Raw genomic sequence first — 121,203 nt, forward strand, 5'->3', positions numbered from 1 at the left:
AAAACTGAAGTGGGACTGCAGCTCAAAGTGGCAAAGCACTAGCCTTTTTTATGTTTTGGCCTGCCGTGGGACTTGAATTCAGGGCTTAGGCACTGTCCCTGAGTTTCTTTGTGTTCAAGGTTAGCACTCTATCATTTGAGCCACAGAACCAGTTTGGGCTTCTTTGAGTAGTTTATTGAAGATCGTAGTCTCACAGGGACTTTTCTGCGCAGCCTGGCTTCAAACTATCATTAGCACCCACCTAGAGCACTAAGTTTGTTTTGGTTTTTTTTTTTTTGGTCGGTCATGGGGCTTGAATTCTGGGCCTGGGTGCTATCCCTGAGCTCTTCAGCTCAAGGCTGGCACTCTACCACTGAACCTCTTCCAGTTTTCTGGTGGTTAACTGGAGATAAGAGTCTCACAGACTTTCATGTCCAGACTGGCTTTGAACCGTGATCCTCAGCCTCCTGAGTAGCTGGGGTTACAGGCGTGAGCCACCGGCGCCCAGCTTAGAGCACCAGCTTTGAGAAGAAAAGCTTAGGGACAGCACCCAAAATGAGTTCAAGCCCCATGACTGACCAAAAAAAAAAAGGACTTTCAGGGAGCCTGGTACCCACATTAGAGTTCTAGTAAACAAACATGACCACTCAAACATTCCAATTCTCCTGAAAATTAGAAAGTCCTTTTGATTTCTTTGTGTGTATAAAACTAACACATATTTCGGGTACTGTCAGAAAATACAGAAATACAGCATGAAATTTAAAAGGAAGAAGATTATTTTTGCTTTGGTTGAAGGAAAACATCAACCATAGAGTATAAGCCAGCCAACCCTATCACCCGTCTTGCCCACCCCCCAACCACCCACCCGTGGCCACCACTCTAGACAGGGTCTTGGTCCTGCCATAACTCAGGCCAGCACTCCTGTAAGCCACTATCCTGTGGCCACCACCCATGGAGGGTCTTACCTGTTTCAAATAAACCAATCATAATCCAACAGAGAGGATGAAAAGGGGAAGGGCAACAAGAGCAGAGGTCTTGGATGAACCCTTCTCCCTTCTTCCTGGACAAAGAACCATTTCTCAGACAAACTATTTCCATCTAGCCACTCACTCTCCTGAGCAACCTTTACCTTCTCTTTGTTAAATAAACTCTGTTGCTTTACTGTAACTTCACTGGCTGTTCCTGACTTTATTTCTATACTAGAACAGGAACGTGGCAAACTTATGTACCGTTGTGATCTTTTATAAGCATGTACGTATAAAATTATAAATATAAATAAATTTCAGAGTGCAATCATACATCAGAACCGATTTGGATCCTTCAACCTACATTTTTCTTTTTTGCCAGTCCTGGGGCTTGAACTCAGAACCTAAGTACTGTCCTTAAGCTTTCTCAAGGCTAGCGCTCTACCACTTGAGCCACAGTACGGCTTATGGCTTTTTCAGTGTATGTGGTACCAAGGAATCAAACCCAGGGCTGCATGAAGGCTAAGCAAGAACTCTACAATGAGGCCACACTCCCAGCTCCATCAACATACTTTTTTTTTTCTTTTGCCTGAGCATTATCCTTGACCTTTCCTAAGGCCAGCACTCTGCCACTTGAGCCACAGCACCACTTCTGGCTTTTCCTGTGTATGTGGTATATAGGACTTGAACCCAGGTCTCCATACACGCTAAGCAAGCACTCTTAGCATTAGGGTAAATGCCCAGCCCAACATACATTATTTTTATATCTTGTTTTCTATATAGCATACATACACTAAATGATTCTGTATGTCATTGAAGTTTCTTTCGCCTAAATGCATCATAAACTGCTGGCCATACTACAAATTTCTATTTACAATGACCGTGTCTAATGTATTTATGCCAAACATTTGACATCTGAGTGTTTCCCTGAGGCATATGGAAGATTGGAATCAAAAGATAATGAGTCCAGCCAGGCGCCAGTGGCTCACATCTGTAATCCTAGCTTCTCAGGAAGCTGAGATCTGAGTATCAGGATCAAAGCCAGCCCAAGCACCAAAGTCCATGAGACTCTCATCTCCAATTATCCACCAGAAAACCAAAATTGAGCTGAAGAACTCAGGGACAGTGCTCAGGCCCAACGTTTAAGCCCTATGACCAATCAAAAAAGAAAGAAAAAGAAAAAAAGTAATGAATCCAAAAGTATGAAGACTCAGTTGCAAAAGATTCCTCCTTCAGTGGAAATCTGTGACATGGAAATGACTTTCATCCACTGTACAGTAGCACACCAGGTTTACTAACATGAAATGAGAATCCTCCAACTTCCAAAATCCCTGGAAATGCTCTCCCCACCCCACCTGCTCCTAGTATCAAAAGGGGGGGGGAGACTGAATTTCAAAGAGGTTAAGTCACTTGTCTTTAACAATTATCTATCACTTCCCCCTCCCTCCCCCCCCCCCCCGGACGCAGAGACCTAGAAAAGCCCTTGACCGCCCTCTCTGAGAGTTGTACCAAATGGACCTGATTTTACAGGCTATCTGAATCTAGGCTTGGATCGTTTTTAGAAATTAAATCACATCATGACACAGAAGATACACTGGCCACACAGCCAGCTATGCAGCCAGAAGGGAAACTGTTCTTCTGATTCCTGGAAACATGAAAGTACAACCTCTTTCCCCTTAACTGACCACACACAGGATAGACCATATCTTCCTAGAGCTGGAAGAAACATGAGGTTCAGTGGAATGCCTATCAGCCAAAACAAACCTTCAAAGGGAGCCCAGTGCACTGGAAGACGGAGTCCATAAACCCCACAATGAAGATCTGGACTCCCAGGTACAAGGTACACTGCGCAGACACTGACAGTCTGTCCTCCTATCCCCTCAGTATTCCCCATTCCCACATACAAACTACTTCCCACTGGAAGCGCCTAAGTAGTTTTGCCCTAAGCCTGGATCTGCAGAAACCTTGCTGAGGCCTGTCTGTGTAGGTGGAATAGAAGTATGGGCGGCCTTCCCCCACATTAGTAACTCTCAATCAAGGACCAAAGGAAATTGGGGTTAAAATATCCCTGTTTCCTTCCTCAGGTAGGGCATCTTCAGTTTCTTATTTGGTCTCAGCTCAGGGACATACTCAGTAGATGGGTTCCAGGTACCTGCCCAGCAACCTGTGCGTTACCATGACCTGCATCAGTCCCCTCCACCCTCAATCTCGCTTTCCTACTCCTCTACCATGTTTTCTGACATCCCTGCCAATTCAGATCCCTACATACATTAGAATCTGCAGCTGGGGTTCCCAACCTAAGATAGTAATAACCCTTTGGGGAATAAGCATAAAAAATGATGTGTAAAAGTAGAATAGTAGATATACTGATACACATTTAGATTGAGCAGAAAAGCACATTAAAATTATGATTGCACACCAGGTGCCAGTGGCTCACACCTGTAATCCTAGCTACTCGGGAGACTGAGATCTGAGAATCTTGGTTCAAAGCCAGCGCAAGCAGTAAAGTCTATGAAACTCTTATCTCAGATTAACCACTCAAAAACCAGAAGTGGCACTGTGGCTCAAAGTAGGAGAGCAGTAGCCTTGAACAAAACAGCTCAGGGACAGGCCTGAGGCCCTTAGTTTAAGCCTCACAACTGGCAAAAACAAAAATAAACTTTTACTGTAACTATATTCTGTATGTTCAAAAACTACAAGAGAGATTGAAGTGTTAGGGAGAGACATGGAAGAGATTTTTTAATTCAGTTCTGCCGATCAAATAAGAGTAGCAAGCCAGGTGCTGGTAGCTTGTGCCCATAATCCTAGCTACTTAGGAGGCTAAGATTCGAAGCTAGCGGTATGAAGCCAGCCTGAGCAGAAAACTCCAAGAGTTTCTTATCAGAAAAAACTGGATGTGCAACCATGAACCGTGACTCAAGTGGTAGAGTATCATCCTTGAGCAAAAGGAGCTCAGGGACAGCACCCAGATTCTGAGTTAAAGCCCCAGGACTAGCAACTCAGGATACACACAGGTGACAGCTGCAATAGAGAAAGATCCAGGCTGACATGTAGAAGCCAAATGGTTACAATTGGGTTCAGGAACATAGGAGAATTAGCAGCAACTTAAAGAAGTAAAGCTCATTCTTTTTTTTTTTTTTTTTTTTTTTTTTTTTGCCAGTCCTGGGCTTGAGCACTGTCCTTGGATTTTCTTAAGGCTAGAGCTCTACCATTGGAGCCTCAGCACCACTTGCGGCTTTTTTCTATGTATGTGGTACCGAGGAATCGAACCCAGGTCTTCATGCATGCTAGGCAAGCACTTTAACCACTAGGCCAAACTCCCGGCCCCAGTAAAGCTCATTCTTCTGTCATGTAAAAGAAATGTGAAGCCAGGCTTTGGCTGCTCATTCCTGTACCTTAGCCACTTACGAGGCTGAGATAGGAGGATCACAGTTCAAAGCCAGCCCAGGCAGAAAAGTCTGTGAGACTCTTAAATCCTTCAATTAACTGCCAGAAAACTGAAGTGGCACCGTAGCTCAAAGCAGTTGAGTACTAGCCTTGAGTGCAAAAGCTCAGGGCCAATGCCCAAGCCCTGAATTCAAGCCCCATGACTGACCAAAAAGAAAAGGAATATGGAGGTAGGCAGACTTATAGTGCAGTTCCCCTGAACCATCAGAGGGTGTCTGTCTTTCCATCCTGTTCCACTGGGTATATAGATTCCACTCTTGGTCATCTCAGGATCAAAGGTTGTCATTACATTCACATTCTAGGCAGGAAGAAGAAAGAGCAGATGAACAAAAGAGGAGTTCTGTTTCTAAGTCCACTCCACTGAAACAGTGCTGAAAATTTCACAGAATCCTTCCATTTTGATCCCATGTACATAGGCTTTCATTTGGATGCCTCTCGATACAAAAGAAATAGGCTGATTTTGTTGGATACATTGCTAAAATTAGAGATAAGTTAGTAAATGGGGAAGAGTGGAGTTGAGAAGGTCTACAGTAATCAGCCTTACCAGGAGATTCAAAGCACATCTGGTCCATAGGGCTGGAATGAAAACCAGGGACAGGTTAGTTTAAGTTCTGTTTTCAGAATTGTTGCACCAGCTAGATCTCTTTTCCACCTTCCATGTATAGAACATATAGGCCTCCTGGAGAACAGCAAAATGTAAAAAGCTTTGTCTGCTTTACCTATGGCTGCAAAACACAAGCCACTCCAGACTTTTGCAGCTTAAGATAGCAATGCTTTATTGTTTCTCGTGGTTTTATGGATAAGCTGCTCTGATCCCACATGGCGCTGCTTATGTAAGAGCGCAAGATCAATGCAAAAGCATCATGTTTTGGAAATTCTATGATGGTAAGCATTCCTTTTTTGGGAGGTGGGACAGTAGCTGGGATTTGAATTTAAAAACACAAGCTTGTTTGTTTAGTTAATGCTTTACCACTTGAGCCACACCTCCAATCCTTTTTTCTGTGGGTACTTTAGAGATGGAGTCTCACAGACTTTTCTCTACCTTGGCTTTGACCCACAGTCTTGAGACCTTTGAGTAGGCAGGATTACAGATGTGAGCCACCAGTGCCTGCTGGGCACAGTCTTCCCTGCTTTGTAGTGGGAACATTCTAAATGGTAAAGAGGAAGACTTTCAAGAATAAGGCGCTGCCGGGTGTAGTGGCTCACACCTGAAATCCTAGCTACTCAGGAGGCTGAACTTTCAGGATCCAGGTTCAAAGCCAGAGACTCTTATCTCTAGAAAGTGGGACTTGATTGTTGTCCTTAATGCACTATGTTGTCTCTCATCTCCTTTGCTGTCCCTTGGTTATCTCATATTGTTATAGTATCTCACTTTGTTATCTGATATATTGAATTTATTTGTATTTGGTTATTTGAAATTTGATAGGGAAGGGGGGAAAACCAAGACGGGTGGGGGGTGTGGGGGGGGAGGGAAATGGGTACCAAGACATGTGAAAGGGTATCAATGTACGTGAATTAATGCACCTTCTATCTGGCAAATATCATGTAACCCTTTTACTAATTACAATAAAAAATGCAAAAAAAAAAAAAAAGAAAATGGAGCTTGGCTCAGAGGTAGGGAGGTAGCCTTGAGCTGAAGAGCTCAGGGTCACCGCCCAGGCCCAGGGGTAGGGTGGTAGACTTGAGCTGAAGAGCTCAGGGACAGTGCCCAGGCCAAGTTCAAACCCTATGACCCACCAAACACACACATACACACACACACACACACACACACACACACACACACACACACACACACCTCTGGAACTTGCAAAATATGGCTGCTGCATTCAGTTAACTGCTACAAGTCATAAAACTGGACCAGATTCGGGAGTTCTAGTGGTAAGAACTAGACTTCATTTTTGGATGAAAGAGCTGCCAGGTCACACTATAAAAGGAAGCATGCACACATTGAACCACATAGCTCACAATCTCCCATAGACCATTTCTGAATAAACTATCAGGATGGAACTCTCCCCATAGTCTTCCCTAGTCTAGAATCTTGGCATCTTCATTACCTCTCTTGTTCACTCAGATTTAACTCTAAATCAAAATCTTGTGATAAACCCTGTTCAGAGAAACAGAACTTCTAGTGGAGAGAGAAGTCAAGCAGAAAGAGACCATACATCCACCAAATTGATGAAACCAATGTCATCCACCTCGACGTAGTCTTCTTCTTAGGTACATATGATTAGTAAAGACTATCAAAAATATAAAGAAAGCTGGGCACTGATAGTTTATACCTGTAATCCTAGCTTCTCAGGAGACTGAAATCTGAAGATTAAAGTTCAAAGCCATCCTGGGCACGTGGTGACTCTTATCTCCAATTAACCCATCAGAAAACCAGAAGTGGTACTGTGGCTCAAGTAGTAGAGCACTAGCCTTGACCTGAAGAGCTCAGGGACAGCTCCCAGGCCCAGAGTTCAAGCTCCATGACCAACCCAAAAAGAAAGAGAGAAAGAAAAGTGTGAAGCATGAAAAAGAAGTCAAAGGAACAAGAGGCAAGGAAATGGAAACAATTCAGGAAACAAAAAGAAACTTTTTTTGTTGTTTTTTTTTTTTTTTGCCACTCCTGGGGCTTGAACTCAGGACCTAGGTACTGTCCTTGGGCTTTCTCAAGGCTCTACCACTTGAGCCACGGCTGAAGCTTTAAGAAACAACTTTTTAAAATATAATTCTACTGTTATTAAGGTGTTGTATAGAGCGTTTACTTCTTTTTTTTTTTTCTGTCAGTCGTGGGGCTTGAATTCAGGACCTGATTACTGTCCCTGAGTTCTTTTACTCAAGGCTAGCACCCTACTACTTTGAACCATGCCATTACTTCTAGTTTAGAAGTAGTGACTCACAGACTTTGAACCAAACTATGATCCTCAGCCCTCAGCCAGCCTCCCAAGTAGCTAAGATTACAGGCATGAGCCACCCGTGCCTGGCATAAGTACAATTCTTTTTAGATGATGTCAACCCTTCTGTGGCCTTTCCCCTCTTCCCCCTCCTCTCATCCCTGCCCACAAGTTATATAGTACATTTTCCACAGGGTTCACCTATGATATGTCTACCAATATCATGACGGCATTTGTTCACCCTTCCTACCTCCGTTTCTATGCTTCCTCTCTACCCTCCACCCCAAAAGAAGACAAAACTAACCAAACAAAGAAACAAAAGCAAGCACCACAACCAACAACATCAACAATAAGAACAAAAGCATGTTTCCATTTCCAGGAATTCATTTGAATGGATGGTATGTATTTTCTTATTTATTTATTTTATGTATTTTTGTCAGACCTGGGAAGGTCTGGATCTGAGGATTGTGGTTCAAAGCCATCTTGGCAGGAAACTCCCTGAGATTCTTATTTCTAATTAATGACCAAAAATCCAGAAGTGGGACTGTTGCTCAACTGGTAGAGTGCCCAAGCCTTGCGTTCAAGCACCAGATGGCACACACACAAAAAAACAAAGCACACATACACACACACACACACACACACACACACACACACACACACACACACACACACACACACACCACAAAAGAACCAAATACTATAAGGACAAAAGAAGGAAAAGAAAAGAAGGAGGGGAGGAGGAAGAGGAGGAAGAAGAAGGAAGAAGAAAGAGAATCATCTTGGAAGCTAAGCACTCATGGCTCATACTAGTAGTATGGCTCATTTCTAGTAGCAATCTAAGCTACTTGGGAGTTCTGGAGAAACTCGTTGAAGCCAGCCCAGACAGAAAAGTCTATGAGACTCCATCTCTAATTAACCAGTTAAAAAGCTGACTAGAAGCATGGTTCAAGTGACAGAACACCAGCTTTGAACAAGAAAGCTGAGTGAGAGCATAAATCTGAATTTAAGTCCTGAATAAAGAAGAACGAAAGAAAAAGAAACAAAGAAAGAAAGAAAAGAGGGGCACTGGTGGCTCACACCTGTAATCCTAACTACTCAGGAGACTGAAATCTGAGGATCAAGGTTCAAAGCCAGCTAAGCAGGAAAGTCTGTGAAATTTTATCTCCCGAAAAGGTGAAAGTGGAGCTATGGCTCAAGAGGTAGGATGCTAGCCTTGAACAAAATAGCTCAGAGACAGTGCCTAGTCCCAGAACTGGCACAAAAATAAAAATAAACAACAATAAACTTTTGGAAGCATAATGGCAAATATAAAAATTCAAGAGTCAGGGGGGAAAAAAGGAAATCTTCCAGAAAATGGAACAAACATAGAAAATAGGAGAGATAAACACTGAAAAGCACTCCAGGAGGGTGATATCCAAAAATGAGGCAGTCAATGAACAGAGAATGTGGAAGCCAACGTAAAGAAATGACTAACTATAGAGCATTATCTTTTTTTTTTTTTTTTTTTTTTTGCCAGTCCTGGGCTTGGGCTCAGGGCCTGAGCACTGTCCTTGGACTTTCTCAAGGCTAGAGCTCTACCACTTGAGCCTCAGCACCACTTCCGGCTTTTTTCTATAAATGTGGTACCGAGGAATTGAACCCGAGTCCTCATGCATGCTAGGCAAGCACTTTAACCACTAGGCCAAACTCCCGGCCCCTGGAGCATTATCTATAAAGATATAAACATACATTTGAAAGTGTCCTCTAAATAGCCGGTATAATATTATTTTTAAAGAACTACCAAAGTCAGACACCAGAGCATTATGAGAGAATTACGAGAAGTCCCTAGAAACTTCCTAGGAGGCTAAGAAACAATAGACCACTGATAAAAAATAAATAAATACTATATGACCAATATCAGACTTAAGAACAGAATGCATGAAGACCCGGGTTCGATTCCTCAGTACCATATACATAGAAAAAAGCCAGAAGTGGTGCTGTGGCTCAAGTAGTAGAGCTCTAGCCCTGAAAAAGCCCAAGGACAGTGCTCAGGCCCTGAGCTCAAGCCAGGACTGGCAAAAAAAAAAAATCTGAAAAGAACATGGAATAAATCTTGAACAACAGGAAACAAGAATTTAGAACCAAAACTGTGTCAGTTTTGTGGAGAAAACAACAAAAAGAACCAGTTGGAAACTCCAGGAAATAAATGTACAATAAAAATGAAGTTAAAAAAAAAAGTAGCATGGGCCAGGAGCTTAGCCTAGTGGTAAAGTGCTCGCCTAGCATGCATGAAGCCCTGGGCTTAACTCCTTGGTACCACATACATAGAAAAAGCTGGAAATGCTGCTGTGGCTCAAGTGGCAGAGTCTTGAGGGAAAAAAAAAGTGTCTAAGGACAGCGCCCAGGCCCTGAGTTCAAGCCCCAACATTGGCAAAAAAAAAACAAAAACATGGTTATTATTAGTTGGTGCTGGGGTTAGAACTCAGGGCCAGGCGCTTGCTAAGCAGGTAGTCTTCACTGATAAACCATGCCCCCAACCCTGATTTTTGCTTATTTTTGAGATAGGTTTGAGCTTCTTGTGTGGGTGCAGCTGGGCACCACCCACATATGTTAGGCTTCACAGTAGCTATAATATCAGGCACCAGACATTGTGTCCAGCTCTTCATGGAAAAGGGGGGCCTCAAACTTTTCTTTTTTTTCAGTCTCACAGACTTTCCAGCCTAGGCTGGCTTTGAACCTCTATCCTCAGATCTAAGCTGCCCGAGTAGCTGTGAACTGCCAGCTCCTGGCTCTAAGTTTTTTGGAGTTTGTTTGTTTTGGTGGGTCATGGGGCTTGAACTCGGCTTGGGCACTAGAAACTGAGCTCTTCAGCTCAAGGCTACCACACTACCCTTGAGCCAAGCCCCACTTCCCATTTTCTAGAGGTTAATTGGAGATAAGAGTCTCAGGTCCTTTTGTGCCTGGGCTGGCTTTGAACCTCAGTCCTCAGATCTCAGCCTCCTGAGTAGCTAGGATTATAGGCATGAGCCACTGTGCCCAGCTTTTAAGCTTTTTTCTAGCCCCAATCCCAGCAATCTCAGCCAGCACCCAAGTAGCTAGGATTATGGGTATGAACCACATGGCATTATTTTGTAGAATAGCAGACTAATGGCTTTAATGGAAAAATTATAGCTGCCCATACCTTTTGGCAGTCTCCTCGCCCACACCTCAACTTGGCAGTGGGACTTGATTTAGTCAATACATAGTATCAAAGGTTGCAACATGGAAAGATGCTTCCAAAATGTCCACTCTCTCCTGAAGCTTTGTCACACCCATGAGAATGAACACAACCCAACCTTTTGGAACAATATTCTGTCATCAACGCAAGACAGTCCTAGACTGACTACCCCTCATTAAGTTCAGCAGTTAAACCTAGACCTGGGAAAATATCCCCAGGAAATCAGCTTTGCCCAATCGGGTCCACAGAACCGGTCAGTCAATCCTTAGATTCACTAGAACTAAAGGAACATTAAATTCGGAAGTGAATTGTCAATATTAAACCAGTAAACTGAGGCAAATATAAAAGAGACGGGCTGAGAGTTTGGCCTAGTGGTAGAGTGCTTGCCTAGCATGCACAAAGGCCCAGGTTCGATTCCTCAGTACCACATACATACAAAAAAGCCAGAGTGGTGCTGAGGCTCAAGTGGTAGAGCTCTAGCCTTGAGAAAGTCCAAGGACAGTGCTCAGGTCCTGAGCTCAAGCCCAGGACTGGCAAAAAAATAAAAAATAAAAAAAAATCAATAAATAAAAGAGACAACGTGATGTGGATGTGAACAATATTCTTCAAGTGACAAGAAGGTGTTGACTTTGGTCCTGTTGCCAAAGAACAATATTTCTGTCATCTCCCTTGAGTCAGCTAGGGGCAATATTTATATCATCAGAGTAATGTAAACTCTGTTTTTGGATTTCGGCATAAATTGATGGACAGTCACTGGATTAAGTAAATGACTGGAGGTAGAAAGGTAACCAGTACTGAAGAAAGCTGAATGTAAAGAGTACTTCCTGTTTCCTGCTTCTAACAGGGATGAAGACTCTGACCCACCACTAAATCATTTGCTACATGATGGGAGAGACATGTGTGCTTCTCATTGGCTGCCTGAGGCCTGTGAATGATGTTACAAATGTCCAAATGACCATTCTCATGCCTGCAACATGAGATGATTTTTTCAAGCGATATGAACTGGGTGCTGGTGGCTCATATCTACTGAGGAGGCTGAGATTTGAGGCTCTCAGTTCAAAGCCAGCCCAGGCAGGAAAGTTCATGAGACTCTTACTTCCAATTAACTCCAAGAAAAAGTGGCTCAACATGCTAGCCTTGAGCAAAAGAGCTCAGGAACAGCGCCCAGACACTAAGTTCAAGCCCCAGGACAGACACAGACAAGAATAAATTCTGTTCCTCGGGGCCGGGAGTTTGGCCAAGTGGTTAAAGTGCTTGCCTAGCATGCATGAAGACCCGGGTTCGATTCCTTGGTACCACATACATAGAAAAAAGCCAGAAGTGGTGCTGAGGCTCAAGTGGTAGAGTTCTAGCCTTGAGAAAGTCCAAGGACAGTGCTCAGGCCCTGAGCTCAAGCCCAGGACTGGCAAAAAAAAAAAAAAAAGAATAAATTCTGTTCCTTCCTTTTTCCTCTATTTAAAGGTTTGTATAATCATTTCTTTTTTTCATGTCTCCATCTTTGTCATTTATCTGCCCCACCCTCAAATGTGGTCTAGTTAAACTGCCTTCTCTTACAAAGCAGCTCTGGGCTCCCAAGAGGCCAGAGCTGGAATTGGTTGGTAAAGCAAGTTACAGGCTCACAGGGAATGATTGGTCACCAATATAGCACATCCTCTCTTCAAGGACCTTGGCCTAGTTTCTTAGGTGAGCCACTATTGCTTGTTTATTATAAACTGAAATGGACATTTCAGATACCAGAATCAAACTCTTAGGGTTTCCCATGTCAGATCTGGCTACCACCCTCTATATGCCAAGCAAAGAGACATGTGAAGGGCAGGGAATGGAGATTTATGGCATGGCATAAGCATGCCACAGGAAGATAGCTCTTCTCCTCCTCCTCCACCTCCTCCTCCTCCTCCTCCTCCTCCTCCTCCTCCTCCTCCTCCTTCTTCTTCACCTTCTTTTGCCAGTCCTAGGGCCTGACCTTTGGGCTTTCTTAAGGCTAGAGCTCTACCACTTGAGCCACAGTACCACTTCTGGCTTTTTCTAAGTATGTGGGACCGAGGAATCAAATGCTAGCCTTTGTGCATGCTAGGTGAGCACTCTACCACTAGGCCAAACTCCTAGCCAGCACTTCATTTAATCATCAACCACTTTTGGGATACAGGGCTATAGGTTTAAATAGACAAAGAATTAAGAGCAGGGAGCAAAGGTACACATGGTTAAATAGTCCCAGTCACCTATATGGCCTGCTCTGAGGAGCTTCCTGAAGCCCCTCCCATGCTCTTTCACCTCGACAAATTCAGAGCCATTCCTGTGTCAACTCACTACAGAGGAACCAAGGGGCCACGGCGGGAAGGGGAAACACTGACACCACTGATGCCTGCTGCAGAAACTACCTCACAGGACCAATACAACTAAATACTTCTGGTGCTGGAAATAGAACCTAGGACCTTGTACATACTAGGCAAATAAGTACTCTTCCACTCAACTCAATCCGCAGCTGGCCTGCTCTATCTTTAAGACTGATTTCACTTCAGAACCAATGGCAGAAGTGTCAACTACGATCTTAAGATGAGTTCTACAGTTTCTGCTATTCACCAAGCAAAGCTGGTCACGTGCAAGGTGTACCTAAGAACTTTCAAGGTGTACCTTTCATAGCAACTTGCACAGATTTCTCTGTGCCGCTTTCCCCTGAACATTTCCTTTCTTCTCACAATATACCAGAGACCATTCTCACCTGTATATGAATCTTGGGCTGCAATCCTGTTATTTATTCCCAGAGAAAAGTTTCATTAGAGATTTCTAGCTACATTTTCTTGTGGTTGTTTGACTTTGGTACTCTTTAGAAATCTCCTAGAGCATCATCTCATTCCTATAACAGGGCAGAGGAAATAGAACTCACATCCCATTGGAAGCCCCTAAAACAATGGGCTTCACCTGCCTTGTCATTCCCACAGTGAAGCTTGACCCTATAGACTGTCTGAGATTTGTGAGCAAGTGACCTTTAACCCAGTTAGAATCCTCTCCTCATAATCCATGCTAATCCTCTTAGGTGTGTTAATATTTAGCACTATCTCCTACTACTGCAATGGAGGGACAGCTGCCTAAACTCTTATCAGCAACATTCCCCACCCCATCCCCGTGGGTGATGGGGTTTGACAGCCTGGGTGCTGTCCCTGAGCTCTTCAGCTCAAGGCTACCGTCCTACCCTTGAGCCAAGCTACATTTCCCCTTTTCTAGCAGTTAATAGGAGAGGGGCCAGGAGTTTGGCCTAGTGGTAGAGTGCTTGCCTAGCATGCACGAATACCCAGGTTTGATTCCTTGGTACCACATACATAGAAAAAAACTGGAAGTGGTGCTGAGGCTCAAGAGCTAGAGCTCTAGCCTTGAGAAAGTCCAAGGACAGTGCTCAGGCCCTGAGCTCAAGCCCATGACTGGCAAAAAAAAAAAAAAAGTTAATTGGAGATAAGAGTCTGAGGCCCTTTTGTGTCCAGGCTGGCTTTGAACCTTGGTTCTGAGATCTCAGCCTCTTGAGTAGCGGATTACAGGCGTGAGCCACTGCGCCAGGCAGCAACATCTTCTAAAATGCTTATTTGTGCATCCAGCACCTGTGCTTCATGCTTGTAACTACTAAGAAAGATGAGAGGGGACAGGAGTGTGTCCTGGTATAGAGTGCTTGCCTAGCATGCACTAAGCTCTGAGTTCAATTTCTCAGGACCACATACAGAAAAAGCTAGAAGTGGTGCTGAGGCTCAAGTGGTAGAGCACTAGCCTTGAAAAAGTCCAAGGACAGAACCCAGGCCCTGAATTCAAGTCCAGGACTGGCAAAAAAAAAAAAGTAACGAAGCCAGGAGCATAGCCTAGTAGTAGAGTGCTTGCTTAGCAGCCACAAAGCCCTGGATTCAATTCCTGGATACCACATATTTAGAAAAAGCTGTAAGTGGAACTGTGGCTCAAGAGACAGGACGCTAACCTTACAAATCGAACCCAGGGCTTTGCTCAGGCTAGGAAAGCATTCTACCACTAAGCCATGCCTCCAGCCCTGCTTGTTTGTTTTTTTGTTTGTTTGTTTGTTTTTTTGCCAGTCCTGGGCTTGAGCTCCGGGCCTGAGCACTGTCCTTGGACTTTCTCAAGGCTAGAGCTCTACCACTTGAGCCTCAGCACCACTTCCGGCTTTTTTCTAGGTATGTGGTACCAAGGAATCGAACCCGGGTCTTCATGAATGCTAGGCAAGCACTTTAACCACTAGGCCAAACTCCCGGCCCCTGCTTGTTTGTTTTGAAGCAGTTTTATTCTGTTGCCCAGGCTGGCCTCTAGCTCCTGGGCTCCAGCTACTGCCTCAACCTCCTAGTAGCTGAATTCCAGGTGCACAACACTACATTTGCACTCCTCCTTACTTTTCCATTTATTTTTAATATAATTTAATTTTTTCCCATTTGTGCCAGTCCTGGGGCTTGAACTCAGAACCTGGACATTGTCCTTGGGTTTTTTTTTTTGCTGAAAACTTGCACCCTATCACTTGATCCGCAGCACCCCATTTCCTGCTTTTTGATGGTTCATTGGACATAATAGTCTTACAAGCTTTCCTTCCTGGGCTGACTTGAACCACCATTCTCACATTTCAGCCTCCTGAGTAGCTAGGATTATAGGTGTGAGCCACCATGCCCAGCATTTTTTTTTTTGCCAGTCCTGGGCCTTGAGCTCAGGGCCTGAGCACTGTTCTTGGACTTTCTGCAGGCTAGAACTCTACCACTTAAGCCACTACACTGTTATGTCCTGAGACAGGGTCCCCAAAGAAAACCACCGAGATAGAGGCGTCCGAAATGCAAAAGCAAGGTTTATTGCGGGTTACAAGCCAGGCAAGGAACTCTGTCCACGCGCACCCAATGCAGTGAGGTGGGAGGAGGAGTCATTGGTCAGGGTTTATACAGTCTTTTTAAAGGTAATAATCACAGGTTTACACCCATCAGGTGGTTGAGTGAGATAAGATAGGGATTAGGGAGCTTCCCAGGCTGGTGGAAACTGGAAGTTCTCACGCCGGTTTGGTCCCATTCAACTGTCAGAGAGTAGTTTTATGGCTCGGGAAGCAAATGCTATACGTGCAATTCTAATTTTGACACAAAATAGGTTAGTTCCTGGAGCTTATGGCTGACTAGCGTTCAGAAGTTCCTGTTTGTGCAGCCTCTGGGTCCTTGGAGATTTTTCGAATTGAAGGTGTTTTTATTCTGCTTACTGAAGGGGAATAATTTTGGGTCTGGGGGTAGTTATTTTTCATCTGTACAACACCACATCTGGCTTTTTTTTTTTTTGTACTATGTATGTGGTACCGAAGAATTGAACCCGGGTCTTCATGCATGCTAGGCAAGCACTCTACCACTAGGCCAAACTCCCAACCCCTGCCCTGCATTTTTAACTTGATTTAATTTCACATAACCTATTTCTTTACTTACCTATTTTTGTGGTCCTGGGAACTCAAGCCTTCATGCTTGCTAGGCATGTACTTTAGTATTTCATCTACTTCTCCAATCCTGTTACTTTTAATTTGTCTCAGGCTACTTTTGTCCTTGACCAGCCTTGAACCACAATTCTTCTACCTCAGCCTCCCAAGTAGGCATTCATCATCACACCCTATTTCTCCCTGCTTTTTAATGGATTTGGAGGGGGTGGTAAGGAGTACGTATAAATGACTATTCCTTGGCCAGTAGTTTAATCATAGAAATAAGCCAGAAATGGTGCTATGGATCAAGTGGTAGATCCCTAGCCTTGAGAAAGCCCAAAGACAGTGCCCAGGCCCTGAATTCAAGGCCCAAGACTGGCAAAAAAAAAAAAAAAAATGACTGTTCCTTTGGAAAGTCAAGCACTTTTACAAAAGTTGTTTCTGGCGGGGAGTTTGGCCTAGTGGTAGAGTGCTTGCCTAGCATGCATGAAGACCCGGGTTCGATTCCTCGGTACCACATATACAGAAAAAAAAAGCCGGAAATGGTGCCGAGGCTCAAGTGGTAGAGCTCTAGCCTTGAGAAAGTCCAAGGACAATGCTCAGGCCCTGAGCTCAAGCCCAGGACTGGCAAAAAAAAGTTGTTCCTCAGAATTGCTATCTGCCACAGCATAATTAGTACTTTATGAAAGGCCTATAACAAACGTACCAGGGAGGAATGTGGCCAAAGCTTCTCAAGCTTAAAAGAGCAGATTCTGGTTCAGTGGGTCTGAGCAGGGCCTCTGGTTTTACCAGTCAAAGGAAGCTCCCAGGAGATGCTACTGCTGCTGCTGCTGATTTAAAATCACAGTTGACCCATTTGCCAAGATTATCCAGAAAAACAGAGTTAATAGAATACAGGCACACATGCACCCATCTATATGAGTTAGTTTACATATGTCGCAAGATATTTATTATGGAAATTAGTCCACGAAAGATGGTGACCAAGAAGTTTCACGATCTGTCGCTGCTGCTGTGGGGAAAGCTGCAATGTGATTCATTCAATCTGAAGGCTGGAGCCAGGCCTTCTGATGTCTGATTACAGGAGATAAATGCCCCAGCTCAAGAAGAAAGAGAATTTCTTTCCTCTGCTTTTTGTTCTATTCAGACACTCAAGGGATCCGATAATCCTCACCCCACCCCCTTCACTGGTGAGATGGATTTTCTTTATTCAGTACTGATTCAAGGACTAATCTCTTCAGGAAACAGCCTCACAGAGATACTCAGAAGTAATATTTTATCCCTTAGCTCAGCAAGTTGCCACAAGAAAATAGCCATCAGAGTCAGCAAGGAAACACTGCTGAGTAAGTAATGATAGGCAATGAACAGTTTCCTGTACCTCTGAGAACCAGCAAACAACCCTGTTTATCGAGGCATCCTGGTAACAAGGAGCCTGAATTTTAGATCAGACAGATTTGGTGTCTAATCGATTTTGTGTTTAGAAATGGACAAGTCAAGTAACCTCTCTGTGACTTGATTTCCTCATGTAAACGAGAGTGGGGCTACAAAGCTAATAAGCCAATCACTAAAGGTCAAAGGAACTAAGGAGAAACTTGTCAGAAGAGGTAAGAATGGCACAGAAACACAAGAGGAAATGCTCATCATCCCTGGCCATACAGGAAATGCAAATCAAATCAGTTCTGAGATTCATGAATTTGAACAGCCAATAATGCTGGCTGAGATGTGGGGGGAAAGGAACCCTACTGCACTATTGGTGGGAATGTTAAACTAATATAACCACCCTGGACAACAGTCAGAAGGTTCCTCAAAAATGAAAGAGGGCTTCCCTATAACCCAACCACACCACTCCTGGGCATCTAACCAGGACATCATGAGCCAGGAAACCATAAAGACACTAGCACATCCATGTTCGTTGCTGCACTTTCACAATAGCCAAGTTGTGGAAACATCCCAGATGCCTGACAATAGACGAGTGGATCAAACAAGGTGGTACCTATACACAGTAGAATTTTACTCATCCATTAGAAAGAATAATATATCATTTACAGGGAAATAGACGGACCTAGAACAAATCATGTCAAGTGAGGCAAGCCAAGTTCAGAGAGACAAACAGCTTGTGTTGTCTCTCATGTGTAGAAGCTAGATCTAAAATATACTACGACATGATAAATTATACAGGATTCTAAGCATTCACATACAGGGTGACCAACAAACGTTAGTCTCAGAAGAGGTGCACAAAGGCACAATGCCTATGTATATCTGATCATAGAAAATTATATTTATTGAAATGGGTTCCAGGAATTGGAAAGGAGATTTTTTTTTTCCTTTTGTTGCTGTTTTTGTTTTCTTTTTGTCTTGTTTGTTCATTATCTGTCTTGGAAGGGAAAGCGGGGGGACACAGGATTGTAGGGACAAAGGGTAAACAATTGCAGCAGTGATAATCTCTGTGAACTATGCTGAAAATGAACTTTACAACTTGTGGGTTGGGAACAATAAGTGAAAACTGGGAGAGAGTAAGGGAAGAGGGGACACTGTCCAAAAATAAGCATACTCATTACTTGACTTATGAAACTGTGACACCTCTGTACATCACCTATATAAAAACAATCAAAAATTAAATATTTTGAATGAGACTGAGGTCAACAACTCCCTCACTGACTTATCCATGATTCTGGGCCACCATGTCTGGTGGCATAGCAGGATGGCCGGCATGTTGCAGGCCTACAAAAGGTGGTGCCATTTCTGGCTATTGCAAAGACTGGAATTCAGAGACCTAGGTAGCACCCACTGCCTCCAGCTTTTCCATATCCAGAATGAGGATGTGGCTGTGTCTCCACAGGTCCAACCTTCACGCCCAGCAGGGGCTGCAGCTCTGCTTGGGGCACAGAGGCCCCTCCCACTCTGATAGGATGAGGCAATGCCTTGGAAGTGTGACAAAGCAGGCACACCTCTGAGGTTTAGATGTGTTTCACAAAACTTGTTTTCAGAGATACCCTTGCCATTGAGTCTTCTCAAATAGCCAAATATGAAAACATTTCACAGTTCTATGGCTTCCTGTACTTCTATGCCTTTTTGTTAGGTTCATGTGCTCCATTTCTAAGCATAGGGCTTTTTCAGATTTCACAATTAGCTATAATATCTGCAAATCTTGTTTTTTATATTGTTGTTGTTGCTTGCCAGTCCTGGGGCTTGAAGTCAGAGCCTGGGTGCTGTCCCTGAGCTGCTTTCTTGCTCAAGGCTAGCACTTTACTGCTTGAGTCACAGTGTCACTTCTGGCTTTTTCTGTTTCTGTGGTAATGAAGAATCAAACCCAGGTCTTCATGCATGCTAGGCAAGCACTCCTAGCCCTGTAAATCTCTCTTCTCCCTCTCCCCACCTCCCCCAGTCCTAAGGTTTAAACTCCAGGCCTGGGTGCTGTCCTGGGCCTCTTTATGCTCAAGAGTTGTAGTCTACCATTTGAGCCACCATACCACTTCTGCCTTTTTCTGAGTAGTTTATTAGAGATAAGAGTCTCATGGACTTTTTTGCTTGGGCTGGCTTCAAACCTCAATCCCCAGATCTCAACTTCCTGAGTAGTTCAGATTATAGGAGTTAACCATAAATGCCTTGCTCCTTTCTAAGAATTTCTTCTATCTGGGTAGGAAACATTCACCTGTACTCCCAGCAATTAGGAGGTAGAGGCAGAACAATCCCAAATTCTCAGCCTTGCCTCATTACACAGCAAGACCCCATCATTTCCACCAAAAAATAATTTTAAAATTACTTCAAAATAAGTACAAATAGCTCTGCAGACAAACAGAAAATAGCAGTAGGCAATTTTTTTCTCTGTGTTTCTGCCTGTTTAGCTATTTTCCACACCCATGTGCTTTTTAACTTTTGTTGATGATTCAGAAGGAGCCATTGTCTGCCAAACCAGTTGATCTGTGTCTTGAAAAAGCCCTTCTGCTGGCCTCATTTTCCATGGCCATTCCAAGAGGGGAGACCTGGATCCCTCAAGATGTTTGGGAAGAGTTATAGCAACAGCATGTACATAGTAATTTTAATCTAATTAATTATTCACTAATTTACATTCTCAAATTGATTTCTCCTTGCTTACCAGGGTTCATTTCAGCTGTGTAACAAAGATTTTATCTTGAGCTAAGTCATATTTGCTTTTGGGGTTTTTTTTTTCCATTTAGTAAAATTAACCAGATGTCCTAAGCTGCAATTGATTCAACTACAACTGACGAATGAGGATCCCGAGTCTAGATGGGCTTGACTACACAGCAAGACTCTATCTTAAATCTTCCTGCCCCTTGTCCAAAACTTGAAGTATAGAACAAAGCAGGAAAGAAAAGAAGGAAGGAAGGGAGAGAGGGAGAGAGGGAAGGAGGGAGGGAGGAAGGAAAAAAGGAAGAGGGAGGGAGAGGGCAGAGGAAGGCAGGGAGGGAGGGAGACGGGAAAGGAAAGGAGGGAAGGAGGGAGGGAGGAAAGAAGGAAGGAAGGAAGGAAGGAAGGAAGGAAGGAAGGAAGGAAGGAAGGAAGGAAGGAAAAGGAAGAAAAAGGTCATGGTGCTCATACCTGTAATCCCAGCTACTTGAGAGGCTGAAATCTGGAGGATGTCATTTAAAGGCCAGCGCAGCCTTACCCTAGAAAAGAGAAAAAGATTGTGAGATTATCCCAGCTATGGGAGGAAGCATAAATAGGAAGATTGCCATCCAGATTAGCTTGGGCAAAAAGTAAGACTGTATCCCAAAACATAATAACCAGGCCATAGAGCTATAGGTATGGCTCAAAATGGTAAGGCACCTGTTTGGCAAGTGCAAGGCCCTGAGTTCAAATTATAGTCTTCATCTCTCTCAAAAAAAAAAAAAAAGAAAAGAAAAGAAAGGAGAATGTGAGGATATATCTTAGTGGTAGAATTCATGCCTAATATGCTTGGGGCCCTGCGTTCAATCCTTATTTTTAAGGAAATATATGGAGTTATAGTTGCAGTGAGTAAGGAAATAAAAAAGGTACAGATTGTTTCTTTCCCACTAGCTAGGAATGTGCAATTACCAACCTGAGATGTATTTCAGAGCCCTCGTAAATTCTTGTTAACTGTTTCAGGGGTTTATTTGTTTCATTTTGTTTTTACCTAAGGGCTATTTAACACTAATGGCTACATTTGAAGTTTTACACTTAGGAAACAAAGATAGGCCATAAGATAGGCTAGTTAACAGGGAGGAAACTTTAAGGATGAAAAATCATAAACAAAAGCAAGAGGACTGCGTGTTTGTTCTCCTTGTGGGGTCTACAAACTCAAGCAATTGCCTAGTTTCTAATTTTTAAGTGATCTCTCATAATTAACTTGTTAAAGAGCTTTTTGTGTTCATTGTTAATGCCTAATTAGTTTTCTTTTGATGCTAAGTATTTTACACAGGCACTAGATAAGTATCTCACTGGGTTACTGCAGAAGTTTTAGATCTGGGATAGAGTTAGAGCTAGAATAATGACCACCAATTTCTTCCCCTCGCCCACAATTCAAGATTCAACAAAAGCCTTGTTTCTAGAATAATCCTGGGATTTTTATTTTCCCCAGTGTTGAGAATTTGATCCAATGCCTCATTCATGCTCCACACTCTGCCACTAGCATATAACCCTAGACCCTGTCTTGGGTGAAAGTGTATGTGTGTGTGTGTGTGTGTGTGTGTGTGTGTGTGTGTGTGTGTGTGTTACTGCAGCTTTAACTTAGGGCTTTGTACTCTTGCTCAGCTTTTCCTGCTCAATACTGGTGCTCTACCACTTGAGCTACACCTCCATTTCCAGCATTTTACTAGTTAATAGGTGATAAGAGTCTTGCGATCTTCACATTTCAGCCCCCTGAGGAGATACGGTTAGAGGTGTGAGCCACCAGCACCCAACTTCTAAGTGAATTTTGAGCACCAAAACACAGAAAACCCAGGCTCAGACTTGCAAGATCATTAAGTCAATTAGGCACTTTTATTATTTTCTTTACAGGTCACCTCTGTGGACTAGTGTCTATGTAGGTTGCTTCCAAAGAGTTTAATGGAGGGAAAAAATAGAAAAAGTTTATTAAATTAACTCTTTTTTTACTTGAATGTTTGCTATTTTTAGTGCATTTATTAGAGTAATTAAAAAGTTCAGAAGGGAGGAAAAACACAGTTGGTATTTGATGTACCGCATTATTGGAGGATTTTAGATTTCATAGATAGACTGGAAACAGGAATTGTCAACATGTTCTCTAACTGTGAATTCTTTTTTTTTTTTTTTGAAGTTTTACTCCTAGGAGAGTTTCCATGTTATTCAGAATCATTTCCATAAGCTGGACATAGTAGTGCCTGCTTATAATTCCAGCATTCATTAGGCAGGAAGATTATGAGTTCAGCCTGGTTTATGATGAGACTCTATCTCAAGAAAAAAGAATGATCCCCTGAAATTAAGCCTCTTATATGGCTCCTCTAGGAAATTCCACTACGTCCACTAGGAATTAATATAATTTTACACTTCGACTTTCTACTTCTTTTTTTGTTTGTTTGTTTGTTTGTTTTGTGGGTCATGGGGCTTGAACTCAGCCTGGGCTCTGTCCCTGAGCTCTTCAGCTCAAGGCTTCCACCCTACCCTTGAACTGCTGAGCCCCACTTCCTGTTTTCTAGAGGTTCACTGGAAATAAGAGTCTCAGGTCCTTTTGTGTCTGGGTTGGCTTTGAACCACCATCCTCAGATCTCAGCCTCCTGTGTAGCTAGGATTACAGGCGTGAGCCCCTGCATCTGGCTTAAACTTCTACCAAAGATTTTAAAAGTCTTTAATTCTTGGAGCCGGGAGTTTGGCCTAGTGGTAGAGCGCATGCTCGATGACCCGTGTTCAATTCCTCAGTACCATATATATAGAGAAAAGGCAGAAGTGGTGCTATGGCTCCAGAGGTAGAGCACTAGCTTTGAGGAACGCCCAAGGACAGTGCTCAGGCCCTGAGCTGAGGCCAGGACTAGTAAAAAAAAAAAAAAGAAGAAGAAGAAGTAAATAAATAAAAGTCTTTAATTCTGGTTGTTCCAGTCCTGGGGCTTGAACTCAGGGCCTGAACAACACTGTCCTTGGGCTTTCTCAAGACTAGTACTCTACCACTGGAGCCACAGCACCACTTCTGCCTTTTTCTGTGTATGTGGTACTGAGGAATTGCACCCAGGTCTTCATGCATGCTAGCCAAGTACTGTACCACGAGGCCAAATTCTGGGCCTCATTACACATTTTTAAGGTTAAAAGAAAAATGGTAGGCTGGCGCGGTGCTCATAGCTACTCAGGAGGCTGAGATCTGAGGATGGTGGTTCAAAGCCAGCCCAGGCACCAAAGACCATGAGACTCTTATCTCCAATTAACCACTAGAAAAATGGAAGTGGCGCTCTGGCTACATGGGTAGAGCGGTAACCTTGAGCTGAAGAGCTCAGGTACAACCCCCAGGCCTAGAGTTGAAGCCCCACAACCCCCCCCCACACACAAAGTAACAAAAAAAGCAATTGTAGATGAGTCCACAAGGACACAAAATGAGCCAGACATTGGTGGCTCACACCTATAATTGTACTATGCAAATTGCTCTATTTCCTACAAAGAGCTGTTGATTTAGCAGGAAATATTTACTGGGTGTACAATCCATTCCAGACACTATGCTAGGTGCTGGAGGCTATGAACCAACTAGACAAGTATTGTTTGTCCCACATGTTAAGATGGGATATTAGCTAAGTGTTTTCTGGTACAAGAACCTATTCTAGCCAGACACTGGTAGTTCAAGCCTATAATCCTAACTACTCAGGAAACAGACATCTGAGGACTGTGATTGGATACCAGCTCAGGCAGGAAAGACCAAAAGGCTCTTATCTCCAATAAACTACTCCAAATCCCCAGAGTGCTGCTGTGGCTGACAGTGGTAGAAACCTAGCCTTGAGCAAGAGCTTCGAGATAGCACTCAGGCCCCACAACTAACAACAACAAATTGGAAAGTCACCTCTGTACTCAGAAACACCGAGGCCCACGATAGGGAGCACTAGGTGTTCACTGATTTTTTTTTCCTCTGGGGTGGAGTCAGGGGCGGGGTGTGTGTGTGGTGATATCATTATGGTGACTCAGCCCAACAAGTCCTAACTTCTGTTCCTGCAATTCATGGCTACACTTACAAAAGGAAAACTGACCAGCCCAGCCTCCAGGAGGTGCCTCTCCCTGCCTGGTTCAACCATCACCAGGATGGCAGCTTCAGTGGCTCAAATCAGACAAAGACTTGCCCCTCTATAAATCTGACTCTTCCCAGAAATTAGGATACTAGGGACAGAGGAGAGAAGACCCGACAGCTAATTCCCCCCCCCTTTTTTTTAAAATCTTTTTCTTTCTTTCTTTCCTTTTCTTTTTTTTGGGGGGGGTGTCTGTCCGGGGGCCTGAACTCAGGGCCTGAGCACTGCCCTTGGGCTTTCTCAAAGCTAGAGCTCTACCACTTGAGCCACAGCCACATTTCCGCTTTTTCTCTGTATGTGGTAACCAAGGAATCGAACCTAGGTCTTTGTGCATGCTAGGCTAGCACTCTACCACGAGGTCAAACTCCCAGCCCCCTAATTCCTATATTATACAGTTCTAAGAGTCACATAGGTTCAGGGCTGACATTGGAAATATTTAAAGGGGCCTGGTACTGAGTGCTCACACCTGTGATCCTAGCTACTCAGGAGGCTAAGATCTGAGGATGGAGGTTCAAAGCCAGCCTGGGAAAGAGAGTTTGTGAGATTCATCTCCAATTAACCATCAGAAAAATGGAAGTGGAGCTGTGGCTCCAAGTGGTAGAGCACTGGCCTTGAGTGAAAAAGCTCAGGGGCAGTGCTCAGGCCCTGAGTTCAAGCTCCATGACCAACCACAACAAAAAATTAAAGTGGGACCAGGTGCGGTGCAGGTGGCTGTAGAACCTTGGCAGACTGAGATCAGGAGATTTCAAAGGAAGGCTAGCCCAGACATAAAGTCAAGACCCAGTCTCAACCTGTAACTAGGTGTGGTGGCACATTCCCATCATCCAGTGTGTGGGATGCTGAGATTAAGGGGATCTCCATTCCAGGCCAGGCTATGCAGAAAAGTCTGTGAGTCTTCATCTCAGTAGAAAAAAAAAAAAAGTTTGGCATAATAGCATATACCTGTCATCCAGCTATGACAGGACACCTAAAATAGGAGGATTACAGTCCAGGTATACATTTACATATTATTTCTCTTTTTCTTTGCCCTTATGGCTAATCTCATGTTGTTACTATATCTGACTTTGTTACGTGGTATATTTTATACACACACACACACACACACACACACACACACACACACACACACATATATATATATATTTGAAATAGGGAAGGGAAGGGGGAAAACAAATTGATTGGGAGAGGGTGGGGGGAGGAAAATGGGGCCAAAAACATGAAAAGGGGTATCAATGTGCGAGAAGTAACACACCTACTACCTGAGTCACCAGAATTAGGTCCCACTTCTAAATAGCCTATGAATAGCTGGGTGAGATGGCTCATGCCTGTAATTCTAGCTACTCAGGAGGCTGAGATCTGAGGATCTTGCTTCAAAGCCAGCCTAGGCACTAAAGACCTTGAGATCCTTATCTCCAGTTAACCACTAGAAAACTGGAAGCGGCGCTATGGCTCAAGGGGTAGGGTGGAAGCCTTGAGCTGAAGAGCTCAGGAACAACACCCCACAACCAACCAAAGCTAAAAAATTAAATAAATAGATAGATGCCTATGCAGGTATGAGCCCCTCAGTAGAAATATGTGTTGGTGAGGTTGGCATCCTCTGTGGTTCCAGTCACCTCTCAGTGGTTCCCACTTCTGAACACAGGTACTGAGAACCAAGCACTCACTATATGAGCTTCTGAAAGATATTCCAGTTCCAAATCATAATAAACTCTATTCTAACATTGTATACACAGGTACCTATACAGACTACCATGTTACCACAAGAAGTTTTTTCCCCAATTATTGAGCAAAATGTTCTTTGATATGGCTTTTCTTTATCCAGCTCTTTATCTGCTAGTATTTTCTTTATTATGTGTCGTGATCTTGTTTCTCAGAATAAGGCTGAGTTTTCCTATAGCTAGGATTTTTTTTTTTTTGCCAGTTCTGGGCTTGAGCTCAGGGCCTGAGCACTGTCCTTGGACTTTCTCAAGGCTAGAGCTCTACCACTTGAGCTTCAGCACCACTTCTGGCTTTTTTCTATGTATGTGGTACCAAGGAATCGAACCTGGGTCTTCATGCATGCTAGGCAAGCACTTTAACCACTAGGCCAAACTCCCGGCCCCCTATAGCTACGATTTTAAATGATGTTTCTGTGGAGTTTTTTCCTCTTGCTTCTGAAGCATCTGAGTAAACACAGAATTTGAAGCAGCTTAGAGATGGATAAAGTAGATGAACTTCCAGTCATTCTCTCTCACAGCAGTGTCTAATAAAAACAAATCTCAAAGAGATGAAAACCTGTTTACTTTGAAGACTCACAATAAAAATGGCTATGAAAGAAAAGAAGGGGATCCGGGAGTTTGGCCTAGTGGTAGAGTGCTTGCCTAGCATGCATGAAGACCCAGGTTCGATTCCTTTGTACCACATACATAGAAAAAAGCCAGAAGTGGTGCTGAGGCTCAAGTGGTAGAGCTCTAGCCTTGAGAAAGTCCAAGGACAGTGCACAGGCCCTGACTCATGACTGGCAAAAAAAAGAAAGAAAGAAAGAAAAGAATGAAGGAAGGGAGGGAGAGAAGGAGGGCAGGTTTCCAGCAAGAGAGAAATTTTGGCTTATACTATGTCATAATCATAAGAGATAAATTCATTATTTTACTAGGATATCTTGAGGCAGAAATTCAGGCACCTGATAGTGTATAAAACCAAAATGACAGCATCCTTGGAGAGACAGTTGCCTGGTAACATAGACAGAAGGCAGTCTTTAGATCCTCTGAAATCTTTGTGTGGCTATTTTAGTTTCTCTATTGAGATTATTTCCTTCTCCACAATCCGAAAACTAATCTTTTGTTGTTGGTGGTGGTGGTTGTGGGGCTTGAACTCAGGGCCTGAGTGCTGTTCCTGAGCCCTTTTGCTCAAGGTTTTCAGGGGAGGGGCTTCAACTCAGGGCCTAGGCACTGTTCCTGACCTGTGTCCCTGAAGGCCAGTGCTCTAGGAGCTAGTAATATGGCTTAGTCATAGAGTGCTTGCCTAGCATGCATGAAGCCCTGGTTCAATTTCTCAGTACCACATAAACAGAAAAAGCAGGAAATGGTGCAGTGGCTCAAGTGGTAGAGTGCTAGCCTTGAGCAAAAGCTCGGTGACAGTGCCCAGGGCCTGAGTTCAAACTCCAGTACTGGCAAAAAAGATAAGAAAAGAGGGCTGGGAGTTTGGCCTAGTGGTAGAGTGCTTGCTTAGCATGCACGAAGACCCGGGTTCGATTCCTCGGTACCACATACATAGCAAAACGCCAGAAGTGGTGCTGAGGCTCAAGTGGTAGAGTGCTAGCCTTGAGAAAGTCCAAGGACAGTGCTCAAGCCCTGAGCCCAAGCCCAGGACTGGCAAAAAAAAAAAAAAGATAAGAAAAGAAAAAAACAAGTTAGCACTCTACCACTTTGAGCCATAGCTCCACTTCTGGTTTCCTTTTTTGTTTGTTTATTTGTTTGTTTTTTGCCAGTCCTGGGCTTGAGCTTAGGGCCTGAGCACTGTCCTTGGACTTTCTCAAGGCTAGAGCTCTACCACTTGAGCCTCAGCACCACTTCCGGCTTTTTCTATATAGGTGGTACCAAGGAATCGAACCCGGGTCTTCGTGCATGCTAGGCAAGCACTTTAACCACTAGGCCAAACTCCCGGCCCCTTCTGGTTTCTTTCTATATGGTTAATTGGACATAAGAGTTTCACAAACGTCCCTGCTCAGACTGGCTTTGAACTGTGATCTTCAAATCTCAGCCTCCTGAGTAGCTAGGGTTATAGGCATGAGCTCTTATTTCTTACCTTGTTCTTTAGCTTTGCATTCAAGGCTGTTCCTTAGCCACTTTGAGCCACAACACCACTTCCAGTTTTTTAGTGGTTAGTTGGAGACATGAGTCTCTCAGACTTTGTTGTCCAGGTTGACTCCAACCCTTGATCTTCTCAGCTCGGCTTCATGAGTAGCTAAAATTACTAGTGCTTGACTTTGGCTTGTTTTTAATGTTACTAATCCCCTCAGAGACCAGATCTTCCTCAGCCCCAACACACCTTACTGGTTTCTCTAACTTCAAATCTCTTGATCTAACCAGCTTAGACTTCTGCCTGCTTTTTTTTCCCCTCCCAATTCTCACTCTAAACCTGGCCAAAGGCAGTTAGCAGTTACTATAACAAACAAGAGCACAAGGTCTTGAGCCTCAGTACCAACACAAAACAAAAAGGGAGGAGTGTGGGTATTCAAGGAACTAGAAACAAGCAGTTGACCCAAAAGGAAGGTTTGACTTCTGTCAATTAATGCTAGAAAAGTCATTTTGTGGTAGAAAAGTCATTTTAAAATGTCTCCTAGTTGTCCTCTAGCAGTGGTAATTGCTTACTGAAGAGGCTCTTTGCATAAATTTCAATTTTATAGCATCTGATTAAGCCTGATATTTGATGCTTTTCCATGGAAACTGTGGAAGGAGAGCTATTCCTTTCAAAAAGCATAAAATCATGCTTGTCTTTTATCTGCTACAACAATACTTTTTTTTCAGAGAAACTTCAAAGTATTTACTGATCAGTGTAACTGTCACAGAGAAAGAAAAGAAAATATAGTTCTTTCAACATTCAAAAATTGATTGAGCCAGGAGCAAGAGGCTCATACCTGTAATCCTAGCTATTCAGGAGACTGAGATCTGAGGACCACAGTTCAAAGCCAGCCCAGGCAGGAAAGTCTGAGAGGCTCTTATCTCCAATTAACCACCAGAAAACCAAAAGTAGTGCTGTGACTCAAAATCATAGAGTACTAGCCTTGAGCTGAAGAGCTCAGAGACATCACCCAGGCCCAGAGTTCAAGCCCCATGACTAACAATCAAAACAAAAACAAAAGCAAAAAAAACACAAAACAAAACACAAAAACAACTTAGGGCCAATGGACAACTCCTAAGTCCTGAGTTTAAACCCCCAGACCAGCACCAAAATAAATAAATAAACAAATAAAATTGGCCTGTAATCCAGGCTGTAATCCTAGCTACTCAGGAAGCTGAGATCTGAGGATCCCAGCTTGAAGCCAGCCTAGGCAAGAAAATCCATGAGATTCTTATCCCCATCAAACTACTCAGAAAATGCCGGAAGTGGTAGTGTGGCTCCAGTGGTAACATGCTAGCCTTGAGTACAAAGTGACTCAGGGACAGTCCCCAGGCTTCGAGTTCAAGCCCTATAACTGGCAAAATAAAATAAAATTGATTGGGCATTTTTTGGGGGAGAGTTTAATGTTTTCATTTGTAAAGTCTCAGGTGGTAGAGGGGTTTTCATCACTCTAAAAAGCATAACATGTACTATGATCATATAAGATAATATTTATCAAGAAAGTGGCCCAGACCCTGGAGTTGGGCCTAGTGGTAGAGTGCTTGCCTAGCAGGCAGGATGACACAGGCTCGATTCCTAGATACCATATACATAGACAAAAGCTGGAAATGGTGCTATGATTCAAGTGGTAGAGTTCTAACTTTAAGAAATGCCCAAGGACAGTGCTCAGGCACTGAGTTTAAGCCCCAGGACTGGCAAAAAAGAAAGTAGCCCTGTGGCTCAAGGGGTAGGTGGTAGCCTTGAGCTGAAAAGCTCAGGGACAATGTGGAGGCCTAGAGTTCTAGTCACGTCTGACAAAAATAAGAATTAATACATAATTGATGCACTGGAGGTTAGGATATGAGGATCACGGTTCAAAGCTAGCCTGGGCACAGAAAGCCCATGGGACACCTATCTCCAATCAACCACCAGAAAACCAGAAGTGGCACTGTGGCTCGAGAGGTAGAGTGGTAGCCTTGAGCTGAAGATCTCAGGGACAATGCCCAGGCCCAGAGTTCAAGCCCTACAACCAACAAAAATAAATAAATACGTTAATTAATTAATTAATAATAATATTTATCAAAATGAACTCCAGGAAATGAAGACAAGCATTTTGTAGGTGTTGTCGTTGTTTTCTTTTCTTCTTGTCTTGTTCATCTGTCTTTGGAAAGGTCAAAGGGGCACAGAAATGGAAGGACAGAGGGGGAATAAGTGATACTCACTGGACACTGTGAAAAACGAACGACACAACTTGTGGGTGGCCATGGGAGGGAAAAACGGGGAGAGAGTGAGGGAAGGGGTGACAGTGTTCAAAAAGAAATGGACTCATTATCTGACTTACACGACTGGAACCCTTTGTACTTCACCTTTTTAATAAGAGTAAAAACAATTAAAGAGCATAAAATGTATAAAACACAATAGCAGAGTAAGAGAGACCAGCCATTGATGAAGGGGCTTTGAGACACACAGGCTGGAACGGTGCGTTCTGAGAGGCTCCATATCACTTTCCAGCACGAGAGCTCTGTCCAGTGGCAGGTGTCTTCCTCCCTACCTTGCTTTCTTCCTGGGCGCCTCCTGGCCGGGCACTCACTGGCTGCAGTGGCTCTCCTCCACCGTGTCTCTAAAGAATGTGGGGAAATGAGTATATGCTATGTGGGACCAAAGGCTTTGCTCGAACTTGTGAAAGTAGACACGACCTACAACTATTTCTAGCACTGACCAAGAGGAAAGAATTTTTCCCAACAATGCCTATCACAAACATACATTCTATTTATTTACTTATTTATTTTAGAGGTCCTGGGGATTTCAGGCCCAGGCAAGCACCTAGGCCACTAATTACTTACTTCAGGCTTCCTATAGTGGCGAGGCTAACAGGTGGTGACCACTACTCCCCATTGAGATGGGATCCGGTGGATTTTTCCAGCCTCGAACCATAATCCTCCCCATTCCAGCCTCCCCATTCTACCCCAAGTAGCTGTGGTTACAGGTGTGAGCCACTAGCACGCAGTAGTAGATTAAAACTGAGCACAGTGGGCTTTAAGGAGCTGGTCCCATTTCCCAAGCATTAGTCAGATTAAGCAGTCTGTTTAAGAGACCAATTGTCTTGTCTTACCCACTTTGTGCTGGTAGTGGGGCTGGAATTCAAGATCCATCTCTTAGCTTTTCCATTCCAGGCTGACAATCTATATCACTTAAGACAAAACTCCACTTCTAGCTTTTATTCTGGTTAATTGGAGATAAAGGTTTCCAGGAACCAGGGGTGATAGCTCACTCCTGTAACTCCAGCTAATCAGGAGGCTGAGAGCTGAGGTTCAAAGCCAACCCAGGCAGGAAAGACTGTAAGACTCTTATCTTCATTCAAATACTCAGAAAAAGCTGTAAGTGGTGTTGTGACTCAAGTGGTAGAGCACTAGCCTTGAGCTGAAGAGCTCAGGGACAGCACCCAGGCCCAGAGTTCAAGCCCCATTACCAACAAAAAAAGGGGGGGGATGAAGAGCTCTAGGATTTGTCTGCCTAAGCTGGCTTTGAAATAAAATCCTCAGATCTCAGCCTCCTGAGTAGTTAGGATTACAGTTATAAACCGCTGATGCTTGGCTCTGAGGATGTTGTCTTTAAAAAGATGCTATTTTGTTTTGAAGTTTCTGTTCATAAACTAGGTACAGATACTCTAGAAATATTATTGGTTGAAAACTCAAATTATAAACAGCTTCTATATGCTCATTCATGAGAATTTCACACATGTGCTCTGGTCACTGCAGAGAGTCCATCTTGGTGGCTGGATGTTGGACCCAATCAAGCTGGAAGGGAGGCTGAGAAAGTGTGAGGGCTTAGCATAGCGCTTGCATGCATTTTACTATCAGGTTTCTATCTCTAGCTTGACCCTATGAAAGCATTGTTTGGCAGGAGGAAGCAGTTAATGACTGTGTGGGCACCCCAACACCCCACACGTCTTGGTGTTACTTGGCTCGAACGGTGCTGAATTAAGTCCATCTCGAAGTATGCAGAAAAGGGGCTGAAAGAGTACCCACCAAAATATGAAGAAGGTTAGGATGGGAATCTGCATTGTTCTCACAACCCCGATGTCTTCATAGTCAACCTGACCCCCATGCCCACCCCCCAGGGCTACTCTTGGAAATCCCTATCTTAAAGCACCAGGAACATTTTTTGTGTGTGGGGGGGGAATTTTACCTGTCTGAAAGTATGCATTGCCCTGGCAGAACCTTTCACCACTGCCTGAGTTGATTTCCATGTTTGACTTGTACTATAACCCTGGACTCGCCACTTTCCTCCTCACCCCTCTTCAGTGATGAATACAATCCCATCTGACCTGTGGGAGTCTCTTTCCACTTTCTTCCCTTTCATTTGTTTGATGGTTTCTAACAGATTTTTGTTTTGTTTTGTTTTGTTTTGTTTCTTGCCAGTCCTGGAGCCAAACTCAGGCCTGGGCTCTGCCCCTGAGCTGATTTTGCACAAGGCTAGCACTCTACCACATGTGGAACTGAGGGATGGAACCCAGGGCTTTATTCATACCAGGCAAGCACTCTACCACTAAGCCACATTCCCAGCCTTCCTAACAGTTGGGCTTGGGAGAAACTTCACCGGCTTTTTTTGCACACACAAAGCCTCACAAAATAATTAGACTACTTTGCACAAAGAAGTCCCGGTGACCTCCTTATCCCCCCCCCCCATATCTATCTTATTTTTGTCACCACGTGGTGCCTGAAACCCCCAGAAACCTTCCCTCTGTCTTACCATTTTTTAAAACAATTATAATCCGCCGAAAACAACCAATTGTGAAACAAGACATCTATCAAGCCTGAGCATAAAGATACCTTTCAGACCTCACCTGGTGGTCAAAAGTACAAGACTCCACATCAAAAAGGGAGGGGCTGGACTAATCCGGGGCTGCCAACCCGCCGGTGGAGGGGCAGGCTGGCTGGGAGCGCGGCTGACCGGCACTTCCGGACAGCGGCCGGCAGGGGGCGACGCCGAGCTGCAGAGCCCCTAGAGGGCAGGCTCGGGCGGCCGGATCTCGCGCTTTCCGCCCGGTCCAGAGATCAAGATTTTTCTAGGAGATCTCATGATTTCACAAGGTTGGCAGGTACAGCTTTAAACAGGTCGTAAATTCCTTGCAGGCCACATTCAGTTCCATCCGTATATACATCCGGCAGCAAGTGATACCGGAATGTTTTAGTCTTTTGGAGCCACCCAGACGCCACCTGGTGGCGAGATGGAGGAATTACCAAGAAGACATTGTAGAAAAAACAAAAAACTGTCATGTTTGCTTTCTTTTCTTTTCTTTTTCTTTTCTTTTGCCAGTCCTGGGCTTGAACTCAGGGCCTGAGCACTGTTCTTGGACTTTCTCAAGGCTAGAGCTCTACCACTTGAGCCTCAGCACCCTTCTGGCTTTTTTCTATGTATGTGGTACCAAGGAATCGAACCCGGCTCTTCATGCATGCTGGGCAAGCACTCTACCACTAGGCCAAACTCCCTGCCCCCTGTTTGCTTTTTAAACAGATGGATGAAGATGTACTTATCCGTACTGTAGGACAAAAACTTCCCCACAAAACACTTACTAAATGGCCTCTCTTGTGCAATTAAAATTTAACTGTGTACACCAAAATATGACTTCATCACAGCTAAAGGATAGAGAAAAACCAGGCAAAAAGAGGAAGAAGGTTGATTGCTCACATCATCCCGAGCCCTGTCCCTAATGTGTTAATGTAGGGTTACACTGATGGATTCTACTGAGGAATAAGTGTAATATTACATTAGCTGGGGGAAAGGGAGCATGGCTCAAGTTATAGAATGCTAGCAGAGCAAATATATGTAGCTAAGTTCAAATTGGGTTACTAGAAAAATTCATGATGAAACGGGATGCGATGGCTCACACCTGTAGTCCTAGCTACTCAGGAGGCTGAGATCTGAGGATCGAGGTTCAAAGCCAGCCCAGGCACAAAAGGACCTGAGACTCTTATCTCCAGTTAACCTCTAGAAAAAGGAAAGTGGGGCTTGGCTCAAGGGTAGGGCTTGAAGAGCTCAGGGACAGTGCCCAGGCCGAGTTCAAGCCCCATGACCCACAAAAAAAAAAAAGAAAAGAAAAGAAAGAAAAGAAATGAAAAATACATTAGGGCTGGCACCAGTAGCTCAAATCTGAAAGGTTTAAAACAAGCCCCAGACAGACAAACCCTGAAGATTAATTTTCCCAATTAAACAGCAAAAAGGGGCTGGAAGTGTGGCCTAGTGGTAGAATGCTTGTGTAGCATGTACGAAGTCCTGGGTTCAATTCTTTAATACCACATACACAGAAAAAGCCAGAAGTGGTGCTGTGGCTCAAGTGGTAGAGCACTAGCCTTGAGAAAGCTCAAGGACAGTGCCTAGGCCCTGGGTTCAAGCCCCAGGACTGGCAAAAAAAAAAGCCAGTAGTGTGGTTCAAGGGGTGGAATGCCAGCCTCTAGTGAAAAAAAACTACAGGACAGCACTGAGCCCGAGGCATTCGGCTTCTTCCATGGCTTGATGTCTCCTATGTCTTAGCACCAAATATTATTTTCGTGTCTTGTGGTAGCATGGTTTATTCTTCTATTCATCTGCTAAAGAACATCCTGATTGCTTCCAAGTTCTTGCAATGATGACTAAATCTACTAAAAAAAAATTTGTATGAAGATTTTTGTGTGGTCATAAATTTTCAACTCATCTGTGTAAATATGAGGGAATATGGCTGCTTGATTATTGAATAAAAACGTGTTAGTCAGGTGTGTTAGCACACACCTGTAATGTCAGCACTCAGGAAGCAGAAACAGAAGGATCTCAAGACTGATGCAGCCTAAGCTACATATTGAGACCCTAGCTCAATAACAAAAACACCAGAGGGGAAGAAATGCTTTATTTTAGAAAAGCCTGTCAGACTGTCTTCCAATGTATATGAACTAATTTGCACTCCTGCCAGCAAGAAATGAGAGTTCTCTGTCGCCTCGCCAGCATTTGGTGATCACTGTTCCTAATAAATGCACTTACTGCTTTGTTTGCATTTCACTGATGCCCTCAGCTGGGAACAGCCTTTCATTTGTGTATTTGCCCTCTGTGTTTCCTGTTGGTATGTATCTGTTAAGGTCTTGGATTCTTTTTGTTGGTGACAGTGGTTGTAGGGCTTGAACTCAGGTCCTGAGAACTGTCCCCTGAGGTTTTAGTGCTCTACCTCTTTAAGCCATAGTGCCAGTTCCAGTTTTCTGGTGGTTAATGATAGATAAGAGTCTCATAGACTTTCCCACCCAGTGTGACTGAACTGTGGTCCTCAGATCTCAGCATCCTGAGTAGCTAGGATTAGAGGCGTGAGCCATCAGGGATAGGCTACAAACTAAGATTTAAACTCAGAACTTCATACTTGTTGGGTAGGGGCTCAATTGCTTAAGCCATGCCTCCAGTCTCTCTTTCTCTCCCTCCCTCCCTCCTTCTTCCTCTCCCTTTCTCCCTCCCTCCTTCCCTCTCTCCCTCCTTCCCTTCCTCCCTCCCCTCACCCTGTGCCTGGCATCGGGACTTGAACTCAGAGCCAGGCCAAGGGCTCATGTGCAATGAGCCTGGCAATGTCTTTATCTTCATCCTGAAATCAACATCACTTGCAGTAAAGGCACCCTGACAAAGACAGTTCAGTTACCTTTAAGGATGATGAAAATGACTTCCTGTGCGGCCAGCTGCTAAACCCACACCACATAGCCAGCTCTTCAGTGTGCTCAACAAAATTGAGTCTGTTTTCCTCCTATTCTTCTGTGGAGGATACTGAGGTTCTGAAAGCTGAAGCTGGGGTTGAGTAATCAGGAAGGAGGCTTATCCTGATAGTAAAGCAGTATAATCACTGTCATTGTCACTAGCTCTCCTGATCTAGTAATTTCACCAGAAGCCCATACCCATGGCACAATAAAAGGAAATCAAGGGGCCAGAAGTTTGGCCTAATGGTAGAGTGCTTGCCTAGCATGCACGAAGACCAGGGTTCAATTCCTCGGTACCACATACATTGAAAAGGCTGTAAATGGTGCTGTGGCTCAAGTGGTAGAGTGCTATCCTTGAGAAAAGTCCAGGGACAGTGCTCAGGCCCTGAGCTCAAGCCCAAGACTGGCACAAAAAAAGAAAAAAGAAAGGAAATCAAGCTACTGGAGACTGAGATCTGAAGATCCTGGCTCCTGGATAGACAAATCAGTGAGACATTTATCTCCAATTAACCACTAAAAAAAAGAAATGGAACTGTGGCTCAAATAGTAGAGTACCTGTCTTGATCAGAAAAAAGCTACAGAACTGTGCCCAAATCCTGAGTTCAAGTTCCAATACTCTCATAAATAAGTAAGGCAGACAGACGGGAAATCAAGGGCTGGGTTAATGAAGACATGGAAATCACTGTTTATATTTCTAATGCTGTACTTGTCCCAATCTGTGCTGAATGGGAAGGAGGGAATGCCATCAACCTCTTCATTAGGAAGTCCTCCCCTCCAGACTGATTCACCGGCATAAACAATAGAAATAATTACTCAGAACCACTGGGTGTTTATTTCTGTGCCTAGACAATAATTATATTGAAAACAGAATAGAAAGGAGAACATGTCCTACTGTTTTCCTTTCTGTTAAACTTGTTCTTAGCCTACCAGCTTCTCTGATGAGCAGGAGATACACATTCAGACAATCGAGACATTTAGTCTTTTGTGAGTGCTGGATCCAGGGCCTGGGAACTGGTTCTTTCTTTTCTCATTCAAGATGAGTGCTCCATTTCTGGCTTTTGTGTGGCCCATTTGGAGATAGGAATCTCATAGAATTCGCTGCCTCGATGGGCTCTGAACCTCAATCCTCATACCTCAGCCTCCTGATTAGCTAGGGTTACAAGCATGAGGAATCAGCACCTAGGCTGACTTTTGTTTTTAAAAGCAAGTTTTTTGGAGTAGAACAGGATAGGGGAACAGTGTGTACTTAGGAGCCAGATAATATATTTAAAATATCTAACCTGAATAGAAAAAAAAAAGCTACTTAAACCATACAGGCTTTGGAAAATCTGTAATGGATATGAAAATAGTTGTGGATTCTTTGGTTTATTTTTGAGCTGTAGACTGGCAAAAAAAAAAATTACCAACCCAAGAGAAGAAGATAAAGAGAGGATTATGAATCTTTTTTGTTTGTTTTCTTGCTTTTGTTTTTGCCACTCCTGGGGCTAGAACTCAGGGCCTAGGCACTGTCCTTGAGCTCACCTCAAGGCTAATGCTCTATACTTCAGACACAGCACCGTCTCTAGCTTTTTCTGTATAAGTGGTACTAAGGAATCAAACTCAGGGCTCCCTGCATTCTAGGAAAGTGCTCTACCCCTAGGTCACATTCCCTGCACAAGAGAGGTTTACTAAGCTGCTTGCACAAGGCAGACACTGTATACAGCTAGCTAGGGGAGCAAAGCATTGTTGTTGCCACACAGTTATGGGAGTGAGACAGGCCTTTATGGGGTTAGTGGGGATTTGCTGATTGGCTGTGTCCCTTTATCTGTACTATATTGATTGGCTATCTTTCTCAGACCATGGCTCAAAATTCACATGAGTGGGAACATCTTAAGAGCTCAGTCCTCATATCTACAGGTTATCCAGGGCACTTACAAGGCTTGTCAGTGGCTCACACCTGTAATCCTGGCTTCTCTGGAAACTGAGATCTGAGGATCGCAGTTGGTAGCCAGCCTGGATGGAAAAGTCTCTCTGATTAACCACTCAAAAACCAGAAGTGGAGCTGTGATTCAAAGTGGTAGAACATTAGCCTTGAGCTAATGGGACAAGAGCTCAGGGACAAGGCCCAGGCCCCCTAGTTCAAGCCCCACAACTGACAACAACAACAAAAAAAAAAAAAAAAAAAGGAAAGAAAGGCGCTGAGAGTTTGGCCTCGTGGTAGAGTGCGTGCCTAACATGCCAGAAGTGGTGCTGAGGCTCAAGTGGTAGAGCTCTAGCCTTGAGAAAATCCAAGGACAGTGCTTAGGCCTAGATCCCAAACCCAGGACTGGCCAAAAATAAAATAAATAAATAAAAGTAAAATAAAAAATAGTGATAAAAACAATAAACCAGTGGGGGGAAAAAGGACCAGAGCCATGAGTCAGCTGTGGAGTAATGCTTAGCATGTACAAGGCTCTGAGTTTGAGGTTGAAGATGTAGCTCAGTTGATAGTGTTCCAGCCAGTGAGGGAAAGCATCAGGTACTCAGTTTGAGTCCCAGTCTCAGATCAGAAAAAGAAAAAGAAAGAAAAAGAAAGAAAGAAAGAAAGAAAGAAAGAAGGAAAAGTCTCTGAATTCAAATTCCTCTACCATAAAAGAGACAATGATAGGCTAACAAGGCGGAGGGAGGAGGAATATAGTTTGAGGACATCCCAGTCCACATATTAAGACTGTGTCTCCAAAAACAAATCGAACAGCTGAAGTGTGTATGCCTGGGTTCCATTCCTCAGTACCACATAAACAGAAAAAGCCAGAAGTGGCACTGTGGCTCAAGTGGTAGAGTGCTAGCCTTGAGCAAAAGAAGCTCAGGGACAGTGCCCAAGCCTTGAGTTCAAGCCCCAGGACTGGCAAAAAAAAAAAAAAAAAAAAAAAGACTGTGACTTCACAAACAAAACAGGCAACAACAACAAAAAGTAGGCTGATTCTATACTTCGGCTGTGTAAATAATGATTATGAGCATGATAGTGCAGGGCCTATTTCTTTTCCTTTGAGTATTTATCCAGCTGTAGGATTTCTAGGTCACAAAATAATATGATTATTAATAAACTAAGTTCAGAAAGATAAATACCACACGAACTCTTTTCTTGATGGAAGTAGAAATAGAAAGAGGATGGAAAAGCAGAAAGCAAGCAAGAGCACAGGGACATGGAGAATTGAGTTTCCCGGGATTCATTGAAGCTGCATAACATTCCAACTACCAACAGCAGGGTTTATGAAATATGACTCAATCACCAACACAAATTAAACAGAAACAAAAAGCCAAGAATAATCAAAGTTACCCACAGGCAAGATGTCTTGATTTCTTTCCATTGGTATTATCTGCTCTAAGTAGTGTACCCTTGGCTCCTTGTACCGCCCTAAGCCATAGGTTCTATGATAAACGAGAGGACAAAGGTGTTTGTGCAGTGACTGTTAGAGAAGTTCTAAGGCTGAACCAGCTCCACGGAGGAAGAAAAATCCACATGCATATGCATGGGTTACATAGGAGTAGGAGAGCCATTCTAGCCAAGTGTGGTGGTGCTTGTCCATAATCCTGGCACTTGAGAGGCTGAGACAGTAAGATTTGAACACAAAGCCAGCAGCCTGGGGTACATAGTAAGAGTCTGCCTCAATCTCTCCTCACCCCAAGAAAGAGCCATTTCTTGAGAAGATTGACTGATCTACAAGAGAGAGATTCAACTAATACAGACTGAAGAAAAGAGGAAAGACTCCAGCCAGAGGCACTGTGCAAGTACGTGCCTATGTCACTCTTAAGTTATTTAAATCCATATGGAGACCTGATCCACAACTTTAAACTTGATACTCTTTTTTCTTTCTCTCTCCCTTTATTTCTTTCTCTCTTCCTTTTTTTTTTTTTTTTTTGGTCAGTCATCAGACTTGAACTTAGGGCCTGGGCACTGTCCCACCACCCTTGAGCTTTTTTTTTTTTTTTTTTGCCAGTCCTGGGCTTGGGCTCAGGGCCTGAGCACTGTCCTTGGGTTTTCTCAAGGCTTGCGCTCTACCACTTGAGCCTCAGCACCACTTTGGCTTTTTTCTACGTATGTGGTACCGAGGAATTGAACCCGCGTCTTTGTGCATGCAAGGCAAGCACTCTACCACTAGGCCAAACTCCCAGCCCCAACCCTTGAGCTTTTTTGCCAAAGGCTAACCACAACTGAAAGTTTTCTGGGAGTTAATTGAAATCTCATAAACTTTCCTACCCAGGCTGGCTTTCAACTGCTATCTTCAGACTTTTGCCTCTTGAGAAGCTAGGGATAGAGGAGGGAGCTACCAACACACGAGCCACCCGCATCTAGCAAATTTGACACTTTTGGGGGGGGTGTCATGGGGTTGAAATCTAGGCCTGGGCGCTGTCCCTGAGCTCTACAGCTCAAGGCTACCACCGTGCCCCAGGGCCTGGGTGTTATCCTGATCTCTTCAGCTCCAAGCTACCGCCTTACTTCCCATTTTCTAGTGATTATTTGGAGATTTTTAGTGATTAATTGGAGTCTCGTGTTCTTTAGCACCCAGGCTGGCTTTGAACAGTGAACCTCAGATCTCAGCCTCCTGAATAGCTAGGATTACAGGCGTGAGCCACCACGCCCAGCAAACTTGACACTCTTGAGGGATATTGTAATTAATCTTTCAAAGTCTTCCCTAATGGTAGTATAATTTATGAAATGGTGCCACCTAGTGGTCAGTGATAAAGTTGTGTTTTCTTTTTCCTTTTCTTGCCAGTCCAGGGGCTTGAACTCAGGGCCTGAGCACAGTCCTTAGACTTTCTCAAGGCTAGAACTCTACCACTTGAGCTACAGCACCACCTCTGGGTTTTTCTATGTATGTATACCTTTATAACTCAAGAATTAAAAAAAAAAAAAAAAAGGTCAGGAGTGTGGCCTAGCAGTGGAGTGCTTGCCTAGCATACACAAGACCTGGGTTCTGTCCCTGACTGCTGCAACAACGTGTCACTGTGGAGGCGGACTGGGAATGATCACAGACTCAAATCGTTGCAGAAGTCTTTTATTTCTCTCTCCTTTCTTCTCCCTCATGCCTTTCTCCTTCTCTCTTCTCCTCTGCCTTTCTCCTTTCTCCTCCCTTCCCCGGAAATCCCACACTATTTATATCTTTAAGCAGCCAATCACAGTAAAGATCATCTGCAAAGCAGCAAACAAGCCTGGAAGAAATCTAGCGATCCACTCTATCCATAAGCACAGAAGAAACAAATCAACAAATGCAAAGAAACTTCCTGGTCAGCAAGTACTGACTCATTAGCGAGCTGCCAGGTGCCATCTTATATTCTTACTTCCTCAGGAGGCTGAAAGCAATGCTCTCCAACAGGTTCGATTCCTGGGTTCCACATACATAGAAAAAAAGCCAAAAGTGGTGCTAAGGCTCAAGTGGTAGAGATCTACCCTTGAGAAAGCCCAAGAGCAGTGCTCAGGCCCTGAGTTCAAGCCCAGGACTGACAAAAAAAAAGACATGGGCTGGGAGTTTTGCCTAATGGTAGAGTACCTGCCTCATATTATGAAGACCTGGGTTCGAGGTTCAATTCTTCAGTACCACATACATAGAAAAGGCTGGAAATGGTGCTATGGCTCAAATGGTAGAGCTCTAACCTTGAGAAAGCTCAAGGACAATGCTCAGGCCCCAAGTTGAAGCCCCACAACTGGCAAAAATAAAAGACAAGACAAGACAGATAGGTACCAGGGATCCCTGTCTATAGTCTTAGCTACTAAACAGGCTGAAATCTAAAGATTGAATTTTGAACCTAGGCAGAAAAGTCTGCAAGGATCAAATCTCCAATTAGACAAAAAATTCAGGAGGGAAGATATGGCTCAAGTAATAGAGTAACACCAAAGAGCAGAAAAAAACAATGGGAAGTGAGATGTCCTGAGTTCAAGTCCCAATATCAGCCCAAAGAAGCAAGCAAACAAAAAAAATTTTTTTTTCTTGCCAGTCCTGGCCAGGAGCATGGCCAGTGGTAGAGTGCTTGCCCAGCATGCATGAAGCTTTGGGTTCAATTTCTTGGTCTCACATACTCAGAAAAAGCCGGAAGTGATGCTGTTGTTCAAATAGCAAAGCGCTAACCTTGAGCAAAATGTGTCCAAGGACAGGCCCCGAGTTCAAGCCCTGAACTGGCAAAACAAACAAAAAAAGCCTCACAGGCTTTCCTGTAGGGATTGGCTTTGAACTGTGAGCCTCAGATCTCAGCCTCCTGAGTAGCTAGGAATTCAGGCGTAAGCCACCAGCACACAGCTTGTACAGCTTTTATGTCCACTAAACTACTAAAAATATGAGACGTGAAGCTGTGGTTTAAGAGGTAAAATAGTAGCCCTGAGTTCAAGCCCTAGGACCAGCTCCAAAGCTAACCCAGCAGTTACCATATGACCAACAGTTCCACTCTGGAGAAAGGAAAACGTATGTTCACCCCAACACTTGAATATAGACAGTCATAATAGTATTATGCATAACAGCTACCAGTGGAAACAATTCAAATCTCCATCATTTAATTCAGTAAAAATGTGAAGAGTTAGGCTTGGTGGCACCGGAAATGCTAGCTCCTTAGAAGTACAAGTACAAATTCAATGACAGCCAAGGCTACATAGTAAAGATTCAAAATAAGAATAAATCTTAGGCAGGTATAGGCTCATGCCTATAATCTTAGTACTAATGAGGCTGAGATCTAAGGATCAAGGTTCAAAGCCAGCCTGGACATAAAAGGACCTGAAGCTCTTATCTCCAATTAACTTCCAGAAAATGGGAAGTAGGGCTTGGCTCAAGGTACTGTGGTAGCCTTGAGTAGAAGAGCTTAGGGACAGCACCCAGCCTGAGTTCAAGCCCTATCTCTCTCTCTCTCTCTCTCTCTCTCTCTCTCTCTCTCTCTCTCTCTCTCTCTCACACACACACACACACACACACACACACATTCTTTTTTTTAATTTATAATTTTTTATTGTAATTAATAAAAGGGTTACATGATATTTGCCAGATAGAAGGTGCATTAACTCACATACATTGATACCCTTTCACATGTCTTGGTACCCATCACCCTCCCCCCCACCCACCACCCACCACCCACCCCCCGTCTTGGTTTTCCCCCCTTCCCTATAAAATTTCAAATAACCAAATACAAATAAATTCAATATATCAGATAACAAAGTGAGATACTGTAACAATATGAGATATCCAAGATACAGCAAAGGAGATGAAAGTTAACATAGTACATTAAGGACAACAATCATTCATTATATGGCTTTTGTTTCAGTATCCTGGAGGTCCTTTCACTTAGCTTCATACTATAAGGCCTTATATATCAAGGTTTTGCTCTATTGCAGACCTCTGCTAGTAGAGCCCAAGGTTTCTACTGGTTATGACAAATGAGGGAAACCATTGAGCCTAAGTTCCTTTGAGTCTGGCTTACTTCACTTAATATGATTTTTTTCTAAGTCTTTCCATTTCCTAACAAATGGGGCGATGTCATTTTTTTCTGACAGCAGCATAGAATTCCATTGTGTACAAATACCACAACTTGTTGATCCACTCATCAACTGAGGGACATCTAGGTTGGTTCCATATCTTTGCTATAGTGAATAATGCTGCAATGAACATTGTTGTGCTAGTGGATTTAGTATGCCCTAGATTTTGGATGGTTGGGTAAATGCCAAGTAGTGGAACTGCTGGGTCATAGGGGAGTTCTATGTTTAGCCTTTTGAGGCACTGCCATACTGCTTTCCATAGTGGTTGAACGAGTTTGCACTCCCACCAAGAGTGTAGTAGTGATCCCTCCTGGCCACATCCCCTCCAGCATCTGTTATTATTCGTTTTCCTGATCCTGGCCATTCTAATTGGAGTGAGGTGGAATCTTAGAGTTGTTTTGATTTGCATTTCATTTATGACCAGAGATGTTGAGCATTTCTTCATGTGTCTCTAGGCCATTTTTGTTTCTTCTTCAGAGAAGACTCTCTTTAAGTCTTTGGCCCATTTTTTAATGGGATGGTTGTTACTTTTAGTTTTGGAGTGATTCAATTTTTTGAGTTGTTGATATATTTTAGATATGAGGCCTTTGTCCGTTGTTTGCTTGGTGAAGATCTTCTCCCACTCTGTAGGCTTCCTATTTAATTTACTAGCTATGTCCTTTGCCATACAAAAGCTCTGCAGTTTAATGCAGTCCCACTTATCCTGCCTTTCTCTGATTTGTTGTGATTCTTGGTCCTTATTAAGAAAGTTTCGACCTGTGCCAAGGAGGCATAGTGTATCTCCTGTTCCTTCTTGTAAAGTTTTCAGTGCACACACACAATCTTTACCATATCATATTATTTGTTCATATGAGAAGGAGTGAAGTTTCTAGGAGGCTGATATCTGAGGATCAAGGTTTGAAAGCAGCCTGGACAGCAAAATGCAGGAGATTTTTTTTCTTTTTGCCTGTTCCGGGGCTTGGACTCAGTGCCTGGGAACTGTCCTTTGGCTTTCTCAAGGCTAACACACACATACACACACACACACACACACACACACACACACACACACACACACACACACAAATGCTGATGTTTGCTGTAGGACTGATGAACTCCAAAAATATGATAACTTAAAAGAAGTGCCATGGGGCCGGGAGTTTGGCCTAGTGGTTAAAGTGCTTGCCTGGCATGCATGAAGACCCGGGTTCAATTCCTCGGTACCACATACATAGAAAAAAGCTGGAAGTGGTGCTGAGGCTCAAGTGGTAGAGCTCTAGCCTTGAGAAAGTCTAAGGACAGTGCTCAGGCCCTGAGCTCAAGCCCAGGACTGGCAAAAAAAAAAAAAAAGTGCCAGACATTGGTGACTCACATCTATAATCCTAGCTCCTCAGGAGGATGAGACCTGAGAATCATGATTCAAATCCTGTCCAGGTAGAAAAGTCTCTGTGAGACTCTCATCTCAAATTAACTACTCAAAAAAAACCAGAAGATCTCAAGAATAGGGTATAGGCCCTGAGTTCAAACCCCACAACTGATTTAAAAAAAAGAAGAAAAGCTAGACTATACAGGAATGGTCGTATACTGTATATTTCTCTTTGTAGCAGTACATGCTAATGCATGGGCCATAACCATATAAATATTTTAGTAGCAGGCTACAGATGTAGCCCAATGGTAAATCTCATACCTAGCATTGACAAGGGCCGAGGTTCTGTGCCTTAAGTACTACAAAAGCAACCCCCCAAAAATCAGTTAATGGCTAAGGGTGGGGAAGAATGAGCAGTGATGAGCAAGGAGATTCTTTTGGGGTGGTTATATTCTACAATTAGTACTTACTTTGGGGATGACAGGTCAGGAAGATCCTGCCTGGTCAAGAACATCAGAGCTAAGAGTTTGGTGCTTTTTCAACTCTTCTTAATCTGTAAGCTTAAGTAAAATGCTGGATTGATCTCCCTGTCTGAGATCATTAAAACCAAGAAAAAGTCAGAGAAAATGTCACAGCTCAAAACAACCTAAGAAGACATGAGGAATAAATGCAAACCTGGGATACTGAAACAGAAAGAGAAAAATAAAAATGTGTTTAGTAAATTGTGATGCACCAAACCAAGTACTTCTTACAAATGACTTTTAATAACTTTACATTCACAATAAGGGAAAACAGATGAGTATAGATGAACTTTAGGAACCATCTTAGCCAGTTTTCTTTCTCTCTTTTTATTTTGGCCAATGCTGGACCTTGAACTCAGGGCCTGGGTACTGCCCCTTAGCTCTTCAGCTCAAGGCTAGCGCTCTACCACTTGAGCTACAGTGCCACTTTCCTCTGGTTTTTCTGGTGGTTAATTGGAGTTAACGAGTCTCATGGACTTCCGTCCTCGATTCTCAGATCTTGCCTCCAGAGTAGCTAGGATTACAAGCATGAGCCATCAGTGCTCAGTTGGAGAATCTCTTTATCTCCAATTAATCATCTGGAAAGCCAGATATAGGATGAGGCTAAGTGAAATGAACTCTAGGATATGGAAACAAGAGGTTTATCTTTGTGATTGTTGCTCTTGATGTACTACGTGAAGCTATTTTTCTTCTTTTCCCCTTAAGGTTTATCTCATGTTGTTACTGTATCTGACTTTGGTACCTGGTATATTATATATACGCTTGTGTTTTTGAAAATGGGAATGATAAAACGAGATGAGCGGGAGGGGGTTTGGGGTAGGGAAAGTGGGAGAAAAACATGAGAAGGGGTATCAATGTTCAAGAAATAATGTACCCACTACCTGATGAATGTAACTGTAACCCCTCTGTACATCACTCCCAACCACAAAATAAAATTAAAAGAAAAAAAAATATCCCAAAAGCCAGAAGTGGAGCTGTGGCTCAAGTAGAGAGCACTAACCTTGAGCAAAAAGCGACAAGACAACGCCCCGGCCCTGGGTAGAAGCTCCAGGACCAACACACACAAAATACAAAATATAAAATAGCTGGGAGCGGCGGCTCACGCCTGTAATCCTAGCTACTCAGGAGACTGAAATCTGAGGATCGCGGTTCAAAGCCAACCCGGGCACTAAAGACTTATTTCCAATTAACCATTAGAAAACCGGAGGTGGCCTTGTGGCAGAGCCGTACCCTGGAGCTGTAGAGCTCAGGGACAAGGCCCAGCCCCACAGTTCAAGCCCCACGACCCACAAAAAAAATCATATATCTATATATGTAAAATAAAGTAAATGTGGGGGAACCCAGAACCGTGGGCCTCAACTTGGGCTGTCTCACTTTGCAAAAGCCCCATAAGACAGCCCACACAACCAAGTCCCAACTAGGGAATCGGCACATCCGGCTTGACGGGCGGGCACACACGCAACTTCCGGTATCCGGGCTCCTGGAGACGCAGACGCGGGGCGGGGTCAAGCCGCTGTTCCCACACCGGGCGTCGGCGCTCGGGGCTGGCCCCGCCCCGGAAGTGGTCTTCCCCTGGACACCGTGGGACGGAAGCTGTGTGTGGCCCGCACCTTGGCTCTACTCCGGCGGAGACGCTGTAGCTGTTGCTAGACGACCGGCACTCTTTCCCCGTCACTTCCTCAGCTCGCCGTCGTCCCGCTCCTTAGGCCGGAACTGGGGAACCCGGAGCCGGGCTGGGCTCTGAGTTGTCCGACGAGGAGGTCTCAGGACCCCGGCCAGCCCGGCCGCGGGAAGAACCCAAACCGAGGCGGGAAGATGGCTGCAGACAAGCTTGCAGGTGGGGCGCTCGTCTTGGGGCGGCGGGCACCAGCGTGGAGGGGCCCTGGGCGCGGAAGCGTGCGACGGAGGGGCGGGCATCGGCATGGCCCGGTCCTGGGCGCGGAGGGAGTTGGCACGCCCACTAGGTCGGCTTGAAGTGGCGCTGTGGCTCCAGTGGGCGAGCGTTCGCCTTGAGCAAATTTCAAGCCCCAGGACCGGCAAGGAAAAGAAAAAAAAAACAAAAACAGGAAAAAGAAATATACCTCAATGGGACTACTTTTATTTATTTTCCTTATTGTATGTTTATACACTCCTCAAGTGCCTACAAGGATTGGTATTAACTTTATAGTCAGGTTTACTTTTAAATGTTTTATTCACGACTCGTAACTGCTAACTTCTTGTGTGTGCACAGAATTTTACAATGTGTCTTTATCTGTCCAGAAAGTGATCTGCTCTGCTGAAAGATATGGCACTGTTCACCCCTCTAAGTCTGATGGTTCTTTTACTGTGGCCTAAAGAACATGGCTGACCTTTGTGATATTCAGAGGCAAAAGCCTCACAAACCTTAATACTCTTTTTTTTTTTTTTTGTCAATCCTGAGCTTGAACTCAGGGCCTTGGACTTTCTCAAGGCTAGAGCTCTTCCACTTGAGCCACAGCACCACTTCCAGCTTTTTCTGTGTATGTGATACTGAGGAATCAAACCTAGGTCTTCATGCATGCTAGGAAGCACTCTACCACTAGGCCAAACTTCTGGCCCCAACTGTAATACTCTTTAAGCCAAAAGACTTCGTTTCTATCCAAGCAAATGCCTTTAGAGTTAAGCAAAATAATAAAGTTAACCAAAAATACGTTATCCAGTAGAGGTAGGCAATCCAAATCCTGACTGTAGGGATGCAAGCCAGGTTGCCAAAATACAGCTGCCATGATATTCAGGGAAAGGTTTTCCAGAGGGAAAAAAAAAAAAGGATGTGATAGGCCTAAAGAAAGGAACATTAGGTCTGGGAATGTGGCTTAGTGGTAGAGTGTTTGCTTAGCATGCATGATTCTTCAGTACCAAAAAAAAACAAAAAACAGGAGGTGGTGCCATGGTTCAAGTGGTAGAGTGCTAGTCTTAAGCAAAAGAAGTTCAGGGACAGAGCCCACACCCTAAGTTCAAGCCCCAGGACTGGCAAAAAGAAAAGAAACTGATGTTACTGTCACAAGTGTAATGTACTTTCATAAACAAGGTTTTTTAATAAAACTACTGGTAGTAGTGGATCATACAAGCCATCTGGTGGCTGAGGTTAGAAAGTCTCACATGTGGTTCCTTTCACCTAAAGAAGAAACTCAGTTTATCAAAACCCCATTTAGAAATGGCTGATTTCTCTCTTGGTGGCAGAAGGAAAAGGGAACTAATATTTGTTTAGTATTTCATTAAAGACAGGCCAGGGGGAAAACTGAACTGTGTTCAAGTTGCATCATTTTATCTTCTTGAAAGGGGGAAGTTTAGGTCTTCACTGATTCCTGATATATGCCAGCTCTGGGCTTCCCAAAGTTCTAAACAATGGTTTTGTTCACAAGACTATAGATTTCTTTCTTTCTCTTTTTTTTTTGGGGGGGGGTACCAGTCTTGGGGCTTGATCTCAGGGCCTGGGCACTGTCCATGGACACTTTTTACTCAAGGTTATTGCTCTGCAACTTGAGCCACAGCACCACTTCTGGCCTTTTCTGTGTATGTGGTACCAAGAAATCTAACCCAGGGCTTTGTGCATGCTAGGCAAGCATTTGACCACTAGGCTACACTCCTGGCCCAGCATGGATATTTTTTCACATCAAATCGTGTAGGCTTTTTTTTTTTTTCTGTAATTTTTGCTACACTGGGTATTTGACCCAGATACTTGTAAATACTAGCCTGCTGTCCTCCCATTGAGCTACATTTAAAGCCCTTTTAAGCTTATTTATTCCTTTTTTTTTTTTTTTTTTTGCCAGTTCCGGGCTTGAACTCAGGGCCTGAGCACTGTCCTTGGGCTTTCTCAAGGTTAGAGCTCTACCACTTGAGCCATAACACCACTTCTGGCTTTTTTCTATGTATGTAGTACCGAGGAATCGAACCCGGGTCTTCATGCATGTTAGGCAAGCACTCTACCACTAGGCCAAACTCCCGGCCCCTTATTTATTCTTTTTTGAGAAAAGGTCTCAATATGGTACCTAGTTTGGTCTTGAATTCATGGATTCAGCGGATTCTCCTGCTTCAGCCTTCCCTGCAAGCAGTATTATTTATTGTTTTAATTTAGTTTCCTCCTCTTTTACCAAGCTTCTGGTGTTTGAGAACACTAGAAACGAATGATAGCCAATGAAGCTGTACTTGAAAAGGAGATCAAAAGGCTATTGAGTGATAAAGGAACTTTATCAAGGGCATTCTTTTTTGGGGGGGAAGTCTTAGGGCTTGAACTCAGAGCTTGGACACTTTCCCTGAGCTTTATTTGCTCAAGGCTAGTACTCTACCACTTGACCCACAGTGCCCCTTCTGGCTTTTCTGTTTATATGTTACTGAGGAATTGAACCCAGGGCTTCATGCATGCTAGCTAGGCAAGTACTCTACCATATTCCCAGCCTCTCTAGGGCATTCTTAGAAAACTGATGTGGAAGGGTGAGCTTCCCAATCATCTTAGGAGATGTAGGATGAGGCAGGCTTGTAACAGATGAAACAGAACATGGGGACAGAATACTGGGGAAGCATTCTACCAGCTTCCACCCCAATCTGATTTCATGTTTTGTTTTGTGTTTTGTTTTTTCCAGTATTAGGTCTTGAACTCAGAGCCTAGGTGCTGTCCCTTAGCTTCTTTACTCATGGTGGGAGCTCTAGGCACTCAACCACTTGAGCCATACCTCCCTTGCTAGCCTTTTGGTGGTTATTTGGAGATAAGATTCTCCTGGATTTGTCTGACTGGGCTGTCTTCAAACTATATTTGTCAGCTCAGCCTCCAGAGTAACTAGGATTATAAGCATGAAGTACTAACTCCACTCTGACTTCATGTGGACAGACCTGCAAAAGGAAAAAGGAAAAGTGGAGAAAGTGAACATAGGAGCTCTATGGGGAACTCCCTAGCAAATGTCTGCAATGTTGAGAGGTTAAGGACACTAGTCCAGATTTTATCTTCACTGATTCCTGGGTATCCTTGAGCTCAAAGCTATAGTTTCCATGTTGATATAGTCATTTGTATGCCATGTTAGTTGGAATGTTTAGTGAGAATTTAAAGCTTTCAAGAGATAGCATATCATAAGATATATGTTTCTTTCTTTTCCTTTCTTTTTTTTCCCCCCTAGGGGCTTGAACTCTGGGTTTGGGCACTGTCCCTGAGCTCTTCAGCTCAAGGCTAGCAGTCTACCCCTTGAGCCACAGTGCCACTTCTGTTTTTCTAGTGGTTAATTGGATACAAAAGTCTCACGGACTTTAGTGCCTGGGCTGGCTTTGAACCGGTATCCTCAGATCTCAGCCTCCTGAGTAGCTAGGATTATAGGCATGAGCCACTGTGCTCGGCTTTTTATTTTTTATTTATTTTTTTGTTGATCAGTCTTGGAGCTTGAACTCAGGCCTTGGGCCTGGGCCTGAGCTTTTTTTAAAACTTAAGGGTATGGCTCTACCACTTTGAGACATTGTGCCAATTCCAGTTTTCTAATGGTTAGTTGGAGATAAGAGTCTCTCAGAGCTGGTGTCAGTGGCTTATGCCTATAACCTTAGCTACCCAGGAGGCTGAGATTTGAGGATTGTGGTTGGAAGCCAGCCCAGGCAGGAAAGTCTGCGACGGTTATCTCCAATAAATCATAGAAAAAGCCAGTAGTATTGCAGTGGCTTAAGTGGAGGAGTGCTAGCCTTGAGCAAAAAGGAGCCCCAGGGCAGCACCCATGGCCAGAGTTCAAGCCCCACGCCTGGCACCCCCAACCCCAAACACACACACACACACACACACACACACACACCATGGATTTTAGTGCTTAGGTTGGCTTTGAACCACAGTCCTCAGATCTCAGCTCCTAAGTAACTAAGATTATAGGTGGTGTGATCCACTGGTGATATTTTTTACTCTTTCCAATAACTAACAATAAATGTCTGATTTATGTATGTGCCTCCTGGTAAAGAGGCACATGCTTCAAATCTCACTCCCTGGTGAAAGAGGTTTTATGTTAATAGAAGCAAAGACCAAAACAAGACCCATTCCCAGTCACTTGAAAAAGGAGGAAGTAAAGAAGCTGGGGCTATGGAATGTGACTAGTGGTTGAGTGCTTGCCTAGCAAGCATGACGTCCTGGGTTCCATTCCTCAGTACACATACACAGAAAAGGCTGAAAGTAGCGCTGTGGCTCAAGTGGTAGACTGCTAGCCTTGATCAAAAGAAGCTCGTGAACAGTGCCCAGGGACTGAGTTAAACCCCAGGATTGGCCAAAAAAAAGAAAAAAAAGTCTAGGAAATGTGCAGTCTTTTGAGGTCTTTACTTCTCTTTTCATTTTGATACCTCAGGCTATGATAAACTTCCCTGGGGACATTATGAGAAGGAAAATCCGCTAGAATTTGAGGATGGCTGCTAGCATGGTGAACTGGGCCAAAGGTCTATAGCTCCTTGTTTCAATCCATTTGGCTACAAAATAGGTGGATTGAGGATTAAGGTGAAGATTCAGTGAATTGAGCCTTTCTGAAGTGCTTCGAGTCTGCCTGAAACGTAGTACCCAATAAATTTTAACTACTGTTCTTATTGTGATAGTGTCTCAGAAATCCTGAGTGGTATGGGATGGAAAGTACATAGTATGTTGAGCTAGAACGGAGCCTGTAGAAGTGGCAGAGAGGACTAGTGCTTGTGCAAAGCTGCAAGAAAGTTTACATTTGGGGTCCTGTTTACTCCAGATTTCCCATGCTTGCTTCCTTATCATTTAGATTCCCAGAACTTCTACTGAAACCAACCTTACCTCCCACCCCAGCTTTACTCTATCATAGATACATAAATGGATAGCATAACATTATTCAGATTGGAGTTCTGTGTTTGATTGCTATTCCCCTGAGGAATCTCTAGTTTCATGAGTACTGGAACTCTGTGTATGACTCTCGTCTCTTAGATGTACTGCATTTAGAGCAGTTTTGGTCCCTTGGATGTTTCATTAAATGAATGCCCAGTATTTTAAAATGAGCTGAGCAAAAGTGATTCATGCTTATAACCCCAGCTACTTGGAAGATAGAGATTAGTCTCTGTTCAATATCAATCTAGGCTATCTCAATAAGGTTTATGCCTATAATCCCAGCTACATAGGAACACTGGGCTGGGGTCTGACACAGGACTTGGGCTATAAACTCAAGACCTTATCTGAAAAGTAAAGCAAAGCCAGGCACTGGTGGCTCGTGGCTTGTGTTTATAAGAATTGCTACTTGTGAGGCTGATTTCTGAGGATCGTGTTTCGAAGCTAGCTGGGGCAGGAAAGTCAGTGATTCTTTTGTGGGTCATGGGGCTTGAACTTGCTCTTGGGCACTGTTCCTGAGCTCATTGTACTACTTTGGCTTTTAAAAATGTAATGAACCATAAGGTGCAGTGGCCCACACCTGTAATCCTAGGTACTCTAGAGGCTGAGATCTGAGGATCACGGTTCAGAGTCAGCCTGGGAACTTTTATCTCCAATTAACCACCAGAAAACAAGAAGTAGCATCTCCAATTAACCACCAGAAAATAGGAAGTAGCGTTGTGACTCAAGGGGTAGGGCAGTAGCTTTGAGCTGAAGAGCTTAGGGACAACTCCCAGGCCCAGAGTTCAAGTCCTACAACCGCCAAAAGAAAAAAAAATCCACTATGAACCTTGTATGTTTGCAGATCAGGGAATGGAGAAGCATGAAGGGACAGGCCAGTCTTCTGGGATCACTGATCAGGAGAAGGAGCTGTCCACCGGAGCTTTCCAGGCTTTCTCGGTAAATGATGTCTCTTTTCCTACAGTGAATTCATATCTTTTGCCCTATAATAATTCAGTTTAGAGAGGTTTCATTTTAAGATTTAAGAAAAGCATTTTAGAACTTAAACATGGTGAAAGGAATGGAAGGACTTTGAGCTATTTGCAAGTTTGTGTTTTCATAAACATGTTTTAACTTTCATACTGTTTTTTGAGTCTTTTAAATTTAGATTTGTAAATGGGTGGGTCAGTCTTTCCAGTGCCTTCAGTGTCTTTAAAAGTATTTTAAACTGGACTTCAAAGTTTATGAGAATTTCACCTTTACTAGCACTAAAGAATAAAGGAAGGCCAGTGTTGGTAGCTTACACCTATAATCTAAGTTACTTTAGAGGCTGGAATCTGAGGATCATGGTTCAAAGCCAGCTTGGGCAGGGAAAGTTGTGAGACTCTTTTATTTCTAATTAACCACCTAAAAACTGGAAGTAGGGCTGTGGCTCAAAGTGGTAGAGCATTAGCCTTGGGCAGAAAAGCTCAGGGACAGCACCTAGAACCCAGGACCACCACCAACAACAACAAAAAGAATATAGGAAGGACAAGAATCCTGGCCTAGGTTGGTGGCTCAAACCTATAATCTTAGCTACTAGGGAAGGCAAGGATTAGGAAGATCCTAATTCAAGACCAACTCCAGAAAGTTAGAGACTCCATCTCAGTCAACAAGCTGGGCGTGGTGGTATGCTTCTGCTATTTGGCTTCAGAGACATAAAAGTGCTAAAATCCAAAAATGAGCCCTGAGCAGAAATCGCCCCTATTCATAAAGTAATGGGGCCGTAGCATAGCCTAGTGGTAGAGTGCTTGCCTAGCATGCATGATTCCCTAGATTCAATTCCTGGGTACCACATACTCTGAAAAAGCCAAAAGTGGTGCTGTGGTTCAAGTGGCAAAGCACCAGCCTTGAGCTACATGTCCAAAGACAGTACTCAGGCCCTGAATTCAAGCCCCAGGACTAGCCCCCCCCCAAAAAAAAAAATTGTAAGAAGCTGGGGGCAGTGGCTCACACATAATCCTAGCTACTCCGGAGGCTGAGATCTGAAGATCTTGCTTGATTGAAAGCCAGCCTGGGCATGGTAAAGTCCATGAGATTCTTATTTCCAATTAATCACCAGAAAACCCGGAGTAGCGCTGTGGCTTAAGGGGTACAGTGGTAGCTTTGAGCTGAAGAGCTCAGGGACACTGCCCAGGCCCAGAGTTCAAGTCCCATGACTGACACACATACAAAAAAGAATCTGTAAGGTAAAGATGAATAAAATATATTTGGAAATGAAAATGATGTATTATTCTTAAAACTGGTGTGCAATTTTGTGTGTGTGTATGTGTTTTTTTGTTTGTTTTCTTTTTAGTCTGGAAATTATGATGCCTGTCTGCAACATCTTGCCTGTCTACAAGATATAAACAAAGACGATTATAAAATAATTTTGAATACAGCAGTAGCTGAGTTTTTTAAAAGTAATCAAACAACAACAGATAATTTGAGACAAACACTTAACCAGCTGAAGAATCAGGTAATGAATGAATTTATATAGTGTTAATCTGTAAAAGATAGTTAAGAAAAATAATGTGATTTTTTTACCTGATGATTTTAATTTTATTGGCATAAAGTTATTATTTCAGGAAATAAGGTATGTTACATGTGGGTCACTGCCTATTTGATTTTTAATTAACTGGAACAAAATGGGCTACCAAATGTAAATAAAAATGTCAAAAAAATCTAATAGATAGCTACTCCTTTTTTGGGGGGGAGGGGGGCCATGGGGCTTGAACTGGCCTGGGCATTGTCCCTGAGCTCTTCAGCTCAAGGCTACAACCCTGCCCTTGAGCCAAGCCCCATTTCCGGTTTTCTAGAGGTTAATTGGAGATAAGAGTCTCAGATCCTTTTGTGCCTGGACTGGCTTTGAACCTTGATCCTCAGATCTCAGCCTCCTGAGTAGCTTAGGATTATAGGCGTGAGCCAACTACCTGGTGCTACGAGTTATACAGTTAATTCTATATGCTACCAGGAATTATGGAATGCATGTGAATACTTACTTTAATATGTAAATGTTATTAGTTTAAAATGCAAGATACTTTTGCTTTTCTCTCTTGTTTTTTTGTTTTTTGTTTTTGCCATTCCTGGGGTTTGAACTCAGGGCTTAGGCACTGTCCTTGGGCTTTCTTAAGGCTAGAGCCCTACCACTTAAGCCATAGCACCACTTTGGGCTTTTTCTATATATGTGTTACCGAGGAATCGAACCCAGGTCTTTGTGCATGCTAAGCAAGCACTCTACCTCTAGGCCAAACTCCTGGCCTAGTACCAGTAATAGACTATTACAATTTTAGTAAAATCTGTTAGAGTTGATTATAGCCATCCAATACGTCAGTATATATGTATATATTTTTGTTACTTACACTTTTTTATTATTTTTGTTACAGAATCTTGTAGGTTGCCTGCAATGGCTTCTAATTGAGAGTCTCCTGCCTCAGCCTTGAATGCTGAGATTCATGACTATGCCTAATTTATTCCCTTTCATATTACAGGAACAAACCTTGAAAATATGTTTCTTAGCCAAATGATTTTGGACAACATAATTAAGATTTCTGTTTTGATCTGGGTGCTGGTGGTTCATGAGGCTGTGATCTGGAAGATCGTAGTTTCAAAGCTAGCCTGGACAGAAAGGTCATTCAGATTCCATCTTTAATTTTTTTTTTTTTTCTTTTGGTCGGTCATGGGGTTTGAACTTGGGGCCTGGGTGCTGTCCTTGTGCGCTTTTGTTCAAGGCTGTTGGTAAGGACTCTAATCTTGAACTATATTGCTACTGTAGAGCAACACGGGTATGGGAGGGACACCCAGGGCCAGCCTGAAGTCCCCAAGAGCTGAGCGAGATGGTAAGTATCGATGAGCCAGCCCTCCCCCAATTACCGGGGAAGAAAAAAACCACACTGAGTCAGGAGCTGTGTCAACCATGAAATCACATCAGATCTCTCTCTTTATTGCGTCAGGCAATTAGTTATATACTGTTGGGGAAAGAGAAGGTGGGAACTGGGAAGCTAGCCAATAGGAAGAGGGCTGTGCTATCACTGAGGGTCTGGGGCACTGGGCAGGACAAGTGCAGGAAACCGTGCGAGACCCGCGCAGCTGCGGGGGGCTCAGTCGAGTCACGTACACAGAGATGCCTTAAGAGAGGTATGCAAGGAGCGAATGCCTGGCCAAAGCCCTTTAATGGCCGCTGAGCTGGAATCAGGCCTCAGAGATGAAGGTCAGGCCCCAACAAAACTACAGCTCTACCTTGTTTTGCTTTTTTTTTTTTTTTTTTGAGATTGGGTCTCACTTTTTGCCTTGAGTGGCCATTAATCCCCTTATTTGTGTTTTCTGCCAAAATTGGAAGGTATCTCACCATGTGCAGTTCATTCTGTTTAGAGGGGGCTTTGCATTCTTTTTTTTTTTTTTTTTTTGGCTTAGGCTGGCCTGAAGCTGCAAGCCTCTTGTCTTCCACATAGCTGGGATGACAGGTATCTACTACTGTGTCCACCTATAGGTTGAGATGGGGTCTCAATACTTTTTTGCCTAGGTTGATTTCAAACTATGATCCTCCTGATCTCTGCCTCTTGAGTAGGATTATAGATGTAAGTCACTGGCACCTGGCATTTTTAAATGCCTTTTGTGTTTTATTGTGTTTTTCTTGGTACTGGCAATCTAACCAAGAGCTTTGGACTTGCTGGGCAAATGTTCTACCACTTGAGGTGTACTTGAGTTATATCCCCATGCCATTGCATAACTTTTTTTGGACAGGAGAAGTATTAGGGTTTGAATTCACAGCTTTGCTCTTGTGAGGCTGGCATTATACCACTTAAGCCGTACTCCAAGGTCCATGCCTAACAACAACTTCTTCCTCCCTCCTCTTCCCCCTCCTTCCCCCTCTTCCTTCCCCTCCCCCTCCTCCCTCTCCTCCCCCTCCTCCTCCTCCTCCTTTTCCTTCTTCTCTTTTTGGTCAGTTCTATCAAGGCCTGGTTGGTATCCCTGAGCTTTTCTGCTCCAGACTAGTGCTTTACTACTTTGAGTCACAGTTCCACTTCTAGTTTTCTGCTAGTTAGTTGAAGATAAAAGTTTCATACACTTTCCTACATTGGCTGGTTTCAAACCTTGATCCTTAAGGTTTGTATTTAGGATTACAGATATGAGCCACCATTGCCTGGCCATTTTATATTGGAAAAATCATATAAAGTGTTGCCTACTCACTTGTAGTCTCTTAAAACTCATGAGGCTAAATAAATAATTAAAAACTTCATCAGGATAGAAAGTGAGTATCCCATTTAGAAGCAGTATTGGCAGTTAAAGCAAGAAGGATTCCTCCTCTTCCTCCTCCTCTTCCTCCTTCCATCTCTTCCCTCCTGCCCCTGCTCCTCCTCCTCCTCCTCCTCTTCCTCCTCCTCTTCCTCCTCCTCCTCCTCCTCCTCCTCCTCCTCCTCCTCCTCCTCCTCCTCCTCCCCTCACCTCTTCCCCCCTTCTCCTCTTCCCCCTTCTCCTCCCCCAACCCCTCTCCGGCTTGAACTCAGGGCCTGAACCCTGTTCTTGAGCTTCTCTTACTCAAGGCTAGTACTTTACCACTTGAGCCATAGCACCTCTTCTGGCTTTTTCTGTGTATGTGATACTGAGGAATGGAACCCAATGTTTCATGCATGCTCTATCACGAAACCATATTCTCAGCTCCAAGGATATCTTCTTAGTAGTAAGGAAAAGAACTGCCTTGCCTTTTCCCCTCAAAATACTTAACATAATCTTATGCTATAAAACAAATGAATGAAATAATTGAAGTGTAGAGGTACTGTGGAAAATTTGGAAACAATCTGAATAGGAAATGTTGGAGTCAGGCTTTGGGCCACATGGCTATAGTTACAGCTACCCTGGAGGCTGAGGAGGGAGAATCACTTGAGCTTAAGAATGGAAAAACAGCTGGGCAACCTAGAACTGTCTTGAAAGGAAGGTAGAGGGGTATGGGAGAGGGGGGATTTGTCTTGATGTTGAGGATGTAGCTTAGGGGTGGGCTGGTTTTCTGGCATGTGGCGGCCCAGAAAATCGCACACACACACAAAAAAAGTATTGGCCTGTGTTCTGTTTATTTATATGAATTCCTTTGCTGTTTATTCCTTACAGTTGTTAGAATACATTGTCCACTGATTATCTTATAGGTCCACTCAGCTGTTGAAGAAATGGATGGATTAGATGATGTTGAAAACAGCATGTTGTATTATAACCAAGCAGTCATTCTTTATCATCTGCGGCAGTATACAGAGGCTATCTCAGTTGGTGAAAAACTTTATCAGTTCATAGAACCTTTTGGTATGTTATTTATTAACTCAAAAATTTTCTTAGCTGGAAATCTAATATTCCAGTTAGGCTGGGAGGATGGCACAAGGGGTAAAGCACATGCCTAGTGGGCACAAGGTCCTGAGTTAAAACCTCAGTATGCAAAATACAGATAATTCCTTCTCACATTCTCTACTGCTTTTACTTAGATAACCTAATTAGAATCACGTCAGTATTGTCCAAGTTGGTTTTCACAGTAGGTAAAAATAACATGACATTTAGACTAATTATGTTTTCTTTGGCACCCTGTCCCACCTAACTTTAAAGACAACTACTAGAAGTACTATTTGAAAATAGTGGGAAGATTTGAGTGCTGGTGGCTCACACCTATAATCTTAGCTACTCGGGAGGCCGAGATCTGAGAGTTGTGGTTTTAAAGCTAGCTCAGGCAGACAAATTCAAGAGATACTCCTTTCTCTAACCAACAAAAAGCCAGAAATGAAGGTATAGCACAAGTGGTAGAATGTCAACCTTGACTGGCAATGAAAGTGTGAATCCCTGAGTTCAAGTAAACATCCCACTCAGAGGCAGTGCTGGCAGTTAAAGTAGGAAGGATTCTTCTTTGTGCCTTGCCTGGTCCCCTCAAAATACTTAACAGAATCTTACAGTGTATAAACTAGATGAATGAAAATAATTAAAATCTAGAGGTACTGTGGAAAATATAGGTAGGTAAAGTAGTCCTGTATTTTACAGGTCAGGAAAGGGAGATCCAGAAAGTAATGTACAGACATTAAACATACAGTGAGAAGCAAAGCAAGAACTAGAATTCTGGTTTCTTCTCACCTAAATTAGTATTCCTTGTCATATGGACATCTTGAAAATATTTTGCGAAGGAGGGGGAGTCACTGACACCTGACATGAGAGGCCTTGAGACCCTAGTAGAATATAGCCCTGTGGCACAGCAGCATGGCTGCATTGGTATGCATCCACTTGTAGAAAGAATGAAGCATCACCCTGTAGAGCTTTGTACTCTGTTTTACAGGTAGTCTGAGTTGTATTTTTGACTTGGGATTATGACATTTCTTTTCCTTTTTTTCTTTTTCCACACCAGAAGAAAAATTTGCTCAAGCTGTATGTTTCCTGCTTGTAGACTTGTATATATTAACCTACCAAGCCGAGAAAGCTTTACATCTTCTGGCTGTCTTAGAAAAAATGATTTCTCAGGGAAATAATAACAAAAATGGAAAAAATGAGGTGAGTATTCCAGATAATCAAACTAAAATTTTAAGCTATCATAGTTTGAGGTTTGTAGTTATAAAATAATGTCTTTTTTTTTTTTTCTCCAGTCTGGGGGCTTGAACTTAGGGCCTGGGCACTGTCCTCGGACACTTTTTGCTCAAGGCTAGGGCTCTACCATTTGAGCCATAGCATCACTTCTCCCTGTTTTGTTTTGTTTTGTTCTCTTCAGGGTTTTGGGAGTGTGTTTGTGTGTGCTGGTACTGGGGCTTGAACTCAGGGCCTGGAGCTATCCATTAGCTGTTTGCTCAAGACTGGTACCCTTAACACTTGAGCCATAGTTCCACGTCTAGCTTTTGGTTGACTAATTGGAGATAAGAGTTTCTTAGAGTTTAGTGCTTGGCCTGACTTCAGTCTGATCCTTAGATCTCAGCCTCTTCAGTAACTAGAATTATAGTCATCAGACACCAGAGGCTGTAGTTTCTTACTGTCTAAACTCAGTAAAAGAATTTAAAGTATACAGCTTAGTGTTATTTTTGTTTGTTTTTTTTTTGTCAGTCCTGGGGCTTGAACTCAGAGTCTGAGCACTGTCCTTGGACATGTTTTGTTCAAGGCTAGAACTCTGCAACTTGAGCCTCAGCACCACCTCAGGCTTTTTCTATGTATGTGATACCAAGGAATCAAACCCTGGTCTTTGTGCATGCTAGGCAAGCACTCTAACCACTGTGCCACATTTCTGGCCCATAGTGTTGTATTTACCACTGTCTGATTCCAGAGCATGTTCATTACCTCAAAAAGAAGCCATGTCCTCAGTCACCAATTTCCCTTCCCTTTATCCTACCTGCCTTTGATCTGCCCAGTGCTGCACATTACATACGAATAAAATCAGATAGTACGTGATTATTCCTGGCTGCTTTCACTTATTATGCTGTTTTCAAGCTTCCTCCATGTGTAACATGTTCTTGGTCCTTTTTTGTGTACTTGATTGCTTTTGTAGCTGAAAACACTACTTTATTACCACAAGAAGATGTCATATTTTTAAATCATTTATCAGTTGGTTGACATTTGGATTATGTTCCACTTTAGGCTTTATAAATAATGCTGTAGTGAATATTCAAGTACTAATTACCACATGGACATACATTTTCAGTTCTTTGGAATTTATATTTAAGATTATAGGGGCTGAGAGTTTAGCCTAGTGGTAGAGTGCTTGCCTACAATGCACGAAGACCTGGGTTTGATTCCTCGGTACCACATACATTGAAAAAAGCCGGAAGTGGTTCTGAGGCTCAAGTGGTAGAGCTCTAGACTTGAGAAAGCCTAAGGACAGTGCTTAGGCCCTGAGCTCAAGCCTAGGACTGACCAAAAAAAAAAAAAGATTATAATCATGACTCACACCAGTGACTCTACATTTACCATTAGGAGCTACTACCAGGTAGGTTTCTAAAACAGCTCTACTGTTCTACATCCCCTCTAGCATTTCAAAATGAATGTTTTTGTTATTTGTTTTGAGAGCACAATCTTTCTATGTAGCTCAGGCTTGAATTCGTATCCTGTAGCCTCAACCTTCAAGTGCTGAAATTATTAGTATGTATTACCATGTCTGATTTGCTTTTTGTGTATATGTGTGTGGATTAGGGGCTTGAACCTGGCCTGGGCACTGTTCCTGAGCTCTTCAGCTCAAGGCTACTGTCCTACCCTTAACCCAAGCCCCACTTCCTATTTTCTAGAGGTTAATTTGAGATAAGAGTCTCAGATCCTTTTGTGCCTGGGCTGGCTTTGAACCTTGATCCTCAGATCTCATCCTCCCGCATAGCTAGGATCATAGGCGTGAGCCACCCTGACTTGATCTCTCTTTTTAAAAAGTTTAGGCTAGAGTCGGGAGTTTGGCCTAGTGGTAGAGTGCATGCCTAGCATTCATGAAGACCTGGATTCAATTCCTTGCTACCACATATATAGAAAAAAGCTGGAAGTGATGCTGTGGCTCAAGTGGTAGAGCTCTAGCCTTGAGAACAGTCCAAGGACAGTGCTCAGGTCCTGAGTTCAAGCCCCACAGCTGGCCAAAAAAAAAAAAGGGCATCAGGCTTTATCATTTGTAGGATTATAGGAATGAGCCATCCTGCCTTTGGTCTCTTTTTTAAAAAGCCGGAGCCAGGAGTTTGGACTAGTGGTAGAGTGCTTGCCTAGCATGCACGAAGACCCGTGTTCAATTCCTCCATACCACATACGTAGAAAAATGCCAGAAATGGTGCTGTGACACAAGTGGTAGAGCTATAGCCTTGAGAAAGCCCAATCCCTGAGTTCAAGGCCCAGGATTGGTTAAAAAAAAAAAAAAAAATTATTTATTTATTTATTTTTTTTTTTTTTAATTTTAAGCCGTGGATGCTATCGAGCCTCAAGCCTGAAATCCTGTCTACTCAGGAGGCAGATATCTGAGGATCACTGTTCAGAGCCAGCCCAGGCACTAAAGTCCAGTCCAGGCACAAAAGTCCAGTCTATGAGAATCTTAGCTCCTGTTAACCACCAGAAAACCAAAAGTAGACCAGTGGCTCAAAGTGGTAGAGCATTATTAGCCTTAAGATGAAGAGCTCAGGGACAGTGCCCAGGACCAGAGTTCAAGTCGCATGATCTAAATAAATTAAATAAATATAAAAACTTTTAGGGGCTGGCGTTTGGCTTAGTGATAGAGTGCTTGCCTAGCATGCATGATGACCTGGGTTCAATTCTTCAGTACCACATACTTAGAAAAAGCCAGAATTGGTACTGTGGCTCAAGTGGTAAAACTCTAGCCTTGAGAAACTCCAAGGACGATGCTCAGGCCCTGAGTTCAAGCCCCAGAACTGGAGAAGTAAAGAAAGAATTCAGACAGTAAAATCTGTAATCTGAATGTATGTCTGATTGAATTCATCTGGAATCCCAAATATGCAGAAAGCTGAGGCAGGAAAAAGAAAAAAAGAAGGCTGCGGGCAGGAGGGTTGCTTGAGTCCAAGAATTTAATCAGAATGTGGCTCTGACTGAAGGAGATTGAAGAATTTTTTTTTTTTTTTAAGAATGTCTGTGGCGTCAGGTGCTAGTGGCTCACACCTGTAATCCTCGCTACTCAGGAGGCTGAGATCTCAGGATCACAATTCAGAGCCAGCCCAGGAACGAAAGTCCAGTCCATGAGAGTCTTATCTCCAATTAACCACCAGAAAACTAGAAGTGACGCTGTGGCTTAGTAGTAGAGAGGTAGCCTTGAACTGAAGAACTCAGGGACAACACCCAGGCCCAGAGTTCAAGCCCCATGACTGACCAAAAAAAAAGTCTGCAGGGCTAGGAGTGTAGGAGTGGTAGAGTGCTTGCCTAGCATTCATGAAGCCCTGGATTTGATTCCTTAGTGTCATGTACACAGAAATGGCCGGAAGTGGTGCTGTGGGTCAAGTGGTGGAGTGTTAGCCTTAAGCAAAAGAAGCTCAGGGACACTGCCCAGGCTCTAAATTCAAGCTCCAGGACTGGCAAAAAAAAAAAAAAGCCTTATTGCCAGGTGCTGGTGTCTCATGCCTGTCATCCTAGTTACTCAGGATGCTGAGATCTGAGGATCATGGTTCAAAGCCATCTTGGGCACAAAAGCCTGTGAGACACTTTTTTGTTGTTGTTAGCTTGAACTCTGGGCCTGGGTGTCCATGTTCTTTAGCTCAAAGCTAGTGCTCTACCACATGAACTGCAGCGCCCCTTCTGGTTTTCTGGTGGTTAATTAGAAGTAAGTGTCACAGTGTTTTGTGCCTGGGCTGGCTTTAAACTGCAGTCCTCAGATCTCAGCCTCCTCGGTAGCCGGGGTTACAGGCATGAGCCACCAGCACTTAGCTCTGTGAGACTCTTATGTCCAGCTAACTACCAAAAACTCTTCATTATTACATGGTTGGCATAAAATGTTTGAAACACTTAAGTATTTTGAGGGGAAAAAAAAAAAAAAGGTTTTTGCACCATCTTGGAGTCCGTAGAGAGGTCTGCTAGGAACAGGACTTCTAAAAGGCAACATGTCCTGAATGCTGTGGTGCAAGGTCATTTTTGCTGGCTATAATCGAGGTCTTCCAAACCAAAGGGAGCACACAGCTCTCCTTAAAATCAAAGGTGTTTATGCTCCAGGTGATACGGATTTCTCCTTGGGCAAGAGATATGCTTATGTATACAAAACAACAAACAACACAGTAACTCCTGGCAGCAAACCTAACAAAACCAGAGAAATTGGGGGAAAGGTAGCTCATGCCCATGGAAACAGTGGCATGATTCATGCCAAATTCTGCAGCAACCTTCCTGCTAAGGCCATTGGACACAGAATCCATGTGATGCTGTACTCCTCCAGAATTTACTGAAAATTAAAGTAAATTTGTGCTCTTGTAAAACATGCTTATTTATTTGCTAGTCGTGGGGACTGAACTCAGGGCCTGAGCACTGTTCTTGGGCTTTCTCAAGGCTAGAACTCTACCACTTGAGCCACAGTACCACTTCCAGCTTTTTTTCCTATGTATGTGGTAGCGAGGAATTGAACCTCGGTCTTCATCCATGCGAGGCAAGTACTCTACCACTAGGCCAAATTACCCCCCACCAAAAAAATGGTGTTTTTTTGTTGTTGTTGGGGTTTTTTTGGTTTTTCAAATTATTTAAATTGTCTTACTGTTTTTTTTATTGTAATTAATAGAAGGGTTACATTATATTCGCCAGATAGAAGGTGCATTACTTCACAAACATTGATACCCCTTCTCATGTTTTTGTCCCTCATTTCCCTCCCCACCCCCAAAAATGCTATTTTATGAAGATTAAATTGCTTTCTCAGGATGGTACACAATTTCCAGAACAGTTAACAATAAAACTTTTGGAGTTGAGAGTTTGACCTAGTGGTAGAATGCTTATCCAGCATGCATGAAGGCCTGGATTCAATTCCTCAGTACCACATATACACAGAAAAAGCCGGAGGTGACGCTGTGGCTCAAGTGGCAGAGTGCTAGCCTTGAGCAAAAAGTGTCCAAGGACAGTGCCCAGACCCTGAGTTCAGGACCTAGAACTGGCCAAAAAAAAAAGAATAAAACCCTTGTCTAGGGGCCAGGAGTTTGGTCTAGTGGTAGATTGCTTGCCTAGCGTGCACGAAGACCTGGGTTCAATTCCTTCGTACCACATACATAGAAAAAAGCCAAAAATGGTGCTGTGGCTCAAATGGTAGAGAATGCCCAAGAGCCCAAGGATAGTGCCCAATCCCTGAGTTCAAGGGACAACAAACCTTGTCTGGCTCCAATTCCTTTGTGCTTTTAGCTAGCTATAATGTGGTTATTTAGTATTTTACTCTTGTACACTATAGATTAATTTGGTTTTCAGCTAATCTTGTTACCAGGACAGGAAGCAAAAGTCTAAAATTATTGTTAGTATTTTAAGAAGGCAAAGACGTGGGCTGGGAATGTGGCTTAGTGGTAGGTAGAGTGTCTAGCATGCATGAAGCCCTGGGTTTGATCTGTGGTACCATACAAACAGAGTGGCACTATTGCTTAAATGGTGGAGCACTATCCTTGATAAAGCCCAAGGACAGTACCCAGGCACTGAGTTCAAGTCCCAGGAATAGCCAAAAAAAAAAAAAGAAGAAGGTGATGGAAAAGACATGACCTGTTGTGAATATCTAGACTATGAAACACCCCTTTTTTGGGGTCATGGAGCTTGTACTCAGCATGGACGCTGTCCCTGAGCTCTTCAGCTCAAAACACCCATATTTTTTAAAGTAAGTTCATCTTGATGCTCAACTGTGAGCTTCTCAGAAGTAGTTTCCATGTTATGGAGCCTTTGTCCCTGAGGTGTGTCCTAGGGTTCTGCATTTTTTTTATTAAAGAATTTATTAACATTGATTTTTACATCATATTTCAAATGACATGTTTAACAAATAAGTATTCTATATACAATCACTGGCACATTAGAACATAATCAAAATTAGGGTAAGGATTTGTATATCATAGATATATATTAAACTATGTAATAAAACATTATGTCCATAGAGTCATAGGTTTTTATGTCTGTGTAGTTGTGTTTATCTCCAGTACCATGTCCATAGCATTGGGTATACAAATATTGAGCCCTCGCTCTTGGACTGTTAGGATCTAATAGCCACATATTAAGGATACCATTCGCCTTTTGGGTTCTGCATTCTTTAATACTCTAGGTACTGTTAGCTTGCTTAGAAATCAGTTATGGTTTGTTGCTAGTCCTGGGCCTTGGACTCAGGGCCTAGGCACTGTCCCTGAGCTTCTTTTCCTCCAGCCTAGCACTCTGCCACTTGAGCCACAGTGCCACTTCTGGTTTTTTCTATGTATGTGGTACTGAGGAATCAAACCCAGGGCTTCATGCATTCTAGGTAAGCATTCTACCACTAAGCCACATTCCTAGCCTCGTGGTCAGTTTTGACTAATTTTGTTTTATCATTTTACAGGGCAGTAATAATACCAACAAAGAAGGATCTAATCATAAAGCTGAAAGTGGAGCTCTAATAGAAGCTGCAAAATCAAAGATACATCAGGTACTGTACCTGTCTAGAGGTGGTTATGCATTCATTAGATACCATATGTGTCAAAGGATGTCTGCATCACATATGTATCCTGTAGTTAGAAATAGTGAAACGAAATCATTTAGTACGTTTATTTGTTTATTTGAAATAGGGAAGGGAAGGGAAAACAAGATGATTGGGAAGGGGTGGGGGGGAGGGAAACTGAGACAGAAACATGAGAAGGGGTATCAGTGTGCAAGAAGTGATGTACCTTACTACCTGACGAATGTAACTATGACCCCTGTATACATTATCCCAATAATAAAACAAAAAAAATTAAAGAAATCATTTAAAGGGGCTTGGAATTTGGCCTAGCATGCACAAAGACCTGGGCTCTATTCCTTGGTAGCACCTATATAGATAAAGCTGGAAGTGGTGCTGTGGCTCAAGTGGTAGAGCTCTAGCCTTGAGAAATCCCAAGGACAGTGCGCAGGCCTTGAGTTCAAGCCCCAGGACTGGCAAAAGAAAATAAATCATTTAAGGCATTATATAATTTAAAGGAGTTTGTCTTATACACTTAGCCCTGTATTTTGTTTAAGGTAATACTACAATATAATTTTTTATAAAAAGCTGTGGTAAATATCCTGAGAATGTGTTGGATGATAAACATAATTTCAAACAGTTTAGTAAGTCACTGCTATATAACTATGTTTTAAACAGACTGGGTTTAATTTTATTAACTAGAAAGTCGAATATTAGCATTTTTTTCTTTGCAGTATAAAGTAAGAGCTTATATCCAGATGAAATCCCTGAAAGCATGCAAAAGGGAAATCAAGTCAGTAATGAATACAGCTGGAAATGTAAGTTCTTTCTGGATTTTTCTCGTTTAAAACTTCTGGCTTTTTTTGAGTATGAATATTTGTCAGTTTTAATTTCTTTTCAGTTAGGAGTTGTAGACATGCTTAATGTGTTTGCAGACTTGTGTTCTACTGGAAATAATTTCTCTCAGTCTATTATTATACTAATAGACATAAACCTTGATATTGTAGAGTTAAGTAATAGTAATCATACAGTGTCCATAGTTTAATATATATTTTCATTTAAATTGTAACTAGTTTGGCCGAGGGCTCAATGGCAGAGGTCTGCTAGCATGCACAAGGCCTGATTTATTCCCCAGCACCAAAAAACAAAATTGTAATAAGCATTTTCCCTTTGTTCATTATCTATAAAACTCTACTTTAAATAGCTACCTAGGGAAGGATGGATTGGGTTGGGAGGGATAGAGAAGAATGATGAAAAGCTGGGCACGATGGCTCACGTCTATAATGCTAGCTACTCAGGACACTAAGATCTGAGGATCGCCATTTAAAGCCAACCTGGGCACTAAAGTCCATGAGACTCTTCCCCCCCCACCCCTTCTTGCCAATCCTGGGCCTTGAGCTCAGGGCCTGGGCACTGTCCTTGGGCTTTTTCAAGGCTAGCACTCTTCTACTTCAGCTATAACATCACATCTGGCCTTTTCTATGTATATGGTACTGAGGAATCGAACCCAGGTCTTTGTGCATGCCAGGCTACATTCCCAGTCCCAAGTCCATAAGAGTCTTTTCACTAGAAAACCAGAAGTGCAGCTGTGGCTTAGGGATAGGGCAGTAGCCTTGAGCTGTAGAGCTCAGGGAGAACACCTAAGCCCACGAGTAGAGCAATAGCCTTGAGCTGAAGAGTTCTGCGAGAGCGCCCAGGTCTTCCAGAATTCAAGCCCCATGACCCACAGGGGGAGGGGGGAGAAGAAAAAAGAAAAGATGAAAGAAGGGATACCACTCAGATGTATTGTACTTATAAACTCATTTGTTGAATGGTACTTTCTTTGTACAACTACTTAAAGAAAATAAAAAGTAGAATTTGGCTGGGCACCAGTTGTTCGCACCTGTAATCATCTTTCAAAGCCAGCCCAGGCAGGAAAGTTTATGAGATCTTATCTCCAGTTAACCACCAAGTAACCAAAAGTGGAGCTGTGGCTCAAAGTCATAGAGCACTAGCCTTAAGCCTATAATCCTAGCTACTTAGGAGGCTGAGATCTGAAGATGACAATCTGAAACTATCCCAGGCAGGAAAATCTGTGGTACTATTTCTTTCTTTTCTCTGTCCCTGGGCCTCACTTTGCATAAAGCTAATGCTCTACCTCTTGAGCCACAGTACCACTTCCAGCTTTTTCCGAGTAGTTTATTAGAGATGAGTGTCTCAGGGGGCTGGGGATGTGGGTTAGTGCTTGTCTAATCATGCATGAAGCCCTGGATTCAATTCCTCAGTACCACACAAGCAGAAGAAGCCAGAGGTAGTGCTGTGGTTCTAGTGATAGAGTGCTATCCTTGAGTAAAAGAAGCTCAAGGAATGTGGCCTGGTCCTAAATTCAAGCCCCAGAACTGGGGAAAAAAAGGGGGGGGGGGCGGGAGAGAGAGAGAACATGTGTTTTCCTGACTTTCCTGCCCAGGCTGGCTTCGAACTGTGATACTCAGATCTCAGCCTTCTAAGTAGCTAGGATTACAGATAGGAGCTACTGGTGCCAGGATGCTTGGTATATGCCCTATGCCTAGTTTTAGACCCCCATCCTAGACTTATGTCTAACCACAATTTGATTGACTCATGTTCTCACTTTTTTTTTTTTTTAAACCAGTCCTGAAACTTGAATTCAGTGCCTGGGCACTGTCCCTGGGCTTCTTTTGCTCAAGGCTAGTACTCTACCACAGTGCCACTTCCAGCTTTCTCTGTATAGTAGTGCTGAGGAATCAAACCCAGGGTTCCAAGCATGCTAAGCAGGCACTCTACCATGCTCCCAACCTACATGCCCTTGAATGTACTTACACAACAGTAAAATTACATTTTTGTTACACTGTGTACCTGAGAGCAGATTTTAATTGACTTTTACATTTTCTTTGCAGTCTGCACCTTCCCTGTTTCTTAAAAGTAACTTTGAATACTTAAGGGGCAATTACCGAAAAGCTGTGAAGCTATTAAATAGCTCAAACATTGCTGAACATCCAGGATTTATGAAAACAGGTAAAAGATGTGTTTTCCCTCACATTATTCTGCCTCCTATTGCTTGTTTTATTCTCACTCTTTTTTGTTAGCCTTGTGTCTTGAACTCAGGGACTGGGAACTGGGCACTGAGCTCTTTTGCTCAATGGTAGTGCACTACTGCTTTGAATCACATACTAATTTACTTTTTGTTGATGGCTGAGTCTCATGGACTTCCCTTCTCAAGGCTTTGAACCATGATTCTCATATCTCAGCATCCTGAGTAGCTAGGATTATAGGTGTGAGCCACTGGCATCTGACCCCCTGATTTCTTCAAGAGTTGTTTTTTTGTTTGTTTTTCCTTTTTGAAAACCCTAGTTAAGATTTATGACCTCAAGCAGTCAAGCTGAGGCATAACTAGCAAGCCTAGTTACCATGTGACACCTGGCTGGGTTTTTGTTTTGTTTTGCTTTGCTTTTGTTTTTGTTTTCCAGTCCTGGGGCTTGAACCCAGGACTGAGCTCTATTCCTATGCCTCTATGCTCAAGGCTAGTGCTCTACCACTTAAGCCACAGCACCGCTTCTAGCTTTTACTGAGGAATCAAACCCAGGGCTTCATGTATGCTAGGCAAGTACTTTACTACTAAACCCTATCCCCAGCCCCTGAGACCCTATCTTAAACCATAGAAAAGCTGAATGCCTGGTGACTCACATCTGTCATCCTAGCTACTCAGGATAATTGACACTAGGACAGTGCCCAGGCACTGAGTTCAGGCCTCAGTATCAGCACAAAAAAACAAAATACTATATTTGGGGCTAGAAATGTGCCAGACAGGAAATTGTTAAGATTTATACCTCCAGTAAACTACCAGAAAGCTGGCTCAAGTGGTAGCATGGTTGCTTTGGGAAAAGAAGCTCAAGGAGAGTGCCCAGACCTTGCGTTCAAGCCCTAGTGCCAGCCTAGTACCCAGTATCAGCACTTTTAACCACAAGAAAGAAACTCAAGTGGTTTTTGTTTGTTTGTTTGTTTTACCAGTCCTGAGCCTTGAACTCAGGGCCTGAGTACTGTCCTTGAGCTAGTGTTTTACCACTTGAGCTACAGCACCACTTCTGGCTTTTTTCTATGTATGTGGTACTGAAGAATCAAACCTGGGTCTTCATGCATGCTAGGCAAGCACTCTACCACTAGGCCAAACTCCCATCCCAGAAGCTCAAGCTTTAAAAAATATTTTCTAAATTGAAGTCTTCATGAATTGTTCTAGGGGGATTAAGCAGAATTTCAATTTATATTACATTGAACCTAATTCTTTTTTTTTTTTTTTTTTTTGGTCAGTTGTAGGGGAACTCTGGGCCTGGGCACTGTCCCTGAGCTCTTCAGCTCAAGGCTACTACTGTCCTATACTTGGGCCTGGGCATTGTCTGTGAGCTCTTCAACTCAAGGCTGCCACTCTACCCTTGAGCCTCAGCCACCCTTCTGATTTTCTAGTGGTTAATTGGAGATAAGAGTCTCAGGGTCTTTAATGCCTGGGCTGGCTTTGAACCTTGATCCTCAGATCTCAGCCTCCTGGGTAGCTAGGATTACAGGCATGAGCCACCACACCTAATTCTCTTTTGAGGAATTTTTTAAATTTTTCTTTTCTTTTTTCTTTGTCAGTCCTCAGGCTTGGACTCAGGGTAACACTGTTCTTAGGCTTTCTCAAGGCTCTACCATTTGAGCCACAGAACCACTTGCAACTTTTTCTGTGTATATAGCACCAGGGAATCTAATCCATGGCTTCTGCATGCTAGGCAAGCACTCTACTACTAGGCCACACTCCTAGCCCCTTTTTGAGGGATTATTAAGAAAAAGAACTTGACTGTGAACTAATTTATTTGTGTTTTTCTCAGGTGAATGCTTGAGATGCATGTTTTGGAATAATCTTGGTTGCATTCATTTTGCTATGAACAAACATAATTTGGGGATATTCTATTTTAAGAAGGCTCTGCAGGAGAATGACAATGTCTGTGCACAGCTCAGTGCAGGTAGCACTGATCCAGGTAAGCACCACACAGGGACAGTTTGCATTTACTACTTAAGAAAATCATGACTAGAAGGACAAGTCCAAATATGTGCCATGTGATTCTACAAAGACTGATCCTGCCCGACAAATTAGCTGTAGTGATTTTTAGTAGATCCTGCTAATTTGAGTAGTATGGCTTTAGAAGTAATTCTCAGTTATCAGAACATTTAAGTTAGGTAGGTGTCAGGGGCTCACTTTTGAAATCTTAAGTACTTGGAAGGCTTCAATCTTAGTATAAACTGTTCAAAGACTGTTCCAGCGTGGACAAGAAAGTCTATGACAACTTACTTCCAACAAGACACCCCAAAAAAGCCCTAAGTGGAAGTGTGGTTCAAGTGGTAGAGCACCAGCTTCAAGAGAAAAAAAGTAAGGTACAGCTCTCAGGTGTTGGACTCAATCCCTTTCCTGCCTCCCCCCAAAAATTATATTTAATTTTACATGGACTTGAAAATCGGTAATCTGACATTTTAATGTTATAAACTAGTTTTTTTTTTATCAGAGACATGCTAGCTGTGTTACAAATTATTAACAGATTCAAGTAGTACCATTGGTAATATTTGACATCTTTATGTAAATTCCTGATTCCTGAAATTCATCCTTTGATGTTTACATTATATGCATTCTTGATCTGAAATGCATAAAATCAGCTTTTTTTTTTTTTTACTGAGTGTGTGTGTGCACACATGCAGATGCAAGTCCTGAGGCTTGAACATGAATGGATTTTTTTTGTTTAAAGATAGGGAACCTTGATCCTCAGTTACAGGTGTTAAGTTACTGGTGCCTTGCTAGTTTTATACTTCTTGAAACACAATTTGGTTAATTGATGAGAATGTTATTCCAAACTAGAAGGGATCTTATTTTATTGAGGATTTTGAATCATTGAGTAAATGGTAGCATGTTACTTTAAGAAAAAAATTCAGTTAAAATAAAAAATAAGGCATATGGGCTGGAAGCATAGTCTAGTGGTAGAGTACTTGCCTAGTATGCATGAAATCCCAGGTTCAGTTCCTCAGTACCACATACACAGAAAAAGCTAAAAGTGGCACTATGGCTCAAGTAGCAGAGTGCTATCCTTGAACAAAAAAATGTCCAGAGACGGTGCCCAGGACTGGCAAAATAATAATAATAAGGCTTAGTTAGGTGTTGGTGGCTCATACCTGTAATCCTAGCTACTCGGGAGGCTAAGATTTGATGATTGTGGTTTAAAGCCAGCCCAAGCAGAAAAGTCCCCTTGTGACTCTTTTTCTCTAATTAACTACTCAAAAGCCAGAAGTGGCACAGTGATTCAAAGTAGTAGAGCACTAGCCTTGAGCAAAGGAGCTCAGGAACAGTGCCCCAGACCCTGAGTTCAAGTCCCACAACTGATTTGATCTTTGCCTTCCTGAGAATTATCTATGGGGCTTTGTGTGAAGACTACCATTGGTGAGAGCCATTACCATTTCAAATCATTGTTGGTATTAAATGTCGTAGTGTTTACCTTGAGAAATAAATGTTCTCAGTGTAACTGTTGCTTTGGTGATTTGTTCTCAAATTTTTATCACTAGGCAAAAAATTCTCAGGAAGACCCATGTGTACGTTACTAACCAACAAGCGATACGAGTTGCTGTATAACTGTGGAATTCAGCTTCTTCACATTGGAAGGCCTCTCGCTGCCTTTGAGTGTTTGATTGAAGCTGTTCAGGTTTATCATGCAAATCCCCGACTTTGGCTCAGACTGGCTGAATGCTGTATTGCTGCCAATAAGGGGGTGAGTGTTGCTTGGGATTGATTAGAACCTCTGTTTTTCCTTCCTAATGTTTGTTATGTGGGTGGTTCTTGAGAATTTCTCATTGCATTTTTTTTGTTTTGTTTTGTTTTTTTGCCAGTCCTAGGTTTAAGCTCAGGGCCTGAGCACTGCCCTTGGATTTTCTCAAGGCTAAAACTCTACCACTTGAGCCTCAGCACGACTTCCGGCTTTTTTCTGTGTATGTGGTACCAAGGAATTGAACCCAGGTCTTCGTGCATGCTAGGCAAGCACTCTACCACTTGGTCAAACTCCCAGCCCCTCTCATTGCGTTTTTAAAGATAGTTTTCTGTTCCTTATAAGTTGGAGGGGAAATTAGCTGCTCAAAAGGCTGAGATCTGAGGATTGTTATTCAAAAATAGAGTTGTGGTTTTATTGCTAGTCTTAAGCAAAAAAGAGCAAGAAATAGGGCCGGGAGTTTGGCCTAGTGGTAGCGGGCTTGCCTAGCATGCATGAGGACTCGGGTTCGATTCCTCCGTACCACATACATAGAAAAAAGCCAGAAATGGTGCTGAGGCTCAAGTGGTAGAGCTCTAGCCTTGAGAAAGTCCAAGGACAGTGCTCAAGCTCTGAGCTCAAGTCCAGGACTGACAAAAAAAAAAAAAAAAAAGCAAGAAAAAGAAACCGTCAGGGACAGTGCCCAAGCCCTGAGTTCAAGTCTCAGAACCAGCACAGGCACATGTCAAAAAAAAGGCATTTGCTAAAAAAAAAAAATCTCACTTTTGGGGGCTGGAAGTTTGGCTTAGTGGTAAGAATGCTTGCTTAGCATGCACGAAGACCCGGCCGGGTTCGATTCCTTGGTACTGCATACATAGAAAAAGCTGGAAGTGGTGGGTGCTATGGCTCAAGTGGTAGATCTCTAGCCTTGAAAAAAGCCCAAGGGCAGTGCTCAGGCCTTGAGTTCAAGCCCCAGGACTGGCAAAAAAACAAAAACTGACTTTTGGAGCACCAAAAGCCAAAGAGAAAGCCCTATTGATTGGAATGATAATGGCTGTGAATCTGATAAGCCATCTACTGAGGGCCCATGCTGGATATGTGTTCAACTGCATTTCCCTCAGTGCTGGGGCCTCTCAGTTCTGTGTCAGTGATAACAATACATTTTATAGTCTGTTTCTCTTTGAAACAGTGTCCACAGTGGCTGGCTTATATTAGTGTTGTCTCCAAAAAATAATTGACAGAAGCCTTTCTAGTCTCACATTAAGAGGAGTTGGTGGAAGGAAAAGATGAGTAATGTCATAATTACTAGATGTCTGTGTTAATCTATTTCTATCCCCCATTCCTTATTGTGCTCCCTGGATGTAGGAAGGTTGGTTTGGCATAACAACTTGAATACTTGCCTCACACACCTACATGGGTTATATAAAATGTTGGGGTTCTGCTAAACACCTAAATGAATTGAGTGGTTTAAGGAAGCATGTGTGCTTAATACTTGGTGCTAAAATAATTTGATTGAGTAGACCAAGAAGGAAGAGAATACTGTTGCTTTTCTCCTTTTGGGTAGGGAGTGGTGAAGGGATTACTGATTTTTTTTTTTTTTTTTGCCAGTCCTGGTGCTTGAACTCAGAGCCTGAGTACTGTCCTTTGGCTTCCTCAAGGCTAATGCTCTACCACTTGAGCCACAGTACTACTTTGAGCTTTTTTTGCTTGTGTATGGTACCGAGGGATAGAACCAAGGGCTTTGTGCATGCTAGGCAAGCACTCTACCACTAGGCCATGCTCCTGGCTCACTCTGGGCGTGGGTACTGTCCCTGAGCTCTTCAGTTCAAGGCTACCACCCTACCCCTGGAGCTGCAGCACCACTTCTGGTTTTCTAATGATTAATTGGAGGTAAGAGTCTTATAGACTTTGGTGCCCCAGATGGCTTTGAACTGCGATCTTCAGATCTCAGCCTCCAGTATGGATAGGATAACAGGTATGAGCCACCATGCCTGGCAAAATTTTTTAATTGCGATCTTCAGATCTCAGCCTCCAGTATGAATAGGATAACAGGTATGACCCACCATGCCTGGCAAAATTTTTTAATTTACTGATAAATTTAGGCATAGTTTGTACTGGTATATACCTGTAATTCTAGCACACTGGAGGCAGAGGCAAGAGGATTGAGAATTTAAACTCCGATTAAACTAGATAGCAAGAATTGTCACCAGTGAAAGAATCTATCCCCCAGTAAAAGAATCTCCAGAAATTGCCTATTTCCTTATTATATTAATGAATTTAATTGTTGAGGGTGAGTTACTAGAAATCAGAATTCATTTAGATACTTTTCGGTTTAGAGAAAAGACCTGTTTTTCCTTCCTTTCCCTCCCCCCCTCTTTCTTTCTTCCTTTCTCTTTTTTTTTTTTTGCCAGACCAAGACTTGAACTCAGGGTCTGGGCACTATACCTGAGCTTCTTTTTATATACTATATTTGAGCCACAGTACCACTTCTGGGTTTTTCTGTTTAAGTGGTACTGAGGAATTGAACCTAGGGCTTCATGCATTCTAGGCAAGCACTCTACCACTAAGCCACATTCCCAGCCCTAGAGAAAAGACCATTTGCCATATGAAATTTAGATCTGCCAGTTCATACTGATTGACTCTAGTTTTTCCTCTGTATGAGAATTTGAGTGTCCACTGGGATCGCTAATCGGAACTTCATATAAATGTAAGTTGGAAACTTAAAAATGGAGGAAGCTGGGCATGGTGGCTCACGCCTGTAATCCTAGCTACTCAGGAGGCTGAGATCTGAGGATCCGGGTTAAAAGCCAGCCCAGGCACAAAAGGACTTGAGACTTTTTTTAATTGTAATTCATAGAGGGTTACAGTTTTATTCATTCACCAGATAGAAGGTACATTATTTCACAAACATTTATACCCCTTCTCATGTTTTTGTCCTCATTTCCCTCCCAGGACCTGAGATTTTTATCTCCAATTAACCTCTGGAAAATGGGAAGTAGGGCTTGGTTCAAGGGTAGGGCGGTAGCCTTGAGCTCAAGCCCCATGACCACCACCCCCCAAAAGAAAAAAATGGAGGAAAGCTGCCAGGTACTGGTGAGTCAGGCCTGTAATTCTAGCTACTCAGGAGGCTGAGAGCTGAGGATCGTGGTTTTAAAGTGGGTTTGATTCTTATCCAGTTAACCACTAGAAAATCAGAAATGGTGCTGTGGATCAAAGGGTAGAGCCCTAGCTTTGATCTGAAGAGCTCAGGACAGTGCCCAAGCCCAGAGTTCAAGTCCCACAACCCCCCCACCTAAAATTTGTGTGTGTGTGTGCGCGTGCATGCACATATAAATATTTAGGAGATATATGTACATATATGTATACATTTTTCTTTTTGTTTTCAATTTGAATGTTATGATGTTATGGTTTGGAGATTTTAGTTTTCAGGAAGTCTAGCATTATAGCCATGTTTTGTTTAGCTTGTTAGTTTATATGTTGCTGACGGTGTTGCTGTATTGCTTCTTTAAAAAGGAAAATATCTAGCCTCAGAAGTGAGTGACTTACAGGTCATTTTGGGCAAGTCTGAGATCAGTTTGAGCTTTTTAGCAAGATTCTAAAGTAATAACAGCAACAATAATTTTAAGAAACACTGTGAGCGGGCACTAGTGACTCACTCCTGTAATCCTAGCTACTCAGGAGACAGATCTCAGGATCTCAGTTCAAAGCCATCCAGATACTAAAGTCCCTGAGACTCTTATCTTCAATTAACCCTCAGAAAACTGAAAGTAGCACTGAGTCTACGGTAGAGCACTAGCCTGAAGAGCTCAGAGTTCATGTCTCATGACCAAAAATTTAAAAAAAGAAAGAAGCTGGGCGAGGTGACTCATCTGTAATCGTAGCTACTCAGTAGGCTGATATCTGAGGATCTTGATTCAAAGCCAGCCCTGACACTACAAAGCAGGTGAGACTCTTATCTCCATTTAATCACTGGAAAACCTGAAGTGGCCCTGTGGTTCAAGGAGTAGGGTGGTAGCCTTGAGCTGAAGAGCTCAGAAACAATGCCCAAGCCCAGAGTTCAAGTCCTACCGACAAAAACAAAAGAAAAGAAAAATGAAGAAAGACTGTATTATTTTTCTTACCACATTTAAATTTCTTTACATTTATTTTGAACTGTTCTGTTTTGTAGACTTCTGAACAAGAAACTAAAGGTCTTCCGAGCAAAAAGGGCATTGTACAATCTATTGTTGGTCAAGGCTATCATCGTAAAATTGTTCTGGCATCACAGTCCATACAGAACACTGTATATAAGTAAGTATTTTGCCAAGAGAAAGTAAATGTTTAATACTGCTTGACAATGCATAGGCATATACTTAAGAATTTATCATTTCATAGGAGTGACCACTCAGTAGCTAGGTATTATTGCTACTTTAGAAGCAGATCCTCGGTCCGGGAGTTTGGCCTAGTGGTTAAAGTGCTTGCCTAGCATGCATGAAGACCCGGGTTCGATTCCTCGGTACCACATACATAGAAAAAAAAAGCCAGAAGTGGTGCTGAGGCTCAAGTGGTAGAGCTCTAGCCTTGAGAAAGTCCAAGAACAGTGCTCAAGCCCAGGACTGGCAAAAAAAAAAAAAAAAAAAAAAAAGAAGCAGATCCTCAAATATAGGCTAATAAATGTTAGTCTCATCATGTGGTTTTGAATTTTTACATTTGTGGTTGCTAAAATTTTCATACCTTAAGAAACTATGCCCTAGTGGGGGGGGAGGGAAATGGGTACCAAGAATGTGAAAGGGTATCAATGTATGTGAATTAATGCACCTTCTATCTGGCAAATATCATGTAACCCTTTTACTAATTACAATAAAAAATAAAAAGATCATAATAAAAAAAAAAAGAAACTATGCCCTATTTGGTGCCTGCTATTTAGAATGTCCAGAAGGGGGCATCTTGGTATCTCCTTTTCATATCTAATGATTTCTTCATCCATAGAAGGGGGATTTGTTCTTGGACAAATGTTCAGACTCTGTAGATATGTGTTCACCATCCATGGATTCAACTAATGCAGTCTGAAAACACTGACAAGAAAAAAATTGTGTTTGTACTGAACAAGTCTTTGTTGTTATCTGTAAACAGTATTATATACCAACTCTTCACATTGCAGTTTACATTGTATTAGGGATTTTAAAACTCTAGGGGTGATTCAAAGTATATAGTAGTGTATATTTTACCCCAATACTATACCATTTTATACAAAGGACTTGAAAATCCATAGTTTTTTTTTTTTCCAGTCATTTTTTTCATTGTTCTTAGGAACAAAAATCCTTTAAAATTAAGGGGCCAGGATTTTGGCCTACTTAGTAGAGTGTTTGCCCAGCATGCACAAAGACCTGGGTTCAATTCCTTGATACCACATGCATAGAAAAAACCAGAAGTGGGCCGGGAGTTTGGCCTAGTGGTTAAAGTGCTTGCCTAGCATGCATGAAGACCCGGGTTCGATTCCTCGGTACCACATACATAGAAAAAAGCCGGAAGTGGTGCTGAGGCTCAAGTGGTAGAGCTCTAGCCTTGAGAAAGTCAAAGGACAGTGCTCAGGCCCTGAGCTCAAGCCCAGGACTGGCAAAAAAATAAAAAGAAAAAAAAAAGAAAAAGAAAAAACCAGAAGTGGTGCTGTGGATCAAATGGTAGAACGCTAGCTTTGAGAAAGCCCAAGGCAGTACATAGGTCCTGAGTTCAAGCCTTAGGACTGGCAAAAATACATATTTTTTTAAAATTAAGTTTTAGTATTAGGGGAAACTTATTATTACATAAAGCAACCAAATATAGAAAATCTCATTTACAGATCTTTGAACTTTTTTTTAGTAAGAATGAATATCTAATGGGTATGGTAAAACATATCTAATCTCAGCCCTAGGAAGCTGAGGTGGCAGGAAGATTGTGAATTTCAGAACAACCTAGGCTACCTACTGAGACTCTATATCAAAAACCACAACAAACAGACAACAGCAAATTTTTAAAAAAGGAAATAGGGCCAGGAGTGTAGCCTAGTGGTAGAGTGCTCATCTAGCATACACAAAGCCTGGGTTCATTTCCTCGGTACCACATACTCAGAAAAAGCCAGAAGTGGAGCTCTATTGGTAGAGTGCTTTGTCCCAGGAACTGGCGCAGTGGCTCATACCTGTAATCCTAGCTACTTAGGAGGCTGAGATCTGAGGATCAAGGTTCAAAGCCAGCCCAGGCATAAAAGAACCTGAGACTTATTTCCAGTTAACCTCTAGAAAATGGGAAGTGGGGCTTAGCTCAAGGGTAGTGCCGTAGCCTTGAGCTGAAGAGCTCAGGGACAGTGCCCAGGCCCAGTGCAATCCCCGTGACCCACCAAAAAAAAAGTGTCCAAGGACAATGCCCAGGCCCTGAGTTCAAGACCCATGACTGGCCAAAAAAGAAAAAGGGAAGTTAGTGGCTACACCTGTAATACTAACTATTGAGGAGGCTGATATCTGAGGATTCTCTCTGCCTGACCAGGAACCTCTAAAATCAATCCAGGCACTGGTTGCTCATGTCTGAAATTCTAGCTAGCTACTCAGAAGGCTGAGGATCTGAGGATTGTAGTTCAAAGCCAGCCCAAGCAATAAAGCCTGAGACTCTTACTTCCAAGTAACTAAAGAAAAAGCCTGAAGTGGAACTGTGGTTCAAGTGATACAGCACTAGCTTTGAGTACAAAAGTTCCAGAACAAGCCCAGAGTTCAAGTCCCCCAAACCAGCATCCCCCACTCCCCACCAAATCCTAAAAACACTGTGACTCAAGTGATAAAGCACTAGTCTTGAGCAAATGAGGCTTGGGGACAATACTCAGGTCCTGAGTTCAAGCCCCAATATTGATACTGGGGGGAAAAAAAGAAAGAATAAGAAAAAAAATTATAAATTGTTTCCTTATATTAAAAAAAAAAAATCCCAGTTTTGAGCCTGGTATAATGATACACCTTCTCGTAATCTCAGTACTCTGGAGGCAGTGGCTCCAGAGGATCAAAAGATCAAGACCAATGCCAGGTGTCAGTGATTCATGCCTGTAATCCTAGTTGCTCAGATGTGAGGATGGCAGTTGAAAGCCAGCCCACTTCAGACAACTCCAAGAGGAGGGAGGTATGGCCCAAGTGATAGAATACTACCTTTGAGGCCCAGAGTGTGGCCTAGTGTTAGAGTGCTTGCTTAGCATACACGAAGCCCTGGGTTTGATTCTTTGGTACCACATACACAGAAAACACTGGAAGTGTGCTGTGGCTCAAGTGGCAGAGCACTAGTTTTAAGCAAAAGTGTCCAAAGACAGTGCCCGGGCCCTGAGTTCAAGCCCCAGGACTGGCAAAAAAAAAAAAAAAAGAAAAAGAAAAAAAGAAAATACTACCTTTGAGCAGAAAAGGTTGAATTAGAAATCAAGGCCCTGGTTCAAGCCACTTTACTGGCACAAAGAGAGACTGACAAAAGAAGGAGTGATAAATGAATGGTCCAGGCCTAGTGGTGTAATTCAGTAATAAAATGTGTGCTCAGTATTTAAGAGGCCCTGGTTTGGTCCTCATCACCACAGACAGAAAAGATTTTCACAGTTTTAAGTAGTACATAGCACAGGGCTATGTACTCATTTAACCTATAATGTATTTCACTTCAGTGGGGAAGATGGGGAAATAAACTTGCAGGTATTGTTACCTTGCCTCCCTGGCAAAAAACTTTCAGGAGATGGAATCCCCAGAGCCTCATGCATGCAAAACATATATGAGTGTTCTACCACTAGCACACCCCCAGCCCTATAAGGCAGCCTTCAAAGTGGAGATTAAAAAGTCCTTGTTTTCTTTCCCATTCTTAATCCTGACTTTCATTACAGTTTCCTTGTTCAGTTCCTTTATTGCACTAATATGGACACTGCAGATAAACTTGAAGGTTTGTTACTACACATGGTGTCAATGTATAGGCTTGAAATCCAATGAATAGGCTTTACATCTTCTGTATATACTGAACGTTGAGGTTCTTCAGTCTTCTAGTCTAGCATTTAGAGTTGTATTAAAATTTCACTTACCAGGACTGGGAATGTGACTTAGCAATAGAGTGCTTGCCTAACATACATGAAGCCAAAAAAGCCGGATGGGGTACTGTGGCTCAAGTAGTAGAGTGCTAACCTTGAGCTAAAGAAGTTCAGGGACAGTGTCCCCCTGAGTTCAAGCCCCAGGACTGGCCAAAAAAAATTATTCACCTGGGCCGGGAGTTTGGCCTAGTGGTTAAAGTGCTTGTCTAGCATGCATGAAGACCCGGGTTCGATTCCTCGGTACCACATATAGAAAAAAGCGGGAAGTGGTGCTGAGGCTCAAGTGGTAGAGCTCTAGCCTTGAGAAAGTCCAAGGACAGTGCTCAGGCCCTGAGCTCAAGCCCAGGACTGGCAAAAAAAAAAAAAAAAAAAAATCACCTATGAAAGGACAAAAGGTTTTTTGTTTGTTTTTATTATTTATTTATTTTTTGCCAGTTGCCACTTGAGCCTCAGCACCACTTTTAGCTTTTTTCTATGTATGTGGTGCCAAGGAATCAAACCTGGGTCTTCGTGTATGCTAGGCAAGCACTCTCCCACTAGGCCAAACTCCCAGCTCCTCAAAGGACAAAAGTTTTTGTTAACATTTCATTGGTATTATTCTGAAAATAGAAAAGTTTTGTTTATTTTTATGCCATCTGGTTAGCTAATGTAATTTTGTTCTTCTAAGTGATGGACAGTCTTCAGCCATTCCTGTTGCTAGTATGGAGTTTGCAGCCATTTGTCTCAGAAATGCCTTGTTGCTCTTACCTGAAGAACAGCAAGACTCAAAGCAGGAAAATGGGTCTAAAAATAGCAATCAACTAGGGGGGACCACAGAAAGCAGCGAAAGCAGTGAAACTTGCAGGTAATAATATTACCCCTGTTTCCCCAAGAAAATCCTTCCAGGACTTTACTAAGCCATCTTTTCTTTCAGATAGATTTCCTAAAATCTTCATCTAGAATTTCCAAAATTCTTCTGTTGTAAACCATAGCGAAGGAAGTTATCATTCTAATGTAATTAATAGATGAGAAATGTATAAAAACATTGAAATGATTTCCTTTATATAGTAGAGATATTTTTTATTTAGAAATTTGTTAAACTATTGCATGCTGGAGAAAAGATAACATTTACCTTTAATGTGTTAGTGATACCTAATAAGTGTTTTCATTGTTTTGATTATTTTTACATTTTTTATCAAATAATTGCATGGGAATGGGAATAGGCTTGCTTAACATACATGAGGCCAAAAAAACCAGAAGGGATGCTGTGGCTCAAATGGTAAATTTACACTTAATTTGTTTCCTTTTCATAATTATTAGTCTGTCTCTATTTCAGCAGCAAAAGCCATGATGGTGACAAATTCATTCCAGCCCCACCTTCTTCTCCATTAAGAAAACAAGAGTTAGAAAACTTAAAGTGAGTATCTAAAGCATAGTAAATATTACATCTATTGAAATGAGCATATTGGTTTTCACCTCCTCTACCGCTAATACTATGAATTGAATACCCCATCTTAAGAAAAAATACCTGCACTGTGTGTTTGGAATTCACAGCCTCCTTCATGTACCATTTTCTGGCCTTCATTGTTCACTACCGTTGTATACTTGGCACCACTTTCGTGTGTTTTGTTTTGCCATCCCTGGGGCTTGAACGCAGGACCAGGGCACTGTCTTTGAGCCATAGTACCACTTCTGGCTTTTCCTGTGTGTGTGGTATTGAGGAATCAAACCATTGCCATTTTAAAATAAAAAGCAAACAGAAGAATTAAGTCACCTTCCTGATCTTGTCATATAAACCTAATCACTGCAGTGCTTCTGGAGATGAGAGATAAATAGCAAAGCATGCCTCCCTGGTCCCCAGTCCTCTGCCAGAGAGTAGGCTTTTCCAGAGAAGTTGCTGGTGAAGCCAGTTTTGGGGCACTAAATTATTGCCAATAGGTTCACCAGGAAAATCTCTGGGAGTGTTACTGCTTGCCTGCCCTCATCCTCATCTCTTCGGTCCCTGGTTCAGATTTAAAATTATATACCTAGTAACCAACTCTCCATCTCCCCCCCCCCCAAAAAAAAAACATGCTTCATAGTGTTGCTGTTATATTTTTCTTTCTTTTTCCTTGGTGCTGTTCCTAGGGCTTGAACTCAGGGCCTGGGCTCTGTCACTGAACTTTTGCTCAAAGCTAGTGCTGTACCACATGAATCACAGCTCTACTTCCAGCTTTTTGGGCATGCATATCTATCTATCCATCTATCTATCTATCTATCTATCTATCTATATACATATATATATATACATTTAGTTTTTAATTTTTGGCCAGTCTTTGTCCTTGCTCAAGGCTAGTGCTCTGCCACTTAAGCAGCAGCACTACTTCCGGCTTTTTCTATGTATGTGGTACTGGTCTTTGTGCCTGCTAAGCAAGCACTCTACTACTAAGCTGTGCTCCCCGCCCTGTTGGGCAGTTTATTAAAGATAAGAGTCTCATAGACTTTCTTTCCTGGACTGGCTTCAAACCACAATCTTAGTTAGCCTCTTAAGTAGCTAGGATTACAGGCGTGAGCCACTAATGGCCAACTTGGTGCTTTATTTTGAGGATAGTCGGTGAGCTCATAGCATGGTAAGGTGGCATGTTGAGGGGGTGGGGAACCCTATGTTGAATGACAGTGCCATCAGTAGACAGCACACTCATGCACTGTGAGCTCAGTTTGCTCTGATACAAGGACCTACCTAGACAGTCTTTTAGTCCTCCCTTGATAGCTCAAGCTCAGTGGCCTGCTGGTGCCTTCTCCAAAGCTAGTATACTTTTTTTTTTTTTGGCTAGTCCTAGGGCTTGAACTCAGGACCTGGGCACTGTCCTAGACTTTTCTCAAGGCTAGAGCTTTACCACTTGAGCTACAGCACCACTTCCAGCTTTTTCTGTGTATGTGTTACCTAGGAATCAAACCTAGGGTTTTGTACATGGTAGGCAAGCACTCCTATCACGAGGCCATTCTCCTTCCCCAACTAGTATACTTTTCTATGGAGCCAGAAAGTGAGGAGCTATTTTAAAAATTCCATCAATCAATTGTGGGGCATATGATGAGGAAACAGCCAACACTTGTCAATCTGCCCAGCTACACTTCTCTTTTCTTTTTCTTTCTTTTTGCTAGTCCCAGTGCTTAAACTCAGGACCTGAGCACTGTCCTTGGGCTTTCTCAAGGTTAGAGCTCAACCACTTGGGCCACAGCACTATTTCTAGCTTTTTCTATGTATGTGGTACCAAAGAATCAAACCCGGATTTTCATGCATGCTAGGCAAGCACTCTACCACTAGGCCAAACTCTCCACCCCCAAAGTCCCTCTGCTCATTTCTTCCTTTCTTTTTTTTATTTATTTTTTTTAATTGTTGGTTGTGGGACTTGATGCTTGGGTCTGGGCACTGTCCCTGAGCTCTTTAGCTCAAGGTTACCACCCCCTTGAGCCACCATGCCACTTCCAGTTTTCTGGTCAGTAATTGGAGATAAGAGTCTCCTGGTCTTTAGTGTCCGTATTGGCTTTGAACCTCGATCCTCAGATTTCAGCCTCCTGAGTAGCTAGGATTACAGGCCTGAGCCACTGTTCCCGGCTCTGTCCCTGAGCTTCTTTTTGCTCAAGGCTGGTGCTTTACCATTTGAGCCACAGCCCCACTAGCTATGCCTTTCTAATAGGGCCATTTCAAGTAATACTCTTGAGAGCATTAGAAAACAGTGGTACTGTGAGGGTCTCCTCTTCTTTCACAGGCCAATATTATGTGTGTGCACTTTAATAGTATACATATAGATTATGATTGTAAACATAACTCAAAATTCTGTAGGTCATTTGTGGTTGACCATGCAGACCACATTTCTATTTGACAAGGGTTTATTTTGAGATTGCTTTGGGGAGCTGTTGTTTGACATTCAAGTGATCAGGTCTGGTCATTAGACCTGTTTTAAATGAGCTACCCATTAAGTAGGAAACCAGACAAGTGAAGGTTTCTACTCCAACTTAACAAAATCTGTATAACTTGAATTTTATAGTTATTCAGTATGAGGTATTTTTATAGAATGTTGTCTGTAACTGTGAATTAAACTTTTTAATGTACTCTTGATACTGTTGCTTAGCAAGAACTTTAGCCTTTTGCTGAGTCTAATTCCAGCAATCAGGAGGCTGTAGCAGGAAGACTGGAAGTGAGAATTCCTTGAGCTACATAGAGTCTCTGTCTCAAGAAATCAGAGGGTGCTGGGAAGCAAAGCTCTGAGCTGTTTCTTCTTCTCTATTTACTTCTCTCTGTCCACTTAAATGTTCTCTCTCATTCAAATGCAACAGGGCTCTCGAAGTCTACAAAGTAAAGCTGATGCCAGGCACCAGTTGCTCACAGCTCAGGAGGTTGAAATCTTGGGATCATGGTTCAAAGCCAGCTCGAGCAATAAAGTCCATGGGAGTATTATCTTCAATTAACCACCAGAAAACTGAAAGTGGCACTGTGGCTCAGGTGGTAAAACACTAGCCTTGAGCTGAAGAGCTCAGGGACAGCATCTCAGGCCCAGAATTCAAGCCCTACAACTAGCCAGAGAGAGCTCAAGAGAGAAACCAAAGGTTTGATTGAGGATGTATCTCAGTGCTTATCCATGCTATATTCCTAGTTCAATCTTGACTTCAGAGAACACTATGCTGTCAGGTTTTTTAAAAAATTCATTACTGTCGGGCGCAATGGCTCACGCCTGTAATCCTAGCTACTCAGGAGGCTAAGATCTGAGGATCACAGTTCAGAGCCAGCCCAGGCGCTAAAGTCTGTGAGACTCTTATCTCCAGTTGACCTCTAGAAAACCAGAAGTGGTGCTATGGCTCCATGGGTAGGGCTGTAGGGCAGTAGCCCTGAGCTGAAGAGCTCAGTGACAGCACCCAGTCCCAGAGTTCAAGCACAGGACTGGAACTGAAAAAAATTTTCATTATTAACCACATTTGGTTATTTGGGGGATAGAGGATGAATTGGATAGCAGTTAAAAGTTAAGGATGATTTACACACAAATAGCCAAACTGCTTTATCCATCTTTCTTTTATTTTTCGTGTGTGTGTGTGTGTGTGTGTGTGTGTGTGTGTGTGTGCCAACCCTGTGCTTGAATTCGTGGCTTGAGTACTATCCATGAGCGCTCAAGGCTGGCACACTACCATTTGAGCTACACCTCTACTTCTGATTTTTTGATGGTTAATTGGAAATAAGAGTCTTACGAGGCTGGGAATATGGCTTAGTGATGGAGTGCTTGCTTAGAATGCATGAAGCCTTGGGTTTGATTCCTCAGTACCACATTAAAAAAAAGGCCAAAAATAGTCCTGTGGCTCAAGTGGTAGAGTGCTAGCCTTGAACAAAAAGCTCAGTGACAGTGCCCTGAGTTGAAGCCCCAGAACTAAGGCAAGAGGGACAGTCTTAGAAATTTTTTTCTTGGGCTGCCTTTGAAGCCAGATCCTTAGATCTTAGACTCCTGAGTAGCTAGGATTATAGGCATGTGCCACCAGCACCCAGTTTATCATTCACTTCTTTTAGAGGAGGGGTGCTGGCACAGTCTTACCAATTGCCTTTTTGTAGGTAGGATTACAGGTATACGCTCCCATGCTTAGCTTGGCACACTCTACCTTGGCCAATTTCTTTCTCTGGAGTCTTCCAGACTGTTGTGCCCAGGGCTATCCTGGAACTGTGATCCTATAATCTCAGATTTTTTTTTTTTAATGGTTTGTTTTTTTGTTTGTTTGTTTGTTTTTTTTTGTGCTGATTCTGGGGCTTGAACTCAGGGCCTGAGCACCATCCTTGGGTTTTCTGAAGGCTAAAGTTCTACCACTTGAGCCACAGCACCATTTCTGGCTTTTTCTATGTATGTGGTGCCAAGGACTCAAACCAGGGTCTTCATGCATGCGAGGCAAGCACTCTACCACTAGGCCAGACTCCTGGACCCTAATCTCAGATTTTTATGTAATTTAGAATGACAGGTATACTGTAGCACCTATCAGTTGAGAAGCATTCCCCCCCCCCCTTTTTTTATTTTTTTGCCAATCCTGGGTCTTGAACTCAGGGCCTGGGCACTGTCCCTGAGCTTCTTTTAGAAGCTCAAGGCAAGTGTTGCTACTTTCCCTTTCTTTTGTAGTGTCTAGTCATCATAGTTATAATTAGAACCTTTATTGCTATTTGGCAAATTGGAACCATTATCAAGTTTTACCAAAGGCTTTGGCCTTTCTTGCTCTGTGTTCTAGATGCTCCATCCTTGCTTGCAGTGCTTACGTGGCCTTGGCTTTGGGGGATAACCTTATGGCTTTGAACCATGCGGATAAACTTCTTCAGCAACCCAAGTTGTCCGGATCTCTTAAGTAAGTGTCACTTGCCCTATATGTCCCTGGTCCACCTTCTCTTAAGGCTGTTGCACTACTATTCCTTACTCCTCCAATGCAGTATGTAAGTTTAAACAGACTTTCATCTCATATTGTGACGATGGAAATGTTTTTCTCTCTTGGCTCTTAAGGATTTGAGAGTGGCATTTGCTGAAGAAACATGGCATGTGCTAAGAAACACAAACTTTGGACTCTAGTTTCTGCTGATAGTCTTTGGGCCCTAAAAAGTAGAATTCTAGGGCTAGGAGTTTGGCCTAGTAGTAGAGTGCTTGCTTACCATGCATGAAGACCCGGGTTCCATTCCACAGTATCACATACATAGAAAAAGCCAGAAGTGGTGCTGTGGCTTAAGTGATAGAGCTCTAGCCTTGAGAAAGCTTAAGAACAGAGTTCAGGCCCTGAGTTCAAGCCCCAGGACTGGCCAAAAGCAAAAACAAAAAACAGTGGAATTCTAAAGAAAAGACTCACCAAAAAAAGGAAAGTTGGTTCATATGATAATCCGCTCTGAAGAGTGCAGTTTAAATAGAGACAGGAACTTTGTCTTCTCCCAAGCCACTGTACCACTCCACAGGAGAGTTTTGTGTAGGCTGTCCAGATACTGTAGTAATAATAATAATAGCATTGTCATTTCTGTTGTAAAGGAAAAGCAGTATGCTTTGAATTTGTTGTATAATGCTGATCCTGAAAATTTTTTCAAAAGCCGTATAACCTTTTTAGAACAGTTTTTGTTTTGTTTTGCCTTGGAGGCCTGTTTGGTGATAGTTTGAATTTGGACCTCTTGCTTCTAGGCAGGCTCTCTACAAATTAGCCAAGCCCTTAGCCTAAACAGTTACTTTTTTCCCATTTGTTGTGTGGCTTATATTTAAAAAGTTAAATATAACTACTTCTCTTTTACCTTTCAGCCATGTTCGTTTGTAGTGTACACTTGGAATTATAAGGTCGTACACTGAGGAATTTGCCAACAGTCTTTAAAAAAAAAAAAAAAATAGGGCCAAGAGTTTGGCCTAGTAGGAGAGTACTTGCCTAGCATGCACGAAGGTTCAGTTCCTCAGTACCACATACATGGAAAAGAGCCGGAAGTGGTGCTGAGGCTCAAGTGGTAGAGCTCTGGCCTTGAGGAAGTCCAAGGACAGTGCTCAAGCCCTGAGCTCAAGCCCAGGACTGCCACACACACACACAAAAAAAAATACAGCTAGCCGCAGTGGCTCATGCCTGTAATCCCAGCTACTCAGGAGGCTGAGATCTGAAGATTGTGGTTCAAAACCAGCTGGGGCACTAACATTTGTGAGACTCTTATCTCCAGTTAACCACTAGAAAACTAGAAGTGATGCAGTGACTCAAGGGATAGGGTGTCCTTGAGCTGAAGAGCTCAGGGACAACACACAGGCCCAGAGTTCAAGTCCCAGAACTGACCAAAAAAAATTGAAGCTGAATGTCCCAGTAGCTCACATCTATAATCCTAGCTATTCAGGTAGCTGAAATCTGAGGGTCAAGGTTCAGAGCTAGGAAAGTCTATAAGACTCTTACCTCCAGAAAACTGGAACCTCAAAGTAGTAGAGAATAGAACACTAGCCTTGAGCACAAGAGCTCAAGAACAGCACGTAGGCCCTGAGTTCAAGCCCTGTGACTGACAGAAAGAGAGCGAGAAATCGAGCTGGCTACCCATGTCCCATGCCTGCAGCTACTCAGACTGATGTTCAGTTTGAAGCCAGACTAGGCAGGGAAGTCCTTGAGACTCTTCGATTAACAACCAAAAAGCCAAAAGTGGAACTGTGGTTCAACTAGTAGAGTTTTAGTCTTGATTGAGAAAAGGCTCAGGCCCTGAGTTTAAGCCCAACACAAAAGAAGGCAGGGAAGGCCTAGATGGAGAATGTAGCTCAGTGGTAGACTACATGCCTAGCATGTACAAGGCTCTGGATTCTAGCCCAATATTATAAGAGAAACAGAATGATTTGTGGGGATTATCTAACATTAATTTTGAAGCTGGGTGTAGTGGCTCACACCTGTAATCCTAGCTACTCAGGAACTGAGGATTGAAGTTCAAAACCAGCCTAGGCATAAAAGGACCTGAGACTCTTATCTCCATTAACCTCTAAAAAAACCCTAGGAAGTGGGACTTGGCTCCAGGGTAGGATAGTAGCCTTGAGCTGAAGAGCTCAGGCACAGTGCCCAGTTCAAGTCCTGTGACCCAGCCCCCCCCCCAAAAAAAATTAATATTGATTGATAAGTGTTGTTTCAAACTAATGTTCCTCAAACATAGCCATGTTTTCTTGAAAATGTAAAAGAAGAAGCCAGATATTGGTGGCTTAAGCTTGTGATTCTTGCTACTCAGGAGTCTAAGATGGTCCAAGGCTAGCATGGGCAGAAACGTTTGAGAGAATCCATCTCCAAAATAACCAGCCAAAATCTGGCTAGAAATGTGGCTAAAATTGTAGCGCTCCCAAGCAAGCAAACCAACCCTGTGTTCAGATCCCAGTACCAATATATATTTTTTTGTTGGTGGTTGTGGTCATGGGGCTTGAACTCTGGGCCTGAGCACTGCCCCTGAGCTCTTCAGCTCAAGACCCTACCCATGGAGCCACAGTGCCACTTTACTTTTCTAGCGCTTAATTGGAGATAAAGAGTCTCACAGTCTTTAGCACCCGGGCTGGCTTTGAACCAAGATCCTCAGATCTCAATCTACTGAGTAACTAGGATTATAGACATGAGCCACCGCACCTGGCTTATCCCCCCCATACATACCTCTCCCCCTCACAGTCCTGGGGTTTGGACAATTTTGCTCAAGGCTAGCGCTCTGCCACTTGAGTTACAGCACCACTTCGGGCTTTTTCTGTGTATGTGATACCAAGGAATTGAACCCAGGGCATTGTGCATGCTATGTGAGGACTCTACCACTAGGCTTCGCTCCCAGCCCATATATTCTTGTGTTAATAATATTTTCTAGTTGAGCAGCATAAATTTGCCAATTTGCGTGTGTGTGTGTGTGTGTGTGTACTTGTGTACCTATGTACCTGTGCATCCACATGCATACACTACTGGGGCTTCAACTCTAGGTCTTGAGTTCTGGCTTGACTTTTCACTTAAGGCTAAAAAGAGCCATACCTCCAAGTGCTTGGATTTGAACTCAGGCCTTCCTGCTTGCTAGACAGATACTCTGCAAGATATTTCTAAAAGACAAACATGTCTTAGAGTGGAACAACCTTTAATTGATCTAACTTAATTAAATACATTTAGATTTCAACTGAAGGAGCTACACACATAACCAGTATATAGTAATATAATATGTCCAGTATTGTACAGTTGATATTTTGTGATGACTTACTTTTTTTTTCAATGTGGAATCTGCTTTTTCATTTTAGGTTTTTGGGCCATTTATATGCTGCAGAAGCCCTCATCTCTCTCGACAGAATATCCGATGCTATTACTCACTTGAACCCAGAGAATGTCACTGATGTCTCCTTAGGGATCTCTTCAAATGAGCAGGACCAAGGTTAATGAGGACACACTTGATCAGAACTGGTCACTGTTGCCAGTGCCTTCCTATCATAATCAGGATGTGAGGAAATCTGAGGGCATGGTGTGGAGGGCATGAACTCTCAGGTGGCCTTTCACTTTTCTTTCCTTTTTTTTTTTTTAGCTGCACTTAATGATGTAATTGCTTGCTAAGTAAACCTGGGAATGGATTATCATATCTCCTATCTTACTTTTGAAAGGTGGTAGTATCAGAAGATTGTTCTCTTTCCTTTTCTCTGTTGTCTTCTCTTTCTGTCCTATTTCTTTGGTAAGAAACAGGGTCTCAATATATTGTGCAGGCTGTCCTCAATCTCCTGAACTCAGGCATTCCTTAGCTGCCTGGGCCATTGGGACTACAGGTGTGTGCCACCATGCCCAGCTTAAGAAGGTTCATTTTGATTTGGTTCTAATACTGTAATTTTTCTTTGAGCCAATTCCACAATCCAAGCAGGAATAAAAGTACTATATTCAAAAAGCCAATTTTGAATTATATGTAAGTTTTATAGGAAGTGAAGTTGTATAGTATTCACTTTATTCTTAGCACTCAGGCTTGGGGTGGTGTGGGTGGCATTCTGACATCTTTTACTACAACCTCCACTACATGAAAGATGATATCATGACAAATTATGCTACATTAGGTTTCCATTTCATAAAGAAACTTAGGCTTTTAGAAGATACACTCTGTTGTCCTTTCCCTCAGATTTATTTTCATGTATTTGTAGGATCAGACAAGGGTGACAATGAAGCAATGGAGTCCTGTAAGTAAGAAGTTTTGTAAATACTAAAGTAGCCTGGCCTGCATCCCAAAGACTTAGACCCTACATCTTTTGTGTCCTTCATTTATTTGTGAGCCTGAGGAACAGTGCTGGCTTTGTTCTGAGTGGCTTGGGTGGTGGGCTGGGTTGCTCTTACCCAGTCTTTTCATCAGTGTCTACCCTTTCTCCCCAGCTGGGAAGCGGGCCCCACAGTGCTACCCCAGTTCTGTCAACTCTGCCCGGACTGTGATGCTGTTCAACCTGGGCAGTGCATACTGCCTAAGGAGCGAGTACGACAAAGCCCGGAAGTGCCTACACCAGGTGAGGCAAGGCCCCAGGACCACACAAGGATATGCCGCTGCCTTGTTCTTGCAAGCAGCAAGAAAATCGTTTGAAGTTATTAAGGCTTTTCTTAATTTATTTAAAGCTTCTAGTTGCTTTGTTAAAGTACTATTTTCCTAGGCCGAAAAATATTCTTGCAGTTCAGCATTGTATATGAACATAGTCGTATAATGGACGAAATATATTTGCTCATTTTTTTCTTTTCCTTTCTTTCTTTTTCTTTCTTTTTTTTTTGTCTATACTGGGTCTTGAAATTAGGACCTGAACACTATCACTTAGTTGTTTTTTTGCTCGAGGCTGGTGCTCTGCTACTTGAACCATGGTTTCACTTCTATTTATTTTGCTAATTAATTGTAGATAAGAGTCTCATAGACTTTTTCCTGCCCATTGTGGCTATAAACTGCAATCCTCAGATCTCATCCTATGGGATTTTTGTTTTATTTGGTGTCATTCCCGGGACTTGAACTCAGAACCTGGGTACTGTACCTGAGTTTTTTTTTTTTTTTTGCCAGTCCTGGGCTTGAGCTCGGGGCCTGAGCACTATCCTTGGGCTGGGCTTTCTCAAGGATAGAGCTCTACCACTTGAGCCTCAGCACCACGTCCAGCTTTTTTTTCTATGTACGTGGTACCGAGGAATCGAACCCTGGTCTTCATGCATGCTAGGCAAGCACTCTACCACTATGCCAAACTCCCGGCCTGTACCTGAGCTTTTTTGCTCACAGCTAATGCTCTATGACTTGAGCCACAGCTCTACTTCTGGCTTTTTGGGTGATAATTAACAATCTTTCCTTCCTGGGTTATCTTCAAACCATGACCCTCAGATCTCAATCTCCTGTGTAACTAGGATTACATATGTAAGCCACTGGTGCCTGGGTTCATTCTATGGTTTGAGTAAAACTTCAAAAAAATGGACAACAGTCTAAATAAGAGTTGTCTTAGATTATGTTGCATCCTTAACAATTCAACACTATATCACTGTGAACTTCACTAAAGTGAAAAGAGCTAGACGTGACATAATGAGAAGAGTTGATTGAACCACTATTTGCAATCCCATGGAGCTGTGAGAGTGCAATGTGTGCAGTGATAGCAGTGACCTTTTTTTTGTTTTTAACTATTTACTCTTAAGATTTTAAATTTTAGATTAAGTGAATCCTTTTTTTTTCCTTTTTAATAGTTATCACCTAGCACCAGTGGCGTATACCTTTATCCTAGCTAGTCAGGAGGCTGAGGTCAGAGAATCGGTATTCAAAGTTAGCCCAGACAGAAAAATCTAAAGGACTCCTATCCAGAAGCTGAGCAGGAAGCATGGTAGAGCACCAGCCATGAGCAAGCAAGTACAAGACCCTGAGTTCAAGCCCTAGTACTTATACATCCAGAAAAGTACGATAGTTAGGGCCAGGTGTACTATTATACACACATACGTCCTAATAAGCTGGGTGCCAGTGCCTCCCACCTCTAATCCTAACTACTCAGAAGGCTGAGATCTGAGGATCAGGTTCAAAGCCAGCCCAGGCACAAAAAGTCTGAGAGACTCTTATCTCCAGCTAACCACCAGAAAACTGGAAGTGGCATTGTAGCTCAAGTGGTAGAGCACTAGCCTTAAACTGAAGAGCTCGGGGACAGAGCCCAGGCACAGAGTTCAAGGCCCAAAGTTCAAGCCCCATGACCAACTAAATAAATCCTAGATAATCTGGAGACTGAGGCAGGAGGATTACTTGAGTTTTGAGTTTGAAACCTGGCTAGATATCATAATGAAACCATCCCCCAGAAGAAGAAAAGGTAGAGCACTAGTGGATCACTTTTGTAATCCCAGCTATTCATGAAGCAGAAATCAAAAGTACTGGTATTTGAAGCCAGCCAGGATAAAAGCTAAGATCCCACTTCAATCAGATGCTTGTAATCCCAGCTACAGGAGGCAGGAGGGAGGAGAATTGCAAAGCAAAGCCAACTCCAAGCAAAAATGAAAGAGCCTACCTGAAAAATAAAAACACTAAAAGATCCTAGCTACTTAGTAGGCTGAGACCTGAGGATTGAGATTCAAAGCCAGTCTGGGCAGGAAAGTCCATGAGACTCTTCAATAAATTATTCAGAAAGAGGTAAAAGTTGCACTGTGGCTCAAGTGGTGCAGTGCTAGCCTTGAGCACAAAAGCTCAGAGAGGGGCTGGGAGTTTGGCCTAGTGGTAGAGTGCTTGCCTAGCATGCATGAAGACCCAGGTTCAATTCCTTGGTACCACATACTTAGAAAAAGCTGGAAGTGGTGCTAAGGCTCAAGTGGTAGAACTCTAGCCTTGAGTAAAATCCAAGGACAGTGTTCAGGCCCTGAGCTTAAGCCCAGGACTGGCAAAAAAAAAAAAAGCTCAGAGACAGCAAGCCGCAGGACTGTCCCTCACCCCCCAAAAAATTAAAACAAAAAAAAGGAATTGGAGGTATGACAATGAATAAGAGGAAGGAACGGGGAGAGGTGTGGTGATGCACACCTGTAATCTCCAAATTTAGGAGTTAGAGGCAGGAGCAGTGCAAGTTCCCAGGCCAGCCTGAGCTACATAGTGAGATTGCCCCCTGGATTTTACCGCTGAGATGATGTGTCAGCAGACCTCCAGGCAGAGGCACCACCATCCTTGGCAAGATGAATGGGGCTGTACTAGAGGGTACTTAGCATCAGCACCAACTCCACAGCACAGGGGTGGGTAATTTCCGCACAGGCCATGCATATAGCACACACCTGTCAGGAGTGAGACACAACACAAGTAAACGTATGTCTGCTTCTCACAATGCTTCCTATAGAATTTTAATCTTTTTTTTTTTTTTCTTGTCAGTCATGTGGCTTGAACTCTGGGCCTGGGCATTGTCCCTGGGTTCTTCAGCTCAAGGCTACCATCCTACCCCTGGAGGCACACCACTTCCAGTTTCTAGAGGTTAATTGGAGATAAGAATCTCACAGACTTTAGTGCTTGGGCTGGCTTTGAATCACAATCCTTAGCCTCCTTAGTTGCTAGGATTACAGATAGGAGCCACCGTGCCTGGCTAGAATTTTAATACTTCAGATATAGGAAGTTTGTACAAATGGTTCCTAGTGAGAGAGCCCACGGGTGCTTGCCAGAGAAACAAATTGAAATTAAACCTGCTCTCCGGAGACAACATAGCTTCCAGAAGTTTCCCAGCTATGCAAGGAAATTGATATTGCCTAAAACTGATGGTGCTGAGCCGTGGGAAATGAACTCAAATAATATTTAGTCACCTTGGTAGCATCTGGTCAGCATTTCAGATCCCAGTCAGCAGGTTGAGTGATGGACTTGGAGGAAAGTGGTTAGTGTTGTACAGGGGTTGAATAGTGAATTACTCTGGGAAATGTTAACAACTAGCCCTCCATAGCTAGCTGACACAGTGGGGTCAGGCCTGGTTCAGGGATGGAGGGAGTTTGTTTTGGTCCCTTGGTTTCTAGGTTAATCCAGTGGCTGGACCTTTGTTAATTGGGAGGCCACCCTGCCTAGAAGAGTTGGCAAGGGCTTCCAGAAAATGTCTCCAAGGGCGCCTGCCACCCCCCCACTAAGCAATGAGAACAGCCCATAAGCAAAGTACCGTGGAAGTTTTACAAAATTATGCCTTGTATTCTTTTAGAAAAAGCTGCATATGGGGTAGTACAAAGAACAAAAATGATGTTTCCTAGCCACTTAAGAGAAACGATTTTAGTATCTGCAGAGTACTGTAACGATGCTCTTACTATATAAAGCTGGACCTGCAAGTATAAACATTCCACACTCTGGGCTGAGTGGTTACCCCTCAGTGACCTGAGAGGAATGGGCTACCTCTTGCACATGCCTGCGCTGAGCTGAAGAGACAGGCTCTGGAGAAGATGCCCCCTGGGCCCAGTTTCTCCTTACATTATTAGGACCAAACCACTGTGTTCACTCCTCAGCTTTCCATGCTATTTCCCTTGTGGTCTGCCTGTCCTGTCTGCCCCACAGGGCCTCCCTTACCCCACAGCTCTATTTACCATGGACTCACTTGCCTTGCTCAAACTAGCTTTTGGGCTTCATTTTGTTAGGTATTTACATGCAGGATATCTGCACCTTCCTCTGGTCAGTCACCAAAATTGTGAAAATACATTTGCAGTTCTACTGAGGGAATAAGTGAAGCAGACCGGATGCAACAAGCAACTGAAGCTAGCTAGAAAATGCAGGTTCATACTCAGGCACTCAGGCTAGGGAAAACTGCAGGTGCAGCCTGAGGAAGTGAATCTAATGTTAGTGTCCTTAACCAAAGCAGCCCAGGTTTCCTCCCCTTAGTGCTGCCTAGTGCTATGGCTCTTTCTCATGTGAGTCAGGCACTGGTGCCTCACTCTTGTAATCCTAGCTACTTAGAAGTCTGAGAACAAGATCACTGTCTGAAGCCAGTGCAGGGAGAAAAGTCTGTGAGACTGTTACCTCCACAGACTATCAGCAAAGGTGGAAGTGGAGCATTGCTTCAGGGAGTAGAGTGTTAGCTTTGAGCAAAAAGGTGAGGATAGTTCTCAGGTCCTGAGTTGAAGTGCCCAAACCAGCACATATACATGCCCCCCAAAACACACAAAAAAACCACATGTTGCCTAAACCAGTAAATTATTATATTTTATAAGTTGTATTGTATTTAAGGCGAGGCCTACTAGGGTTTCATTATAGTTTCAGCAATAGGGGAACTGAGGTTGAAGGATCATGAGTTCAAGCCAGCCTAGGCTATAGGCTACGTATTAGAACCTGTCTTAACTGGATACCCATGGCTCAAGCCTGTAATCACCTAGCTACTTGGGAAGCTGACATCTGAGGAACTTGATTCAAAGCCAGCCCAGACAGGAAAGTCCAAGACATTCATGTCCAATTAACTACCCAGAGTCAGAAATGGAGCTGTGGCTCAAGTGATAAAGCACCAGCCTTGACTAAAAAGCTAAAGGACAGCTTCAAGGCCCATTAAGGCAGGAGGGGATCCCCTAGAAAGCCTGTGGAGTGGAGCTTGGATAAGTCTAGCTGATAGATTTTTCTATCTTCTTTCTCTCTGTTTGACATTGAGAGTTTGTATCTTAAACTGTTGGTTGTTCATGGATGTCTTATGTTTTGAGCAAAGGCGGCTTCCATGATCCATCCTAAGGAGGTTCCCCCCGAGGCCATCCTGCTGGCAGTCTATCTGGAACTGCAGAATGGTGAGTAATCAAGACCCTAGTGCAAGAAAAAGAAAAACTTACTCCTTCCTCAAAGATGTACTCATCAAGTTCTTCACATAAAATGCAGCAAGCACCACTGGTTATAGCTCAGTATTACTGTGAGGGTCCTGGCATTCGGCCTGCCTGTGTTTTAAGAACTTCTGGGCCAGGGGTATGACCTAGTGGTAGAGTGCTTGTCTAGCAATCAGAAAACTCTGGGTTCGATTCCTCAATACCATACACACACAAAAAGTGAAAGTGGTGCTGTGGCTCAAGTGGTAGAGTCGCTAGCCTTGAAAAAGCTCAGGGACAGTGCCCAAGCCTGAGTTCAGGTCCCAAGAGTATTAAATTAAAAAACCAGGTCGAGGGGGTGGTGGTATGTGCAGGAGTTTGGCCTAGTGGTGGAATGTTTGCCTAGCATGCACAAAGACCCAGGTTCAATTATTTGGAACTATATACCTAGAAAAAGCCAGAAGTGGTAATGTGGCTCAAGTGGTAGGGTTCTAGCATTGAAAAAACCCAAGGACAGTGCTCAGGTCCTGGGCTCAAGCCCAGGACTGGCAAAAAAAAAAAAAAAAGAACATTCTCCAAGTAGGCCTATACCTGTACCTGAGAATCCTTAAGAAAATTTTAAAAACCTCTTGACAGAGCCAGGCACCAGTGTCTCACACCTGTGATCCTAGCTATTCAGGAGGCTGAGATCTGGGATTCCTGATTCAGAGCCAACCCAGGCAGGAAAGTCTGTGAGACTCTTATCTCCAGTTAATCAGCAAAAGGTCAAAAGTAAAGATATGACTCAAGTAGCAGAATAGCCTTGAGCAAAAAACTCAGGGACAGGGGCCAGGAGTTTGACCTAGTGGTAGAGTGCCTGCCTAGCATGCATGAAGACCCAGGTTCGATTCCTTGGTACCACATACATTGAAAAAGCCAGAAGTGGTGCGGTGGCTCAGGGTAGAATTCTAGCCTTGAGGAAAGCCCAAGGACAGTGCTCAGGCCCTGAGCTCAAGCCCAGTCCTGGCACAAAAAAAAAAAAAAAACTCAGGGACAACATTTATCCTCTGAGTTTAGTTCTAGGACCAACATAAACAAAAAGGAAAAAAGAAAAGGATTTCTAGGCTGCTATGGAGTTCTCTGTGGTTCCCATATATCATCAGAGCTGCAGACCACTGCTTCTTTAGACTAGTTGTGCCTCCCTTACAAGATTTTAACAGGCAGCTGTCTCTGCAGTTGGCACTGTTGCATACTTGCTGTGTTGTTTGTTTGTTTGTTTGTTTTTCTGACATGGGGCTTCCAGCTTTTTTTTTTTAATATGATGTGTTTTTATAGGTAATACCCAGCTGGCCTTACAGATCATAAAGAGGAACCAGCTCCTCCCCACAGTGAAGACACATTCAGAAATGAGGAAGAAGCCTGTGTTTCAGCCTGTGCACCCAATCCAGCCCATCCAGATGCCAGCCTTCACTGCTGTTCAGAGGAAATGATTGATTGCTTTGGAGAGAGTCACCTGACACAAAGGGCAATATTTACTGGTCTTTTCAGTTATGTCACTGCAGAATGAGTGAATAACAGACTGAGGTAAAGGATGCGAGTTTTGAAGACACAGTTTTAAGACTGTTTTACTCTTTTTGCCAGAAGGTTACTTTAAATTAAGGATTCACAAACTTGTTTTCAGCCGTTTTTCTTTTAAACTCTGACAGACTTAATTTTGAACCATTATTTGACCTATGTGTCATAGACAATTAAAACAAGATCCTGTCAGAACACCCTTGTGTTCTTTCTTGCAACTTGGAGTATTTTCACATGTGAGATTTAGTGTTTACATTTTAAAAAGGACTAGAGCTGGGCACCAGTGGTTCACGTCTATAATCCTAGCTACAGAGGAAGCTGATATCTGAGAATTGCTGTTCAAAGCCAGCCCAGGCAAAGGAATTTGTGAGACTCTGTTCTCCACTAAACTACCAAAAAAGCTAGAAGTGTTAAAGCTCTAGTCTTGAGCAAAACAAGTTCAAGGACAGCATCAAGCTTTGTGTTCAAGCCCCAAGACTGACACAAAAAATAAAAATGGAAAATGCATAAGAACCTATCAGGCATAATTGGGTTAAAATGAAATGACTGATGCTCACTTTCTAGCAATTTAAAGGCTTTTCCCAAGTCATGAATATGAGATTAGCATTGTTAGAATTTGCCAGTAGGTTGGGGCTGGGAATGTGGCTTAGTGGTAGTGTCCTTGCCTAGCATGCATAAAGCCCTAGGTTCAATTCTTCAGAACCATATGAACAGAAAAACCTGGAAGTGATGCTGTGACCCAAGTGGTGGAGTATTAGCCTTGAGCAAAAGAAGTCCAAGGACAGTGCTCAGGTCTTGAGTTCAAGCTACAGGACTGGCCAAAAAAAAGAGTTGCCAGTAGGTTAGATGCACTAATTGTAGGTAGAAAAATAGTAAGAGACCTGCTTCAGATAATTTAGTGACTACCCAGACAGTTAGATATATTCACCAGCGCTTGCCTTTCAGAAGTATCTCTTGCTACCCTTGTTCTTTGGTTTCCTATTTCAGAGGGTTCAGACCATGAGTTCTTGGCTCTGCTGATTCTGGGCCTGTAGTGAGACAGAACATCATGGTATGGCCTGTGATAGAGGTTGCTCACCTCACAGTGGGCAGGGAATCAGAGAGGAAGGGCCAGCAACAAGCTCTCCTCCAGTCCTACACCTAAGCTTTAACACATGAGCCTGTGGTCGTCATTTTATATTCAAACCAAAACAGCCATTATACAAGATTTGAACTTAGGGCCTGCCTCCATCACTTGAGCCATAGTCTTAGATTTTTTTTCCTTTCTTTCTTGCCAGTGCTGGGGCTTGAACTGGTGGCCTTTTCTGTTTCTGTGGTACTGGGGAATCAAACCCAAGATTTTATGCATGCTAGCCAAGCACCCTACCACTAAGCCACATTCCCAGTCTATGCCTTTTTCTCTCTTCTTTTCTTTTCTTTTCTTTTCTTTCTTTCTTTCTTTCTTTCTTTCTTTCTTTCTTTCTTTCTTTCTTTCTTTCATCAGTTGTTGGTTCATGGGGCTTTGGTTCATAGGGCTTGAACTCAGAGCCTGGACATTGCACTGTCCCTGAGCTTTTATTTTTATTTTTTTCTTTGCCCAAGTGCTCTGGAACCAGAGCACCACTTATGGTTTTTTGAGTGGTTAATTGGAGATAAGAGTCTCAGGGGAACTTTTCTGCCAAGGCTGGTTTCAAACACTGAGCCTCAGATTTCAATCTTCTGAGTAGCTAGGATTACAGGCGTGAGGTACCAATGCCCAGCTTTTCTCAGCTTCTTATTTATGGTAAGATCTTGAGGATCAAGGTTTGAGTCCAGCCTGAGCAAAAGTTCGTCAGACTTCATCTCCAAAATAAACTGCAAATAGCAGGGCTTTAGGTGTAGATGTTGCTGAAGTGATAGGTAGCCAGCTTTGCAAGTCCAAGGCCCTGAGTTCAAACACAGTGCCAAAAGAAACCATACCTTGCTGAGTGCTAGTGGGTCTTGCCCTGTAATCCTAGCAATACAGGAGGCTGAACTCTGAGGATTGCAATGCAAAGCCAGCTTGGGCAGAAAAGTCTGTGAGATTCATCTCTAATAAACTGAAAAAGCTAGAAGTAGCACAGTAGCTTAAGTGATAAAGTGCTAGCCTTAGGCTCAAACAGCCTCAGGGGCAAGCTGGCACCAGTGCCTCACGCCTGTAATCCTAGCTACTCAGGAGACTGAGATCTGAAGATCAAGGTTCAAAGCTAGCCAGGCACTAAAGCACTAAATGTGCATTAGAAAATGAGAAGTGGCACTGTGGCTCAAGGTAGGATGGTAGCCTTTAATTGAAGAGCTCAGGAACAATGCTCAGGCCCTGAGTTCTAGTCCCACAACCAAAAAAAAAAAAGGTCAAACCTTAATCATGGTTCTTTTCCAAGTGTGTCATTTTCATACCATGGAAAATTGAAAAATCTCAAACCACTTTTTTTTCCCCCCATTCTTGGGGCTTGACTCTATCCCTGTGCCCTTTTGCTCAAGGCTAGCACTCTGCCACATTGAGCCACAGCTCCACTTCTGGTTTTCTGGTGATTAATTGAAGATGAGTCTTCTGAGGAGCTAATATTACAGGTGTGAACTACCAGTGCCCAGTTCAATTCAAACTGTTTTAAGTCAGTGACTGGCAGTACACATATTCTAGATGGATTGGATCTTGAGAAGAGCCACATGGGCTCTGTTCAAGTTCCAGCTCTCCTTCCATTGAGTGGGCTGCACACTCCTAGTGAATTCTTTTTTTTTTTTTTTGCCAGTCCTGGGCTTGAGCTCAGGGCCTGAGCACTGCCCTTGGACTTTCTCAAGGCTAGAGCTCTACCACTTGAGCCTCAGCACCACTTCCAGCTTTTTTCTATGTATGTGGTACCGAGGAATCGAACCCGGGTCTTCATGCATGCTAGGCAAGCACTTTAACCACTAGGCCAAACTCCCTGCCCCTCCTAGTGAATTCTTTAGGACCCATAGGCTGTGGCTGCAAAGCAGACTTGAGAGCAGCTCCAGTGGCCTCCTGAAATAAGGATGCTTCGTCTAAGTGGCACCATCATGGCATCTTGATGCATGGTGGGGGCTATTCTGAAAACTCCTAGAGGTGAAATCCCACTTCCCCCCCCCCTCACGCCCAGGTGATAGGCCTAGAAGCAGGGGTGGGGACTTGGATAGTAAGTTCCATGACCTGCCAGGTGGCAAAGTCTGGAGCTCCCTGTCACCCTCCCCACTAACAATGACCCTGTTCAGGCCCCCCATCCCTACCCCCGCTGCCTTTGCTCCAGTCTCCTGCATCCCCTCTTCAACTCCCATTACAGATATCTGGTTTGTTGAGATTGTTTTCTTGCTCTTTCTTTACTACCCTCGTGGCTCAGTTTCCTAACTATATCGAGTACATTGAAGGCTGCAAGTGTTTTGGGGACACATGTCCATTTCCAGTCACCAGCTTTCTAATAAAGACTCTGGATTCAACCTCTCAGAATTAGAGTTTTCTGTATCTCACAATCAGATTCCCAACAACAATCTTAAGCCACAGGGAAGCCTGGCGCCAGTGGTTCAGGTCTGTAATCCGAGGTATTCAGGAGGCTGAGATCCTAACCGAGATAAGGTCAGAAGTGGAGGTGTGTCTTGAGCAATAGAGCTCCTGGCAGAAAAAGTTAAGGAAGAATGTGAGGCTGAGTTCAATCTTTGCTACCAGATGTGGGGGGAGGGAGAGAAAGGACTGATGACATAGTTTTCAATACCAGAGGTAGCTTCCAGTCTTGATTCTGTCATTAGGACAAGTTAATCCAGAACAAGGTGCTTTCTTGAATTCCTTGTGCCTGTGCCTTAGATGGCACAATGTGTGATCGATTGTTGCAGTGGATCTGCACTTACTTCCTGTGGTTGTAATGAGGCTTAGGGCCTGGCTGTTGTTACTGCTGAGCCAACCTTAACCCCAGATCTTCACATGGGAACTCTGAAACTTCCCCAGAACTTCCCCAGAAGGAGCAGCAAGGGGTCCTTGTCCTATGTCCTATGTCTGGTTCACAGTAGCCGAGTGAATGCCATTTTGGATCCTCACCCCTTCTTCCCTGACTTGTCCTTGTCTTTCTCTTGGGAAGTGAGGTCCTGGGTTTCTCTAATCAGGGTACCCTCTTCCACCCTTTTCTCCTGATTACAGCCCTAAATTCCTGTGTGCAGTTCTGCCTTCTCCCCAAAAGATCCCACAGGAACACTTGCACAATAATATGCATGACTGTTGCTCCAGTCTCCCCACAGAGCTGTGAATCTCCCCCCATACACCCAGGGGTTCAGTAACTCATCACCCGAAAGAAGTTTCCTAGCCTTCTGACTTTGTCCTTGGTCTGCACTGCTCAGTTTTCTCTTTCACAGGTTCAATGTGGCAACCTTTATGTGCCTGTCCTGGAGCCTGAACATGCCCTTAACTTTTTCTCACAAGGTTGGTGTTCTACCACTGGAGCCTGAACTCTACTTACAGGTTTTTGGGTGGTTAGTTGGAGATAAGAGCCTCTGGGATTTGCCTGCCCTTGCTGGCTACAGAACTAGGATTTCAGGTGTGGGCACTAACACCTCACTTGAAGAAGATTTTCATGGTAAGCCCAAATAGGACAGTGTAAAATCTACAAGAACCTCCCTATAGTATACCACATCTATGACATATCCTGTCAACCTGTCTTTCCGGGTGAGAGCAGGTTGTGGATGGTTCCCGTGAACAATCAAATCTGCTAGGTGGAAAATGGTGCTGTTAGCTGGGTGTGGTGGCTCACACTTGTAATCCTAGCTACTTTGGAGGCTGAGATCTGAGGGTTGCGGTTCAAAGCCAGCCCAGGCAATACAAAACTGTGAGACTCTTATCTCCAATTAATCTCTAGAAAATGGGAAGTAGGGCTGTGGCTCGAGGGCAGGGTGGTAACCTTGAGTTGTGCACCCAGGCACAGAGGTAGGGTGGTATCCTTGAGCTGAAGAGCTCAGAGACAGTGCCCAGGCCAGAGTTCAAGCCCCATGACTCCCCCCCCCAAATAGTGCTGTTTCAGGGTTGGGAGCCGAACCTAGTGGTAGAGTGCTTGCCTAGCAAGCATGAGGCCCTGAGTTTGATTCCTCAGTACCACATATACAGAAAAAGCTAGAAGTGGTGCTGTGGTTCAAGTGGTAGATTATTATCCTTGAGAAAGCTCAAAGATAGGCTCACATGGTAGAGTGCTAACCTTGAGGAAAGCCCATGGACCGTGGTCTGGTCCTGAATTCAAGCCCCAGGACTAGCCAAAAAAAAGAAGATGGTGCTGTTTCCTTTCAGGCTTGGCAGTACCCCAGGCAGGGAGGGTGGGGGCTGGGCTGAGGGTCATAGGTCTTGGCATCCTGACACTCCTGGTGTCCTGAAGTGGGTTCAACAGTGACCCCGCGTCGGTGGGTTCCTTACTGGTAAGGCTCCGTCCCCCCAGTCATCTGGCCCAGCCTAAAATAAACCCTGGCACAAAGCCACCATTTCCACCACCTAACCTTTCTCTTGGGGAGAACGGCAGAAATGGTACCTCCGGGATAGGAGTAGGTCTTCCAAGGGGAGGCAGTGGAGTTCCTGAGCCCCTCATCTGGGGCAAAGGGAATCCGTGTGGTGACACACAATTGTCCTGAGGATTTAGGGGGATTTGCCCAAGTGTCCCTGTGGGCCCCCAGCCTCCTCCTAATCCCGTCCACATTTCAGACTACTTAGGATCGCATTAAATGTCAAAGCCGGCGTTTAGGGAAATAATCTACATTTCGTATGCATCGCCTGGGTCAAAAGAAAAGCAGCGAGAACCCGGGAGCCTTTGGCGGGAGGGGCGCGCTGTGTGGTCCGAGCGTGACCGGGGAATGCGGGTCTTCCTCGAGTAGAAAATGCTAATGCTTTGTTCCTGCCTCGCGGGCGGGCGTCACCGCCGCCGCCGGGCGTCACCGCCGTCTTTGCATGTGCGCGGTCCCGCCTCCCCTCCCCCAGCCCGGCCCGGCCCGGGTTTGGCAGAAGTCCTCGGCCGTCCTCGGCCCCCCGCCCCCCGGGAGCCGGCAGATGTGGACGCCTTCTGTTATTCTGTGCGATGCCACTTAAGGCTCGCATCGCTGAGTCCAGGCGTTCCACAAACCGACTCATGGTCCAGCTGCACACCGATGCCTTTGTGGCCAGGGACGCAGCGCTTGTGCCATCGTCAGGCAGCGGGGAAAGGTGGACACTGTCACTGAAGGGGGCACCCATCCTGAGAGAGAGGAGAGCGCGGGTGCTCAGCAATCAACAGCCGCAGCTCAGCTCCGGGGCTCGGGCGCAGTGCGCCACCTAGCGGCGGCGCTAGGATCCGCCGTCCAGCCTAGGTCCACACCGCCCTGGCCCTGTGCATGGCCGGGGCGCGGGGAGGGCCCCCGGGTCGGAGAGCGCCCCCTGGCGGCCAGGCGGCCAGCCCACTGCAGAGGACGGGGGTGGGAGGCGAGCTGGAGGTCTGCGGGCACCAGGCTCCCTTCCTTGGGCGACCCCCCCACCTTCTGTGTGAGTTCCAGTACTGGCAAATCCTAACTAAAGTGCTTAATTTGTTCGATGCCTGTATTTTCGCTTTGTTCATTACCACCTTTTGTTTATATTGTTTTGGTTTTGGTCTTGGTTTTAACAAGATCTCAACCTAGGCCTAGGACTGGTGGCCCAGGCTTGTAATCTTAGCTGTTTAGGAGACTGAGACTGGAGGATCTTGGTTCAAAGCCAGCCGGGGCAGGAAAGTCTTTGAGACTTACCTCCAGTTAAGTACCAAAAAGCAAGAAGTGATGCTGTCGCTCAAATGATAGAACACCAGCCTTGAGCAGAAAAGTTCAGGGACAGCACCGAGGCCCTGAGTTCAAGTACCAGGAAAAAAGGAAAAAAAAGATCTCATACTACCTCAACTTCCCCACACCACCAATCCTGGTTGGTATTTTAATTTTTTTTTTCCTTACCAGTCCTGAGGCTTGAAATCAGGGCCTGAGCTCTGTTCCTGAGCCTCGCTGTGCTCAAGGCTAGCTCTCTACCACTTATACCACAGCACCAGTTTTGGCCTTTTCTGTTTATGTGGTACTGAGGAATTGAACCCAGGGCTTCACGTATGCTAGCCCAACACTCTACCATAAGCTACATTCCTAGCCTCTATTTTAATTTTTAATTTCATTTTACTTCCTTTCATTATTTTGAGTTAATGTATTCTTTTGTTAATTTATTTAGGATATTTTTCCATTATTAATTTATGGGGGGATTGTTTTGTTTTTGCCAGTCCTGGGGCTTAAACTCAGGGCTTGGGCACTGCTCTTGGATACTTTTTTTTTTTTTTTTTGCTGAAGGCTATGGCACTTTAGCCACAGTGCTACTTCCAGCTTTTCCTGTGCATGTGGTACTGAGGAATCAAACCCAGGGCTTTGTGCATGCTAGGTAAGCACTCTACCACTAGGCCAGAATCCTAGCCCTATTTGTTGTTGTTGTTTTTGGTTTGTTTTTTTTTGCCAGTCCTGGGCTTGAGCTCAGGGCCTGAGCACTGTCCTTGGACTTTCTCAAGGCTAGAGCTCTACCACTTGAGCCTCAGCACCACTTCCAGCTTTTTTTCTATATGTGGTACCGAGGAATCGAACCCGGGTCTTCATGCATGCTAGACAAGCACTTTAACCACTAGGCCAAACTCCCGGCCCTGTTGTTGTTTTTGAAGTTATTTTTTTCCTATATTTTTATTGTAATTAATAGAAGGGTTACATTATATTCATCAGATAAAGGTGCATTACTTCACAACATTAATACCCTTTCTCATGTCTTGGTCCCCATTTCCCTCCCCCCACCCTTTATTTGTTTTTATTATTTTTCCTGTGCCAGTACTGGGGTTTGAATTAAGGATGTGGGCAGTATCCCTGTGCTTTTGTGCTCAAGACTAATGCTCTACCAATTGAGCCACCGTGACACTTCCAGCTTTTTTGTGTGTGATTTAATTGCAGGTAATCTCATAGACTTTCTTGCTTCAAACCAAGATCCTCAGATCTCAGCCTCCTGTGTGTCCAGGATTACAGGCATGAGGGGTGCCAATGGCTCAGGTCTATAAGAAGCTGAGATCTGAGGATGTTAGTTTGAAGCCAGCCTGGGCAGGAAATGCCTGGAGATTCTTTTTTTTTTTTTTTTGCCAGTCCTGGCCACTGTCCTTGGACTTTCTCAAGGCTAGAGCTCTACCACTTGAGCCTCAGCACCACTTCCGGCTTTTTTCTATGTATGTGGTACCGAGGAATCGAACCCGGGTCTTCATGCATGCTAGGCAAGCACTTTAACCACTAGGCCAAACTCCCGGCCTGCCTGGAGATTCTTATCTCCGATTACCTATTCAAAAACCAGAGGTAGCATTGTGGCTCAAAGTGGTAAAGAGCCACCCTCGAGCAAAAAAGCTCAGGGACAGTGCCCAGTCCCTGAGTTCAATCCCAGCAAGTGACTAACAAAAAAGAAAAATGTGTCTGAGGCTCTGAGTTCAAACTCTAGTACTGGCAAATACAAAGTTAATTATTCATGATATGTGTCAAGGACAGGTTTTATGTCATCACTGGGCCAGAGAAAATATCTGTCAGTTGCCAAATTTCTCCGGATAAAACAATGTTAAAAACATGAGAAAGGGGTATCAGTGTGCGAGAAGTAATGCATCTACTACCTGATGAATGAAACTGTAACCCCTCTCTATACATTACCCCAACAATGGTGCCTTATGTGTAAAATCGTACTACTACTCAGGAGGCTGAGATCTGAGGACTGTGGTTCCAAGCCAGCCCAGGCAGGTAAGCTTGTGAGACCCTTATCTTCACTAAACTACCAAAAAAGCCAGAAGTGAAGCAGTGGCTTGTGATTGAGCAATAGCATTGAACACAAAAGCTCAAGGACAGTGAGACCCTAATTTCAAGACCCAGAATGGGGTGAACACACACACACACACAACAACAACAACAACAGTCATCAAAAATCCAGTCAATAGCAAATTTGAATCCCATCTGTACAACTGCTTTGAGTAAAGCAACCACTTAATGTTTAGAACAGAATTCAGGTGGAAATCATAGGATTCTATCTTCAACAACTTTGAGGCCTTGAGTTCAAAACCAAGTGTCACCAGTAAGTAATCAATCCATCAATCAAACCTATCCTTGGGTGCTCCATATGAAATGTAGGAGAAAGAACAAAGTTCATGGCTGCATTGTAGCTCTTTGATAGAACCTGAGCCTCCCACACCCCTGACACTGGAAGTAGCTTGCAGGAGGAAGTGACTTTTCATGGAGCAGTAGCAGAGGGAACAGAAGGTTGCTTTGAGTGAGTCAGATAATTGACACTGGGAAAGGACTGTCACATTGCAGTCATTCCAGAGAGAGCTGTCTAAAATGTGGCAGATAGATGAGCATCCATCTACAGGCATATGCCTGTAATCCTAGCTACTGCAGAGGCTGAGATCTGAGGACCAAGGTTCGAAGCCAGTCCAGGCACGAAAGACCATGAGATGCCAGTTTACTACTAAAAAGTTAAATGGTGCTGTGGTTGGCGCCGGGAGTTTGGCCTAGTGGTAGAATGCTTGCTTTGCATGCACGAAGACCCGGGTTTGATTCCTTGTACCACATACATAGAAAAAAGCTGGAAGTGGTGCTGAGGCTCAAGTGGTAGAGCTCTAGCCTTGAGAAAGTCCAAGGACAGTGCTCAGGCCCTGAGCTCAAGCCCAGGACTGGAAAAAAAAAAAATGGTGCTGTGGCTCCAAGTGGTAAAGCACTACCCTTGAGCACAAAAGCTCAGGGTCAGTTAATGCTCCAGAACTGGCACAGGGAGGAGGGAGGTGGGAGAGAGAGAGCGCGCGCGCGCGCAAGAACACTACATTAGATCATTAGATGTAGCAGTCTTCCATCTACTTGCATACTTGCTTGGCCAAGTTTTCTTCCTTTTTTTTTTTGAGAATGACCCTACTGAATTAAAATTCAATTAATCCAACTTTAAGGTCATGGAAAACTATTGGTGAAGAATCATTAAACAGCACATAAAACCCTTTGTGAAGCAGCAAACTCCAGGAGCAAGCAGTCCGGCTTCTGTTTAGGTACTTTGAGTGCCCAATGAGTTAGCTTTTCTAAGGAATTTTAACAAGATAGTGGTCAAAGTGGGATTTGTTCATGTAGTTTATTTAAGGTTTTATGAGACCCTGCAAGGAGTAACCTCCTCTAAGTCGGGAGGAGGGAGTTTGGTTATATAGTGAGAGCTGGAGTCTCTCAGGCTTATTACCTGTTGGGTAATGAGATGGTTGGGCTGCAAGCTTTTCCATCTGCAGGATCCAGAGTGACACAGTTAGCTGGGAGTGCTGGCTCCAGTTCCAGGGATTGAGCATGGGATCCTGGGCTCCTTCCAGGGTGGGAAAAACAAATTGACTCCAAAGGACATGAGTGGGCCAACTGATGAGCTGTGAATACAGTCTGAGGATTAGATAATGGCGCTAGAGCAACAGTAAATTTCCTGAGTGTGATAACTGGACTGGCATTGTAGAAGATAATGTTCATGTTTTAGGAGATGCACAGGAAATGACTGGAATAGCAGGGCTGTCGCTACCAATTCTCCTCCCAAGCCACTCAGAGAAAAGAGTGGCCCATAGATCCATACCTGTATGCAGATATAAGTCTCATACATACTATGGACATGCTATGTACACGATATGCTCATGCCTGTAATCCTAGGTGCTTAGGAGGCAGAGATCTGAGGATCTCCATCTGCAATAAACCAGCAAAATTCTGGGCTGGAAGTATGGCTCAAGTGGTAAAGCATAAGCCATGAAAAACAAGCCAAGTGACAGTGCAAGTCCCCCTGAGTTCAAGCCCTATACATACCTATATGGGAGAAGAAGAGATTAATATACAATGACAAAATGTGGACATTTTTACTTTAGGGCAAGAATATATTATATATAGGAGTTCTTTGTCTATTATTGCAGTTAGTTTATATAAAGCACAAAGTACAAAGGCATGCCATGGAGCACGGCCTAGTGGTAGAGAGCTTGCCTAGCATGCATGAAGCCCTGCATTCGATTCCCCAGTACCACATACACAGAAAAAGTGGAAATGGTGCTGTGGCTCAGGAGGCAGAACATGAGCTTTGGAGCAGAAAGTGTTCAAGGAAATCCTAGCTACCCAGAAGGCTGAGGTCTGAGGATCAAGGTTCAAAGCCAGCCTGGGCACAAAAGGACCCAGAGACTCCTCTCCAATTAACTTCTAGAAAACAGGAAGTGGGGCTTGGCTCAAGGGTAAGGCATTAACCTTTAGCTGAAGAGCTCAGGGACAGTGACTACACTGAGTTCAAGCCACATGAGCCACAAAAAAAAAAAAGAAAAAGAAAATGTTCAAGGATATTGCCCAGGCCCTGAGTTTAAGCCCCAGGACTGGCAAAAAATTAAAAAAATAATATAAATACATACATGCATACATACATACACTTAAGAATGAGGCACAGAAAGGATGACGTTGTTCAAAAAAGTCATTACCTGACTTATGTAACTAACCCTTCTGTACATCACTTGTGTGTGTGGGGGGGGGAGGGGTGTTTTGGGGCTTGAACTCTGGGCTACCACCATATCCCATGAGCCACAGCACTATTTCTGGTTTTCTAGTGGTTAATTGGAGATAAGAGTCTCATGGACTTCAGTGACTGGGCTGGCTTTGAGTTGTGATCCTCAGATCTCAACCTCTCAAGTAGCTAGGATTATAGGTGTGAGCCACCACACCTGGCTTGAAAGTAACTTTTTTTTTTTTTTTTTGCCAGTCTTGGCTTGAACTCAGGGGCCTGAGCACTGTCCTGGGGCTTTTGTAAGGCTAGACATCTACCACTTGAGCCACAGCACCACTTCTAGCTTTTTCTATTTATGTGGTACCAAGGAATCGAACCTGGGTCTTTGTGCATTCTAGGCAAGCACTCTACCACTAGGCCAAACTCCCAGCCCATACATCACTTTTATAATAACATTTTTTTATGTGCTGGGCACCTATGGCTCACATCTGAAATCCTAGCTACTCAGGAGGCTGAGATCTGAGGATTGCTGTTTAAAGCCAATTAATCACAGAAAAAGCCGGAAGTGGCGCGGTGGTTCAAAGTGGTAGAGTGTAGCCTTGAGCAAAAGAAACTGAAGGACAACAGTCCCCAGGTCCAGAGTTTAAGACCCAGGACTGGGGGAAAAAAGTCAGGCACAAGTGAATCATAGGATCACAGGTAGATCGTATCTGTAATTCTAACTGCTCGGGGAACTGAAAACTGAGGAGCAAGATTCAAAACCAGCCACAGCAGAAAAGTCTATATGACTCCAGTTAGCCAGAAAAAGAAGGGCTGGAGGTGCGACTCAAGTAGTAGAGAGTCAGCACAGCAGGCAACTGGAGTAAGATCCTAGGTTCAAGTCCTGATACCAGCAAAAAAATAAGTAAATAAATTGAAGAGATAAAATCTAAGCTATGTGCTGGTGGCTCATTTCTGTAACCCTAGCTACTCAGGAGGCTGAGATCTGAGGATCACAGCTCAAAGCCAGCCCAGTCACTGAAGTCCATGAGACTCCAGTTAACCACCAGAAAATGGGAAGTGGACCAGTGGGTCAGAGTAGTAGAGCCTTGAGAGAAATAAAAAAGAAAAACTAAGGACAGTGCTTAGGCCTTGAGTTAAAGACTTGGGAGGAAAATAGGAGCACAAGGATGCTAGGCCGTGAGTTCAACCCCAAGCAATAACATAATTAGATAGATAGATAGATAGATAGATAGATAGATAGATAGATAGATAGATAGGCAGACAGACACACAGACAAATGGTGTTCACAGACTGCACAAGAACCAAGAGTCATTCCAAATGAATGTTACTATGGATATCTGGTGCCCAGACAAGAGTTTCTGTAATTTTGATCCAGCCTCCAAGGTGCTAGCAATTTTATGTGGAAGCTAAATATACACAAAACAAATGTAGGGCTGGGCGCGATGGCTCACACCTGTAATCCTAGCTACTCAGGAGGCTGAGATCTGAGGACTGAGGTTCAAAGCCAGCCCAGGCACAAAAGGACCCTGAGACTAATCTTCGATTAACCTCTAGAAAATGGGAAGTGGGGCTTGGCTCAAGGGTAGGGTGGTAGCCTCGAGCTGAAGAGTTCAGGGACAGCGCCCAGGCTGAGTTCAAGTCCCATAACCCACACAAATAAATAAATAAATAAATAAATAAATAAATAAATAAATAAATAAATAAAACAAATAAGTAGTTGATGCCTATAGCACTCTCCCACTTGAGCCACAGTACCACTTCTGGCATTTTCTGAACCAGTGGCTTCATGCATGCTAGGCAAGCACTGTAGCACTATACCAAACTCCTGGACTCTCACCAGAGACTCATATCCCACCAGAAAACTGGAAGTGGCACTGTGGCTCAAAGTGGTAAAGCCCTAGCCTTGAGCTGAAGAGCTCAGGGACAGCACCCAGGCCCAGGGTTCAAGCCCCATGATTGACAAAAAAAAAAAAAAAAAAAGGAAGGGGGCCAGGAGTTTGGCCTACTGGTTAAAGTGCTTGCCTAGCATGCATGAAGACCTGGGTTCGACTCCTCGGTACCACATACCTAGAAAAAAGTCAGAAGTTGTTCTGAGGCTCAAGTGGTAGAGCGCTAGCCTTGAGAAAGTCCAGGGACAGTGCTCAGGCCCTGAGCTCAAGCCCAGGACTGGCCAAAAAAAAAAAAAAGGAAGGAAGGAGAGAGAGAGGGAGGACAGAAAGAAAGAAAGAAACAAAGAAAGAAAGAAAGAGAGAGAGAGGGAGGGAGGGAAGAAAGGAAGGAAGAAAAGAAAGAAAAGCAAACACTACTAATATCACTACTGGGAAATAAGTCTAGAGAGACATCAAGGGCAAAAGAAAGAAAGAAAGAAAGAGAGAAAGAAAGAAAGAAAGAAAGAAAGAAAGAAAGAAAGAAAGAAAGAAAGAAAGAAAAGATGGGGGCCGGGAATTTGGCCTAGTGGTAGAGTGCTTGCCTAGCATGCATGAAGAGCCAGGTTCGATTCCTTGGTACCTCACATACATAGCAAAAAAGCTGGAAGTGGTGCTGAGGCTCAAGTGGTAGAGTGCTAGCCTTGAGAAAGTCCAAGGACAGTGCTCAGGCCCTGAGCTCAAGCCCAGGACTGGCAAAAAAAAAAAAAAAAAGGAAAGAAAGAAAGAGAAAGGCAGGCATACAAACATTTCCAATATCATCTCTGGTAAATAAATCACTTCAAGGTTCCTTCTCTAGAATGAAAAGCTCACTTCCACATTTAAGTTGTTACTGCAGTCGCTGGAGATACATCCTGAACCCTACATGGGGTTTTTGTTTTTGTTGTTGTTTTTACGTTCCTGTGGCTTGAGCTTAGGGCATGGGCATTTTCCCTGAGCTTTCTTTTGCTCAAGGCTAACACTCTGTCTCTTGAGCCACAGCACTATTCTCAGCTTTTTAGGTAAATTATTACAGATAAGAGTCTCACAGACACCATCGTATGGACCGGCTTTGAGCTATGATTTTCAGATCTCAGCGTACTGAGTAAGATTACAGGCATGAGTCACCAACACCTTGCCTTCTTTTTATTATTTTTCTGCTTCTTTTTTTTTTGGTCCATTGTGGGACTTGAATGCTAGGCCTGGGTGCCATCCCTCAGCTCTTCAGCTCAAGGCTACTTCCCTTCCCTTTGACCCATAGCACCACTTCCGGTTTTCTGGTGGTTAATTGGCGGTAAGAGTCTCATGGACTTTAGTACCCCGGCTGGCTTTGAACCCTGATCCTCAGATCTCAGCCTCCTGAGCAGCTAGGATTACAGGCGTGACCCACCACGCCCAGCTTTTTCCTTCCTTCCTTCCTTCCTTCCTTCCTTCCTTCCTTCCTTCCTTCCTTCCTTCCTTCCTTCCTTCCTTTTTGTGTTTTGGAGTCAGCCTTGGAGCTTGAACTCAGGGCTTATAACATATTGTCCCTCAGCTTTTTTTCCCCCCACCAATCCTGGGGCTTAAACTCAAAGCCTGAGGACTGTCCTTAGGCTTTCTTAAGGCTAGGGCTCTACCACAACTCCACTTCTGGCTTTTTCTATGTATGTGGTACCAAGGGATTGAACTCAGGCCTTTGTGCATGCTAGGCAAGCACTCTATCACTAAACCAAACTCCCGGTCCCGGTCCCTATTCCTTAGTTTTTTGCTGAAGGCTGGCATTTTGCCATTTGAGCCAAAGTCCACATCTGGCATTTGAGCCATACTCTATAACTGGAGTACAAGTCTCATGGAGCTGGACTTTGTCAGCTCATGCCTATAATCCTAGGTACTCAGGAAGGTGAGATCAAAGTCAGCTTAAGGAGAAAAGTCTGACTCTTATATCCAATAAACTACCAGTAAAAGCTAGAATTGATGCTATGGTTCAAGTGGTAGTATGCTAGCCTTGAGCACAAAGAGGCTCAAGCCCTGAGTTCAAGTCCTAGGACTAACAACAATAAAAAAAGAATCTCAAAAAAAAAAACAAAAAAACAAAACAAAACAAAAAAGAATCTCTCTCTCTCTTTCCTTCTTTCTTTTTTCTTTTTCTTTCTTTTTTTTTTTTTTTTTGTGCCAGTCTAGGGCTTTAGCTCAGGGCCTGAGCTCTGTCCCTGGACTTTCTCAAGGCTAGAGCTCTACCATGTGAGCCTTAGCACCTCATCCAGTTTTTCCTTCTTTCTTTCTTTTTATTTATTTTTTCTTCTTTTTTCTTTTTTCAGCCCTGGGGCTTGAACTTAGGGCCTAGGCACTGTCCTTGGACACGTTTTTTTTGCCAGTCCTGGGCTTGAGCTCAGGGCCTGAGCCCTGTCCTTGGATTTTCTCAAGGCTAGAGCTTCACCACTTGAGCTTCACCACTTCCGGCTTTTTACTATGTATGTGGTACTGAAGAATCGAACCAGGGTCTTTGTGCATGCTAGGCAAGCACTTTTACCACTAGGCCAAACTCCCGGCCCTTGGACACTTTTTGCTCAAGTCTAGCACTCTGCCACTTTAGCCACAGTGCTACTTCTGGCTTTTTCTGTGTATGTGGTTCCGGGGAATTGAACTCAGGGCTTCATGCATGCTAGGCAAGCACACTACCACTAGGCTATGCTCCCAGCCCTCTCATGGATTTTTCTGCCTGGGCTGGCTTCAAACATTGATCCTTAGATCTCAGCCTCCTGAATAGCTAAGGTGACAGGAGTGAGCCGCCATGCTGGTCTTGAAGTAGGTTTGAAAGACCAAGTGCACATGGGAGAAGGGAGTTGTGAACAAGGTAGAAGGGGAAGTTTGCAAAAGCAGAGAGAGAAGGCTACTTGGCAAGTGAGTGAAGTGAGCTGAGTAGGGATCTGAGGAGGGAGATGGCTAAGCTTGCTGGACAGCCATGTACTGCAGAGGGAGGGACTCCGGGAACAAAGCACAGAGGTCAGCCTTAAGTAAATCCCAAGGTGAGGAGTGGGTAAATATCTGGAGCCCGAATGTCTGCCTCTGATGGAATTGAGCAAGGTGTTTGCCTCTCATCGGAGCCTGCACACTTTCACAAGCAGGCCTCAGCCTCACAATCAGGGTCAGCAGCCACAAATATCCTAGGATGAAGAGAAAAGGGAGCAGGCCCGTACCGTGCAGAGGGAGTGGAAGGGATACAATCTTCATGAAAACAGTACAGCGGTCCCTTCAAAAATGCAAAAAGAAGCCAGGTGCTGGTGGCTCATGCCTGGATTTTTAGTTACTCAGGAGGCTGAGATCTGAGGATCAAAATTCAAAGCCAACTCAGTCAGGAAAGTCCATGAGTCTAATCTATAATTAAGCACCACACACACACACCTCACAAAGATGTAAATGTACCCTGTGGAGGATGGTGAAAGTTAAGATTTTAACAGCTTGTGGGCAAGCTCTCACCTCCCCACCCCCTGCCCCCCACACACTAGATTTGGATGTGGCTGTGGCGGAAGTATAGCCTGATTCCTCCAAGCCAAGGTCTGCAGGAGCAGGCTCAGGTCATCTTTGGAAACACAATATGGTCATGGACTCATTGGAGAAAAGAATGCAAATACTACCTCCCTGATTTAAGGGCTGGGTTCTTTGCAAAAGTGGTATCTTATTAAAATAAGTATTGATTTCTAGGATTCAGGAAGATAAATCGATTTTCTTGTGATGTAAATGAGTGAAAGAAAAATTGGAAATGGACTAGGTATGTGACCCAGTGGTAGAGTGCTTGCTTAGCAGGCATGAAGCCCTGGGTTTAATTCCTCAGTACCACCTTCACGGAAAAAGCCTGAAGTGGTGCAGTGGCTCAAATGGTAGAGTGCTAGCCTTGAACAAAAGAAGCTCAGGGACAGTGCCCAGGATCTGAGTTCAAGCCCCTTATCTCCAGTTAACTACCAGAAAACCAGAAGTAGCACTGTGGCTCAAGTGGTAGAGCTCTAGTCTTGAGCTGAAGAGCTCAGGGACAGCGCCAAGGCTTAGAGTTCAAACCCCACAACTAAAACAATAACAATACACATAACAGAAAGCTAGCTCTGGCCTGTAATCCTAGTTGCTCAGGAGGCTGAGCTCTGAGGACCACTGTTGGAAGCCAGCCAGGGGAAAAAACTTATCTCCAATTAACCACCGGAAAACCGGAAGTGGCACTGTGGCTCAAGTGGTAGAGCAATACCCTTGAGCTGAAGAGCTCAGGGATACTGCCAAAACCCTGAGTTCAAGCCCCATGACTGACAAAAAAAAAAAAAAAAGTGGTATGACTGATTTTTCAATTTACTATGGTTTGAAAAATGGAACTATGCTTAAAGTTTGATCTTTTCATTATAAGGTGTAATCATTCTCCCTCCCCCTCTTTATTCCTACACTCCTTTCTCTCTCTCCTCTCCCCTTTCTTTCTTTCTTTCCTTTTTTTTTTTAGCCTGAGCATTGTCCTTGGACTTTCTCAAAGCTAGAGCTCTACCACTTGAGCCTTAGCACCACTTCCAGCTTTTTTATATGTATGTGGTACTGAGGAATTGAACCCTGGTATTCCTGCATGCTAGGCAAGCACTTTAACCACTAGGCCAAACTCAGGCCTCTCTCTTCTCCCCATTCTTTCCTTTTATGTGTGTGCTGCTGGTCCTGCATTTTGAACTTAAGGCCTGGATGCTGTTCCTGAGCTTTTGTGCTCAAGGCTAGCACTCAGTCACTTGAGTCACAGCTCCAGTTTTTGGAGCTTTTGGAGGGAATGTTTAATTGAGGAAAAGCATCTCAAGAAAGTTTCTGCCAGGGCTGGCTTCCAACTTTGATCCTTAGATCTTAGCCTCCTGAGTAGCTAGGAATACAGACCTATGCTATAGAGTCTGGTTCTTTCTTATGCCTGAACTGGCGTAGTCTCCTACTCGGCTCCCCCTCTTTGCCTCCCCATCCCCTACCAGCTGATGTTATATAATTTAAATCATATCTTAAAGTTCATCTTTTTTTGGCTGTTTAATTAGAAATAAGAGTTGCTTGCTGAGAGCTCTTCAACTCAAGGATGCCACCCTACCTCTTGAGCCACAGCACCACTTCCCAGTCTTTTTATTATTATTATGATTACTATTGTTGTTGTTATTATGCTAGTCCTGAGTCTTGAACTCAGGGCCTGGGCATTGTCCCTGAGCTTTTTTGCTTAAGGCTAGTGCTCTAGCACTTAAGCCACTACTCTACTTCTAGCTTTTTTTTGGCAATTAATCAGAGGTGAGCGTCTTTTTGGCTTGGGCTGCTTCCAGATCTCATCTCTTAAGTAACTAGGATTATAAGCATGAGACACTGGAGTGGGCTTTTTTTTTTTTTTTTTTTTTCCTTTCTTGAGGCTCTAACTCTGGGCCTGGGCCTTGTCTCTTAGCTCTTCAGTTCAAGGTTAGTGCTCTACCACTTGAGCCACAGAGCTACTTCTGCCTTTCTGGTGGTTAATTGGAGATAAAAATCTCAAGTACTTTTTAGTTTCCAGGCTGGCTTTGAACCTTGATCCTCAGATCTCAGTTTCCTGAGTAGCTAGGATTACAGGTCTGAGCCACTGGCACCATCTTGGGTTTTGTTTTTTTTTTTCCTTTTTATTTTTTTTTTTAATTAAGATTTGAGTGAAATTAGGAATATGCTAATTTATCAATTCATGCTGCAGGTCAGCTCCTTGGAATTTACTGCCAACTCCAGAAGCAACTCCTGAAGAAAAATCAAGCCGCCTTCTCCCTTCTTTCTCTCTGGTTTATTCTGGGTAATTGTCCTCAGGAAACCAACCCACCAACTGCTGTGGAGTTTGATTCCTCTTTTAGTCCTTACAGTCTTCCTGCTCCTCTGTGTTGGCTCCCTAGACCTGCACTTTAGAGACTGTTACGTTTTTTTCCCTCGTCATCATTTCTATTTCTTCTTCTTCTTTCTCCTCCTCCTCTTCCTTTTCCTCCTCCTCTTCTTGCTTCTTTTGGTGGTGGGTATGATCAACCACCTGCTTGGATAGCAATTCCTTGGCAATTTTTCTTCCATCTATTTTCTTTGTTTCAAAGGAAAGAATAGTAATAATAATAATTATAAAAGTAAAACAGCTGGGGCTGGTGGCTCATGCCTGTAATCCAATTTATGCAAGAGGCTGAGATCTGAGGATTGTGGTTCAAAGCCTAGGCAGAAAAGTCTGTAAGACTCTTTTTTTTTTTTTTTTTTTGCCAGTCCTGGGCTTGAGCTCAGGGCCTGAGCACTGTCCTTGGACTTTCTCAAGGCTTGAGCATCAGCACCATTTCTGGCTTTTTTCTATGTATATGGTACTGAGGAATCAAACCTGGGTCTTCCTGCATGCTAGGCAAGCACTCTACCACTAGGCCAAACTCCCAGCCCCGTCTGTAAGACTCTTATCTCCAACTAACCTCCAGAAAATTGGAAATGGAGTCAAGGCTCAAAGTGTCAGAGGCTAACTTCTAGCAAAAAAAAAAAAAAGAAAGAAAAGAAAAGCTCAGGGGAGCAGGAAGAGGATCATATCTATAATCCTAGCTACTCAGGAGAATGAGATATGAGGATCCAGGTTCAAAGCCAGACTATGCACTAAAGACGGAGAGACTCATATCTCCAATTAACCACTAGAAGTGGCACTGAGGCTCCAGGGGTAGAGCCGTAGCCTTGAGCTAAAGGGACAATACCCAGGCCCAGAGTTCAAGCCCCATGACTGACAAAAAAAAAAAAAAAAGTTCAGGGGAAGCACCCATGTCCCACAAAGGGGGGAGGGGAGTGAGGGGGAAGGGAGTGAAGGAGTGAGGAGAAGAGGAAGAGAGAAAGAGACAGGGAGAGAGGGGGAGAGAGAGAAAGAGGGAGAGAGAGAGAGAGAGAGGGAGAGAGAGAGAGAGAGAGAGAGAGAGAGAGAGAGAGAGAGAGAGAGAGAGAGGAGCGCAAAATAAAGAAAATACATAAAGTAGCTGCTCTGGAGTTTGGCTAGTCTGGTAGAAAATTCCAGAAGTATGCTAATTGCTATGTGAGCATGCACTTGTACCCTCTCAAATCACCATGGTAGAATCTAATATTGGTGATTCAAGATAGCAGAAGCTCATTCCTCAAAAACTTATTTAATTTTGGTGGTGGGAAATAAATCTATAGCTTTGAGATGTACAGAATCTATCACTGTTCTACACCACTCTCTATTGTTTATAATTTTTACTTATTTAGTGTCAGTACTGGGCTTGAACTCAGGGCCTTGTTTCCTCACTTGTCTTTTTCCTTCAAGGATGGTGCACTGCCATTTGAAACACACTTCTACTTGCAGCTTTTTGGTGGTTAATTAGACAAGAGTACAAGAGTCTTTTTTTTTTTTTTGCCAGTCCTGGGCTTGAGCTCAGGGCCTGAGCACTGTTCTTGGACTTTCTCAAGGCTAGAGCTCTACCACTTGAGCCTCAGCACCACTTCTGGCTTTTTTCTATGTATGTGGTACCGAGGAATCGAACCCGGGTCTTCATGAATGCTAGGCAAGCACTTTAACCACTAGGCCAAACTCCGGCCCCCCCTTTTTTTTTTTTTAATCCAGTTTTTGGGCTTGACTCAGCCCAGTCAATGAACTTCTTTTGCTTAAGGAGAGCACTCTACCACTTGAGCCACAGCAGCACTTCTGGCTTTCTTCTTCTTCTTCTTTTTTGAGTAGTTTATTGGAGATAAGAATCTCATGGAGTTTCCTTTGACTCTCCATCTCCAGATCTCACCTCCTGAGTTGTTAAGATTGTAACTGTGAGCCAGGGGCACCAGGCTAAAGCTTTATTTTTTCATGCTAGGGAGAGGGAGGGAGAGTTTTGATGTGACTGGGTATAGAGTTCTCACACATTTTCTTGGGTAACCACTGATTTTGCTTTTTTGCTGAGTGGGGAGAAGGAAGCCTCAGGATGACTCTTCCACAGCTGAGAACCAGGGCCTTCCCAGTGGAGCTGTCAGGTTTTCTGAGCCTGGGAAGGTTTCTCATGTAGGAAGCACCTGGGACTCTTTAGAGTTGGTCTTGCAGCTTGTTTGTCCAGTTGAATTGGTTTAAGGGTTCTTCCCATGTTGATTTTTTCTCTGAAGCACAAGATTAGAGGAAGTGTATCTGCATCCATCCAGGCATGGTTTGCTAAGTTTTCTTAACTACTTTCATTGCAGTACGATCAATAAAGTGAAAATTTGTACAGAATATAAATTGCATGAATTAAGCAATTAAGGGAATTTGTGATCCTCCTGCCTCAGCTTTCAGAGTCAGGGTGCTGGGATTACAGGCATGCCCTACTATGCTTTGCTGGCTACTTAGAAATATTACAAGTGAGCATATCAGTATATTTATTTCATTTCCTTACAGGTTTCCTCATATCTTCTGCTGAACAGCTCTTCTTCAAGGACACATTTCCTGTCTTCATACCTTAATTCTGCCTATTTTACAATTCTCCATATATAGCATTCTATAATTCATGTACGTGTTTGTTTGTTTTCCAACATAATGGTTTGAGATTCATTGTAGTGGTTATCAGTACCAGTGTAAATAGAACCAAGATATCGCTCACAGCTGAAGTGTGTCAAAATGTCAACGATTGTTGTGCACACTGGACTCCAGACCAGATGCTTGCTCCCTAAATTCTGGTAAATTGTCCTTCCTGCCCAGTCTTTGCAGGGTCTGAAAGTTCCTCTCCCAGAACCGCCCAGACAGCCTCGGGCACCACCCAGATGGCCGCGGGGCCGTCATCAGGTCGCTTCTCTGAACAGCTGCCCCGCTCCCATTAAAAGGGAACTGGTCCCTCCGCCGATCAGAATTCAGATTCGTTTCATTCCACTCACCCAACTGCAAGACAACTAACTGGGTGATGCATTGCTGTGGGTTACAGATTTGCAAAGTCCTTTAAAAAACAAAAACAAAAAAGAAAAGATGGGGAAACCCCGCAGATCCCAGGGACAGTGGAAATCGCGCCCTAAGCGCAGAGCCCAGGAGTGCGAATGAAGTCTTTTCTTTTTTAAATAAACGGAAGAGTCGCTCCCAGCTCCTAGCTCAGAAGGTTTCAAAGGTCATCACACGGAGGCCCGGGGGCGTTCATCTCCCCAGCGGCCGGCCGCGGGGAGGGGGGCTGCGGGGAGGGGGGAGGGCGCACACAAAAGCGGGCCGTGTGGAGAGGGCTAATGTTTCCTGTTTGCCTGGAACCCCCTCCTCTGCCTCCCCTCCCCCTGCCCCCTCCCAGCACTCGGGCGGAAGTGAGTTTGCTCCTTTGGAGATTAAAAGGATTCCGAATTCCGATCAGTCCCAATAACCCGCGTACGGAGGGGAGGGGGAGGAGGAGGAGGGGGAAGGGGTGGAGGAAAGGGAGGAGGAGGAGGAGGAGGAGGAAGAGGCGGCAAAGCAGAGAAAGACGGGGCACGCGTGCGTGCGCACACAGCCCGAATTGAAGGAGTTGTGCAAAAACCCCAGGAGGCCAGGGCAGCGCGAGAGCCAAGCTCAGGAGGCGCGGTGCGGCCAAGGCCACCCGCGTCCAGCTCGGCGACTCGATTCAGAAGGAAGATGACGCTGGCGG

General features: G+C 43.6%; 1 protein-coding gene and 1 pseudogene across 5 annotated transcripts; both read left to right on the forward strand.

The window, feature by feature from the left end:
• Nucleotides 1-46,488: 46,488 nt before the first annotated feature.
• Cnot10 (CCR4-NOT transcription complex subunit 10) lies at nt 46,489-98,445 on the forward strand. Of its 5 annotated transcripts, none has more exons than XM_090351806.1 (19): nt 46,489-46,755; nt 52,568-52,662; nt 54,038-54,199; nt 57,861-58,011; nt 59,090-59,232; nt 65,660-65,746; nt 66,490-66,573; nt 68,650-68,767; nt 70,612-70,761; nt 72,329-72,531; nt 76,673-76,794; nt 81,219-81,395; nt 81,870-81,947; nt 86,765-86,878; nt 90,259-90,389; nt 91,135-91,170; nt 91,361-91,488; nt 96,607-96,682; nt 98,009-98,445. In XM_090351806.1, the coding sequence occupies exons 1-19, from the start codon at nt 46,734-46,736 to the stop codon at nt 98,161-98,163; spliced, it is 2,232 nt and encodes a 743-aa protein (XP_090207932.1). In that variant the 5' UTR covers nt 46,489-46,733; the 3' UTR covers nt 98,164-98,445. The 5 variants fall into 5 exon arrangements, with proteins under 5 accessions (XP_090207932.1, XP_090207933.1, XP_090207934.1 ...); XM_090351805.1 differs by having other exon boundaries at nt 46,490-46,755; nt 81,867-81,947; XM_090351807.1 differs by lacking the exon at nt 91,135-91,170 and having other exon boundaries at nt 81,867-81,947.
• On the forward strand, nt 61,610-63,579 carry LOC150050041 (large ribosomal subunit protein eL33 pseudogene; annotated as a pseudogene).
• Nucleotides 98,446-121,203: the final 22,758 nt, after the last annotated feature.

The sequence above is a fragment of the Megascapheus bottae genome, chromosome 18 (genome assembly GCF_031878675.1).
Source record: "Megascapheus bottae isolate mThoBot1 chromosome 18, mThoBot2.hap1, whole genome shotgun sequence".
Taxonomy (NCBI): domain Eukaryota; kingdom Metazoa; phylum Chordata; class Mammalia; order Rodentia; family Geomyidae; genus Megascapheus; species Megascapheus bottae.

What these genes read in the sequence shown, in the direction of transcription:
- Cnot10 (XM_090351805.1), top strand. Translation starts at nt 46,734, where the DNA reads ATGGCTGCAGACAAGCTTGCAG. An exon ending in TTAACCAGCTGAAGAATCAG is followed by an intron (nt 54,200 to 57,860) that starts GTAATGAATGAA and finishes ATTATCTTATAG; the next exon opens with GTCCACTCAGCTGTTGAAGA. An exon ending in ATACAGAACACTGTATATAA is followed by an intron (nt 76,795 to 81,218) that starts GTAAGTATTTTG and finishes TGTTCTTCTAAG; the next exon opens with TGATGGACAGTCTTCAGCCA.